The sequence below is a fragment of the Microcebus murinus genome, chromosome 2, assembly GCF_040939455.1.
Source record: "Microcebus murinus isolate Inina chromosome 2, M.murinus_Inina_mat1.0, whole genome shotgun sequence".
In the NCBI taxonomy this organism is placed as follows: domain Eukaryota; kingdom Metazoa; phylum Chordata; class Mammalia; order Primates; family Cheirogaleidae; genus Microcebus; species Microcebus murinus.
Genome location: NC_134105.1, coordinates 22,041,578 through 22,163,473, shown reverse-complemented (window position 1 = coordinate 22,163,473; position 121,896 = coordinate 22,041,578). Strand labels below are relative to the sequence as shown.

The following is a 121,896-nucleotide window of genomic DNA, read 5'->3' as shown; positions in this document are numbered from 1 at the left end:
AAGGGGGGGCACTTCCAACCCCAGGCCTGGCTCTTAAAGGGCCCGCAGGTGCCCCCTTCTAGGGCAGCTTCAGGCACGCAGGGTCCTGCCTAGCTCCTGCTGGCTCACCTGGCGGGGAGGTGGAAGGGGCGGGCCTGGGAGCTGGGCCAGGCCAGGGGCGGGGCTGTGCGCCCCGCAGGCCGGCTGCCTCTGCCTCCCGAGCCCCCTCCCGGCCCTCCTCCTCCCCTGCCTGGCGGCTGGTCCAGCTGTGTTCCATTAGCGGCCCTGGCAGGCCCCCAGCCCCCTGGATCCGCCCCTCTTCCCCCACCCGGAGTGGCCGGCAGTCCCGGCAGGCGTGCGCCGGGCAGCACTCAGCCGGGAGAGATCCAGAGCCAGGAAGCTGGGGACCAGTGGCCGGCAGCGAGAGATGGAGGACCCCCAGAGGGCCTGAGGAACCCTAGCCCTGCTTCCCCTGGATGGCTGCTGGGGCTTCCCGGATCGCTCAGTGAGTTGAGGGGATCCCAGGCCACCGGTAAGTGGAGTAAGTGGAGACGCAGTGGGCTGCCTCAGGGCTCTGGACTGATGGGCCCTTTCTCCCCCAGACTTGCTGTGTGGCCTGGGGCAAGTAGCATCCCCTCTCTGGGCCTCAGTCACTTTCTTTATAGCAGGATGAGCTCTAAATTCCATCCTGGTTCTGACTCTCCCTGCTCCCAAATCTATGCCTCTGTCTTGAGGTGAGACATCTCCTTGGAAGCTTCTTTCTCTCTATCCCTGTAGCTCTCCACTCTGGCTGGGTTCTGGGGAGCGGAGGCCAGAGATTGGGAGCCGGAGGGGACTCGAGTACATCCATGTTCACGCCTCCACATGTACCCACATGCCTCTTGTAGTTGGCAGCCCTTCCATTGGCTGGCGGGAGGGGAAGGCCGGGATAGGGCTTGAGAGGTGGGATGTGTGCACCAGGAGGATGGGGGCTGAGTAGGGTGGGGCGTGGTTCTGTGCCAGGGAGAAAGGGGCTGGAGTCCAATATATTGCCAAATATACTGGGGTGAGGGGTCCTTTCTGTTCTCATTCCCCATCCACAACTGAGGGAAGAGCAATAGGATTCCTTTACAGTCGGAAGGAATGAGGTCAGACTTGCTTAAAGAACTTCCCAACAGGAAGGCCTGCTGGAGGGGTGGTCATGGGCTGGCTGTGTGCATGTGTGTATATACAAGCTGGTATATCTGGGTATGTCTGTGAGCATGCCTGTGTGCAGGTATGTTTGTATGCATGCTGGGCCACATATGTGTCTATATGTATATGTACCTGTGCATCCGAGTCTGTTATACTGACACATGCATGGCTCTGCGTTAGTGCGTGTGAGCTGCCTGTCTTGGGGAAGCCCAGATGATGTATGGCCCTGCTGGCTGCTTGCTAAGCCTGCATCGATTTATCTGCGGCCATCCATCAGGGTTTAATAAAACTAAAAGACGAGCATCCATCAGCAGAGGGCTTGGCAATGAGGTCCTGAGCCCTGGTGACCTGCTCTCCCACCCACGGTACCCATGGGGGAAGCTTCCTTGGCCCACTCACAGCCCTAGGAGACCTTACAGGAGACTCAGCCCAGTTGCCCCTGCCCTTGTGGGTGCCTGGCAGGGCTGTTTGGGCTGAGCTGGGTGCAGCTAGCCAGGCACTAGGCTGGCATACACCAGTACAGGGCACGAGCTGTTAAAATATTCCAAGTGTCTTAATGAATAGCCTCTTCCTGAAGCCCCCTCACTATCCCAATTTCCCTGGCCTTCTAGGACCTTCTAGACCTCTTCTCAATCCAGCAACTATGCACTGGCACAGCCAGATGCTGCCTGGACCCTGTTTCAGTGCTCTGGCCAGAATTCTGCTCTGCCTAGTCCATGTCTGTGCCATACCGGTGGTTAAATATTTTGAATATCACCTCTGCCCGAATCCTAGCCCAAGGCCTGTGGTTGGCCAGACTTCCTGCCACCCCCAGACTAGTGCCTGGGCCCCATGGGCTGGCCACTTCTGGCCCAGGTGTGGAGGTGTGCCATGTGAATTCAGGAATCCCCCTTCCCGGTCTCTGTGGTTTGCAGGTGCTGTGGCTGTAGCTGACCTCTTTGGACCAGGATGTGGGTATCTTGGGCTCCTGGCCTGTGGCTACTCGGTCTCTGGGCTACCTTCAGCCATGGGTCAAATGCAGGTGAGATGACACAGGAGGGTTAGAGTGCCACAGGCCTGCGGCTGGCTCCCTGGTGTGCCGGGGTCTTTGCATATACATGACCATGAATGTGCAGTCATGTGGGCATTTAGGGGAGAGTCTAGGGGCTGGGATCAGGGTGGCCTAAGCTGTTTGCACACCCGAGTCTGTGCAAGGTGAGCTGGAGAGTGTGTGTGTGTTTCTGCAAATGTTTATGTCTCTGATCAGCTTCGTGCTTGCATTTCAGACCTGTGCTGTACATTTGTACGGATTCCTGCGTCTCTGTGTGGGACAGAACAGCCCCTTTCCCCAACATACAGACCCATTCTGTGCTCACATTGCCGGTAGGGCCAGCGGGGTGGGGGGAGCAAACAGTGAGCTCTCCTTGCAGAAAGAAGCTGCGTCCCCAAAGAGGCCCGGCCCCTCTGATCCTCTTCATGCTGGAGAGTCCATCCTCCGGCTCACGTGCTCGTCCTCCTCCAGGGCTGGCCCTGGATCTCCAATAAAGGGCCCGCCCCGAGGCCCAGACTCTGGATGAGACACAGGGTGCAGCTTTCCAGGGCCCAGAGCCAGGGGAAGTTAACCGGGCAACTTGCCCAGCCATGCTGGGTGCCCTCTGGGCTCGGTAGCTCAGCCACCTCGCCAAGCAGGAACAGAACTCCCAGACCCCAAATCCAGCTAAAAGAGGCAGAAAAACCAAGGTGCTAAAGCAAGAGGGCTTGTGCACTGGTGTGTGGCCACCTGCCAGTTGTGTGTGCTGCATGTGTGTGTGCACGTACGTGTTTTTTCATGTGTGTGCGTGAGCTTTGCTCTCCTCTCCCTCACCAGGTCCCCTGGGGGGATGGGGCAGAGAATTTCAACATGTGTAAGGAATGTGGGCCCATTGCCAAGGGGTGAGTCACCCATTGCTGCTGTGACGCCGAAGACAGTGATGGTCTTTTTGGCCAGACCTGGGGGAGGGAGACTCTAGTAGGGTCACTGGGCCCAGGAACCCAGGAGTCCTTCTTCCGGCAAGACTAGCCAGGGAGTCCAATGCCAGCTTCTAGGAGCTGTCTTCACTGTCTTGTCCTCCCTCTGCGTTGATGGGAAGGACTCTTTGATCATGGCTTCTGTATTTCTGATTGTAGTCCTCCCCCAACACTTTTGCTCAGTCAGCCCCAGGGAGAGGGAGGTTCATGGCTGCCCACCTGTCCTTTCAGGGCTTTGGAGACCTGAATTAAGCTATTCCCTTCTCCAGGAGCCCTTACTCCTTTAAAATATCCTGCCTGGAGCTTGTGGTCTCCTCAGACCCTAAGTCTCTTCTCACTGTTTCATAAGACAGTTATTCAGGTAAAAAGTCTGTTGGCCCAAACTTGTATCTATCCTGCTTGTCTGCGTTGGATGCAGGAAATTGGACCCCAACCTTTGCTGAGAACATGTGTACCAGCTGCACATGTCACCCCCAGTGGCATAGGCATCCCCAACTCACACATATGCAATTGTACATAACACAATGTACACAAGCCTGACATTTCCTCACCCCTGAAGTGCTCCTCATCCCCTACCTGGGCGTACATCGTGGTGGGGGCACATGTACGTACACACTCCCCCGCTCCATCTGTGCACTGGAGCTGCACAGAGTTTCTTTTGTTCTCTCCTTCACTGGCCTGGCCCCTGACTTGGAGCGTTGGAAGATTTGGGTTCCTGGAGTCTGGTCCTGCTCTGCTGTTGACTCACTTAGTGGCCTTGGGCCAGGCTTCATCTCTGGGCCTCAGTCTTCCCAACTGCGTGTGGGGGGCCCTCCTGGCTCTCTGCGTAGCCAGGGCCAGAAGGCAAGTGGTGAAAGCAGGCTCCAGGCAGAGTGGGGGCTATACACTTGTTCTCTCCCAGGTTCCCAGGAGCCCTGCTGTGCAGCTACCTCGGCCCGAGCCCACCTAATGCCCACTGCCAATTCCCTTCCAGGTGAGCAGTGCCCACTTTCTCAGCAGGAAGGACTCAAGCTGGAACACAGTAGCGGTTTATCAGCCAATGTGACTGGTGAGTGCCCATCTGTCCACTGTCCCCCTCTACCATCTTCTGGGGAGTGGTCTGTACCCCACCTCCCCTGCCTAGCTGAGCTCCTCACCTGGTGTCTCCTCCCGAGGCTTCAACCTCATCCGCAGACTCAGCCTCTTGAAGACATCTGCCATCAAGAAGATCCGCAACCCCAAGGGGCCACTCATCCTGCGGCTGGGGGCCGCCCCGCTGACGCAGCCCACGAGGTAAAGGCAGTAGCATGACAGCTGGGAATCAACACTGACCTCGGCCACACTCCCCAGCGACGCTGGGTGTGGGGCCTCTCTGTGGGTCATTTCATCTCGCCCCTGCCCGGAGTGAACCTGTCCCACCTGTAGGGCTTGCAGTGGGGCAGAAAGGGGGTGCCTGGCAGACACACCCTCTGTCCCTCCCCTGTCTCTAGCTAGCGGTGGGTGGGAACAGGTCTGTATCCTATGGGCACTGTGAGAACACAGGATGTGGGCGGGAAGCTGGCAAGAGTGGGGTGTGTGTGTGCGTGCATGTGTGTGCGTGCATGTGTGTGTGTGTGCACCCATACGTGTGAAGTCCGAATGCCCACACGTCCCTGGGTGGTCTGGCCCTGCTTACCTCTCTGACCTCAACTCCCAAAGTGTTCCTTTCTTTCTTGCTGCTCCAGTCATTTTGAACCCTTTCCATCTTTTTTTGCTTTTTGGCCTCTTTCCTTCCACCCCAGGTATTCACCCCCAGGCATCCTGGATTCCTTGGAAGCACTTACCAAAGTTGCATGCAATAGTGAAATAGTCATTCTGGGGATTGTCGGACTTGACAATCAGACTTGAGGGCTGCGTGAGGGCAGGCGCCTCCCTGTACCTAACCACTGTTACCCCAGCGGCCAGACCCGCATGGGCACGTAGAAGGCACTCTATGAAGGCATAGAGGATGAACGAGCGTGTATCCGATGCTTGGAGCGTGTGCCTGTGTGCATCTGGGGCAGGGTCAACAGTCCCAGGGCCCAGGGTGGGCGTGTCGGGCCCTCCCCAGAGCTTCAGGGCGCCCTCCCTGCTCCCCCTGCAGACGAGTGTTCCCTCGGGGCCTCCCTGAGGAGTTTGCCTTGGTGCTCACCCTGCTGCTGAAGAAACACACCCACCAGAACACGTGGTATCTCTTTCAAGTGACCGATGGCGATGGGTATCCACAGGTGAACCCCCACCCTGCTATTCTTGGGGCATTGGGTAGTACCAGTCCCACCCATTTTGTATCCCAGCTTGTGATTTTTGGGGTCTTCCCGCTCCATCCAGAGCCCACCGCCAAGGCGACCCCCAGCCCACCAGGACTTGTCTCCTTCTTTCAGGATGCACTGCTCCCTGACCCCTGCCAGCTTTTTTCCCTTCCTGGGCCTCAGTTTCCCCTCTTGTGAAATGAGCTTGAAGGCCCCTGGCTTTGTCATGCTGCAGTTCAGGATCTCTGAATCCGTCCTGCCCCTTCTCCCAACTCCACACAGATTTCCCTGGAAGTCAACAGCCATGAGCGGAGCCTGGAGCTCCGGGCCCGGGGCGAGGATGGCGACTTCGTGTCCTGCATCTTCCCGGTGCCCCAGCTCTTCGACCTGCGTTGGCACAAGCTGATGCTGAGCGTGGCCGGACGTGTGGCCTCTGTGCACGTGGACTGCATCTCAGCCTCATCCCAGCCTCTGGGGCCCCGGCGACCTACAAAGCCCGTGGGCCACGTATTTCTGGGCTTGGATGCTGAGCAGGGCAAGCCTGTCTCGGTGAGTGCTGGGTCGGGCCCTGGCCTCCCATTCTGCCTTCTGGGAGCCTGAGTGAGCATCCCAGAGTCCACAACTGAACAGGGCTTTCCCTTGCTCAGAGTCCTCCCACGGCTCCCCATCACCCTCCAGATGCAGCCTGAACACGTTAACCTGGCATTCAAGGCCCTTTACGATCTGGACCTTATACGTGCCTGCAGCAGCATCTTCCTCTACATCTCTCTGTGCAGCGCGGCTCTGGTCACTTCTGTCCTAGTCATCCAGCTCACCTAGTTCTTTCACACCTCCATGCCTTTGCCTATGCTGTTACCTCTGCCTGGAATGCCTTTCCCTGCATTCTCATCTGCTGAACGTCCACTGGCACTTCAAAGCCCAGCATGAAGGGAACCTCCTCCTCCCTTGCTCCTCTCGCCTGCCTCTCCCACTCTCCCGCACGTGCAGTTTTGTTCTGTTTTTGGTGACAGCTTTATTTTTGATGTCTCCCAGGGCAGAGCAGAAACACCCTGAGATCAAATCCTGGGGCAGAGACATCTCTGTGCCTCACTGGGGGCCAGGACACAGAGGTGTTTGATACAATGAAGTGAAATTGACATACGTGTCCCCTGCAGTTTGACCTTCAGCAGGCGCACATCTACTGTGACCCGGAGCTCGTGCTGGAAGAGGGCTGCTGTGAGATTTTACCCGGAGGGGTGAGTGGCTCGGCCTTGGCGTAGCTGGTGAGGGTTGGGCACTGCCCGGGGACACAGTGTGCTGGAGATGGGGGTGTGAGGGGGTGCCTCTTAGCATGAGTCTGCCTCTGTACTGAACCCAGCTCTTCCCCACATCGAGCAGTGCCCCCCAGAGACCTCCAAGGCCCGCCGGGACACCCAGAACAATGAGCTCATCGAGATCAATCCACAAACTGAGGGCAAGGTCTACACCCGCTGCTTCTGCCTGGAAGAGCCTCAAAACAGCAAGGTGGGTGGGCAGGGCAGGCAGACATGGGCACAGGCAGACACAAGCAGGACTACCCCTCCCCTCACCTGACTGAGGTCTGCCACCAGGGTCAGTCGGCCATGTGCCCAGTGTAGGAAGGGCACTGGAAGCCCCAACTATTTGCATACTGCCCCTATAGGATTCGGGGAGGCAGAGACGGACGGCCCACTGGGTGACCCTGTGCCTGCCTACCTATTGGCATTGAGAGCTATGCCCATCCAGTTCTGGCACTGCCCAGACCCTCACTGATGCCACCCAGACCCTTCTGATGAGGGCAGGACCAGGCTCGACCCCAAAGGCAGTTTCTCCAGGACAGAGACACTTGGGGTTGAAGGCCACGTTGCACCGCTTCCACCAGGGCTGGCTCACCCTCCTGGGCCCAGCACCAGCCAGTGCTCAATGGGTTCTATGCCCAGCACCATGGCCAGCTGCCCTGCCCATCCCTAGGCTCTTTGGAGGTGGAAGGGAAGCCCAGTTCCTCCCTCAGCCCCACCCTGGCTGGCAGCCTCCCGCCCACCAGGCGCCCTGCCCAGCCTTCGGCTGCAGGAACACAGGACCCCATTGATTCCCGGCCTTGTTTTCTCCGACATCACATGGGTGGGGGAAGAAAGGGGAGCTGTGGGGTGGCCTCAGGGACCTGAGCAGGCCCTTGATAACCTGGGAGGTGCCAGATGCCAGGCTGAAGCCTCCCTGAGGTCCCTGCCCCCACCTGGGTGTTCCTTTCCAGTGTGGACCCCAGAATTTCCCCCTCCTCAAGGGTTCCTCTTTGCCTGTGTGCCCAGGTGGATGCCCAGCTGACGAGAAGAACCAGCCAGAAGGCAGAAAGGGGAGCGAAGGTAGATGCAGAGGGTGGGGGAGGGGCCCTCTGTAACCCCCTTAGATGAGGCACTCCACCCCCACTCTCTTCCTGCCTGCCCCCACTCCTGGACAGAGCTTAGGCCCTGTAGGTGCCAGCTCTGAGGACAGACAGACAGGGTGAGACAGACACAGGGCCTGGCCCACCCTTGCTGGTTCTCAGGTGGGGGTGTTGGCAGCCGTGCCTGATCCCCGAGCTCCCTGCCCATTCCCACGCCCCTCTCTTCCCAGGCCCCTCGGGAGGCGGCAGGCGATGAGGTGAGCCTCCCATCTGCTCTGGCACGACAACAGGGCTCGGTTGAGGAGGTGTCAGCCTAACCCTTTGGGCTCGGGGCCTGGGCATGGCATGCAGGATGACTGCACAGCTCCCAGTACTCCTTGGGGGTCCAGTGCTGGGGTTGGTGGGGTTGGTGGACAGCCCCTAGCCCTGGAGGACACTCCTGCTGAGCTGGCAGCGAACGGCACTACCATCATGGGGAGAGCCCGGTCCCCAGTCACAGTACCCCTGGATTCGGGGCCTCGCTCTGTCCTACATGCTGTGTGACCCAGGCCCACTGCTGTTCCTCTCTGGGCTTCAGTTTCCTCGTCTGAAAAACGGCTGTGGGTCTGGGTTGTTGGAAAGTGAGGGGCGAGGCTTGTTTTCTAGGATTGCTGTCTTCATGCTGCCCTCAATTCCACCCAAGGCCCCTGTGATGTCCCGTGGGCTTGGGGGTGGCGGGGATCGAGGGTGGCAGGAGGGCTCATCCCAGGGGCTCAGAATTGACCTCCTGGCTGGTTCCTCCCTTCCAGTGCCCACCCTGTGTTCCTGGTGCCCAGGAGAGCAATGTGAGTGAATGGCAGGAGCATGGGGGCGGTGGGCGAGGGCTGGGAAGGGGCGTTGCCCAGAGCTGGCGTGGCAGCTTCCTGGTTGAGGACAAGGGGGTCTTTGTGCACTTTGCACTCCCTCTCCGCCTGTCTCCCAGAGCTGCGCTTGACCCCCAGGCCTGGCCCCACCAAGCCAGGGCTGCGTGGGAGGGCACCCCTCCTCTGTGATCTGGCCATGTGCTGGGTCCAGGGTGGAGGGGCATGTGGTGGAAGGGGCCAGATCAGGACCATGGTTGCTGATTGCAGTCGTGCAGCCCCGCAGTCTGAGGCCTGCTCTGTCTGGAGGTTTCACACGTCATCTCGGAGGCCTGGAGAAGGGGAAGGGCTGGCTCAGGGTTACACGGTCCCCACTGTAACTTTGGGTTACACCCCAAAAGCCACATGTTGGCTCTGGGTCCCCTACACCTCCTTAGCTGGCCCTGGCCCAGCCTCCCTCTGGGGGTCTAGAAGGATGAGGGAAAGAGGCTTAGTGTGAGCCCAGCTGGTATCCACCTGTGCCTCTTCCGTGGGCAGCATGAGTCCCCAGTTCCCATGACCTGCCATTCGGAGTTGATGTGCCACATTGGTCCCCCCAGGGTACAGCCCCAGATCCCCTCAGCTCCAAGCCCCCTGACTTTGGGAGATACCAGGAAGTACCCCCTCTGCTCCCTGCCCCTCTTTCAATCCAGTCCCCCATGAAATCTGGTAAAGCTGATGGTCCACAGATGTGCAGGGTAACCATGGCAACTAAGCAGCCATGCTATGCTAGCAACTGAGGAGGGGGGGGCAACCAAAGCCTGGCAAGTTAGAGAAAGTATATTAGATCCTCTGCAAGTTTTGCATCCTTAGGAAATAGAGTCAGCAGGTTGACTGACCTGGGAGGCAGAGCAAGGCCTGGGATTCAGGCTGTTGGTCCTGCCACCATGCAGTGTGACCTTGGCTAAATTGCTTACGCTCCCTGAGCCCCTGGTTTTCTCTCCCTCCCTGAGGTGTAATGCTCTCTCTTCTATCCCCTCAGGTCACACTTGGTCCCTCTGGCCCCAAGGTGAGTCCTAATAGAGAATAGGACACTTTTGTCCTCTTTGGTGGCCCCCGGCCATTCCACAGCATGTGACCCCGTGGCTGTGTGTTTATAGCTGGACTACTGGAGCCTTATATGTGCAGGGTGTGTGTCGGAGAGAGTGGGGGTTGTGTGTGTACACAAATGTTAAGAGCTGCCCTTTCCTGAGGCCCTACTGTGCACCAGGCCCTGGACCACACCTGTGCACATCTGTTACCTTCCGAGGCCCCTCAATTCTCATCCTGTGGGGTGAGAGCTATCATTTCACTTCAGGGGAAACTGAGGCCAAACTGTGCCCACGTGTGTGTGATTGGGTGTGTCAGAGTGATTGTGCATGGGTGTGGCTGCAGGCATCTCTGGGACACATGTTTTCATGCATGTGGCCCACTAGGGGCTGGGTTGAACCCATATACCTGTGAGCCCAATGGGGCCACAGAGCTTGTGTGGGAAGGGAGTGTGTGCTCATGAACCCCATTTTATTGATGAGGAAGTGGTGTCACAGAGATGACATGACTTGCCCTGACTCACATGCTAGCAGGCACAAGATTCAACCTCAGGCAGCCTGACACTCAGTCGTCCTGGGTTTCTGCCACTCTGCACATGTGTGTCCATGCGCAGGTGTCCATGTGCCTCTAGATGTGCGGGTGTGGGTGACATGCCGGGGTATGGGTATAGGGGAAGGTGTACCCTCTGCCTGAGACCGTAGATTTGCCACATGCAGCCTCTTGGCGTGGGGCATGTGGATGGATGCGTGTGCATGTTGGGGGTTGGGGTGGGCTGGGCACTGCCCGTTCATGTGCATGTTTGCACACCCATGTGTGCTGGTTGGCTGGAGGAAACCAGGGGTGGGGGCCGCTTCCTTTAGGCTCCTGTGTGTCCCCAGCCTCCATTCTGGTTTCACCCACAGGGAGGGAAAGGTGAGCAGGGACCGCCTGGTCCGTCAGGCCCCAAGGGAGAGAAGGGAGCACGGGTAAGTGCCCCGGCTGTGCCCATGGCAGGACCCTTCCCAGTGCCCTGGGGCGGGTGGGCCATGAGCATCATCTCAGCCCAAAGCCCATAGCCTGACCCAAATCAGGGCTGAGGGCCAGGGACTTCCTAGGGGTTAGTGTGTGGAAGCTTCTATTTTCTAGGGACATTTGGGCCTATGGGATGTGGGATTCCTGGGCCTGTCCTCCTCACAACAGGTCTAGGGTGCCCCCCCAGGAGGCCCCCTGATCCCTTGTTCCCTACCCTCAGGGCAATGACTGTGTTCGAATCTCCCCGGATGCCCCGCTTCAGGTAAGACCTGGAGGTGAGGCCTGCTTCGGGGCCACTATGGGGCAGCCCCTGGGGACAGGGCTGCACCCTTGGCAGCCCATCAGGTGACCCTGGGCCCCTCTCAACACCTCGTCTCCCTGTTCAGTGTGCAGAGGGCCCGAAGGGAGAAAAGGGGGAGTCGGGAGCTTTGGTGAGTGTGGGGTCAGGGGTGGGGTGGGGGGCGGGGGTCCTGGCCCAGCCTCACCCTCCCTTCCTCACCCCTTCCTTTGTGTCCCCTCCTCATCTCAGGGACCCTCAGGACTCCTAGGCTCCACAGGCCAGAAGGTAACAGGCCCGGACCTGGAGGAGTGGGTGCTAGGAGGTCTGCAGGCCCCACACACACGGGGAAGGAAGTGCCCAAAGTCCTCCTAGCGGCGCTGTCAGTGCGCAGAGTTGGCAGGACCCGGCCCCTCCCGCCTGTCCAAATACCTGCCAGTCCCAGAGAGTGGCCTGGCTGGTCTGGAAGTTCTTCCTGTTGTCTACCCTCTTGTGGTGACTGAAGCCATTCACCTCCAGGGCGGCAGAGACCGGGGATCTAGAAAGCAGGTGTCCCTCCCCCAGTGGAGCTGTCCTGGTTGTTCCAGTGCCTTCTCTCAAGCCTGGTCACTTTGCCTCTTCCTTCCACCAGGGCCAGAAAGGCGAGAAGGGCGACGGAGGCTTGAAGGGCCTGCCGGGAAAGCCAGGCCGAGACGTACGGAGCTTGGGGCCCTTCCCCGCCATGACCCCAGCACCAGCACGGGGTCGCAGAGTGCTGGGATTGACCCACGGGCATCCGCCTCTCTCCTTGCTCGGACAGGAGAATGGGGGTGGAGTGTGGGGGGTGGGAGCTGGGTGCCTCCTGACTCCTAGCCTTTGAGCCCTGACCTCTAAGGCCCTGGGGTTGACACGCAATGACGTTGGGGCACTGGGTGGCTCTGGCTTGGGGAGAGGCAGGGAGGTGGGACAGGGGGTATTCAACTGTCCTAGAGGGGGAGGAGCCGGGTCTCACGCCCTCCCCTTCCCCACAGGGCCGGCCAGGAGAGATCTGTGTCATCGGGCCCAAAGGGCAGAAGGTGAGTGTGGCGTCCATGGCGCGGAGAGGAGGTGGCAGGGTTGAGGCGGCAACTCTCTCACGAGCACCTTATGTCTGTGCCAGGGAGATCCTGGCTTCGTTGGGCCTGAGGGGCTGGCAGGAGAGCCCGGGCCCCCTGGCCTCCCGGGGCCCCCTGGGATAGGACTGCCTGGGACCCCGGTGAGTACCCCCTTACCTCTCCTGCTGTCCTTTTCTCGGGGACCCCTCTCCCACCCTGGCCAGGGCGCAGGAGATAAGGTCTTTCTCAGGGTCCTGGTGGGAGGAAGGGGTGAGGGTAGAAGATCTCACTGCCTACAGAGGCCCTGGGAGACTTCCACCTGACCCTGTTTCTGCCCTCAGGGGGATCCAGGTGGCCCACCAGGCCCTAAGGGCGACAAGGTAAGCAGAGGCAGGAGTGCGGCCCATGGGGCGCTTGATGCATGGCAGGAGGACAGAGGAGAGTGGGTCGGGGCAGCAAGCATGTCCCCGGGAGAGGCTGGGCATGTGGCTGGAGAGGCTGGGCCCCTAGCTGGGGCAGTGTCCTCCTCTGTGCCCACTGAGGTGGGAGCCCGGCCTGTGTTCCAGACACGGGGCTGGGCGGCTCTGGTCTAGTAGTAACCAGAGTGGCCTTGACCAGAGTGGCCTTAACCATAGGGCCTAAGCTCATTTTAGGGCCTTGTGACTTGATGAACAGAAAGCCCTGGAAATGTCTGTCTGTCTGTCTGTCTGACTGACTGCTGTGGTTCCTCTGGGGTCACTCGGATCACCTCCTAACTTGCTGCACAGAGGCCCATATTCTTCCTTCTTTTGCAACCCAGAAGGGCTTGGGTTAGACGTGAAGAAGGACTGGCACCAGGAAGGAGGGTTTAGTGACCAAATGGACCAAACGGAGATGGGAGAGTTGGCAGAGATTGTCCTGCCACCCAGAGAGGGGACCAGATGGGGTAGGGGGATGGGCTGAGGTCACATTGGCCAGGAGGGTCCCCTTTAACCTTTCTTCTGACCACAGGGCAGCTCCGGGATTCCAGGAAAGGAAGGCCCTGGTGGGAAACCCGTGAGTGACCCTGGTCTGGAGGGGAGGGTGTGGTGGCCACATGCTCAAGTCGGCTCTTCCAAGGCCTCCGGAGCGAGGGGCTGGGTCCTTGGGCCCTGTGCGGGGACACCAGCCCTCTGCCCTGGGCTGACACCCACTGCTTCTTCTCCAACAGGGGAAGCCGGGGGCGAAGGGAGAGAAGGTGAGTCCCAGGCCTGGTTGCCCCAGGTCGGGGTGGGCATGGGAGCCCCCCTCTGCAGGCGACTCTGAGCATCAGGGGCCCAGGGTTGCTGGACGTTCCTCAGAGACACCCGCCCTTCTTTATTCCTGTGGAGTGCAGGTGTGATTGGTACATAAAGAGCCTGGCCAGGGCGTTAGCTGAGTTCAAATCCTGCCTCTGCCACACACACACACACTATGAGTGCCGCAAGTCAATTAGCTTCTCTCTTAGCCCAGGTTTTCACCTGTCTGTGGGGCACAGTTATTTCATACGGCTTGTTGGGAGGATGTAGCTTTGTGATGTCTGAGAATCCTGGGTTGAACGAATGAGTCAGTTGAACAGGAAGTCTCTGCAGGGCTCCTGCTGTCCACTTTGATGTTGGGGGTGGGGTGCCGGCCTCCACTATGTCTAGAGTTGGTGTGGACAGCAGGCTCCTTGCCTTCCCAGCCCCACCCTCTCCACTCATGGTCTCTCCCTTCTGCTAGGGTGACCCCTGTGAAGTGTGTCCAACACTGCCTGAAGGCTTCCAGAACATTGTGGGGCTCCCCGGAAGGCCAGGACCCAAAGGGGAACCAGGTGATCCTGCACCAGCCAGGGTGAGTGCCACTGAGGGACCCCCACCAGACACACAAAGAAACCTGGGGGCATGACCATAGAGGGGAATTGGGCAGAGGGCCTGGGTACTTCTCACAGCCACAGAGAGGTTGTGGGCAGAGGGTCTAGTTGTGACTGTGGTGGTGGGGGTCTGAACCATAGAGATTAGATCTGGGCTAGAGTACTACCCCAGCTCTCCACAGCAACCTCCCAGGGCTCTCCAGGAGACTCTAGGATGCCTTTTAGGCAAGCGGGGGTGGAGCCCACCCTTATTGTGAGTGAGGCTGTGCCCTAGGATTGGGCATTGGCTGGAGGTGGAGAAGAGGAGTGGGCAGGACTGGGTTAGGATCCTGGCCTGGACTCCCCACCCCATGCCCTCACAGACCCTTTCTTTCAGGAGCACCTGGGAACTGTCGGACAAAAAGGTGACCGGGTATGTGCAGGAACTTCCCGTTGGAGTAATTTAGCCTGGCCTCATTTCTCTCTCTTGTTACATGGGTTGATAAACCCTGCCTCTGGGGTGCTGGCCTTGAACCCCATGGGACCAGTGTACCTGCATTAACACCCAGTGGGGTGTTTGACGGGTTTGTGTGTGTGTGACATTGATGTCCTTATATATTGCCAGGGAGTTTGGGGCGTCCCAACGTGCCCAGTGTCAGCTTGCAAACCTTTTTTCCCTGCAGGGAATCCAAGGCATCCAAGGCATCAAAGGAGAGAAGGTGAGGGAGCCCCGGTCCCCTGCTGCCCTCCTCTGCCTACCTGGGAGCCTTTCTGAGCCATTCTCCTTCCCCAGGGGGAGCCCTGCTCATCTTGCGACACTGTTGCAGGGGCCCTGCATCTCAGGCCCTCTGCAGGGGCCAGCGGAGAGGTGGGCTCTCCAGGCTTTGGTTTGCCTGGCCTCCCGGTGAGTGACTGCTTTCCCCCAGTCGGTCCTGCCCATCCTTGCCATGCTGGTGACCTTCCTGGCTTTCCCGATCCCAAGTCTCAGGGTAGAGACCAAGAGGGAAACCGTGAGGCAGGTGTCCCAGGCCTGCATCCTGGTCCCTCCCTCCATCCCTGTGCTGCCCAAGCTACTTGCCCTGAGACTTCCTCTTAGCACTTCCGAGTGCCCAACTGTCTAACTGAGGAAACTGTCCAGCCAGGGTTGTGGGATCCCTAATTCCGATCTTGCCTTCCTCTTTCTGGTTGGATGCTGGGACCCAGGGGATCTTGGAGGGTGGGAGTAGGGAGATACTGTGACTCTGTCTTTGGTTGTTTTTCAGGGGAAACCTGGGGCTCCGGGGCCAACAGGGCTGAAAGGAGAGAAGGTGAGACCTGGATTAGATGTCAGGGACACCAGGGCTTCTTGGCAGGGTGGCAGGGGAGGGGTGGCCCTGGGTAGGGAATGGGGACAGTATAGATAGGAGATCAGACTGTTCATTCACAGTGAAATAAATTTATCAGTATTTTGCACACTGGAGTCAAAGAACTTATTTCAGAGAGCCCCTATGTTCTCCAAGAGCATTCATTAGTGTTTTATTTTTAATATAATGATAATATAAAACTATTAAGCACATTCAAGACTACCTTATAATAAAATAATATTTAGCACTTCTTTACCGCTTATTATGTGCTGGGCCATGTTCCAAGTCTTGTACGTGTATTAACCTGTTTTGTCCTCCCCAAACCTTATGGGGCAGAGTCTCCATTATTCCTGTCTTATGGATGAGGAAACAGAGGCAAAGTAAGGTCAAGTAGATTGCCCAAGATCACGCAGGTGTTTAGATGCGGACCTGGGATTGAGCCCAGGAAGGCTGGCTCCAGAGCCTGTGGTTTTAGCTACTCAGCTGGGTCACTCAATCTCAGCGCCTGTGTTAACGGTTCTATTTATGATTGCGTTGGAGACAAATGGCAGCCTTGAACTTCTAACACAGTGTTACTCAAATGAGGGGTTCTGTGGGTGTACGCGTGCTTAAGCGTGAGAAACTGCAGTGTGTGCAGACTCGACTCCAACAGGCAGCCCCGCTCGTCATTTCTCACGTGCAGCTTTGCACCGCGCCCCACCCCCGCTGCATGCTGCCTCTTCCCTGCTTCTCCACCTCGCCTCGCCCTGCATCACCCCTCCCTCCAGCCACCAGCACATCCTGACAGTCCCTCCAGGGACACCTCCCTCAACCCCTCTGCCTCTCTCCACTTCCACCGCCATGGGCTGGGTCCCCTTACCTCTCACCTGGACAGCGGCACTGCCTTTGTCCAGCCTGCCTGTGGCCCCGGCAGTCCTTCAATTGTTCCTTTTTTATCTGGTAGCTACCGTGGCTTTGTAGCAGAACTCAAATGACACATTATGTTCTTCCCCTGCTTAGTGTCCCTCTGGGACTGGACCAGGTGCCGCAGCCTCTCTGTGCCTCACCGGAGCCCGGGTGGCCCAGCCCTGCCTTTGTTTCCAGACTCATCTGCGTCTTCTCTCCCTCCTCTGGCTTACTGGCCCTCCTTTTGCTCTGGAACTTCAAGACTGTTCCCACCTCTCAGATTTTGTGCTTGTTGTTCCCACTAGAAACTTCTGGAACATTTGTCCTCTCCCGCCCCCTGTTTGTTCATTGGCTGACCTTCTCCTCATCTCTTTGACACTAATCGGGGACACTGGTCTAACCACCCTGTCTAGAGTGCCTCCCCCCCACCTTGTTTACGTCCTCCACAGCACTCAAGGCTGTTTAAAATCACTATTCAGAAAGTTCTAGGTGTGTAAGCTGTGTGTACCCAGCACCTAGCCCAGTGTGGAAAGGCATCGGGGAATAGCCGCTGGAAAGATGAATAAATGATCTCTGCACCGGGTCAGGGCTGGGGGCGGGGCTGGGATGCTGTGGCGTGAGGCTGGGGGCGGCAATATGGCTTCTATCCTGGCTGGCCACACACTCCCTGGGGGATCCTCGGGAGATCCCTTTCCCTCTCTGGGCCTCAGTTTCCCTAGCAAGGAAAGGAGAGGGTAGTCTAGACATCCCAAGGGGCCACTTTTGACTGTACATTCTCTACTTTGCTCTCAGGGTAATTTGGGGCCGGCAGGGACAGCCGGTGGTCCGGTAAGTATGTTTCGGATGGCAACAGCTCGGGGGAGGGCAGGTGGGAGTTACAGCCCCTGCCAGGGAGCTGATAGGCTTGGGCTGTGCCTCAGCAGGGCCCAGGGAGATGCTGGGCATCACCTGTGCCTTCTTACCATGCAGGGACCACCAGGGCCAGCGGGACCAGCAGGCGTCAAAGGGGCGAAGGTGAGTCTGGGACGTTCTCCACGTGCAGCCAGGTAAGCTTCCCAGGCTCACACTTGTCTTGCTCTACCTTGAGCCTTCCGTGGCTCCTCACCGCCTGGTGGGCAAAGCCTGACTCTTCAGCACAGCGTCAAGACCCCAGAAAACTTGGCCCTGTCCTTGTCACTCCCCTGCTCTCCCTCAGTCTCCCCTGAGGTACCTCTCGCCTAGCAAAGGCGCTGGGTCAGGACCGGCTGCATTCCCTGGGCCCAGAAGCCAAGCCTGGCCCTAGTGCACCCGGCCTGGCGCCACCCTGACCCAGTGTCCTCACTCGGCAGGGGGAGCCCTGTGAGCCATGCGCAGCCCTGTCCAGCCCTCAGGATGGGGACGTCCGCGTGGTGGCCTTGCCTGGCCCGGCAGGAGAGAAGGGGGAGCCTGGGGCTCCGGGCTTCGGCCTGCCAGGAAAACAGGTGAGGTGGGACAGAGGCGGGGCTCGAGATGGAGGAGTCCTGCCTGAGTCTTGACCTCCTGGGCAGTGGGCAGGTGGGAGTATGCGGAGGGGTCAGGGCCTCTGCCCTTTACCCTGGTTCATAGCACAGGCCAGACAGAACATCAGCCTAGGACCAGCCACACTGGTTCCAATCCCAGCTCTGCGCCTTACCACCTCTTTGACTTTAGCAAGTTGCTTTTCTTTCTGGACCGCTCTTCCGCCACACGCGTGGTCATGAAGCGTAGGAATGATGTGTGTGGGGCGCTGAGCAGCACGTAATAGGGACTCAGGAAACGGCAGTTGCCTCTGTGGTCAACGGTATTGTCACTGCTCTAACAGTGACAGCAGGCACTGGCACGGTGGCCGCCACGTGCCGCGCGCTGCTTCACACATATCAGCTGGTCTAGCCCCACGGGAAGATGGGAGCATACTATATATTGTTATCATCCCCCAGACAGAGGAGGAAACTGAAGCACAAAGACGGGTGAGGTAACCTGCCCAGGCCACCCGGGCGGGGTCTGGCACGAGTCACTTCTCTTAACCCTCGGGAGATTGCTTCACAGCAGGAGAGCAGAGATTTCGCGTTTTGTTTGCTGCTGTGTGCCTGGCCGGACACAGCGGGCGCTGCGGGAGGCCCAGTGTGAGTGAGTGGTGCCGCCTGCTTTCTCCGCAGGGCAAGGCTGGAGAGCGCGGGCTGAAGGGGCAGAAGGTGAGAGAACCGCGGTGGGCACGTGGGTGGGCACCGCCTCCTCTCGGATGCCCTCCCACCTCCTTTCCCTGGGTGGCCTGTGCCCACTCTCCACACCCCTCCCAGCCCCGGCCCCCCAGTCCTGGCGGGTCCTGAAGGGCAACCTGCCCCCAGTGGGCCCCCCGCCCTCCTTCAACCCCACTCCTTGCAGGGTGATGCTGGGAATCCTGGAGACCCTGGAACCCCAGGCACTATGGGGCAGCCGGGACTGTCGGGAGAGCCTGGAGTTCGGGGCCCTGTGGGACCAAAAGGAGAAAAGGTCAGTCAGGTGTTGGGGGACAGTTCATTGCATGTGCAAAAAGAAAGCAGGTGGTGCACCGATGAGGGATGGGTTGCAGGGTCCACTAGAGCAGGAGCCGTCGGCAGTGCCGGGACCACTGGGTGGAGGCTAGGAGCAGCAGGGCCTGTTTGACTTCCCAGGCTGAGATGGGGGCAGTGAAGGGGCAAAGCTCTCAGGAGACATGAGGACCCCATTGCAAAACCTCCTGGCTGACAGCCCTGGCTCACCGGCTCCTGCCTGTGCCTGTCTCTGACCAGGGCGATGGCTGCACTGCCTGCCCCAGCCTGCAGGGGGCGCAGACCAACATGGCAGGACTGCCTGGGAAGCCCGGCCCCAAAGGAGATCAGGGCCCAGAAGGCGTGGGCCGACCTGGTAAACCCGTGAGTTGCCTTGTCCCCTGATCCCTCCCTCCCTGGGCTTTGCCTTCTCTTCCTCCTGTCCCCCTTCCCCCATGAGGACTCCATGGGCCACCTTGTACCTTTTAGGGCCAGCCTGGTCTCCCGGGAGTTCAAGGGCCCCCAGGACTGAAGGGCATACAGGTGTGTATGAGTCTGGGGGCTTGGCTGTGGCTGTGTGTGGGGAAGGGGGCGAGGGGAGACGCATGGGTGTGGGCTGCAATGAGGTGAGGAATGGGGGCAGGATAAGAGCAGGGGGAAGAAAGTGGGGAGAAGGTGGGGTAGAAGGGCTGGGAGAAGGGTGAAGGGGGAATGGGTAACCTAGAGCCAGGGATTGTCCTTCTGCCTCTGCAGGGAGAGCCAGGGCCTCCAGGAAGGGGAGCTCAGGGGCCCCAGGTGAGTCTCCAGCCTTACCTATACCTGCCCCTGACACCCTCATTTGCCAGCTGCTTACTCCAACCCATCCCCAAAATGCTCAAGGGCTCAGCTCTGGGACCAGGGCTCAGGCAGCAGCCCTGGCCTGCTGTTGCTTCTGTCCGGGACTTGGCTTCGATCCCCACCTCTCTGGATCTCAGGGTCTCCTTGGGAGCTCCCCTGAGTTTGGGCTGGCAGATGCCTCACCTGAGACAGGTCTTCCAGTGGGCCAGGGCCAGTGGGACAGGTTGGTAAGGGCTGCTGTGCCCCATTGCCCTTTCTGACTTGCAGGGGGAGCCTGGAGCCCAGGGTTTGCCTGGCATTCAGGTACGTCTGCCTTGGGCCTGGAGGAGGCTGGCAGGGGAAGGGACCACTGCAGGTAAGGGGTAACTAATTGTGCTTCCATCTGCAGGGACTTCCGGGACCTCGGGGACCACCTGGCCCCACTGGAGAGAAGGGTGCCCAGGTGAGCCTCTGCCTGCGTGGGGATCGGGCCTGCAGTGCTTCAGAGCGCCCTGGCAGTGGGCTCAGGGGACGTGTGGGTCGAGTGAGGCCCATCAGAGCGCTGCCCGAGACCTGGTCTGATGCGTCTTGCCTGCTGGATCACAGCTAGCTTCCAATTCCGCCCCTGCAACCTTTGTCCCCTCTCTCGCACAGGGATCTCCAGGGGTGAAAGGAGCCATGGGACCTGTGGGGCCTCCTGGTGCTGGTGTCTCTGGGCCTCCGGTGAGTCTTCTCTGCCTTCCATGCTGAGGGTGCTGCGGGGACCGAGGACGTCGCTGCTGGGAAGAGGGCACGGGGCTGACCCTGCCCATCCCAGCAGCCTTGGGGATGGGAGGAGAGAGGCCTCAGTCTTCCCAGCCTCAGAGAGGGAAGACCGCACTGTTTGGGCAGTGACTGAATAATCACACTAGTGGTCACCACTGTTTTGTGAGCAGTGCTGATGCTGAGTCTCTGTGCTAAGTTCTAAACACACAGAAGTTCACTTAATCCTCACAGCAGCCCAGCCAGGTGACTGCCATCATTGTCCCATTTCATAGATAAGGAAGCTGAAGGCCAGAGAGCGAGGAGGCAGAGTCAAGGACTTGACCCGGGTCTGTCTGACCCAATGCCCATCCCCAGCTGCAAACCCTGGAGTTGTTCGGGGCGCTGCCCGGCAGAACCGTCTGTGATGGTGGAATGTTCTGTCGGCACTGCCTGAGACAGGAGCCATGTGTGGCACCTGAGCACCTGAAATGTGGCTGGTGTGACTGAGCAGCTCAATTTTAAGTTTCTTTTTATCGTAATTAATTTAAATTTAAATAGCCACGTGTGGCTATTGGCTACCACAGGGAGAGCACAGACCTGGACCAGCTATGTCCAGTGTCATTACCCTCAAAGACCTCCCCTCTGCTACTGTTCCCCAGAGACTCCCATGTTTTAAAAGATGTGCCTATTGAGCAAATTACATAGATTAAGTAATCCTAAGTGCATTTTCTCATTTTTAGTCATCAAAGACCTGTATAATAGGCAGCTTCTACTCCACATGAACCCACTAGAATTTTACAAGATGATATAATTTTGGTCTGAATCAAAGAAATGCTGCCTTTCAGCCCGCCTCTGCCATGCCAGGTGGTGGGCAAATGTATAATTTTTCTTGGGCTTTTGATAATGTTGAAAATGGCCCAGTGCACTGTATTCTTTCCTATCTTTGCGGATCCCTAGAGAAATTCTAGGTCCAGTTTGGGAATCGCTGATGGATCGAGAGGGCCCCAGTGTCCAGAGGGGACGGGGACTCGCCTGAGCATCCTATGCAGCCAGTCTGTGTTGTCCAGCACAGCCACACAGTCAGGGTCCCTGCCTGTCCCGGGGAGCCCCAGGGTCAGGGGAGAGACATGGTCCTGGTGCTCAGGGAGCTTCGAGTCCCACTTGTGAAGGTGGCGGGTCCCCTAGGACAGCAGCCATGGGGACACCGTCTGAGTGCACGGGATGGCCTCTCCTGACCTGAGCAGATACCATGCCTTTGCCCAAGCTGCCTTCCTTTCCAGAACTCTCCAGACCTCCCCTCAAGCTGAATCCCATCCAGGAGGTTTCCTAATCCCAGCCCCACACTCGCTAGTTGTGTGACCTTAGGCAAGTGACAGCTTCCCAGAGTCTCCAGTCCCTAGGGGATAAAGTCGGGGCTGAAATGCCTTTCTCCCTGTGACATGAACAGAGGTGACTTTGTGATAGATAGAATGTGTCTCAAGCATGGAAGGGAGACAGGAAAGAGCAGGGACTTCGGGCCGGACAGACCTGGGCGCAATTGCGTGGTTGAGTCTGTTATGAAATTTCTTCAAGCCTCAATTTCCTCACCTGAAAAACAGAACAATACCATCCTGCTGGGCTGGGAGTAGGGTTCTGGTCAATGTTCTCGGACAGGTCCTTGGCCTGGGGTCTGGGACCCAGAGGTGCTCAGGAAATGCTGGTCTCCTTCCCCTCCACCTCACCTCCTGTGGCTCTATCTCCTCCTCTAGAACATGGGCACTGGGACCTGGGCCCCAGGGGAGCCGGCGCTGCTTCTGTTTGTCCTGCTGCCCTTCTCTGCAGGTGGCCAGGCGGCTGACTCTGGGCTCTCTCCCTTCAGGGCCGTGATGGGCAGCAAGGACAGAGCGGACTTCCAGGAGCCAGAGGGATGCCAGTGAGTACCGGGTCTCGGGGCAGCAGGACACCATGGCTGGCCCTGCCTCCGCAACCCTGTCTACTCATCTTCCTGTGTTGCTTCTCTGCAGGGTGAAAAGGGATCGCAAGGGGAAAAGGTAAGTCCTGAGGACCTGTGACCAATACTCGGGGGGAGGTAGCAGCCCCTCCCGCACCCCACCCAGGAGAACCTGTGCACACGGTAGCTGCCTTGGACTGGGACAGGGACAGAGGAGGCCTCCTGGTCTCCTTGCTACTCACCAGCTCCCTGATTCCAGGCGCCCCAGATACTCCTAACTTCACCTGGTTGCTGGCCCAGGACTCACGCACCATCACAGGAGACCGGAGACCCCCAATCCCCCTTAGTGGGCAGCTGCATTTTCAAATGGGGGCTGAGTGAGAGGCTGGGGCAGGAAGTGAGCTGGGAGGGACTAGTGGGGAGCGGGCAGAGAGCTGGGGGCCCCAGGAGAAGGGCATGGAAGCCAGGCTGGGCCCAGAGGAGCGGGGCTGTAGTGGGTTGAGCTGTGACCATCCTGGAGGTGAGAATCCCTGAGCAGCAGCAATGATGTGACTAAGTGACAACTTTAACAGCAGTGGCCGCTGAATACTGGCCGTGCAACAGGACCCCTATATACGCTAATTCATTCCATCCTCCAGACAGCCTATGCGTTTGGAATTATCCCTGTTTTACAGACGAGGAGGCTGAGGTGCAGACAGGTGAAACAGGTTGCCAAAAGGCACAGTCTTAAGAGGCAGGCCCTGGATTTAAACCCTGGCCCCTCCATCTCCAGAGCCCATGTCATCTGCAGGATATCGGTTTCCAGAGGGCCCTCTGTCCTGCCTCCCTCTCACAAAGGCTCTTGTCTTTTCAGGGCGAGCCCGGGGAGTGCTCCTGCCCCTCTCGAGGAGATCCTGTGTTCTCTGGCATGCCGGTAAGTGGTGCTGACAGCCTCCCCAGCCCCGGGCAGAGGCCCCGCTTCCAGCCTCACCTGTGCCCAGTGTGCAAGGGCCCCGCAGGGCTTCGCGCCCCAGCCAGCCGCCGCCTCACGCAGCCCTGCGCTTGGTGTGGACGTTGCCTATAACCTCGGCCCTTCTTTTGCGACCCCCACTCCCACCCAGGGTGCTCCGGGACTGTGGATGGGCAACTCCTGGCAGCCGGGCCCGCAGGTGTGTGTTGCTTGTCCCCTCCGTCTCTCCTCTTGTCTGCCAGCGCCCCACAGCTTGCCCACCCTGACCTGCTGCCCCAGCCGCGGGGCAGAGCGCCCTTCTGGCTCTGATTCCTTCTTCTCTCCCTCAGGGTCCCCCAGGTGTTCCTGGACCACCAGGCCCCCCCGGAGTACCTGGGCTGCAGGTAAGGTGGGGGAGAGAATGAGGAGTTTGGGTGGCAGGGCTCATGCTCCATGCTGAACCCTGAGGACGCTGCCCCCAAGCCCCAATCACATACACATGTCATTTCTCACTTCTTCATGCATCTGTTTCCCAGCGTGGCATGCAGGGCCCGAGGGTCCTTTAGGCCAGGTTGCATGCACTCCCAGCCATATTTCGAGGAATGCCCTGTTGTATCAGCTGCCAGGAACCCAGAATCTGGGTCAGATAAAAATCCCTTACAGTGGTACAGAGCTCCGCCGTTTGGAAGCAGCATTCAATGTTCATTCATGCAACGCGTATTTTTGCACATCTGCTATTTTCCAGGCACTGTTTTAGGTGCTGGAGATATGGCAGAGCACAAAAATAAAAGAGCTTGCTTTCTAGTTGGAGAGACAGACAATATACAAGATAAAATACAGTATGTTAGAAAGTGATACTCGCTTAGGAGAAAGAGCAGGGAGTAGAGATAGAAAATTGGAGGAGGGCAAGAAAGATATTTGCAAAATGTGCTATAAAGAAGATGACATTTGAATCAAAACTTAAAGGAAATGAGGAGTGAGGGAGACTTTCTGGCAGAGAAAGCAGCAGGTGCAAAGGTCCAGAGGTAGGAATGTGCCTGGTGTGCTTGGGGAACAGCAAGAAGGCCATAGGTAGTGAGAAGAGAGCATTAGGATTTGAGACCTGTGTGGCATTTGTGATTAGAGAGTTCGTTCCAGAGCCAGTAGCCTGAATCCCAGCTCTGCCATGTGCTTGCTGTGTGGTGCTGGGCAAGTTCCATAACCTCTCTGTGTCTCGCTGCCTTCATCTGTTAAGTACACCTACCCACTAGGGCTTTTGTGAGTAGTAAACAAATTAATGCATGTGAAATGTATAGAACTGGGCCTGGCACATAAGAAAGGCTTGGAAGGCATTAGCTGTCATCATTAGCATGACAATGACTACTATTATTATTTTATGTCCATTCTTTTATTCATTTGAGACATACATCATGCCCAAAAGGAAGGAGTTGTTATTCCTAAGTCACAGCTGGGAAAGCTGAGGCTCTGAGAACTGGAGTACCGCGTCCAAGGTCAGCCAGCTAGGAATTGGCAACGCTGGACTGGTGATACCTTGCACAGAGCACCTTTGCTCCCTGCCTTTCAGGACAGCTCCCCGGTGGTTTGCACACCAGGCCACCTTTTCTGGAGACTCTAGAAGACACAGATAGCACCTTCCGTGTGTCTGGCTTCCAGCTCCTGAAAGAGTGATTCTTACCCAAAGAAGCAGGGCAGAATCACAGGGAAGCTTTTTATAAGCTGCTCCTCCCTGCCCTATTGATTTGATACATTTTGTCTCTGTAACCCCCGCCCCCCGCATGCCTTGCCCGCCACCCTGAGCTGGGAACCTGCTCTGTTGAGCCACCACTGCTGATGGGCGTCTCCGCCAGGATTCCAGTTCCCTCTGCCCCGGTCGGGAGTGCTGAGTCCCACGTCCCACACCACACGTTTGCAGCCACGCTGCCGGGAAACAGGAATCTGTCTGCAAAGGGCTTGCAGTTTTGCTTGGGGAAGTGTGAGAGTCATTTCAAAGTGACCCATTAACGAGCGAGAGTGATGTAGTATAAACCCTGCCAAGACATGTGAGGGGGAATGAGGCAGAAAGAGTGACTTATGAGTCTGGTCCCAGGCACCAGAGTCCTCGTCTAGTGCCCGTGCCCGAGACTGAGCCGAGGCTGCCGCCAGCAGGCACTTCCCCATCTCTGCAGGGACAGAAGCAGACTCAGAGATGTATGGCACTTACCCACCCAAGGCTGCATCGTCCCAATGCTCGGTTATCTCATTTCATCCTGATCCTTCTCTCAGATGAGGACACTGGGCATGGAGGCTAAGAAATGAGCCTGAGTCTATACAGCGAGTGGATCATTGAGCCCAGGTTTAAACTCAGGCTGCACTCTTCACTCCTATGGCAGAACAACAGGTGGAACGTTTAGTTCTGGGAGGGCAGGGAGACAATCACAGAGTGTCAGGCTTGAACTGACACACTGGCATGGAGACAGGGGCAGGGGGTGAATAATAATTTAGAAGCCTAATAATTAAGGCATTTTCCCTGTGCCAGGCACTGCTCTAAGCCCAGATGGGGGTGCTAGAGGGGCTGGCTGACTCAAGTGTGACCCAGGCCTGGTAGGGTCTGCCCTGGCTGCTCTGCGGCAGGTGGTGTGTCCCATTGCTGGAGCTGGGACTTGAAGGGAGGCCAGATTGCAGAGTGGGCCAAGGAAATCCTCCACAGGGAGGAGCAGGCCGAGCAGCGGTGCGTTCACCGGGCACGTACTTGCCTCCTCCATGTCGGGCACTGGGGATTTAACTCGGAGCATACTCCCTGCCACCATGGAGTGTTTAATATGCAGATGTGCCTGTGAGTCTGCAAGGGGAGGAGCCTGGGTAGCAGACATTTAACGTGAACATCCTGACAGCCATTGTCTCCTTGAAGCCTCACCATAAAGTATCCCTGTTTCACAGATAGGGAAACTGAGGCACTAATTTTTTTTTCTAAGTTACCCTGCCAAAATTATACAGGTATTCAGGATTTGCACCTAGATGGGTCTGATTGGCAAGAATCCACCCTTGCTGTGTACATGAACATTTTGGGGATGTCTTTTGAGAAATGGTGCTGAAATAGTAGTTAAGAGAGAGGTTGGATAGATTCCTCACTCTGAATGTCAGCTCTGTGCCTTGCTCAACTTGTGACCTTTTGAAAGTTACTTAACTCTCTGAGGTTTTTTGTGCTGTTTTTAAGATGGACATAATACCCAGCTCACCAAGATAAAACTGTGATGATGAAATGAGAAAATATAGAAAGACTACTTAGCACAGAAAGAAACAACAGTTACTTATGGAAGACCTTCTGCCCAATTTCTGAGCTTCCCCTGACATGGGGGAAGCATTCTCTGTTGGGCTGGTTTTGGGGGGTCCTTCCTCTGGGCCCACTCAGCTTCCCTACAAAGGGTCTACAGGCTTCCAGGCTAAGAATAGATGTCAGTCTTGTGCTAGCCAGGGCTCTGAGCACTGCATGATGAGGGGAAGAGGCGGGGGGGGGGGGGGTGACGAGAAGGAGGCAGGCTGGCCGGTGGGCTAGAGCAGGGTCCACTCACCCGTGTCTCCTCTTGGCTGCAGGGAGTGCCTGGAAACAACGGTCTGCCAGGACAGCCAGGGCTGACTGCAGAGCTGGTGGGTACTGGCCAGGGCTGGCCGTCCATCCCCTCCCTGCCTTCTCCCAGGGCTGAGCGGGCCGTGCAGCTGGCCCTCTAGCTGCAGTGGGGGCCCTCTTCGCTCCCTGCTGAGGCTGGGAGAAGCCCAGACAGCATGGCGTGATCCTGTAAGTCTCCATCCCTTCCCTCAGCCGCCTGAGCCACACATCTGTCTCTTGCAGGGCTCCTTACCGATTGAACAGCACCTCCTTAAGGTAAGAGGTACCAGGGAGGGGAGCAGGAGTAGGCGGGGGCGTCTCCTAAGGAGATTCCCTTAGTGAGAGCTCAGCTGTGTGGCACCTCACAGAGAGAGCAGCAGTTTGCTGGGAATGTGCGTTCCAAGCATCTGTCGAAGAGGGCCTGGCTGGTGCCTGGCTGGTGACAGACCCCCCCAGGCAACATTTGCTCAACGAGTGCTTAAAGGAGTCCCGTGAAGGCACCCACATGGCACATGCTGTCGGCAGAACCCAGCCCCGAAGCCTGCCCGCGGCAGCTGGCGATGAGGCCTGGTGGCACCCAGGTCACACCAGGGCAGGGCCCGGCAGCTTCCAAAGCAGAGCGGAGGGGTGAAGGGCACTGGGAGGGGCCATGCAGGTCACGTTCTCTGATGGGACTGGGTGGGGCCTGGAAGAAGGCTTCAGCCATGTTTTCTGGTCAATGCAGAAAGAATCCCAGGAGGAGACGGGGTTTGAGAAGCCACTCTAGTGGTGAGAGGCAGGCACCTGGGGCCTGGTCAGAGCATTGGCCTGTGCCAGGGCCTGCAAACGGCCTTAAGATGCCACCAGCGGGCTGTGGCCTGGTCTGGCTTACCCAAGCTGGGCGGAGGTTCCCTGAGGGAACCAAGGGTCACACAGCCCTTCCTTGCCCAGTCACCTTAGAGATGAAAGCGCAGTAATTCCTCAGGCTGCCTTTAGGTTTCTGAAGGTAGCCCTCTTGTTGCTGGACTTTATTCTCCTCCAGCTCAGTGTCCCCAGGGGTCCCTCCCGTGCCTTGGCTTCCAGAGCCCCCCACCCCTCCCAGTCCTAGCCCCCCTTTCTGGCATGGGCTAGTCGGTGCCCTGGACATGGAACTGCCCGACGGGCCCTGTCTGCCCTGCCCTCGCTCTGAACCGCAGATGTCTCCAGAAGCAGCCAGAGGAGGGCAGGGGAACCTCCTGGCAGCAGTGCCACGTTGGGTCACAGTGGGTTGTGGCAACAAAGCCCCCAGCTCTTCTCCCCCAAGCTTCTGTCAGCCTGGGCACCCCACGTCCTGCAGGGATTGTGGGGCTCGCCGTTTCCCCTGGAACATTCCCTCCGTTGGCTTCCTAAGCAAGTGCTCCGCCAAGGGCCCAAGTAGGAGCTGAGTGTGGCCTGGAGACAGGGCCGGATGGCACCTCAGGGGGTGCTGACCAGGAGCCCCGGCCACCACACGCACCCGCAGCACAGAGGAGGCAGGGCCTGCGAGGGAGCGCTGGTTCTGGGCTAGGGCTGGCACTTAGCATAGACGCGCCGCTGCCTGTCGGCGTCCTCCTCCCCACCATGCTTGTGAGACGACTGCCCCACTGCACCGTCAGGACCGGATGTGAGAACATGCATAGGCTTATCACGATACGTGGCATCTGGGTGCTGAGTAAATGACGGCCATTGTCACTGGGCTTGGCAGTGAGCAGGGAAGGTGGGTGCGGCGCCCACGGACGCTGCAGTGGGCCGTGGATGGGCTCGGGGCTCCCCAGGGCCTCCGAAATTGCAGGCTGGCTTTTGCTAGCGAGTTTGGTTTCTCTGAAAAGAGTACCCATAGCTTCCGTCAAACTCTCAGAGAGATCTGTGGTCCAAAGAATGCCACTGGGCTAGAGGAAGACCTTCCTGTTGGGAAGAGCGGTCAGGCGCAGTGACGTGGGAAACCCGTGGGCAGTCTGGCCTGCTCTGGGGAAGGAGGGCAGGCCCGTCCCAGGGGTGTCTGTGAAGGGCCTGGCTCCTCCCGCGGCTGTCCCTTGGCTCCCCGGGGCAGAGAGGCTGGCGTTTGGAGCCAGCCTCTTCAGCCTCACTCCTCGAGGCTTGTCCTCGCAGTGGGTGCAGGTTGCAGGAACAGCCGGGACAGATGGTCCCTCCGTGGGCCCCTCCACCTCCTCCCACACGCCTGTCTGGAAAGTGGCTTTGGCTTAGCCCTACCCGAGCTTCTTCCTGGAGGAAACTCAGAGCCAATTGTTGGGAGTGGGTCGCCCCAGGATGGAGCAAAGCTGCGGCGGGGATGTGGCTGGGGAGGGAGAGAATGTGGGCGGAGGGCTGCGGGCAGGGGGCCCGGGCTGTGGGCTCTGAGTTTGGCTGCCCCGTTCGCCGTCTCCACCCCATACACCCCTGCTCTCCCTGTTCCTCCTCAGAGCATCTGTGGGGACTGTGCCCAGGGGCAGTTGACCCACCCAGCGTCCCTCCTGCAGAAAGGCGAAAAGGGGGACCAGGGCATCCCCGGTGTGCCAGGCCTCGACAGCTGCGCCGGGGTAGGGACTGGGCTCGGGGCAGCCGGTGCGGGGGGTGGGGGGCTCCCCAGCCGCCTCGCCTGACGGCCTGACGGAGCTCCTCTCCTCGCCCTTCCCTTCGCAGTGCTTCTCAGAGCGGGAGCGCCCGAGAGCCGAGGAGGCCCGGGTGAGTGGGGCCTGCCCTCCCCAGCCCAGCCCACGCCCCACGGGGAGGGCCTGGCCGCTCACTCTTACTGTCCCCATCGGTCCCCAGGGAGACAACATCAACGGAGATGCCGACTGTCCTGGGAGCCCCGGCCTGCCTGGTCCTCCGGGACTGCCAGGCCAGAGAGGAGAAGAGGTAAGAGCTCCCCATCTGCCTCTGAGACCTGTCAGGACCCTCCGAGGCCCCACGTGACCGGTGACCTTTGCTGCTCTGGCCTCATCTGTACTCTCGGAGCGCTGGCTCCTCTGGGGTACACGGGTCATGTTCCCCTGCCCCAAGCCCAGCTGTCCTCCCCCTGCAACGCCCTTCTCCAGGGCTCATTCCTGCACTCCTGCAGCTCTGCTCAAATGTCACCTTCTCAGTGAGACCTCCCCTCACCACCCTCTTTACAACTGAGCCCCACACCAGCCTCAGAGCCTCCACCCCCTTGCCTGCATCCCACTCATCACCATCCAACATACTAGGTACTTACTTCATTCAGGAACATTCCACATAATTGGTCAAGCACCAAGTACGTGCCAGCCCTGCTCATTGCTTACTGTGTCCATCCCTCTAGAACATAAGTGCTGCGAGGCAGGCATTTTTATCTGTTTTGTTTATTCTGTGTTCCCAGCCCTTGGACCAGTGCCTGGTACATAATAATTGCTCAATAAATGTGTGTTGCATGACCAAATGAACCAAATGAAAGGTGGTTTTAACCTCAGCTAAATGGCGACCCTGGCTGTGGCCAGCTGGGTCACTAAGGCCACTAAGGTCCTGGGGTCTGTGGGGCCCGAACTCTTCATCCTCGTCCCTTGGCTTCCTTTGCAGGGTCCGCCCGGCATGAGGGGCTCTCCGGGTCCTCCCGGCCCTATTGTAAGTATCTGTGCTTCCCTGGGCAGCTTGAAAAGCTCTCAAAGGGGTCATGACACTCACACACCTTTCGGCTGCCTTGTCCCCAAGAAGCTGGGCAAGACAGAAAGAGGGAAGTTCCAGTGTCCTCCCCAGCTTGTCATTAGGGCATCTGCAGGGACTGTGGTCTCCCACCACCAAATCCCGGAACTGTCCTGCTCTGCCCCACGGCCTGAGGTCCTGCTTAGGGGCAGCCCTTGGGACATAGCTTTGCTCCCTGTCCCCCTCCCTGCTGTGTTTTACTCGGGGACCCTGGCCACCTGGGGCAGGGCCAAGCTACTGGCTCACAGTATCGGCAGGCAGGGGGGCGAGGGGCATCCTGGCCACATCTCTCCATGCCCCTGCGACACAGTTCCTACAAGGGCCAGGGGCCACGGTGGAGCTGCCCTCCCTTGCTCTGCTGGGCCATCTCTGGGCGAGTCTACAAAGTCCAGACCAGGGAGGCTTCTGTGGTGTTGCTACGGCAGGAAATTAGACGGGCCTAGGAAAGACTGGAAGAACTGAAAGGGCTCTTTCGGAGGAAAACTGGCTGGCAGAAGCCACCTTAGAGAGAGGGAGCTGCCACTCGGGGGGCATACAGAGGCCAGGGGCAGGCGTGATGGGCCAGCAGGAAGAAGGGGGCTTCCACTCCAGCACAGGCACTCGGTTAGACGCCGGAAGACTCGGGGAGGACCAGGACGCTGGGGGCTATTTCGCATCTCTGCGGCAGAGGAGCCCTTCTTCCCGGAGCGAGGGCAGGAGCAGTTGTCTTCTGGGTCAATGAGTCTCTCTTCTAGCTGCCTTGACAATACCCCCATGACCTCCTTTTCCACGGCCCCCCAGTCCTAGACTGTGCACCCCAGGCTGCCCCAGGGTTACCATTCTTGTGAGATGTGACCTGCCTGTTTCTCCCACCAGGGCCCCCCAGGTTTTCCTGGTGCTGTTGGCTCCCCCGGATTGCCTGTAAGAACCTAGTGCTGCTCGGCCTCCCCTCCCCCGCCAGCCAGGTCTCTGTGGCTTTCGCTTGTGTCCCTTCCATCGTGCCCTCACCTCCGTCCTCCGTGTTTGTTGTGCTCAGGCTTCAGGCTCGGTAGCTAACGACACAGGTTCCCTGAGGTCCGGGCAGCTAGGACATCCTCCCAGCCTCTGACTTTTTCCATTCTCCCCTCCCTCCTCTCCTGCTCTCTTTCTCTGTCTTCTCCCTCCTGCCCTGTCTTCCTGTTCCTTTTCTCCCACCATCCACACCACCCCAGGTCCTCAGGAGCCATTGAGCTCTCGTACCTTCTTATGTCAGGCTGTGCCTCTAGGGCCCCTTTTTCCTCCCTTCTCACTCTGCCTCCTGCTTCTCACCACCTTTGGTGTTGACTAAAGATTCGCTGAAAGTAGTTCTTGGGGCGCTGCCAGGCACCTGGCTCGGAGCCCGGCAGAGATGCCAACGCTTTAGGGCTTCACATTGCAGGTTTGCTGCCCTGCTGCTTGGCAGGGCTGTCCAGGGGCACCCAGGGATTTAAAGGCAGCCCTGCCCACACCGTGTCCACCGTCCTGGAGGAAACTGCCCACTTCCTCCTCTCCCCTTCCTCTTCCTTGGCTCCAGTCCCAGCCTGCTCCGGGGCTGGCATGTGATACCAGCCAGTTGGGTTTCTGGGTGTCGGGGGGCTCTGCCCCTCTGTGCCTGGCACCTTGGCCTGCTCCTTCTGCCAGGTGTCGTTAATTGCTCTGCCTTTGTCATTGTCACAGGTGTGTTTAAATCCTCCCCATCCTCACTGTTGCTCCCTCGTGGGTCACAAAACTAACCTCCTGTTTGTCAGACCTCATGTTCCTGGGGCCTGGCTCCTCTCCTCCCGGGTCCGGCGATGGAGGCTCAGGGAGCAGGCCCCTCCTTGTCGCAGCTCCATCTGTCCCCACATCCTCATGGGCCGGGCCTTGTCGTCTCTGCTTGCTTGGGTGAAGGGGCCATCTGTCCGTCTAGCCATCTGTCTTATGTGGTGGAAAGGTTTGGGCGCCATCTCTGGAGGGCGTGAGGGAGAAGGGGGCAGAAGAGGTGTCCTTGTGGTGTGGGGCATCTTTGAAGGCCAGGGTGAGGAGTGAGGGGTGGGGGCTCTGGCTTTGATTGCAAGTGATGTCCCTTCCACCCTACGAAGTGACAGGGACTGCTCTGGAGGGAGCCTTCCCGTGTCTCTCTCTGCATCCCGAAAAGAAGGTGATTTTTGGCTTGGGGTGGGAGGGACTTGGACAGGTAAGTGTTGGATGTTGGGTGATACACTCTGGTGGGGGACATCATGCTGGGGCACCTCTTCTGACAGTTGCCCCTCAGAAGGGGCATGTGTCTCATCTGTCACCCTCCTAAAGCAGCGCCCAGACAGTTACCAGGGTAGGGCATACTAACGACAGGCACCTGAGAGGTCCCCTCTCTGAGTCACCCACGGGGGGGGGGCATATACCTGTAGTCACCTGTCTTGGAGGGTAGCTCCTGCAAAGCACCTGTAGGTGGGGGTTTTCACCTCTCACAGTCACCCTTTGGAGCCTTTGGTCACTTGCTAGGGACACCAGGGGAGTCACTAGTGACCTCCCCCTTTGCCCAGAATGGGGACAGAGGGCCGGAAGTGGGAGCAGGGAGTCCGGGCCGGGTGGAGATTGCCCTCCCTGGTGGTTTCTCATGATTTTTCTTCCCAAGGGCCTGCAAGGAGAGCGAGGCCCCACGGGCCTGACGGGAGACAAGGGGGAACCGGTAAGAGGAGGTAGCGGGTTGGAGACAGAGCCCGGGGAGGCAGAGGCTGGGCCCCAAGGGGCGGGGCGGTGATGGAGGCGGGGCGGTGGACCCTTTGGGAACGCTCTGCCCCTCTGCCCTGACTCCCTCAGCGTGGGTCTTCACACGCCCATCAGGAGCACACCCCATCCTCACCGGCGTCCCTGGGGTCTCCTCTTCCCTCTGCCCCCTTCCCTCTGACCACAGCACCGGGCATGCTGCTTCCACCCCTCCTCCCTGGTCCCGCTGCCCTGCTCTGGGCCTCCTCTGGCTCGGCCCCCGGGGTCCTGGCCACGAGGGGGCTCATCCTCCAGCCCCAGGTCTGTGGCGGTGGTCACAGCTGAGGGAGCCTGGGGCCGGGGAAGTGGCCCAGGGTGGCCATGCTGGGGGGTCCAGTGCCTGCCAGATGGCAGGTCCAGATGTCCTGGCTGTGGCCACCCTTTCACCCAGGGAGGGGGAACAGAAATGTTTGGGGATGGTCTACCATCTACCATGTCTGCCTTTCTTTGCAGGGTCCTCCAGGGCAACCTGGTTACCCAGGTGCCATGGGCCCCCCAGGACTGCCTGTGAGTAAGGGGCACCAGACAGGGCTCTGGGGGCACAAGACAGGGCTGGGCTGGGCGTCCCTCAGCAAGCTCCCCTTCCCAGGCATTTCAGCCTTTGCCTCTGCCGGGCAGTCCGTGCAGCCCCCACTGTAGGCCCCCTGGGTAGCACGGCTTGGCCCCACCACTCTGCCTTCGGGGCAGCCAGACTCTCAGAGCTCCCTGCAAGTCCCAGACACGCAGGAGATCTGTCTCCTAGGGGGTTGGGAGAGCTGGCGAGACAGCTGGGAGGCACCGCCCCCCACAGGAGCCTGCTGGGTGGGCATGTCCCCACTTTCCACGGAGGGCCACAGTGGCATGGGAGGTGGGAGGCTTCCCCTCCCAGCCGTCCTCCTCAATGCCATCTGCCTCAGAGCCAGCGTGGGTGCCAGCTGCAGTCTCCACCCCTCGCATTAGCGCCGTGACTGGCTGGCCACGGGCTAATTCTGCTCTCCCTTTGCGGCTTGTCAGGGCATCAAGGGGGAGCGCGGCTACTCGGGGCCAGCGGGAGAGAAGGGGGAATCGGTGAGTCGAGTGGCAGCTCTGCGGGGGCGGGAGGAAGGGCTTCAAACAGAGCTGCCTCTGCCTGCCACCACCACTGTGGGCTGGAGATTTCCTAGCAGTCTGCGAAGGAGGAGACGTGACCCCTGCTACCCCTGCCTCCGAGCCAGCCTAGTCGCTCCAGCTGTGTCTGTGGCAGGCAGCAGGGCTGGTGGGGCTGGTGGGGCTGGCGGGGCTGGCGGGGCTGGCGGGGCTGTTGGGGCTGGTGGGGCTGGTGGGGCTGGTCACTGCGGAGGTAGAGGCCGAAGGAGAATCCCAGTGATTTGGTTCATGGGGGAAGGGGCCAGGAGTCAGCCGGCAGAACTCCTCCTCCTCCTCCTGCAAAGGAGGGCCTGGGACTCTAGCCCCCCCCCCCCCACCGGTGGCCTCCGTCCCCAGTCCCCAGCAGAGCCACTCTCCGCAGAGCCAGGGTGTGCCGGACCCCAGGCTGAGCACAGAAGCTGGGCTATGACCAGAGGATTCTGAACCCCCCAAAATGAGGAAGTGATGTGACTCACCCAGGGTCCCGCAGCTAGTTAGTGAGTTGGTGGTAGACCCTGGACTTGAACCCAGGTCCGTCCTGGTGACAAACCTCACAAACCCCAGATCTGGGATCTGCCAAACTAGGACTGGAGTCTTACAAATTCACCAAGTGCAGTGAGGCCTCAGCGGGACTCAGCAGACACTGTCACGCGTTTATTCAATAAGTGCTCTTTCTGCTGGGCCCGCGGGTGCCGGCTCCTGAGGACACTGCGGCGAACAGAGCAGGCAGGTGCGCCCCTTGCCCTGCAGTGCGGGAGGCGGACAGCAGACAAATGAACCAGTACCTGTGAATGAAGGGACCCATGGAGGAGACAGGGCAGGGTCAGAGGCTGGAGGGGGGTGCAGGGTGCTCTTTAGACAGAAAATCAGGGAAGGCCACTGGGAGGAGGTGACCTTTGAGCTGAGATCTGAACAGCGGGAGGCAGGGGGCCCTGTGGTGGTCTGCACTGGGGAATCCCGGGGGAGAGGCCAGGGGCGGGAGGGTGTGTGCACTGCAGCAACAGCCAGGAGCCAGAACACTGAAGGGGTCGGGAAGGGAGGGCATCCCAGATAAAGAGGACAGCCGCGCAAAGGCCCGGGGTTGCAAATGCACAGTGCATGTTCGGGGGATGGAGGTCTCACTGAACAAGGCGGAAGAGAAGAAGGGGAGAGGGAATGAAGTGGTAAAGGGTGGCTGGTGCCAGATCACAGGCCGCCTCAAAGACCAGCGTGTGCTTCATTCAGTTGTCAGAGGGAGCCATGGAAGGTGTTTGAGCAAGAGAGTGACACATCAGAGCTGTGCTTAAAGAAGAGAAGATGGCAGCCCTTCGCTGGCTGGCTTGGCGTGAGCCAGGAAGTGGCAGGACTAGTTAGGAGGCTGGTCCAGCAGCTCAGGCACTAGAGGGGAAGAACAAACAGGCAGAGGAGTCCCGCCAGCTTAGGCAGCCCCTGCTGCATGCCCTGCCTCTGCTCTGAGCCTTGTCCCCTGCCCCCTTCTGCCCTAGGCAGCGTGACTGATTCTGCTCCTCTGTGTCCCCAGGGCCCCCCAGGATCCGAAGGCCTCCCAGGTCCCACCGGCCCAGCGGTGAGTGAGTGAGGGGCAGGGAGATGTGAACGTGGACCCCTGGTCCTGCCCTGGGCTCTGAGGACAGGAAGATTGGGTTCCAGCTGCATTGTTCTCTTTGGATGACAGGGTCCCCGAGGAGAGCGAGGACCCCAAGGGAACTCGGGTGAGAAGGGTGACCAGGTAAGTGATGATTGGGACCTGGCTGGGGGGAGGCAGGGAAGCGGCAGCTCTAGTGTCCCCTCTGGTGCCCTGAGCCTCACCTGCCGGCCATCTCAGGCAGACCAAAGGGTGAGGCCCGTGGGCCTGAGGCTGCCTCACCCGTCACTCTTTCCACCTGGGCAGCCAGGCAGGAGAGAGGGGGTGGCACAGCACTCTGTCCCTTGCTTCTTCCCATAGGGATTTCAAGGCCAGCCAGGCTTTCCAGGCCCGCCGGTGAGTAGAGGCACAACGCTGGCTCTGTGTGATGTGGTCCCATCAGGAGTGGTGGCCTGACCAGGCCAGGCGGGGGGAGGACTGTCCTGGAGAGGAGGGGGAAGAAGCAGGAGAGGAACAGCCTGGGTGGCCAGGCCTGGTTCCAGGAGCCAGACCTGGAGAGCAGGGCCTCCTGGGTGGGCCCCGGCCCAGCGGGTCAGGCAGACGTAACGCTCCTGGGTGGTGTTTCTAGGAAGTCAGAATGAATCACTTTAACAACAGTGCAACACGCACAGGAGGAAGAAGGAAGGGGAGCTCCTCCTCCAGCCCCACTTTTATTTCCACTTGCTCCTTTGTTGGTATAGGGTCCCCCCGGATTCCCAGGCAAAGCTGGAGCACCTGGCCCACCTGGCCCCCAAGCAGAGAAGGTGAGCAAGACCCCAAGTTGGCTCAAGTCATGGATCTGAGCTATGCAGCTTCCATGCCCTGCACCCCTCCAGCATCACACCTTCAGGAAATTCCAAGACTGACCCAGTTGCATCAGGGCTGGGGAACGAGGCCTCTAGGATGTGCTCAGCGACTGCTGGATGGCAGCAAGGGCTGCTGCAGACCAGTGGGCTCCTCGGGACAGCCGCTGGGCCCAGGATACCTAGCAGCCCGGGGCAGCAGGGAGCTCAGGGAAGGGGGAAGCACTGCTGAGACTGGGAATCCCCAAGAGAGGACACCAGCCTGGAGGGAGAGTGGCCTCCTTCCCGTGCGGCCATGCTGAGGCAGTTCCCAAGGGCCCAGAGAGGGCAGGGGAGCCCCCACACTTGCTGCCTTGAATTGGTTTGATCAACTCTAGAGATGTGGCTCTGCCCTGGTTGAGGGGGCTCAAGTCCCTGTCCCGGCCCAACTTCTGGCCTCTCTATATGTGCTGGGCACTGACGTACAAGGTCCCGGGATTAACTTCTGAGCTTCGTGTGCAGAGATCGGGGCCCAGAGGGAGGGGCCCTTTCCTCTGGGAGTACACACATTAACTTCTAACTGTGCAGGAGGGGAAACTGAGGTCCAAAAGGCTGGGGGCAGGCCAGGCACAGTGGCTAATGCCTGTCATCCTAGCACCCTGGGAGGCTGAAGTGCTTGAGCTCAGGAGTTCATGACCAGCCTGAGCAAGACCAAGACCCTGTCTCTACTACAAATAGAAAAATTAGCTGGGCATTGTGGCGCTCACCTGTATTCCCAGCTACTGGGGAGGCTGAGGCAGGAGGATCACTTGAGCCCAGGAGTTTGAGGTTGCAGTGAGCTATGATCATACTGCTATACTCTAGTCTGGGACAATAGAGTGAGAGTCTGTCTCCAAGGCTGGGAGCAGCCCAGGGGCACACGGTGTGTTAGCAGCAGAGCTAACTGCCCTCCCAGCTCCAGGAGGGCCTGGGTGCCTCTGTCTCCAGAGCCAGTGCCCATCAGCTGTGGTTGGGGCAGTGGTGGTTGCCATCTCCCTTCCCTCCTTCCCTTCCCTGTGAAGGACCTAGGTAGCAGCCCCTGCTCTCCTTAGGCTGGTCATTGCAGAGAATCCCAAACCTCTGGCCAGTGGTTCTCCATCCAGACTCCCAGTGAGGGCTGACTTTGGCTGGGGCTGTGCTGACCCCTCCTGGTGGCTGGTGGCATTGCATTGCCCCCTTGGCTCTTTTTCCCTTTTGCCAGGTCTCTAGCAGGATCTCTTCCTCTAGACGGTCCCTTACCCTAGACCACCCCACAGCCACTGATCCAGGCAGCCACCTTGTCCCCACTAAGAATGCAGCAGCCAGCCCCCCAGCCCCAAGCAGATGAAGCATCTTGCCTCCTCTCCTTTTCTGGTAAACGTTCCAATTCATGCATCTGTTCTCATCACTCCCCTGCTTTGAACCTTTGATGGCTCCCTAGTACCTGTAGCAGTTGTTTTCAGACTTTATTTTATAGTCATTGAGCCTTTTTGTCACACAAAAGCTCATACAAAGCCTCAATCTATAAAATAGATACCAGTGGAGTTGCTCTGGCTAAAACAAGGGTAAGGGGCCTGGAGTCCACCCTTTGGGTTCCCACTTCATGGCCCCAGCTTTGAGGCTCCCCAGGAGTCCCCAGGGCTCTGAAAAATACAGTTTGAAAGCCACTGGTCTGTGTGATAACGTTAAGCACGGCATTCAGGGCCCTCACCAACCAGGCTCGGACTTCTCCCGCCTGGACACCCTGGCCAGGCCAGGCATGTGACCACTTCCAAATCCCTATCCTTCTCTTAGGTTCCCTCTGGCACATGCTTTTCTCCTCCACCGGCCCAATCCCAAATGTCCTTCAGAGGCTGGTGGCTGGTGACTCTCTGTGGCACTGTCCCTGACCCCCACCAGAATGAGCTGCTACCTCTTCTGAACTCCCCCAGCCCTTCCACACACAGCACATGGACTGTTGCTTTGCCTTGGGTTTGGCAGGCCTGTGGCCCTCACTGGACTGTGTTCTCCTTGGGAACAGGGGCCACCCACTTTTTTCATCTTGGGGAATGAGAGCCCACACGGTGCTCAGTGTGCTGTTGGGGCCCATTGAACGTGTGCTTTCAGCTCAGCACATGCCACTGAGCAGCCACCACGCCAGCCCCTGGGTCAGCCCTGAAGATGCTCTGTCCCTTGCTCATGGAGCAGTGAGGAAAGGGGGGTGCTTTGCACATGTAGACAGAACCTCTTGGGGAGGTGGTGTAGAATATATGCAGTTAGGCCAGGACTAAACTGGGTCAGAAGCCAGCTGTCCGGTAGTCACCAGAAGCCCTGGCCCAGGCCTAGTCTCCAAGGGCCGGGCAAGGCCCTGCTGACTGTGTTGTGGGTCTGGTTTCCAGGGCAGCGAAGGGATGCGAGGCCCGGCAGGCATGCCTGGTTCCCCTGGGCCACCAGGACCTCCTGGGATTCAGGTGAGTGCGTGCCCGTTAGCCTGGCAGGCCCGCGGGGGCGGGTGTGTGTGAGGGTGTGTATGTACATGCATGTGTGTACATACATGTGTGTATGTGTGTGCACGTGCATGTGTGCGTGTGCTAGGGGTGGGAGTTGGTGTGGGAGTGGAGAGAGTTGCGCAGCGTGGTCGGTCAGGTCCCCTGTTTCCCAGGACCCCGCACAGGCGTGCAGAAATGCCTCTTTCCTGTTGGCAGGGCCCGGCCGGGCTGGACGGTCTGGATGGGAAGGACGGCAAGCCCGGCCTGCGGGTGAGACGATGCGCCGGGAGGGCAGGCGCCCCTCCTCTCCCTCCTTCCCCAGGAGCCAGTCAAGGGGACCCTGAAGAAAGGCACCGAGCGTCCCCTCTTTGTCTCTGCCTTCCCTCAGCCTGTCTCCCACTGCAACCGCCTCCCTGATGGCACCAGAGCCCCTCGGTTTCCCAGCTCTCCCAGTGGCCTTAATGAGCCTAGATGAGCTGGGCTTCATCAAAGGCAGCAGTGACAGGAATAAATTTATATCCAGAAGCTCAGGCAACCCAGGGAGCTCAGCTGGGTTTCAGGAAGAATCAGACTGCAGACATGGAAGGACTTGAGCAAGTCCTGGCTCTTGGGTCTCGTTTTTCGGGGCAAATCCAAAAGGGATGGGGCCACAGCAAAGGGCAGAATATCAAGGTCAACCCCTTTCTGTACCCCAAAGATGGAAGAGTAAGGCCTGGAGAGGGGCTGGGGTTCGCTGAGGGCCCACAGGCAGTCAGAGGCCAGGCCAGGCTTGAGTTCTTTCCTCTGCCCCATGCGACAATCCCTCTGCCCTGGGACAGCTGGGGAGGGGCTGGTGGGGGCAGAATGTGGCACATGACTTGGGAACAAGCTGTACAAAGCTCCTGTCTCATGCCCTGGTCTCTTTCCCTAGGGGGACCCTGGCCCTGCTGGCCCCCCTGGACTCATGGGACCCCCGGTAAGTGGAGCTGCAGGAAGGAGTTGGGAGCTGAGCAGTCGCAGCCTCTGCCTGGCAGGGTGTGGCATCCACAATCCAGGTCCTCTGTGGGCCACATTTTCACGCTGGATTGGTTTGATTTGTTTAACCTGAGGGTGACGGAGTGGGAAGAGGCCCCTGGCAAGGGCCATGAGAGCTCCCTGCTTTTTCTTCCAGGGCTTTAAGGGGAAAACAGGACATCCTGGCCTCCCAGGACCTAAGGTAAGGGTCTGGTGATCTCTGCCACACAGGTTTTCTCTGCTCTCCTGAAGGACTGACCCCAGACAGACATGGCAGCCTAGGGGTCGGCGTGCAGGTGCCACCTGCCCCTTGGCTGAGAAGCCATCCCTGCATCTGAACCTCCTGAGGCCACCGGCGCCTTGGAAGACTGGGTCAGGGCCTCACTGCCTACCTGGCAGAGCCCCTGTGCTGTGGGGTTGACTTGGGTGGGGGTGCCATGTGAAGGTCTGGTGAGCCCCAGCTGCCCCTCTCTTCTAGGGTGACTGTGGCAAACCAGGTCCCCCTGGCAGCAATGGCCGGCCCGGAGCGGAGGTAAGGTCCAGGGACCTCACACTGCCTTGAGTTGGCCTTTGGACTCTGCTGAGTCTCCTGCTCACTGGCAATGTGGCTGCCTTCCCTCCTCAGCCCCCTAGGGGAGGTTTCACCCACCCCTGCACATCTTGAACTTTCTCCTTTCTTGTAAGTGTTGTAACTGGTTCTGCTCCCAGGAGGCTGCTGGGTCACCAACCCAAAAAGGCAGGGCCTGGCCTGCTCAGGCTGGGGCTGTGCTGTCTCTACCCAGCAGTTCTCATGGGACAGGGCTGGTCCCTCCAGCCCTGGAGGACTCAGGTCAGGAGGCTGGGACTCGGTCCGGCTCCTCCAGCCATTGCCATTCCCACCTGCCCTGCTCAGCCCTCTCCCATCCCACAGCCGTGTGCACAAGTCAGTCCATTTCCGTGTCACCTCTTCCTTTTTCTGGCTCCTGCAGGGTGAGCCTGGTGCCATGGGACCCCAGGGAAGACCCGGCCCTCCCGGCCATGTTGTGAGTTAAACTGCTTTTGTCTCTGCCCCTGCGGGAGTCGGGATTCTGTTGGGGGTTGGGGACAGCCTGGGATGACCTGAAAGAACTGACCGGAGGAGCTGCCACAACCATGAGAGCCAGGAGGGGTCCTGAGCTCACCCAGTTCTGTGATTCCCAGGTTTTTCACCATTTTCTTATTTTCTGAGCACATTCAAGTTCATGTATCAGATGAAGGTCACTCAGTTAGTCAACAAATAATTAGTGAGCACCTGCCCCATACCAGGCACTGTTCCAAGCATTGGGCAACAGCAATGAGCAAGACAGACAAGGTCCCCTGATGTCATAGGGCTTTCGAGCAGACACAGCAAGCAAACTAATATGATGTTATAAGGAGGGACAGTGAGGGGACTTCAGAGGAACCCTTACTGGAGAAGTGACAATTGAGCTGAGGCCTGAATAAAAGGAGGAGCCAGCCAGTGAGCCGTGGGGTGGGGAGTCCCAGGCAAGGGGCAGCTGGGACAAGGGGCCTAAGGCAGAGAGGAGCTTGGTGTATTTGAGGAACCCCAAGAAGGTCCGGGTGGCTGGAGCGTGGTTTGGGGACATGTGAGAAGGAAAGGAGAGCTGGCCTGGTGCTGGAAGGGGAGGCCCCCAGCGGCGTGGCCGGGAGTGTGGGAGGGCGCGCCCGTGGACGTGGTGGCTGCGTGGCTATAGTGGACGGGGCAGCGTGGACAGAGCTGGGACGTGTTTGGAGGTGGAGGACTTGCGGATGACCTGTCGGGGCAGGCGCAGTGGTAGAAAGAGGGGAATCGGGATGACGCCTGCATTTGGCTTGGACAACTGGGTGAGTAGGTGGTGTGTTTACTGAGATGGGGCCACTTGGAGAGGATGTTTATTAAGCAGTAATGAATTTCCCATCTCCTTTACTCATCAGTAACACAGACGACTGCCAGGCGCGCCTTTGATCAGTGTGACAGACTGAGCCGATAGGCTCTGAGGAAAGCGAGATGGTAGCATGTTGTCGCAGCCCTGTGAGGCTGGCTGTGTGACTTCCAGGAGGCTTTTGGAAATGTTAAAAATAGTTCATGACCAAAAAAAGGAGCTCTCAGGTCCCCATACTATTTTTATGCATCTCAAGGGGTCTGGGGGCCCTGGATTGGGAACGCCAGGTCTAGCCTGGTCCCCCTCACATTACGGATGAAAGACAGTGTCGCACACTCTGAACTGTGGCCCCACTGCAGACTCAGCAGGGACTGGGGACGAGGTGGGTGCAGGCCTCCCTGTCTCACCTCTGTCCATCCAGCCCGGTCCCCCTGCTGTGTGACGGTCCCAGTGCTGGGCATTTCTGTCCCAGGAGACCCGAGATGAGTACAACAGGCCACGGCCTCTGGAGCTTTCTGTGTGCGAGTGTGGAGGGAAGTGCTCTGAGACAGACCCCAGTACCGAGGGATGCAGAGAAGGTGTCCCCTCTTAGCCAGGGAGGTGACATTTGAGCTGTGCTTCAGAGGCAAAGATATGGACCCAGAGGTGGAGGAGGGCGTTTCGGATGCAGCCATAGTGCAGGCAGGAGGGAGCAGCCATGTGTTGGAGTCTCATTGCTCTCCGGTGTCAGCGGCAGCAGGGAGTTGGTGGGCCCGAGTGCCACCCTGGAGCTTGTCCCTGCAGATGTTGGAGTGGGTGCCTAGCCACCGCCCTCACCCCCACTAGGCCTGGTCTTGCCTCTTCCCTAGAACAACAAGAAGTGGCTGCCTTTGGGGAAGAAGGGGTCTCACTCCAGGCCAGGCAGCTAATGCCCCAGGCCTTTGCCCTCTGCACTTGGCCTCTGGCGGTGGCTCCCAGATCAGCCCCCCTCAGCACAGCCCAGATGCACCACTCAGCGTGGGAAGGCAGGCAGGTCCCCAACCTCAGCTCTGGGCACAAATCTTCTGGCAGAAGCCCAAGTGCAAGGCTGGAAGGGCCAGAAGGGTTTCAGGAGAACAGAGCTGCCGAACTTTAGGGCTTGTTCCTGCTGCCAGGCCCTCCGCCGCCCAGGGGCTTGTTATTAGAGCCAGTTTCTGTCCCACTGACTCTGCTCTCTTTAGGGGCCACCAGGGCCTCCAGGCCAGCCAGGACCAGCTGGGATCTCTGCCATGGTGAGTGACATGTGCCCTTCCTTGTCCCCTCCCAGCAGCTCCGCCCTGCTGTGCCGTGGCTCCTTCAGAGGAAGCTGGGGGGACGGAGGACAGTGTACCCCACCCCTCCTTCCCTGTCTCCAGATAGCTCCCCTTCCAGGAGGTGGTGAAGGGCTTCTGAGAGGGCTGGAGGCCATCCCGGGGTCCTGCTGCAAGTTCAGGCAGCGTCACCTCCCGCTCTGGGGCCTGGGAGTAGGGGACGCAGTCCCCATCACACGATGCGGTGTCTGCCTCTGGCTGTGTGGGTCCACTTTACCCCTTCCGCCCCTTCACCATCGCCCTTCCTGTTCTCCAGGGCCTGAAAGGAGACCGAGGAGCCACTGGAGAAAGGGGCCTTGCAGGCCTCCCAGGCCAGCCTGGCCCTCCTGGACACCCTGGCCCCCCGGTAAGACCCCACATCTATGGCGAGGCCGAAGGGGAAGGGGTCAGAGGGCTGAAGGGCAGCGGAGTGCAGCCCTGCACATCTAGGGTCTCCAAGGAGGGAAAGGCAGTTAGTGTGGCATGTGGCAGGAGGCACGACACATACACCTCAGGATCACGTCATCCTTGGAAAGACAGGCCCTGTATGCCAGGCTGTGCCAGCTGCACACAAGGTCACGCCTTGGACCATGCACCAGCATCAACCTCGTGCAGATCCCTCGTCTATTGTCAGACAGGGGAGACTCGTCCCTGTCTGCCCCTGCCCCTTCCCCAGGGAGCTTGTCCGCAACTGCAGAAAATCTTTGTAAATGTCAGGAACCAGAAACGTGATGCTGTGGCTGTAACTCTCTGAGCTCTTCGGAAACCACGACTTGGTCTCAGCTAATGTTTAACACTAAAAGTGATGATGTATCGATCACCGACCGTGTGCTGAATGGCGAACTGTCTGATGCGCACTTAGTCTCAATCTGCGCCGCAACCCCATTTAGTAGATATGATTGTCCCGTTGTACAGGTGAGGACGCCGAGGGTTAGCAAGGTTACCTAGGTTGCTCAGCGTCCCACAGCTAGTGAGAGGAAGAGCTGGGTTTGGTCCCTAGGCTGCCTGATTCCAGAACTTGTGTCCTTAGCCACTCTGCAAAACTACCCCTTTCAGAAGTTCCAGATCTCAGGTGGAACTGGTTTGCCAGACTCTGGGATGAAAAGTCCCCTGGGAAACCTCAGGGACCCAGGTCTCCTACCCCGTCATGGTGCTCTCCACCAAGGCAGACTTTCTCCTGGGGAGCAGGAACGATGACCCAGACCTGTGGCCTGGAGTGGGACAGGGGCGGGGGTGACTCCAGTCGGCCCATCTGCCAGGAGGGCCTGGTCTCACCATGCGGGCTAACTCTGCCTCCTGCCAAGGACCCTGCCTCCCTCTCTGCCTGCAGTCTCAGGAGCCTCCAGGGACCCTGGAAAAATCTACCCCTTGCCTTGCAGTCGCAGATTCCTCTTCCCCAGCATCCCTGGGTGGGGGGGCTGGCCTGAGGAAGCAGCTTCTCCTGTCGTGGGGAGGGAGCAGCTCAGGCGGCCCTAGTCAGTCTCTGGGACCCCACTGGCGAGCATGTGTCCATTCAGCAAACAGTAACCTACTCAGAGCAAGGGAGTGTAGGTGCCAGATCCTAAGGCAGAGCCAGGCAGGTTCAGCCTGTCCCTCCCTTGGAGAGCTCAGTAGGGGTGCAGCGGGAGCTGTCAGGGTGGGGTTCTGGGACTAGGCTGCAGCGTGGGCTGGGGTCTGAGTTTCCACGGCCTGTGCCCAGAGTGTCAGAGGGTGAGGGCTGGAGGATCGTGGCTCCTTGGTGGAACCCAGTAGCCAAAGTCAGGCATGTGACACCAAACTGGGCTGGAACTCATCATGTCTCCACTGTTGTCTACTCCCCAGGGGGAGCCTGGTGCAGATGGCGCGGTCGGCAAAGAGGTACGATCGTGCTGCTCTTCTCCTGTTCTCTAGGGAGACTCCTAGCCCCTCGCCTTGCCCCAACCCCTCTTCCTTCGCTCGGCAGCATTCCCTACATGTCCAGACTATCTCTGGGCAAATACACAGGACACTGTGAACACTCACTCTGGGAGAGAAACTGGGGACTAGGCGACAGGAATGGGAGTGAGACTTGTTTTATTTATTTATTTTTTTTACCCTGTACCTGGTCAAAAAGCAACAATAATATTAATAAACTCCAAACAAACATTTCCTGGGCACCAGCTCTTGCCATGCTTACAATATGCCACAGACTGGCCCTCCCAATCCGACTTCTTCTCACCCCTCATCTGTGATCGGCGACAGCCACATGATCAAGCAAGGCCATGCCCCAGGGGACATCATACTCCCTGCAGCTGCCAGCCCCTCTGTCCTCTGAGCCCCTCCGTGCTCACACAGAGCCCAGCTGGACGCAGCCGGGGCTAAGGTGGTCTTTCACGCCACCTTCCCCCAGGATGTTGCAGAGACGCTGCCCAGACTTGACCCCCGGCTTTTGCTTTCCTCCAGGGACCCCCTGGGAAACAGGGACTCTACGGGCCTCCTGGCCTCAAGGTGAGTGGGCACTAGCTGGGCTCGAGAGGAGAAGCTCGTGAGCTGTTTGAGCCCAGCTCCAAGTTACGACGTTAGCCACAGAGAGGAGACTGGGGAAGGTCGGTGGGCAAGGGAACGGTGGGCCGACCTTGGTGCAAGCTTGTGTCTGAAGACTTCTCTCGTGGGTGGTTGAGGGAGCTGTGGTTGAGGGAACGGAAATCTCTAGTTCATTCGCTTGTTGATGGATGGATTCATTCATTTTTTCATTCCACAAACATCCACTCGCTCTTGCTCATGTTCCAGGCCCTCTGTCCTGGCCGTGGATAAACAGAGGTCTCGGAACGATAGGTGTTCGCAATAGTCTAGTCACATTCACGCTAGCATGTAGCGAGTTTCACAGAAGAAGATTAGACACAGCACTGGGGGGGCAGAGGAAGGGAGCACCCCCCTCAGCCCGAAGAACTGGAACATTTCTTGGAGGAGGAGGAGGCGTGCACTGGGCAGGAAAGAGGGAAGGGCACTGCAGTCAGGGAGGCCCAAGACAGCATGGCCGAAGCAGAGGATTATAACCAGTGAGGGCTGCCAGGAGGTGGGGACAGGGAGAGGAGGCTAAGGAAGGGATGATCAGGACCACATTGTGAAGGGCCCTGAGTGCCTGGCTTAAGAATTAGGCCTTTATCCTGAGGCAGTCGGGAGCCCTCAGAACCTCTAGGTAGGGAGTAAAACCATGAGGACTGTCTTCTAGAAGGACCACCCTGGGGGCGGTGAGGCAAAATGACCTGTCAAGATGCTGTGACCACAGTCCTGAGGGTGATGCCAAGGCCTGGGGGGGGGGGCAGATTGCTGAGCCATCATGATACAGATATGACAGCACTGGGGTCTGTCCTTGTAGGGGGATCCGGGATCTCCGGGACAGAAGGGCCAGGCAGGAGAGAAGGGGAGATCCGGCATGCCTGGCGGGCCTGGCAAGAGTGGCTCCATGGGGCCTGTTGGGCCACCGGGTCCTGCAGGAGAGAGAGGCCACCCTGGATCTCCGGGCCCCGCGGGGAGCCCTGGATTGCCTGGTGTTCCTGGCTCCATGGTAAGCAGGGAGGCAGTGGCCTTGGGCACTGTCCCATAGAGCAGGCATGTGGGGTGGCACATGGGTTGTTTTAGAAACTTCTGCTGACATTCCATGGGAGAGAGCATGACTCCCACATAGGTGGTTCTTAACTGTGTGTGGGGCGGGGTTAAGGGATCCTCTCCCCAGAAAGATGCACTGAGGCACAAAATGTCTTGTACCATTTGAGGGGCTTAGGACTTCGGATTAGGACTCCGTGGGAGGCTCCTGGGACCTTGGCCCTCCTCCCCACCCTTTATCTCCGTAAAGTCTCTCCCAGGGGGAAAGCACCGAGCTTGGAAGTGTAATTGAGGCATGTTTTCTTCTCTTTCCTCAGGGAGACATGGTGAATTATGATGAAATCAAGAGGTTCATCAGACAAGAGATCATTAAAATGTTTGATGGTAATTGGCAGTGGTGCTGCTCGCCCTTCCTCCTGCTTCTCCGCCCTGCCTTGGCCTCCTTTTCCTTAAAGCTCAGTGTCCTCCCCCCTCACCCCCACACACTTCTGGGCCTGGGGTTGACAGGCACATGTTCAATTATCCGTCAGACCTTCCTTGTCACCTGCTCTGTTCAGAGATGAAATGATTCCCTCCTGCCCTCCCCGAGCCCCTACTTGAGCAAAGGAGACAGACAAGAAAATTGATATCAAACGAGTCTGCATGAAGTGAGCTCTAAATAGAGGGGCGAGCGGCCACTGGAAGAGGGTGGTGTGGGTTTATTTGAAGCTTTTTTTCTTTTCATTTGTTCATCCAACACTGATGTGCCAGGGACTGGGGAAAACACGGACCCAGTTTCCGGAAGGGGCTGGACTTCTTGCTTGGGAAGCAGACCTTGAACACTAGCAAGGAGTCTAGACTTTATTCTGAAGCCGGCGGCGAACCCACTAAGGGTGTTGCGCAGAGAGGCCATGGTCAGAGCTGTGCTTCAGAAGGGTCTCTGTGGAGGCCAGGGCATGGGACCCCACTTGGGAGACCAACCCCCATATTCCTTGCTCAAATGCCTCTCTCAAGAAAGGCTGCTTTGGACTCCAAGCTGGCGACCTGGCTACAGCATCTGCAGTCACTCTGAGTCCCTGGGGCTCCCTGAGACTTGTCCTTTTCCTGTCTTGCAGAGAGGATGGCCTACTACACCTCCAGGATGCAGTTCCCCATGGAAATGGCGGCAGCTCCAGGACGACCAGGGCCTCCAGGGAAGGATGGTGCTCCGGGCCGGCCGGGCGCTCCGGGGTCCCCTGGGCTACCTGGTCAGATTGGCAGAGAAGGACGGCAGGGCTTGCCAGGAATGAGAGGTAGCTCTGGGGCAGGGACAGATGTAGCTCCCTGGGGCAGGCCAGAGCATTCCATGTCGTGAATATGAGATTTGTGTGTTTTAAATAATCCAACTGGCTGTGTCATTTTTCTGCTCAGGGAAAAGACTTCTTATTTTATTTGTTTTGTCCCAGGATTGCCTGGCACTAAAGGTGAAAAGGGAGACATTGGCGTTGGCATTGCAGGAGAAAATGGTCTTCCCGGCCCTCCAGGTAAGAAAAAGCAGCACTTGAGACCACGAATCCAGAGCTGCAGACACCCCCTTTCTTTCTGTTCCTTCTGTGACAGTTGTGTCGAACTCCAAGTAACTACAGGCCAATCAACCACCATGTATTATAATGTCACTGTGGGGATCAGGGAGACTCAGTGCCTGTTCCTACGTCCTAGGCTGGGCTAGCATGACACAGTGGGAGGGAGCTGCACGTGGTCAGGGCCTGGGAACTCAAGTTCAAGCCCTGCTCGGCATCTTACTGGCTGTGTAACCTTGAAGAGGTCATTTATGCCCTTGGCGTCACTCTCTAAGATGCATGCCTGGCTGTAGAGCCTGAAAGAGAGTGGCCAAAGCCTGATGTTCCAACTCTGAGCCCCAGCTGCTCTACTTACCAGATGTGCTCTACTTACCAGATGTGAACCTCTCTGAGCCTGTGTCCTCATCTACAAAATTAGATAATAGCTCCTTTCTCAGGGAATTATTGTGCAGATTCAATGAATACTGCATCAAAGCCACTCAGCCCCATGCCTGGCACACAGAATCTCTCAATAAAATTAGCCAGTGGTATCGTCATTGTTAAATCAACATGAAGATCAGATTAGGTCCTCATGAGAACATGAGGTGACGTGGAAACTACTCATCCTATGTCAGGCAGTGTTTACCATGCCTGTTATTGCTTTTTTTCTTATGATCTGGGTCTCCTGATTTCCCTTCGGTGGCTCTTCCCTCTCTAGGTCCTCAAGGCCCTCCAGGGTATGGCAAGATGGGAGCAACAGGACCCATGGGCCAGCAGGGCATCCCTGGCATCCCTGGTCCCCCGGGCCCCATGGGCCAGCCGGGCAAGGCTGGCCACTGTACCCCCTCGGACTGCTTCGGGGCCATGCCCATGGAGCAGCAGTACCCGCCCATGAAAAACATGAAGGGGCCTTTCGGCTGAAATCCCCACCTGCCACCGGATGAAGGACTCCATTGGGAATAAATGGCCAAAGCTTACAGGACTCTGTGACGGGTTGTGAATGTTTTTGTTGTTTTTAATTGCTGTTAATATTTTTTAAATAATAAAATAAAGAAACAAAACTTGCTGCCATTCCCCTTCCAGCAGGGCTCCTCTGGTGCTGCGGCTCCAGCTCCCTGTCATCCTCCTTTTCCCATTTGGTCCCAGAGTCAAGAAAGGGCATTTCCCTGGTGGCCTGTGGTGAGTGCAGCTGTGGGGTGCTGCCATGCAGGGAGCTCTCCTCTCCAGGTGCTCCCGATTCATCCTGCCGCCCTCTGCACCTCGTGCCCCGTCCTTCACGCACACTGCTCTCTAGCTAGAGAACCGGCATTCTCAGCCTCTCCTGGCGAGTGAACCAAAAACAGGTGTGAAGTCCCTACTTCCCAGTTATAAAGGCTCTTCCCTATTTGCTTCCCTAAAAAACCAGTGTTTGATACCTCACCCACCCTTTGCCCACCTGCTTCACTTCCTGAGTGTGACCCAGAGCCAATCCAGGTTGCACCTTGGGAAATGCCACTCGGTGCTGAGGTGTGTTCATCTCCTGGAAGCCCCTCCAAGCATGCAGGCTTACGCTGATGCTCCAGTAATTCTGTGATTAGAAAACCTGTGCAGACAGGAGAAAAGATAGGCTCCGGCTCCTGGCCTAGGCAACCAGGGGATGCTGCTCTGGGAAATGAGACGAAACCTGCCTGCTGCCTGCACCAATGCGTGGCCCTGTCACCAGTCTCCATAAGTGCTTTGGGTAATGACTTTCTGGATTACAGATGGCATCCTCTGTGATTCTAATGTGCATGTACTTTTCCTGTACATCCTAGCCTAGGCCTTTGGAAAGAGCAAAGGGGTCGCAGGCAAGCCATGATCAGATCTAAGTTCATGGTCCTTAAAGTCCACTGGGAGTTTGTTGATCTATCTGCTGTCTCCTTCTGTCTATGTAAAAAGGCTAGACATAAAAAAAAAAAAAAAAGACAGCCAATTGAACATTATAAAACCATTCTGTCTCAAGCTTCTTCTTTCTCCACTTTTCAGATCGCCTGTCCTTGTGGGCTGGCTGCCCTGTGAGAGAGCAATAGGGCACTTCCAGGGGGATTTCCAAAGAAAGCCTTTTTACTGGCCCCAGCTTTCTGGAAGGTTTATTCAAGTTGGACAAACTTCAAAGGATCACAGAGCAGGCTCAGAAATGTACCCAAAGTCTAGATGCTTATCCAAACTGCCTGAAGCCTTCAAACCGGCTGTCAAATCTCTCCTGAGCTGGCATTCCAGCACATTTCTGAAAATTCCCTTTTCTGGTTGGGCCCCAAATACCGGGAGATCAGCCTATTGATGGTTTTTCAGAACCTTTGCCCTATTTTTTTCCTGCCAGGAGCAGAGGTGTGCTGGCGGCCAGAGGAATGAAATCAGGCAGGCTCCCGAGCACGCCAGAGTGTCTCCCACGATGTTTTTAGATAAAGGAGGGGTTTATTCCTTTTTCATCCCGCACCAGCTATTCTCAGTTAACCCTGGTTCTAACACAAAACATTAAAAAGCAAATGCATCATCTTTGCATTGAAGTAGCAGCCAGGTTTTGGACAGGGGCTGAGGACAGATGTTAAAGAGCTCCCATCAGAGGGCCACCTCCTGCTTTTGGGCCAGCCTGTGAGCACTAACCGATGATGGGCTTCATGACTAGAGGCTTGTTGGCGCCAGTAGAGAGAAAGAGAAGCAAGGACCAGCTGTGGAATTGAGCAGGGTTGGCTTTGAAGGCCAGAGGGGAAAATTGCTATGAGGAAACATCAAACTCATCCCCTGTAAGGGTCCCCAGGGAATCCATCCTTACAGAGTAAATGACGCCTTCTCCACTTTTCTTCCTGAGTCAAATTCATGCCATTCTTAGGGGATTCTACAACAGGCTAGGTTTAAGCTTTCATCATTTGAATGCCTGTCTCCCTGGAGTTTGAAATTGCTGTATTTTCCTGGACCATGAAGAACCAGATGGAAAGCTGAATTTTATGGTTGCTTCTGTTACATGGTCAGCAAAAAATCCATGGCTTTCCCTCATCCGTTCAGGAGCTGGGTAGGCTGAAAAGAAAGAAGGGAGGGGCGCATGCCTTCCATTCCTCCCAGGCAGCCTTTTCATATTCCCGCCCTGTGACTCTTCTGTCTCCAGTTTTAGTCTATTCCAGGCTTTTAAGGCAACACACAGATCAGATTACCAAAGTCTAACTTGAGTCCATTTCCTCTTTCTACTTTGTGCCAGGAACTATACCAGACTATGCGGGTCCTGAGGCGAACTAGACAGATATGGTCCCTGGCCCCACAGTGTTGGTGGGGAGAGCAGACAGTTAAACAATTACAATGAAGGGGGAGGACAGGGCAGGCCCAGGTGCTGGCGATTGCACAGCTGGAAGACCTAAGAGAGATGGAGCAGAGGGAACAGCACATGCCACGGTCCAGGGATGACTGGGTGTAGCAGGCCGAGTGACGGGAGACAGGTCAGTGTGGCAGGGCTGCAGAGCAGGCGCAGGGGAGACACGGAGGGAAGTCACTGATAGGTTTCACGCAAAGGTATGTTGCATCTGCTTTGCCTAATGGGGAGTTTGCCGATGGCAATGTGAAGAATGGACTGGAGGGTCCTTAATTTGAGAAACCCTCTGCTCCATAAGATGGAGAAAAGGCTGCTGCATATTTATTCTGCAGGGGAAAATCCCCAATTTGATGCTTCTGGAATTTAAATCTTCCTTTTTTTCATAATACTTTCCTTTGTCATCAGAATTCGACAGAATCTAATTAGACTTCACATAGGGTCTGTTAACTCCTTACAAGACTAGATCTTTTTTGTGGCTATCCTGAGTAGTTTAGGAGAATAGATTTTGTCAATGTTCTCCCCGCTACACTACCATAATGGAAGAGAGTGTGGCCAAATCGCCCTGTCTGCAGTTCTCATTTTTCAGTTGGTTCTGTGGAAAGTTGCAAATCACCCTCTGATCCACAATACCCAACTGGAATTTAAATTTCAGAATTGGATCTGGTTGGAATCAAAGAGAATTAATTCCATAATAATTAGGTGGGTGTTAGTATTCCTTCTCAGTAAGCCCTACCGGGGCTTGGCGCAGAGCCAGGAGGCCTGGGGATGCTGTGTCTCTAGGGGAGGCAATATTTTCCAGTGGATGGGCTTACATTCCCAAGCTGTGCCTCACCTCTAATGGGTCAGCCACAGGGCTTCCAAGAACTCAGGAAAGTGCTCTGGGCTCTAGAAAGGGCTGGAATCCAAGATTTCCCCTTTGGCTAAAACCGAAACAATAACAGGAACTACCCCACCCACCTCTGTCTGCCTCACGTAGTTGAGGTTTTAGAAATGAGTTGATTGTTTTTCAGTCTTTGGAAGATCCTGATCTCTCTCTTATCCAGCCCCCTCCAAAACAAACACACCTGGATGTGCTGCAGGTTCTCAGAGGCACAGCTTTGGTTGGTCTTTGACTGCCTGAGGGAACATTTAGATGCCTCTGCCCCCTAATAGCACTGACTTCCAACAGCAAGCTCCCCTAAGAGCCCTTTGCTGGGCAGAAGGGGATGGAGGCAAAGAATTCTCATAGGAGCTGAATCCTCAGCACCTGGAACAGAGCCTGGCAAGTAGGGGGAATTCAAGAGGCTCACGTGTTTGTGGAATAAATAAGTACGTGCCACAGGACCCAATCTGCGGGCCAGGTGTCACTATCCTCTCTCCTGGCCTTGACCTTCAGCCTGGACTTCAAGACGTCTTTCTGAGATTTCTCAGTTCAATTCCACCACTAATTTTTGGACTGGTTATAAAGGTAAAGGTAAAGGTTATAAAGGTAAAGACATGGCCTACTAACTATTAAATACTGAGTAGCTAAAATGAGTGTAGACCTGAGTTCAAATTCGAACTTCTCCATTTATCTTTTTGATATTAGGGAAGTCACTTGGCCTCTCTGAGCCTCAGCTCCTCATCATAAATGGGTAATAGTATCCTCTCTCAAAAGACTGTGATGAAAATTAAACAACACATAGTGCTTAGCACAAATTTCAGCACCTAGTAAGCATTCAGTATATAATATTAATAATAATAACCACTATCATTTATTGAATTCATGCTAGGCACTCCTCTAGGTGTTGGAGATAGAAGAATAAATAGGAAAAGGACGATTTATCTACAATGTAGATAAACCTTACAACATACATGTAAACCTTAAAGAGGACAATTCAAGCAATGACACACGTTATGAAAATACGATATAACGATATGCTAGATGACTGGATGTTGGAGGGGGCAGTGTACTTTAGACATGGTGTCAAGGAATGCCCCCCCCCAAGAGGTGCTATTTGAACTGAGACTTGGATAACAAGGAGGAGCCAACCAGTGAAAAGTCAGTGTTCTAGATAGAGAGGGAAGACCTAATCCAAAGATCTGGAGGCGGGAATGAGCTCAGCATGTTCCAGGGGTGGCACAACCAGGCCAGCGTGGCTGCAGTGAATCAAGGAGGACAGCAATGGCAGGCAATGAGGTTGGAGGGATAGGCAGGGTCTATGTCATGTAGGACCATGAAGGTCATAAGGATGAGTTTAGCTTTTATTGTAAGCGTGGTGGGAAGCCCCTGGAATTTAAGCCAGGGAATGACATTTTTAGTCAATCACTCTGGCTGCCCTATAGTGAGGGAAAGAGCGAAAGGGACATTGGTCAGGAAGCTATTGTAGTGATCCAAGCACAGATGATGGTGTCTTGGACTAGAGTGATAGTGTGAACAGGGAGAAGAGAGCAGATGTGGGTATATTTTTGAACTAGAGCAAATGGAGTTGGGGAAGTGCACAGAGAAAAAGAGGACATACAAGAATGATCCTAGGATTTGGGCCTGACTGAGTGGATTTTCTGAGATGAAGGAGAGGAATGGGTTTTGTTTTGGGAGAAAACATTAAAAGAGAACTCTTTGTACAAAGCAGGCTGGAATATGGCAGTGATAGCACCAAGTGCAGAGAGAGACTGGCAAGAGGGTGGCTAACTCTGAAGTTTGGGGGGATTGTGGGAGGTTTAGGTGGAGGATGAGATTGGAACTGATCCTTGTAGGACTGGAGATGGGACGGCTGCTCCCTCTCTTCCAGAAGAAAGGAGTAGCTTGAGCATAACTCTAGGTATGAGCAGGTGCAATAGCTCATTTTCAAATTACATATTTGTTTCTGACAGCCAAGAAAACTGGCACTGAGGTCTCTAAATAACCTGCCCAAGGTTACACAGCTAGAAAGTGACTCTCACTCCAAAGCAGAGGTGCTGAATGGTGAAATTGAGCAGTATAGAGTGGAGGACAGACCAGGGCTGTAAGACATGAGACTGGAAAGGTGACAGTGGGCCAGACTGTGAAGGGACTGGAGGGCCAGGATGAAGAGAGTGGGCCTTACTTTGTAGTTGTGGATGAAGAGCACCATTGTAGGCTGTGCAATGGGCAAGTAGCATGACCAGCACTGTGATTCTGGAAAGTGCTTGGCTAGATGGTTAGATGGGCTGGAGTGGATAACACCTCATACCACTAATTTATTCATTCATTTATTTAAAAACTACAGTGTCAGGCACTGTACTAGGTACTGGGGTTATAATGACAAGCAAAGTAGATACAGTCCTTGCCCACATGGAAGAACTTAAATTACTCACATAAGCATGCAAACACGTGCAGAAACTAAACCGAGTGCTACGTATGTGGTGCTGAAGTCACTTAGAAACCAGGATTTGACCTATTATGGGGCTCAATCTAGACTTCCCCGCTGAGAACTGGGCATCCATTGACCCTGGTTCTAGGCCACACTCTGCCACTAACCCACTGTGAACTAGGGTAAGTCACTGCCTCTCAATTTCCCCATATATGAAGAGTTACTAGATAATCTAATTTTCCTCACGCTAACGGTTCGGGATTTTCTTTCTTCTTCAAAAACCATAGATCTGTATGTCACCTCAAGACTACTAAGTTGCACCCAGCGTCCTGACGTCAGAAAGGAGAATTCTGCCATCGTCTCCATGCTTTCCAGGAGGCGTTGGTAGGTTCCTCGTTGTCATGGCAACCGCCTGGGCCCTCACCAGACGGAAACTCGGAGTGACGACAACAATTACGCTACTATTATGCGTCTCATTTGCCAGGTTATAATATGGCCGCCGCAGCAACACCCGACCTAGGCTTCTCACTAAATATCCCGGCCTGATCAACCCTGGGGCCTACTCCAGGTCAGGAAAGGCAGAAACAGGCGCGCCAGTAAAGCCACCAAGATTTCCGGAAGGCTCCATCAAGTCTTTAGCACCTCTGGTCTGTCTGGTAGGCCCCCGCCCACTGCCCTGTATCGTCACTTCCGTCTTCCTACTGCGCCCAAGATTGAGAGCATGGCTGTCCAATCAGATGCGGGACCGCCTCCCAGGCCCTGGCGAGGGCCGGGTCTGAGAGCGGGAGGCCCCGCCCTTCTCAGGCATGTGACGTCAGAGTCGCCATGGCCAGCTATCCGTACGGGCAGGTGAGTGCGTGAGGGGCCCGCGAGTCCAGCTAGGGCCCGTGCCAAGCCCAGGCCCGGTGCCCCTCGACTCTTCTTTACCCCGCCTTTCTCCGTGCCCTTCCAAAGCTGGGTTCGCTTCAGCGAGACCTCTCACGGGAGAGAACGCAAAAGGGACCATCGGTCGCGCCCGGCTTACGTCACGCAGGACTGCGCGTTAGGAGGTCGTGTCGCGCCCCCTCTGACGTCGCGCAGGCTAGGCTTTGGGGACCTTGGACCCCAAAGGTCCATGCTGGTCCCGGCCAGGCCTCCACATCCTCCCAAGGCTCCCGTGGTTTTCCTGGCTGGTATCACCCGCTGACAGGATGTGTAGAGCTCTGGTTCCATCAGTATCATTTTAGGCGATACAGCCTTCCGGACCCAACCCCCGCATACTGCGTCAGAGTAATCAGGAGAATCTGTGGTTGTAGCAGGCGCCACAAAGTGAGCTGGTTTGACCATACCCTAAGAAGACACAGAATTTATCTGAAGTCACCAGGCAGTTAGGCGGCAGTAAAGCCGAGGTCAGAACCCGGGTTTTCTGCAGATGACTTTTCCCCACTGCCCAGCCTGTCTTGATTGAGCTGGGAACACCACAGCAAGGTGATGGTGTGGCCAGAATACTTTATCAGGTGACAGAGTAGTAGGATGGTCAAGTGCAGTTTGGAGTCAGAGGTAGGTTCACATCTGGGCTCCATCACCTAAATAGTTTTGTTCCTTTGAGCAAGATGTTTTGCCTTTTTGATCAAAGTTTCCTCTAAAATGGGGCCTAAGGGAGTTTACCTCATAGAGCTATTATGAAGAGTAATGACGTGATACTTGTTAAGCATTTGGTGCATAATAAGGTGTGACACATGTTGCCGTTTACTAGACTCCTAGGTCTGTGCTGGGTGGACCCTCAAAATAGCCCCTTCATATTGCAGAGGAGAAACTAGAGAGGGATCATGAGTTACCCAAGATCACACAGTGATTTAGGAGTTAAAACCCATGCAGGAAAAATTGGAAAACAAGATCAAATGGGATATTACAAAGTGCTTGACTGAGTATAGTCACATACCAAAGATGTGGTAGGAGTCCTTATAGGGAGTGTAGTAGCCCTGTACAGTGTACACACAGTATTTGGACCTTTTTGTCGCTATCATGAAGGCCCTATAGGCATACAGGGATTATTACACCAAATTTACAAAGGAGGAACAAACCCAAAGAGGTTAAGTGACTTGTCAAAGGTCACACATAGCAAGTGAGGTTGAGGCCATGAGTAGGATTTTTTTCGTTGCATACTTTGCAGAGGTAGGAAGAAGAGAGGCCAGCATGGGTTGGGGTTAGAAGGACGCATAATGTAGTGGTGTTCCCCAAATTCCATTCATTTACTGAGTCTTATAAGATATTAATAGGTATTATTAATAGAGAACGATTCTGTGGTTAAATAAGTTTGGGAAATACTCTTTTTTTTTTTTTTTTTTTTGAGACAGAGTCTCGCTTTGTTGCCCAGGCTAGAGTGACTGTTGTGGTGTCAGCCTAGCTCACAGCAACCTTAAACTCCTGGGCTCAAGCAGTCCTGCTGCCTCAGCCTCCCGAGTAGCTGGGACTACAGGCATGCACCACCATGCCCGGCTAATTTTTTCTATATATATTAGTTATCCAGCTAATTTCTTTCTATTTTTAGTAGAGATGGGGTCTTGCTCCTGCTCAAGCTGGTTTCGAACTCCTGACCTTGAGCAATCTGCCCTCCTTGGCCTCCCGGAGTGCTAGGATTACACGCGTGAGCCACGGCACCTGGCCTGGGGAATACTCTTAAGTACAGCTAAATAAGTTTGTTCACAGGGCATTTCAAAATTCTTTTTTTTTTTTTTTTTTTGAGACAGAGTCTCACTTTGTTGCCCAGGCTAGGCTAAAGTGCCGTGGCATCAGCCTAGCTCACAGCAACCTCAAACTCCTGGGCTCAAGCAATCCTTCCACCTCAACCTCCCAAGTAGCTGGGACTACAGGGATATGCCACCATGCCTGGCTAATTTTTTTCTATATATTTTTAGCTGTCCAATTAATTTCTTACTATTTTTGGTAGAGACAGTCTCACTCCTACTCAGGCTGATCTTGAACTCCTGAGCTCAAACGATCCGCCTGCCTTGGCCTCCCAGAGTGCTAGGATTATAGGCATCAGCCACTACGCCCAGCCATTTCAAAATTCTTAATTAGCTATTGGACATTGTAAGTCTTCCAGGAAGGAGTAGAACATGCAATATTTCTTAAATTTACTTAACCCCATCTATTTTTTTTTTTAATGCCTGTTCATTTTTTGTGACATTGGTGTTTCTGAGGAACACAGTAACACTGTTTGAGAAAACATTGCCATAGTTTATTGTTTCTCAGTGGTTGGTCTTCTGCTTTAGAATCACCTGAGAGCATGTTAAAAAGCCACACTTTTGGGGCTGGGTGCGGTAGCTCACACCTGTAGTCCTAGGACTGTGGGAGGCTGAGGCAGGCAGATCGCTCAAGATCAGGAGTTTGAAACCAGCCTGAGAAAGAGTGAGACCCCGTCTCTACTAAAAATAGAAAGAAATTAATTGGCCAACTAAAAATATATAGAAAAATTAGCCGGGCATGGTGGCGCATGTCTGTAGTCCAGCTACTCGGGATGCTGAGGCAGAAGGATTGCTTGAGCCTAGGAGTTTGAGGCTGCTGTGAACTAGGCTGATGCCACGGCACTCTAGCCTGGACAACAAAGTGAGACTCTGTCTTAAAAAACAAAAAAATCACACTTTTGGGTCCCACTCAGACCTGTTCTGTGCTCAGGAATCTACATTTTAATAAGGTTTGGGGATAATTTGCATCCTAGAAGCAGTGACAGGTTAGAACTGGGCTAGAGTCTTAACTACCATGTTTCCCCAAAAATAAGACAGGGTCCTTATTTGTTTTTCCTCAAGAAGACACCCTAGGGCTTATTTTGAGGGGATGTGTTATTTTTTTTAAGTATGGTACAACAGTCTACATTTATTCAGATATAGTTAAGTTATCTTCTTCTGGAACATCATCATAGTAAAATGGCAGCCACAGCTTTCCTTCTTCCCCTTGGGGACACACAATACCTGAAGTGGAGTGTCCCACTCCTCACTTCACTGAGGAGACTTTCCCCTCAAAGCCTCAGCTTGCAGCACGCACAGGATGGCTGGGACCTGACATGGGGAGCTGACCTTGTTGGTGGGGCTGCCTGCACCTTTCCGGTCACCTCTGGGATAGTAGCTGTCACGATGGGGCAGATGAGAAGGGCTGCTCGTCTTCTTTACTGTTCAGTGACAAAATGCATGGGTTGTTTAGATACGCTGCGTAGCCACGCCCATCACTAGGTCTTATTTTCAGGGTAGGGCTTATATTGTGCAAATGCTTAGAAATCCTGCTAGGGCTTATTTTATGGGTAGGTCTTATTTTCAAGGAAACTCGGTATTACTTAACACATTAACTGCCATTGTGAGTTGTATTTAACTTGGGCTAATTTTGAGCCCAGGGTCTCATGAAGCAAAACCCTGCAGTTGGTTTGTGAAAATCTTACTTGTTGATATTCTTATTGTTACAGTTAATATTGACGATTTAATTCTAAAAATTTTGATTGCGTTACATATAACTCATGCACAGAAAACAATAAAAAAATAACAAACTAGAAAGGATCGTTTTGTTTTAATAAAATACCATGGCCCTAAGGAAAAAAAATTTATCTAGTGTGGCAATCAGTGTGGTAACAGTTGTATGCCCTTGGACAAACCATCTAAGGGCTCTGAGCCTCAGTTTCTTACCTGTAAAAAGGAAGAAGTAATACCTGTAAGGGTGGATGAAATGCAGGAAGCCCTACAGGGAGGTGGGCACATTGTTAGTATGTCAGTGCTTGGTGCCTGCCAGTGCCAGTGCTTGGTGGCACCTCTGGCTGCTGTGATTGCCATTGCTATGCCATCCTGTCTGAGCTATGCTAGGAGTGAAAAGCAAAATGTAGTACAGAGAAAAATGTCTGAAATAGAATAAGAAATGGTACTTTTTTCCCCCACCATACATGTGTCCACCTCCTGAACCCAGGTGTTCTAAAAAGGAGATGCGTTGTTTTAAAGCATCTCAGTCAGCGCTGCATCGCCTCCCCTCACTACATAGCCCTGGAGGATTCCAGCCTATTGTTAAGAGTCAAAATTCCTATAATTTTCCACTGCCTCCAGCCCAGGGTACTCAAGCATGGACTGGGTGTTGGGATAGTAAAACCCAAGCACCCTTTGGTCCTATGAGGGAAACATCTTGGTGGGTTTCAGTGTTTAAGAGCGTGGTCTTTGAAGCCAGAGAGATTTGACTCTGCCACTTCCTTGAAGGAGTTTGTTGCAAATATGAGTCTCAGTTTTTCCTTCTTTAGAATGAGGTCATAACAGTACCTAGCTCAGAGTTACTGCAAAGATTAAATGAGATAATCCACATAAAGTGCTTGGCATGTAGTAAATAATCCAAGCGGAAGAGTAATGTAGGTATGTAGATTGAAGAATCAGTGTGGTAAGTATTAAATGGGAGTAAGTGTAAGGTACTAGCACAGCACAGGAGAGATACCTAACTCAGCCTAAGGGTGCATAAAGACTTCTTAAAGGAGGTGATATTTAAGCCAAAAACTGAGTCACCGGTAGGAGTTAGCTGGGTAAAGAAAGAAATGGTGTTCCAGGAGAGGAAATAGCTGCACAAAGACCAGGAAGCAAGTAGGACAGCTTAGTATTTTGGAGGAACTTTTAAGATCAGCCATAGTGATGAGGGGAAAAGGGGTGAGAAATGAGACCAGGAGGTTAAGCAAGGGCCAGATCCCAAAGGGCCTTGTATGCCTTTGGGGGAGTGTGACTTCATCCTAAGAGTAGCGAGGAAACCAGTGAAGAGTTTTGTCCCATTTGTGCTTTGGAGCGATTACCGTGGGCACTGTGAGAATGGATTGAGGCAGGGAGATTAGTTCCAAAGCTATTGAATTAATCTAGGCTAAAGAGAACAGTGACCTGGTGAAGGTGGATTTGAGAAGCATTTGGGAGATAGAGTTGAGAAAACTTGGTGCCTAACTGAGATGATGGAGGGGAGGAAAGAGGAGGTGCCCAGAAGGGTACTGAGGCTTTAGGTTTGGGTGACAGGGCAGAAGGGAATGCAGTGGGAAGAATAGGTTTGGAGGGCGTGTCCAGAGGCTTTTGGCTATGTGGGTCTTGTAGCTCAGGAGAGGTGAAATAGGAGAGAAAGGTTTTGGAGTGTCAGCACAGAGGTAGGAATTGAAGTCTTGGGACAGTTCTGGGCTCATTGTTTATTGGTTGCATGTTTCTGCCCTTTAAATGTTTTAGGAGGCTCTGCTGGTGAATGCGTGAACCATTCCTTCTGTCATCTTGTGATTGTTTAATCCCTTAGCCTGGGCTGCCACCTCCTCAACAGGCATTTGAGGGGCAGCTCTGGGGCTTGTCTTTGCTATGCAACCTCCTCCCTTCCTCATCCAGGCTCAGCTTGGAACAGTCTTTGATACCTCTGAGCTTCACAAGGGTTTGGGCGGTAGAAAAATGAGCCCTCAGAACCAAAAGAAAATACAGAACTTTTTGAGTGGGTCATCTGAGAGGAAGTAAGCACCCCACCCCTTGTGGGAATGCAAATAGAGATTCCTTTATTGACTCAGAGGTTGGATCGAAGGGTCTTTGCAGTTTCTTCCCATATGTGGCTCTCAAACTGAGTCTAGTTGCTGGGGTGGAAAAAAGAATAAGATTCTTCTGAGACTCTTATTTCTGGCCTTGAAAGCTCTGAAAGCTCACCTCCTTCCCCCTCCACCCCCATCTACTGTAGAAATTCATCATATGTGACAGAAACATTTAGCACAATCTCTGGACCAGACACATGCTAGGCACTCACTTACTGAGTGAACAAACGGGAGGTAATGCAGAGTCATACAGACCCTGTTTGGATCCCAGCTTACCCATTCTAGCTGTGTGATCTCAGGCACATCATTAAACTTTCTGCACCTTCATTTTTCTTATCTGTAAAATGGAGATAATAGCGCTAACCTCACAGGACTAAGGATCAGTGAGAGCCAATTGAACTGGAAGCACCTTGCATAGCCTCAGTAAATGTTAATTACCCCTCTCCCAAGGTATCAAATGTAGCTTGTTTGCAGTCAGCCCGAGACCTAGACATAATTTTCTGTCATGATTTGGAAGCCTTGGTTACTGAACACTTCCTGGTTTTTTTTTCCCCTCTCTTCACAATCTTGTTTTTATCAGTATTAAATACTCCTGGGAAAACTCTCAAAAGGGTTGGCAGCATAGAGTTAGTATAAAATAACAGGGAACTGGGGATTCTGATTTTCATTTCTGGCCAGACCTTTACTAACAGCTCAGTGACCCTGGGAACCATCTCGTCATCTTCCCCAAACTTCCTCTGCAGCCTGGATTCCGCCTCAATTGGTAGCTCCACCTCTATCGTTTGTGCAAACTAGAAACCTGAGTCATTCTAAACACTCCCTCTCCTCACTCCCTCTCTGTCTCTTTCCTAATCTAATTAGTCACCAAGTCATGTCTAGTCTATCTGAAATAGCTTCAGAATCCATTCCGTTTTCTCCATCCTCAAGTCTACTGTCTGGTTCATGCCCTGCCTGCCCAGCACCTGGGCTGCTGCCTCCCCCGCAAGCTCATCCTCCATGCTGCTGCCACCGCCGGTTACTTCTCTAAACAAGGCTCTGATCACGTTTCTCCCCTGTTGGAAACCCTTCTATTGCGTTGTTTTCTCCAGCGTAAAAGCCCAAACTCTTTAGAGTGGCATTCATTTGTTCAAATATTTATAGAGGCTTACAGGTGCCTGGCACTGTGCTAGGCCCTAGGGTACCATGATGAATGAGGCCCAGCAGATGCGCCTGGGGAGCGTACTGTTGACAGGGAGAGAGACTAGACAGATGGAAACTAGTCTTACACACCAGTAACTCAACAGTAACTGAAATGCAGCAGGAGAGGTGCTTGGTCAAGGATTGTGTAAAAGACCTGCCTTTGGGTAGCTCATCCCCTGACCACACCACGCTTGTTCATGTAAGCCTTTGTCTGTCTGTTCCCTCTGTCTGGAGTGTCCTTCCCTGCCTGCCTTTTGGGGAATGCCTGTGCATCCTTCAAAGACTAACTCTAGTATCACTGCTGCTTCTCCAGGAAGTCTTCCTCGACCCACTTCATGCATTGCTCATTTGATTATTCCCTTATTCATTCAGTGAACAGAACACATTCCTCTGTCCATGCTTCTTCATACTGTGTGAATAGTTTTTCTGATGGCACTGATCATACTGAATCATAATTATCTATGGGCTCCTCAAGGGCAGGGCCTCATCTAGTTCTGTGTCCCCGGGCCCACCACAGAGCCTAGCACAATATTGTCATTCTGCAAGTGCTTGCTGAATGAAATCCCTTAACAGCACTGTACCTCAGTTTCTCCATCTGAAAAATAGACCTACTAAACACCTTCCTTTTTTCCTGTTATGCAAGATTCTGCCAGTAGGTTTGTGTATGTGAAAGTGCATTGGTTTGGCCTTTAACACAGAAGGGCTTTAATGCAGGGCAGAAAGGAGAGGGTTTAGTTGTTGCCAGACTACTTCAGGTCCCTGGAGTGTGATAGTGAGAAGAGCAGAACACCTGCCCTGCAGTACCTGTTTTGTTGGCCTGGGGACATTTCCCAGGTGGAAGCACTTTGCCTCAGGTACCCCTGGCTAGGTACAGTTTATGGCTTTGCTCACAGGGCATATAGTTGAACAGCTATTTCCTGGCCTGGTGTCCAGCCTGTTCTTTGGGTGTGCCCAGAATCTGCATGGTCCCCACCTCCTTTCCACCCTACACTGGAATCCTGTGCCCTGCTGCTTAAGAAAAGAGCACTGTAGCAGGAGGCAGTGGGAGTCATTGGGTGCAGGGGGGGGGGCGTGGGGGGGGAATGGTCCAGACCCACCTCTGCCTCCAGCTGGCAGTATGACTTGGGCAAGTCCCTTCCCCTCTCTTGGCCCTAGTTTCCCCATCTGTAAAATGAGGGAGTTATGTTAAGTGACTGGCCTTCTGGGTACCTCTCCTGTCGCACTAATACAGCCCCATTGGGAATCTTGTTCGTTCATTAAGTCCCAGCTCAATTGTCACTTTCTCGTGGAAACCCTCCCTGATTTTACCCTCTTTCCTTTACAGCCACCATGGCACAGGGCTTATGTGTCCATTTTAAATACCTATTTCCTTATGCTGTTTGGTTAGATGTTACAGAGAGTGTCTCCATGCTTCTCCTGTTAGCTGTGAGCACCTTTGGATTGTTCCACTCTCCTTCATAGCCACCCCCCCCCAACCCAGAGTTCAGCTGGCCCTGGATTTTGCCGACAGTAATAATATAATAATAATAATAGCAGCTGTGTTTCATGTATGATTTATTGATCGTTTGCTTTATGCCAGGCACTGTTGTAAAAACAAATTGTCTCATGTTAATGGTTTTCAGACTGTCTTTTGAGTCACTGTGAGGGTTCTTCAGAGCCCCCCCCCCAGAATCTGTAAAGGGAAGGGGGCCCCTTATGGTTGGGTCTGTGGAGCCCCCACCTTGCTTCAACCAGAGCAACTTTCTTTTATGAATTTTATTTATATTTTTAAAGCAAAAGATTTTATAGCTAAAATTGAATTTTACAAGATTATTTCTCGTAATCTATAGAACAGTCCAGTGAGGATGAGATGATTACATTTTAGTCATAAGGAAGCAGGCTCAGAGAGATTGAGCCACTGGCCCCATCATGAACTCAGCTGGTGAGAGCAGAGTTGTGAATCAAAATCTGTCTGTGAGTTTAGCTCCTATAATAGCTGTGGTAGCTTCTGGGGAGGAAGAGCTCCCACGATGCTGAGTGGGGGAGGTAGCAGGGCCTGCTCCTGCCCTCTCCCAAAAAGCCTCTCTTCCTTAGACATGCAGGCCCCTTTTAGGTGACTACCAGTTTGGTCTTAACATTGAGGGTGATGGTCCCAGAAGCTGTCAAACACAATAAAAAGAGAAAGCCCAGACTCTCAGTGGCTAGGCCACTGCTGTGCCTCCAGGTTGAGCTAGGACATGTCTAGATGGTACCTTCCTCTAGCTGGGCCCAGCTGCTCTCTGTGCCCTTGAGCTCTGCTTGTTGCAGATGTGTTAGGGCTGTGCATTGCCAGGCCCTGTGCTGGCCATTTAGAGAGATGGAGCAGAACGCTCTTAGCCTCAGGGGTCACTGGCTGGTGGCGTGGGGAGGTAGACAAGAGAGGGATGCTCCCCTGTGTGTTCTATTGCGCAAATGCCCTGGACTCACAGGAGACATGGGTTCTGGTCCCAGCCCTTCCACACAGTCTGTGTGTGACTTTTGTGGACTTCAGTTTTGTCCTCTGTAGGAGGCTGCTATGAATAGTTAATGTGTATTGAGTGCTTACTCTGTGCCAGGCCCTGTGTCAAGATGCTTCACATACCAACCTGAGAGGTAGGCGCTATTACTATTTTCATTTTACAGCAGAAGATACTGAGGCTTAGAGAGGGTAAGTCATTAATCCAGTTAAGTTGGAAGAACCTGAACTTGAACTGGTCTTTTTAACCATTGTACCATATTGCCTTAAGAATAGGGTCTCCCCTGCCTGCCTCACAGAGTCATAAGTGAAGACAGGAAAATGTTTTTGCTTTATGAGCTGCAGGAGGGTATGGAAGAATCCACACTGTCGATACATTATTTGTGACTGGTGAGGGTTGGGGATGTTGAGTGGAGACCGTATTTTTGCTCTGAATTCTGCAGATATAGATGGGGGTACCTCAGGTTGGATATTTGGAATTCTATTTGATTCACTTGCCTACTCATCCAATAAATATTTACTGAGCATTCATCCTGCACTGGGAACTGGGAATAAAGTGGCAAACTAGACATGATCCTAGCCCTTGTGGAGTCCCTTGGTATGCAGAAAGGGGAGTCAGGAGGGCAAGATTCCATTCCTGATTTTGCAGGTCTTGATTTGGGGTAACTCATAGTCGTCTAGAAGCTTCAGATTGCCCATCTGTGCAATAGGATCGTAATTCTAATCCTACCATAGGATGAGTTGAAAGAATGGCAGTGGAAGTGCTTTATAGCTATAAAGTGCCATGCTGTGGCTAGTTTCTGGCCTCATCATTCTGACTGTTATCTTGCTCTTCCTGCAGGGCTGCCCAGGAGCTGCAGGACAAGCCCCAGGAGGCCCTCCGGGTAGCTACTACCCTGGACCCCCTCATGGGGGAGGGCAGTATGGCAGTGGGCTACCCCCTGGTGGTGGTTATGGGGGTCCTGCCCCTGGAGGGCCCTATGGACCACCAGCTGGTGGAGGGCCCTATGGACACCCCAGTCCTGGAGGACCATATGGCGGTGCGGCCCCAGGGGGCCCCTATGGTCAACCACCTCCAAACTCCTACGGTGCCCAGCAGCCCGGGCCTTATGGACAGGGTAAGTAGGGATTCTCAGATTCTGTGTGCCTCTGATTTGGTTCTGAGTTCTCCACAGCCCATCCTTGTCCTTCCTATGAGTGTGCAGGCAGCAGGCACCCTGGTCTCTAGCTCCTTACCGTCTTGCTTCCAGCTTCAGCTTGCATCTGCAGAGTGAGAAGTCTGTCAGGTAGCTTGGCTGTGGTAACAATAACTCCAAAATCTCCTTGGCTTACAGAAGCAAGCGTTTATTTCCATTGCTCACTCAAGCTTATTTACTCTTGCTTACATGTCAGTAGCTGTAGGCTGGCTGCTGAGTTTCTGTTCCACATGTCTTTTTATTCTGGGATCCAGGCAGAGGAGCAGCCCATATTTGGGGTATGTTATCTTTGTGGCAGAGAAAAAGCAGGAGAGCTGGCAGGAATGCACAATGCCTCTTAAAGTTTCAGCTCTGAAGTTCTTTTTTTTTTTTTCTTTTTGGAGACAGAGTCTTGCTTTGTTGCCCAGGCTAGAGTGAGTGCCATGGCATCAGCCTAGCTCACAGCAACCTTAAACTCCTGGGCTCAAGCAATCCTGCTGCTTTAGCCTCCCGAGTAGCTGGGACTACAGGCATGCGCCACCATGCCTGGCTAATTTTTTCTATATATTAGTTGGCCAATTAGTTTCTTTCTATTTATAGTAGAGATAGGGTCTCACTCTTGCTCAGGCTGGTTTTGAACTCCTGACCTCGAGCAATCCGCCCACCTCGGCCTCTCAGAGTGCTAGGATTACAGGCGTGAGCCACCGCGCCCGGCCTGCTCTGAAGTTCTGTATGTCTTGTGCACTCACATTCTTAGGGCCAGTGCACGTCCCCTGGACAAGCCTGACATCAGTAGGATGAGAATGGATGCTCCTCCCATGGAGCTCTGTGAGCCACCAGGCAGTGGGAGAGGATGCGCAGTGCTCTCACAGGGAAGGGAGATTAGCAAATAATTGAAGGTAATAACGTAGTCTGCCATGGGGAGAAACCCAGTTTAAATATCCCTTACTCTGTAAAATGTCTCAGACTACACACGTTCCCAAGCTCTCTGCTAAGAACTTTATTTTGCTGTTACTTTGATTAATCATCACAACAACCCTGGGAAATGGGTTCAGTTTAGAAATTGGGACATCAGTACTCAGGAAATTATACATTTTGCCTAAAGTCACACAAGCCGGTAAGTATCAGAGGGCAAGGATTTGAATCCAGGTCTGCTTCAATCAAAGCCTGAGTTCTTCTGTACAAAGAAGAGCACACACGTTATAGAAACTGTCCTGCACACACGTTATAGAAACTGTCCTGCTGGGGCAGGACACTGCTGTTGTAGGAAGGTAGGTGGAACCTGTCTGGATTTCCCATGCAAACTAGTCCCTCAGTCAGGCAATCCTTTTTCCCTCTGGCCTCACTGGGCTTTGGGACTGGGCAGTGTGATTTCTATCCTCCACAACTGCTTGTGGCTGTCTCTGATACTTTCTTGTGTGAAGGAGCCCCCTTTGTGGCCAGTTAACTCAGCATCCTAAGATAGACTTTTCTGCTTCTCTGTTTTCATCAGCCACCCATTTCCCCATTCCCAGTTCACCTCTTCCAGAGAATTCTTTTTTTTTTTTTTTTTTTTTTGAGACAGAGTCTGGCTCTGTTGCCCGGGCTAGAGTGCCGTGGTGTCAGCCTAGCTCACAGCAACCTCAAACTCCTGGGCTCAAGCAATCCTTCTGTCTCAGCCTCCCAAGTAGCTAGGACTACAGGCATGCACCACCATGCCCAGCTAATTTTTTCTACATGTATTTTTAGTTGTCCAGATAATTTTTTTCTATTTTTAGCAGAGATGGGATCTTGCTCTTGATCAGGCTAGTCTCAAACTCCTGACCTTGAGCAATCCACCTGCCACGGCCTCCCAGAGTGCTAGGATTACAGGCATGAGCCACTGCACCCATCCCAGAGAATTCTTGATATACTGGAGGAGTACAGGCACCTCCCTGTTCTTTAGAAACATAAAATGAAATAGAGAAGTGACTAGAGCACTATATGAAAAGCCCAAAGAGCTTATGGAGTAGAAATCAGCTGCAGATACTCGTGAGTCTATACTAGTGCCCTCTTCCACTAGAGTGAGGATGTCAGTTTTATGGAAGGCAGGTAAATTTGTGAGGCACTGTGTGTAGGGAAAACCTATAGCCAGGAAGTCACCGAGGCCAGCCCTTCCCAGCATTTTTGCCAATTGGCCTTGAGGCCTGGGCTTGACTACTTGGTTCACACCCTTCCTCCAGGTGGCGTCCCACCCAACGTGGATCCTGAGGCATACTCCTGGTTCCAGTCTGTGGACTCCGACCACAGTGGCTACATCTCCATCAAGGAGCTGAAGCAGGCTCTGCTCAACTCCAACTGGTCATCGTTCAATGATGAGACGTGCCTCATGATGATAAGTGAGTCTTTCTTCCTTATGGGCCTGAGCTGGGGCAGAGGTACCTGTTGGTTGACAGGAGGTGTGTGAGCAGCCATTCTGAGGAGAAATCCTTTGGCTAGGGAGGATTTTAGGGAGGAAGCTGGATTCAAGGTGAGATCCCTTAGACTGAGAGCTCTTTCCCTTCGATGTTTCTCAAGTTCTAGACCCTGCTGAGTTACAGGCTAACTCAGTTTCCCATTCTGCAGAATGGGACTCCCTCCCAGGGTAGGAAACAGCGGGGGGGGGGGGGGATCAGCTGCGAAGCCTGCAGTTCTGGCTGAGAATGGCCAGGGCAGGAGGCTGGTGCAACATTGATGCAGGTGTCTGGGCCTCAGGCCTCTGGTTCTGTAGGATTTCCTACTGCAGCCTGGGGAGAAGGGCTGCCTCAGTGGTGCCCAAGACCTTTGGCCCTCAGTTTGAAGCCTTCCTCCTCTCCTTTCCCTCCTCCCCCTCAGACATGTTTGATAAGACCAAGTCAGGCCGCATCGATGTCTACGGTTTCTCGGCCCTGTGGAAATTCATCCAACAGTGGAAGAACCTCTTCCAACAGTATGACAGGGACCACTCGGGCTCCATTAGCTACACGGAGCTGCAGCAAGGTAAGGGCCATGGCAGGGGCTCAGTAAGCAGGATAGTGCCAGACTCTCCTCTTTACTTCCTAAGACAGAGAAAGGGGTTTTCCTCTCACCACCTGAGGTCCACCTGCACTACCAAATGCTGTCCTTCGTGTAGGCCTACTCCTCCCACCCCTTCTGTGACCTGGCTGGGGCATTAAGTCATGATGCTGGATCCAGAATCAGGGCTGGACTTGCTGGTGACAGAACTCCTGGCAGTGCTGGTTGAGACAGCCCCAGCAGGCAAGGACCCTTATGGGTAGAAACTGAGCCCCTTAGGGCACTTTGAGACCAGTGTGTGTGGCTTGGATGGCTCTTTCCTTTCTGGTTTCTAGCATGTAGAATGGAAAGAGCCCCACACGGGGGCTCAGAAAGATGGATTCTCTTGCCACCTCTGCTGGAAGGCAATTTCATTCCCAGCTCTGGGACCCCAAGGACTCTAAAAGTTGCAGCTATGGAAGATGACCTGAGGCCACAGCCCGAGGTCTGGTTCCAGTCTGACTCTGTGGGGCTGGAGCCTGCAGCCAAGGCTCAGGTCAGCTGGTGAAAGGACAGGTGGCTAATGAGGTTGTAAGAACCCAACAGGTAACTTTGCTATCCAGGAGAGGGAAAGGGCTCCCCAGAGAGTCCAGTCCTCTGCCTTGTCTGTGGATTTTCAGACTAAGGAAGGTTTGTGAGTGTGGTGAGTGCACCACACCTGCCCCTGGCAGAAGGGAGAGTTGACCTGTACTGACCACCTTCTCTTTTGCCAGCTTCTGTCATGGATATTGGTCAGGGTGATACTAACAACAACAAAACTGATTTTTATTGAACGCTTGCTATGTTTGAGGGACTGTAATAGTGTTTTTAATAGGTTGATATAGTTCATTCCTCCCATGTACTAGCTACTATTTATTAATACACACCCTTTGATGAAGGATCCCTTATTATGTCCCTTATTTTACAGATGAGAAAACTGAGGTTTAGTGTATTTACTTGCCCAAGGGCCCACATAGCCAAGGGAGAGCTGAGATTTTAGCCTGGGCTGGTAATTTATGCAGAGAAGGAAGGAAGCATCCCAGTGGGGGATGGGAGCAGCATGTAGGCTGTGATGTTGGAACCCCGAACTGCCCAGCAACTTTAGGGAAGTGATGGTGACTTTATTAAAATAACCCTTACTGAGTGCTTTATGTGCCAGGCACTGCACTAAGTGCTTTACATGATCACCTCCTTTAATCCTTACTAGAACCTGCAAGTTAAGTATCGTCCCCATTTTAGAGATGCTAAGACAGAGGGCTGGTGAGGCTCAGCAACTTGCCCAGGGGCTGTCTGACTCCAGAGCAGGTCCTCATAACCTCCCTGCTGTGCTGCCACTGATGTCTGCTCTAGGCAAGGTGGTCCTAGGGGGCTCAGGCTTCCTTTTAGAATGCAGACAAGTCAGAGATGATCATGGATAGACCGTTGTCATCTCTGGGATCCCATGAGCCCCAGTTGAACAGACAATAATGGAGATTTGAAGAAAGAAGGATGGAGGCCTTCCAGCTATGAGGAACATCCAGATAGAGCCCCTGTTGTGCTTCTGACATCTTGGAGAGACCCTTGGGACTTCTCTGACCTCTTTATGCTCCTGGGCACATCCCCTCGAAGTCCCCTGGACTGCTGTGCTCTGGTATTGCTGGCTGATAGAGTTGCTCATGGCAGATTTCTGTGTGTCTGCTCTGTATGCCCCTCTTCTCCAGCTCTGTCCCAAATGGGCTACAACCTGAGCCCCCAGTTCACTCAGCTCCTGGTTTCCCGCTACTGCCCGCGCTCTGCCAGTCCTGCCATGCAGCTTGACCGCTTCATCCAGGTGTGCACCCAGCTGCAGGTGCTGACAGAGGCCTTCCGGGAGAAGGACACAGCTGTGCAGGGCAACATTCGGCTCAGCTTTGAGGACTTCGTCACCATGACAGCTTCCCGAATGCTATGACCCAGCCCATCTGCAGAGAGTGGAGCGCACAAGGGACCTTTCCTGGCTCCTTATGGTGGGACAAGCGTGTGGACCTCTCTTCTTTTCCTCCCCCTTCTAAAAAAAGATTCTCCCTTGCTTGATGCAGCACTGTTCCCAAAGAGGGTTGGTAATCCTGTATCAAAGCCACCAGATAGTGAGGGGCCTGATCTAGGGGAGGACTGGAAGTTGAATGGCACAGCCTTGCACCAGGAGCAGGAGATATCGGTCCTTGTAATGGAGTTAGTGTCTGATCAGCTGGGCTCCCACCTCCAGCTTTCCCCTTTCTGCCCTGACGCCAGTGGTAACTGTAAGTGTTCATTAGCTTGTTACCATTGGCACCTGTGTTCCCTCACCTAGGCTGTACTGTCAAATGAGCCCATTTCTCCAAAGTGGAGTCTGATCAAGCATGAGAGATTTGCCCATGGGACCAGCGGCTTGGATTCTGCCACATCCGCAAGTCCTTGTGTGTTAACTTCTAGCTGCCTGGGGTCTCTCCCTGCTCAGGGAGCTCAGACAGTCTGCTCCCTGGGCATCTGTGGCCAGGCTACTGCCATTTGCAGCTTGGATCCCTCACTTGCCTGCCATGCTCTGCTTGGCTTCAGTCCCCAGGGGACAGTTGTCACCTCCCTCTGCCAATGCTTTTTTTTTAATTGTAGTTTTTTCATTTGGGGCCAAAAGTCCATTGAAACTGTAAGCTTCAATAAAAGGATGAAACTCTGGAGGTCCATGTTTTCCACCATGACTTCCCAGCTACAGCTTTATCCATTCATTCACTCGTTTATTCTTTCATTCAGTGAATGTTAAATACATATTATATACCAGCCTATGCAGAAAGCAGCAGCTTGGGGGGGATGTGGCCTATATGAGGCTTCTCTAATTTGCCAAGGTGAAGCTGAAGTGTAGGGCAGCTGGTGTGAGTCCTGCTGGCTCAGTTCAGTGTGACCTGGAGTCAGCTCAGTAAGCTGACTGTGTTCCATAACAGTCTTAGGGCTGGCATTCTGGGCTGGAAGCAGCCACCCCAAACTTTTCACAGCATGGCCTTTTTATTGTCTCAGGACCTAGTTTTATCTTCCAGACAAACTCCATTTATTAAGTCATAACTTTTCCCCCATTTTTATTAAGTACAGACATCTGTACTTGCCAGTCAGATCTTTAGATCAGCATGATATCCAGTCTACACTGAGTGTCTGTAATGAGCTGACAAAATTTCAATCAAAAGCCAAAGACACCAGACATTCTAGTTTTCCAGGGGGCTTTATCATGGGTAATGTGTGATTATCCTTTGGCTTTTTGAGATGAAGATAAGAGCTCTGCAGCCCTAAGTAGGGCTCTCCTCCCTGCAGTGGGTGGCTGAGGAAGTAGCTATGACTGTTTTGCAGGTCAGTGAGGCTCAGCAGGCATGTCGGGCTCAGCCAGTTCAGCCCCATTCTCCTCTGGGCTGCTGTAGTGCTAGAATCTCAGAATCTGATGGAGTCCAGTTCCCAGGGGCCAGCCCCCATCCAGAGCTAGCATCCCCTCCATATCCCCCTGTGAGTCTGGCCTCTGCTTGCCAGCCTCCAGTGACAGTCCTCCTCCTTGACTGGTAGAAACTTCTGATGTGAATTCTAAATCCTGCCATCTTGGAAACTCTACCCATGGGCTCTGGTTTTCTCTCTTGGGCCACCCAGGCCTTACGTCACCCTTACTGCTTGCCAGCCCTCATTCCCCCAAGTCCTCCCCTCCCTAGGCAGATAGCCCCAGCCTCTTCAGCAACCCCTCACTGAGTATTGTTTCCCTTGGCATCCTGGTCACCTCCCCTGAATTGTCTCCATTTCATCAGAGTGCCCCAAAGTGTAGGTTGAAGGCCTACTGTGGTGCTGGGTTCAGCCAGCAGGAAGTAGAGTAGAACTGCAGCCATTAGAAGAAGCTCCTATCATTTCTTTGTTCCTACTGAGCCAAGTGTCTGCTGAAACCCAATGGTGCCAGCCGGAGCCACTCACCTTTGTGCTCAGCTGGGGCTGAGGAGCCCAAGACCTGAGTTGATCTTGTGGGCACAGTTGGTTCTGAGCTTGGGGGCCAGCCCTCAACACCTCATTCTGCACACTGCACCTCCAAGCCTGTCTACGACTGTGCCAACAGCTTTGGATCTAAGGCCAGGGGGAGGGTGGAATGGGCAGGACAGCCCATCCCTCCTGGCACCAGCTACACCATCCACAGAAAGCTGGGCTGGTGAGTCAGCCGGAGGGCGGGTGACATACTGAGACCACACCTTCCACCTGCTCTGGGTAAAGCAGGATGCCGAGAGGAGGGGTGCTGAAGCACTCCTGGGCTGGGGCCCTGGCAGCACCATGGCTGTGCCCCGCTTCTTGACGAGTGAGGTCAGAGGGGGCCTGCAGCTCCATTAATCAAGTTAAGCAGGCCTGGTGGTGCGCACAGCTGAGGTGGCCTCTGCCAGCTGTCTCCATTCCTCCCAGCAGAGTAGCACTTCAGCCTGTGCTCCACGTCCTGCTCCGGCAACGAGGATCGGGGCCTTTGGCAGCCCCGTAATCATCTCAGTGGCAGACGGAGCACGTCTGGCCAAGTCTGTGGCTTTCTCTTTTTATCATCTGAATTCATAGAAAATAGATGCAGGCCCTGATTTCCAAGAAGGCAAAGATAACAGTAAATCAGTCTGTCAACCTGCTATCTGCCCACCTTAACCCCCACCTCCCACCTTCCACAGGCCACTGGGCCTGTGAGCAGACAGATGTGTCAAGGATCGAGTTTCTGGGCATCGCATGATTGGCACTGCCTGAGGAGGCAGCATTGTGTGTGCTCTGAGGCCTGGCTATGTGTCCATCTGGAGTCCGGTGGAGTGGGGGTGGGAGGTCAGCAAATAATAGCATTCCAGTGCCTTCTTGCCTTCTCCTCTCCCCCCAGCTTCCCCATCTTCCTCTGCTCCTAACCTAAGCAGCACAGATTTTGTGCAATGACAAGGAAAGGGAACATTCAGTGCCAGGCTTTTAATTACAATTGCTTCGGGCTGCTGGCCTCCGTGCCAAATGGCCATGGAGAGTGTTTTATCACACCACAAAGCCAACAAGGTCCAGTCTATAGTGTGTGCACTCGGCACCTGGCGAGGGTGGGGCTGTGCTGTGGCTCTCTGGAGAAGGGCTGGGCCCGGGTTAGTTCACACAAGCATCTGAGCAGCTGGCCAAGTGCAGCCCTGGGCTTTAGGGAGCCACTGGACCAGATGGAAATGCCTGTTGGGATTTTTAGAGCAGACCCCAAGGAAGGCCTGTAATCGGGTAGGAAAGGGGTCTCTGGGAGGAAGGCCCGGCCCCAGAAGGATAATGGGGTTGGATGATACCTTGGGGTATGGCCAAGTGAGAGAAGTACAGTAATCATGTTCACAATACTTCACAGTTTACAGAGAACTTTCCACTTTCTTGAGCATGCTTAATCCTCACATCAACCCTGCTTAGGGGCCTTGAGCTCAGACGGGAAGTGACTTGCCCAGAGTCACACAGGCAGAAAGCCAGCACTGGAGCCCAGGCCTCTCACCACATCCAGCAGTCTTTCCTTGAGGGGTATGAGTGGATCCCCCAGGAGCCAGAGAGCAGCCTGGGCAGGGAACAGGTTGCACCCCCAGAGCTGGAGCCTCCAAGGCAGCCCTCACTCAGGGCAGCACTGTGGTGACGCTGGTGAGTACCACGTGCTCAGAGACTTTGGAGACGGAGCACCGGCTCTGCAAGGACAAGGACTTGTGGCAGGCAGAGGAGCGGGGACTGGGGACCTTCAGAGAGCCGCAGGGACCCAGGCCAGGCAGGCAGCAGGAGAAGCCAGCCTTAAACTGCTCCCGGAATTTGCCTTGGTTGGGAGACAAAAGACACAGCCATAAGGAGACAAATGCAGCAGGAAAGGGCCTTGAGCCCAGGGCCACCCACGCAGCTCCAGCCAAACTGCCTGAGAGAGGGCAGAGAGGGAGGGGTAAAGCTGGGATGGAGAGCCCCAGGCAACCTCTGCCAGGGAGAGTGAGGACAGAGGTTCCCGAGGAGAAATGCAATTGTCATCTGATTCCTTGACTGCACTCTGGCTCAGAGCCTGGCTCAAACGTGGTGTCTGGCTCAGGGGCCTCGGGTCACCTCTGCCCTCTTTGGTGTGTACGTGGAGAGGGATCAGGGCCTGCTAGCTGTTGCTAGGTTTTTCCCATCTCTGCCCTATGATGATGAAAATGATAGCAGATGCCACCTTGCGTATGGCAGTCATGCTGTGCCAGGCACTGTGCTGGGTGCCTCAGCCTCTGTCCCCTAGAGCATCCCACCACCCCGACAGGTTTGAGTCTTTTATCTTCACTTTACAGACGAGACCGCATAGAGATTCAGTAACTTGCCCAAGGCCACCCAGTCAGGAGCCAAACCTGGTTCTAACTAATTCCAAAGCCCTTTTAAAGGAGAGGACCGAGTGGGGAAGGAGGGACCACTACACCACCTGTTCAGCCCGTGTATCCCAGGGAAACAGATTTTGTCTGGAACTGAAACTTCCGTGATCGTGTGTCATCAGCCTGCCAGCCTCTCCTTGGCCAGCGCTGGCAAGCACACAGTAGGTCCTCAGCAAATGTAGGCCAGACAAGTCACGTGCATCCGGGCGTCTGCTGCCCTCCCCTCCCCTGCTCTCTTCTGAGCTGGAAACCAGCGGGCAGGCTTTGCTGAGTAATTCGTGAGTCTCAATGAGGGTTATACTGCTGACCCCAATCCCTTCTTTAACTTTTTAATAATTTCTCAAAGATTATTTGTGTCCAGGCTTGAACAGTCATCTGGACCAGTTCTTTAGAAGCCTAGTCCCAAAGTCAGAGGCCTGGTGAGTCACACTTCTGCTAAGCTGAGCCGAGCTGGGGGGATGGGTGTAGCGGGGACGGTGCTGGGCCATTACCACCATGTGACTGGGAGGTGGCAGGAAGGGATGGGAACTGTGGCACAGCAGAGAGAGGAGGCCTGGAGTGGGAGTCGGGAACTAGGGGTCCAGGACTTACAGAGGGGAGAGTGGGAGGGCTGGTGTGGGAGGCAGGTGATTCCAGGGACAGCCCCCAAGATTCTGACCACTCTGCCCATGTGTGTCTAGCTGGGCAGGGGAAGCCCTGTCCCAGGCCTGGGCTGTCTCTGCTGGTGACCCTCCCTTACCCGGGTTGTGCAATCATCCCCTCAGGCCAGGGCTCCCGGGCCCTCTTCCCACAGGCCGGGCTCCCTCTGGGGAAGACAGACTCCGCTGCCCGTGGCATCCAGAGGGGCCGATCGGAGGTCCTGCTCTGCCTGCACCCGAGTGCGAGTAGAGGCAGCTGGCCTAGCCCCTGCCCTTCCACTCACTGGTCTGCAGAATCTGCCAGACGGGATCCTGGGTGCTGGCCACTGCTGGGAGTGTGGCTTGTCTCCCACTCGGACCAGAGCTCCTCTGAGTGAGGCTTCCAGAGCAGAGTCACAGTGCCAGCAGACAGCAGGTACACCTCAACCCCCCATCTTTTATTTGGGCCCTGGGTTGGGGATGGGGAGACCTGTCCCTGGGACTATTGGCCACCCTCAGTCACTGCCTCGCCAGCCCACTCACCACTGAGGAAGTTGTAGATGATGGGGTTGGCGGCGCTGTTGGCGTACACCAGCCAGTGGGAGAAGGTGAAGCAGGCGTACACAGCTTCTCTGTCGCTGGCTTGGCGGAACATCCCGAACACCCTAGGACCAGGTGGACAGCAGTCAGAAATGGGGTAGCTGTGTATGTGTGTATTGGGAGGGTGCTGCTTGTTAGAACTCAAGCTATAAAGTGCAGGAGTTCCCACTACACCCTTCCGTCCACTGGGCAGCCCTTTCCTGGGCCTCTGGATCTGAGATCTCCACCAGTTTTGGGGCCTCGAGCACAGAGCGTGTGACCACAGTGGGCCTGGGGACAGGCACCAGGGTATATCTGCTCAGTCACTGGCTATCTGATCCCCTGGGAGGATCCCCAGCCACTTCTCATCCACCCTTGCAGCAACATGAGTCACAAACATCCTCCATTTCTCGGGGAAACTGAGGCTCAGAGAAGTAAAGTGACATGCCCCAAATCACACAGCCAGGAACTAGCCGAGCACAAGCTCCAAGTGAGATTGTCTCCTGTCCAGTAGGCCATGTTCCTTCCCTGGCACCCTATGTCACCCATTTGCTGTGTCCCAGTGTCTCTCCGCCTAGAGTCCCTGCAGACACCTGCATGGCTCTTTCTTCCCACTTCCTTCAAGTCTCTGCTCACATGTCATTTCCTTGGAGTGGGCTTTTGCTAAAAAAATCATTATATCTAAAACAAAACTCCAGACCCCACCAGCCCCTGTCATTGTCACTGTCCACCCTCTTTCCCTGTTTTGTTTTTCTTCATAGCAATTATTACTGCCTGACATCCTCATACACATGGATTTTTCTACTGACTTCCCTTCCCTTCTCTCCCACCAGACTGTAGCCTCCATGCAGGCAGGGACTTACTTGTCCATCTTATGCACTTGTTCACTGTACCAGCCCCATAAAATCTGATGGTTGAGTGAATGAATGTGTGAATTTCCATTCATTTTACAAATGAAGAGAAGAGAAACGACCTGCCTCCCAGGGTCACACAGTGGAGATGTGGTACAGCCAGGTCTTTCCCCAAAGCAAGGAGAGCCCCTTCCTCTGACCCCAAAACTTCTCCCCACCCCTGACGACCCCCCCCCCCCCCGTGCTCTCACCTCTTGAGGACATTGAGGACACTGATGGGCAGGTAGCAGAGGGCAAAGACCAGCAGCACTACCATCAGCATCTTGGCCGTCTTCCTCCGCGCTCGCATCTGCTTCACCTCGGCCAGGAAGGCACGGGCCCGGGGCTGAGGCTCTGTGCTCAGGCGCTGCCCCTGGTCCTCCAGCTCTGAGGGCCGCTTCCAGTTCCGCACCAGGGCCGAGGTTGTGCCGGGGATCTGTCCAGCACACACGACAGCAGCAGTGGGCATCACCCTTAGGAGCGCTGCTGTCTTTGGCTGGCCCACTCTGGGCTGGACACTGGGGCAGGGTGGAGCTGGGCAAAGGGGAACAGTCCCTTGCAATAGCAAGGGACCTAATATTTATGATAAAGACTAACTCTCAGACTTGAGAGTGAACAGTGCACTTTCATTTTCCATGAGCTCATGTTGCAACCTCCTACAACATGCCTTTGGAAAGGAATGTTGGCTCTTAGTCATAGATGAGGCAACTGAGACTCAGAAAGGTGGGGGACTCTTGATAAGGCCCCAGGCCACAACTTGGGGTCTGAACATCCTCACAGCTGCCCATCCATCACCTTTAAATCTCCAGCTCCATCTTTGGGGGGTAGGGGTGGGAGTGAGTTGGGCCTCCCTGGCTCAAACCACACTGGGGGAGGCCTGGGCAAGGAGGGGTGGGCAGGTGGGCAACATGGAACGGCCTGGACCTCAGAGCGCGGGTTCCCACCTGGGTCAATGCCTATAAGCCTGGGTGGTTCTGGGCTCCTGGAGCAGCTGCAGACATCCTCAAAGCCTCTCCCACCACTAGACCCCCACATCACCCCACCACAGAGGGGCATGGGGCTAGAGTTCAGGAAACTTGGGGTCCAGGGCCAGCTCAGACATTCACCAGCCAACTCCCTTTCCTTTCTAAGCCTCGGTTTCCCGTCTGGATAGTGCCTGTGCCCCGCTCTTTGGGGGTCTGTGAGGAGCAGATGCAAGTGTTGGTGGACTGCAAGGCTGGCCAGCCAGGAAGGGCCCCGCACTACTGGGCGCTCCTCCAAGGCAGGGGCTGGGTGTGAGCCAGTGCTCTCCCCACCCACTGCCCTGCATGGCCCGGTGCGAGGCAGAACCGTCTGCGGGGTGTAGGTGATGTGGAATGTGTGTGAACGTTCCTTCCCCAGCCTGCCCGTGTTCTGGCCTGCATCCTCCCCCTGCCCAGGCACCGACCCAAGACTCATTTGAGCTAGCACCAAGGGCCCCTGAGCACCCCGCCCCCACAAAACCCCCTGAAACGCACTGTGGGGCAGTCTATATGGAGACATGCCCAGAAGCAGAAGGGCTCTGCCACTCACTGGCTTTGGCAAGTTTGTTGCCCTTATCAGGCAGTTGTGAAGTCGGTAAAATTGCTTCTTTTGTTAGATAGTTGTTAAGACATCAATGCAAAGTGCCTAATTTGGCAAGTAACATGGAGTTGCTATTATTATTGTGTAAACTGAGCATTGGAATCCCACAGATCTGGGTTTTAGTCCCTGATCTGATACCCACTAACTGAGTGATTTGAGGGAAGTTTCTGGGTCTTGGTTTTGTCATATGTAGGTGGGGGATGACATTAATATAGGGTGGTAAGAGGATGCAAGACCAGCTGGGTGTGAGTGGCGCAGTAAATGGCAGCTGCTAATCGGAGCAGGGCGTGAGTTACTCTGCTATTCCAGGTAGCCACTAGCACTTTCGAACTTGAGTTCAATGTGTCTCTGGGCTTTGTCTCTCTCTGGTTGCAGCCAGGATGGCAGGTTCTGAAGGCAGAACACTCCCTTAGACCAGCAGCCCCGCCCCCGCCTAGCCCAGACAGTGACACCAGAGTGGGCCTCACCTGGCGGCCCCAGAGCTTACGGAAGATCTGGAAATAGGCCACCGCCATGAGACCAAGTGGGGCAAGGTATGTGACAATGAAGAAGCAGCTGTGGTAGATCTTGGGGTAGAGGTCATCTGCAGGGCCAAGAGAAGCAAGTATCAGACCCCTCTGCAAGCCCCAGCCTGCCCTGGTTAGCATTGCCACCCTGTCCCACATAGGGCCAAAGCAAGGCCTAGGGGCAGCTGGACCCCATACAGGCATCAAGGTAGACAGAGACCCTGGAGTTGCCCAACCTGGGGGTGTCCATCCTGGAAGGACCCCTACCAGATATCTACACTAGAGGAGACACCCATGCTGGGCGTATCCCTGGTAGATGCCCAGTGTCCTCTAGGGGCATACCCACCCTGGAAGTGCCCCTAATAGACACCTGCCCAAGGGGTAAGCATCCCAGAGTTGCCCACCTTAGGGATGCCTGCCCAAGGCTCCAACATTACCTGCCCAGCGCTCGTCGCAGACAGAGAAGAGCCGTGTGCGGTTGGCTAGCTCAGGCAGCACACTGCTGCATTCCATGACAGCAGCCTGGGGCACCATGACAGCCAGCGACACGGCCCAGATGCCCAGGATGGAGCCACGGGCGCGCCGGGCCGTGCTCTTGAACAACAGCGGGTGGCAGATGGCATACCAGCGGTCCAGGGCGATGAAGCTGAGAGTCAGCACTGCCACAGACACGGACACGGCCTGCCCCGTGGGGACGCAACGTGAGTCCTTTTGGGGGCCACTCAGACATGGGGGTGGGTGAGTGACAAGGCTCACAGCACAGGGATACCAGGGAGCCAGGTGCGGTGCAAATCCTGACTCCACCACTTACTGGCAAATCACTCACCCTCTCAGAGCCTCATCCGCAGAACAGGAATATACCGTCTACCTGGCAGGATTCTTAGGAGAGTAAGTGAAATAACGTACGGAAAACACCCCGCTCCAGGCCTGGCACATAGTAGGTGCCCCGTACTATGAATAATAGCATACATTTATGGAACTTACTATGTGCCAGGCACTGTTCTCATTATCTTTACAACAGCCCTACCAGGTGGGGGCTATTACCCCCATGTAGGTGAGACACGGACCTCACTTGTCTGTAATCCCCATGCTCAGGGTCACTAGAATTAATCAGGTGAGTAGAAAACCTCCAAATAGTGGGAAGTCCAGGAGGCATTTCTCTCTGCCCTGGGGTGCCATCCCTTCCCCAGGCTGTTAGGAAAAGGAGTCCTCACTCCAGGAGGCAGAGGTGACTCTGAGCCAGAAGTGTGTGTGGGCACTGTCTCCAGTGGTGCCCTGCTCTCTGGGGTGCAGGGAGAGGGTGGAAGGGTACAACGGAGAGTAAACACTGGCCTCTGGCCAGCCCTTCTTCCAGCCCACTAACCCCATCTGGACATCCTGGTTCCTACTCCTGGGGGAGGGAAGGGAGCAGGCTGTTTCCACCAGGCCCCCCCAGATCTTCCCCCCTTGGGATCAGGGAGCGGGCCCGGCATGTTGTATATGTGTCACTGTGGGCTTGTGCCCCTCTCCTCTGTTGTGTGCCCATGCACCTGGAGGTGACTGTATGCATCTGCATGTGTCCATGTATATGCCTGTGCGTGTGACCAGGAGGGGACCGCTGTATGAGTATGTGGGGCTGTGTCTGTGTCCTGAGTGTCTGACCCGGTGGCCCACCCTCGCTGGCAGCAGAGAATGACACTAAAGAGGTCTTGAGCCACTGTGACCTGTCTGGAAGGCAAGTCTGAGGGTCACTGAGACCTGTGTAAGGCCGTAAGGTTTGTGCAGGTGTGACAGGGAGTGGGGAAGGGTGGGGCAGAGCTCACCTGTAGGTAGGGGATGACCTTGCAGAGGGCATGGCCAAAGAGCCAGGACTCGGTGATGTCCACTAGCAGGCTGGCTGGCAGGCAGATGGCTGTCACCAGCACGTCAGCCAGAGACAGGTTGACAATGAAGTAGTTGGTGACTGTCCTCATGTGGTGGTTCCGCCACACAGCCAGGCAGACTGCAGGGTGGGGTCGGGGTGAGGTCAAGCGGGTGGCAGAGCCACGCCCACCCTAGCCCCGCCCCACCAGCCAGCCCCCGCCCCTCCCACTACCCCTGGAGTTGGAGGTAAGGGCAGGCGGGGGTGGGCGCAGGCGAGGCCCAGGACCCCCTCCAGGCTGCAGCACCACAGGGCAAGACCTAGACCTACCCAGCGTGTTGCCCACCAGGGCCACGAGGAACACAGCCACGTAGGCTGCGATGAGGACCCACTCGTACGGCTTTGGGTACAGATAATCACGCCACAGATAGCGAAGAAACTCGTCTTCATAGTCTAGAGGCACCGGGGACGGTTCCCCGCTGGCAGTGGGGACCCCCATCTGGGCCCCTGCGGTGGCGGAGGGCTCCATGAGCTCAGGAACCGTGGCAGCTGGGGCGCATCCCGGGCCAGCCCTCAGCCTGCCACCCTTGAGGTCTTGCACCCAGGTTTGTGGGGTCCTAGACCCACTTCCTGAAGGAAGGAAGGGAGGGAGGGATGGGTGGGGAAAGGAAGGAAAGAAGGAAGGACACATTAGGGAGTGTGCCAGGTATTTGCATATAAGCTCCCTCTTAAGTCTCAGGGTCGTGACATCATTGAAGCAAGACCTGGGTTGCATCCCGGCTCCACACAGGTTGCCCTTGGGTACATCCTTGCCTCTTTCAGCCTTGGTTCTCCCATCTGTCCCGGGAGCAGTAACCGTACCTACCTCGCAGGACTGTGGCGATGAGTTCCAGCTCGAATGCTCGTCACCAGGACCCTGGCAAGGGAAGGCGACTTCAGGGACTGCTGGTTACCATGATTAGGGAGTCCTGCTTTGCAGATGAGACGGAAGCTCAGAGAGGTTGCGCCCCCTAGCTCAGGGTCACAAAGCTGCTAAGCCAGGTCTGTCTGAACCCATCAAACACCACAGACATGGGAGGGGAAGCCACTCCGATTGCAAATATTCTCTCGTGAGCTAGTTCATAGTCCTTAATTTTTGGTTGGAAAAAAGGGGTACAGGGAGGTATTAGAGATCCAGGCCCCTCCCACTAGACCCGCCAGACCCTCCCCGGTGGGCGCGCGCACACACACGCGCGCACACACACACACAGCCGGGGTTGGGGGGCAGCGCGTGTGGGACAGAACTGACAACCTCCTTGAGAACGAGGACACAGCCCAGGCCCAGCAGCCCGGCCCTCAGGCCCCCTGCCAGGCCCCCTGCCAGGCCCCCTGGAGTCCCCGGGGCCGAGATGCTCCCGGCGGCCGCCAGGAGTCGCTGGGCCGGCGCGCAGGCCGCGCTCCATTCATAAATCCGGCCTCTCTCCCCGCCCTCCCTCCTCCTGCCCGCAGACCCCTCCCTCCCTCGCTCTGCTGCGACGACCCCAGACGCGGGCGGGAGGGTTGCCGGTCCCTGGAGACCCCTGGGGGAGGGACAGGGGACTCCTTTGCTTCCCACCGAGCGCCGGCGGACCCGCTCCCTCAGCGGGACCTCCCTGCCCCTCGGGGGCTGCGGGGGCCTCCAGGGGCGGGAGGAAGAGGGGCTAGAGGTTCCTCAGGAGCCTGCCTGGAGGAGGGCAGAGCCGGCTGGAGACTCAGTCTCACAGCACCCAGGTTACCCCTTGGCTCCCCCCATCCCTCGCCGCACGTCCTTGGGAACCCCCATCCTGCGCCTGGGGGTCCCCCACGCCCCGCACCTGTTGGCTCCGGGACCCAGGCGTTCTCGGCTGCTGGTCCCCTGACCTTGCACCCGGGACTCCGCCTTCCTGCAGGGGGACCGGGGCTGGGGGAGGGGGCCGGGGCAGCCCCCTCCCACGGCTGCGCTGCCTCAGCTCGCGGGGCTGCGCGCTGGCCCGGCTCCAGGGCGGGCTGTGCTGTGCGCGGGCTCCGCCGGGCTGCGCGCCGCGGGGAGGGGGCAGGCGGGAGGGGCCGCACTGGGAGGAAGCCCCCGGAGGTCTCCGCGCAGTGTGTCCCAGCCCTGAGACCCGGAGCGCGGAGGGAGACGCAGGTGCCTCCTCGCCGCCCACTTCACGCGTCCATCCATTCATACGCCCTGCGCTCATTCACACCGTGCGCATCCATTCAACATTCGTGCCCCTGGCCACTCCGCGCTCAGGGCACACCTAGCGTGTGCCCGCGGGCCCGGGCAGCTTCGGGGGCCACAGTGCAGAGATGAAACCCAGCCCCACCCCCTTCGCTGCCTCACCTAGCTGACGAGGACGATGGCACAGGTGGGTCACAGCGGTGAGAGGGAGGACTGCTTGCACCGCCTCCAGCCAAGCTCCGGATGCTGCTGGAACAGCCAGCTCCCAGCGATGCCAGAAAGCCCTGCTCGCCCATCTCCCAGCCCTCAATTCTATCTGCCTCGGATCCTTCTTTTTGTTCACACTACTTTCCCCCTCCAAAGACAAGGACGCGAGGTGCAAGGGAGGTGTGTCATTAATTCAACAAATACTATTTATTAAGCCGTGTGTCAGGCAATGAGCTATAATAATACAGCTCCCACTTGTACAGTGCACGCCATGCATGGTCTCATTTAATCTCCACAATGGTGAGGTAGTTATTGTCTGCACTTTACAGATGAGGACACTGGACTCACGTGGGGCAGTGACTTGCCCAAGGTCACACAGCAGAGTTAGAGCTGCCATCCAAGCCCAGGCTCCTCTCAGATCCACCAGCCTCCCTTGCCCTCCCTGTCTTCCTGAGTCTCTCTTCCTGAGTCTCAGCTGCAGGGAGGCAGGTGCACAGCCAGACAGTTGACCTGTGGTGTCAGGGGAGCTCCAGAGGGGCCTGGGGGCTGTGGGGCACAAAAGGGCAGATGGACTCGGCCAGAGCATCAGGACAGGCTTCCTGGAACAGGAGCATCTCCATGGAGACCTGATGAGCAGGAAGGTGGCCCTGCCGTGGGATTGTGGTTCTCAAGGTAGAGGAAACAGCAGGGGTGAAGGTTTGGAGGGAGGCCCTCTGGGAATCACAGTAGGCGAAGGGTGGCCTCCTGAGGCATCAGGCAGTCACTTTGGCCGTCCCCTGCCTAAGGACAGGACTTCCTAACACGCGAAACCCCACCCTCCTCTCCCACTCTCTGAGACTCACTCTCCTTCCCTCCTGGGAGGTGATTCCTGAGATGAAACCATCACCTTCCCTGCCACAGACAAAGCCCTTTCAAAGGCTCTGGAGAAGCCCTGCCAGGCACAGAACCTGTGGGAGGGGAGCTGGGGCTGCACAAGGGATAAGGCCAGTGGCCTTCACCTCTGCGGGACAGGAGGGAGGACTGAAGCCCAACCTAAGGCAGAGCTTTGTCCTTGGGGGCAGCTATGGCATCCTCCTGGTGGGTGATGGGTCATAGCATCCCTGTGGTTCCAGAACTCTGTCCTGCCTGCCCTAGGCGCTGGCCAAGGTAGGGCGATGGTTGGGGAACTCAGAAGAGGGGCTGGCATGTGCGTGCGGGTGTATGTACACATCTGCACGCATGTGCATATGTGCCTGTTTGTGTTTGAGTCTTGAAATCCAGTGAGGGCTGTGAGCGTGTGTTTAGGGACTCTATTAATAGTGTGTGAATGTGTGTGTGTGTGTGTTTGTGTCTGTGCATATGGGTAGGGGACAGGCTCTGGGTTGATGACTGGGAGTCACCTGGGTGGGATGCGTCTGTTTGGGTCTTGATTTGTCCGTGTGTTTTGGTGTTTGTGTCTATGAGGAATGTGTGTGTGTCGGGGTGGGGGTGGATCTGCATGTGCGACTGTGGTGACTAGCACTGGTCTCCCAGCGTGTTTCCCTGTGAGTGTGGGCACGCCTTTGTGTCCGTGGCTCTGCAAATGTGCGTACACGGAACTTGGTACATCTGTTCCCATGGCAATGACTCATCAGATCCCCCCAGATTGACGCCCCCCCCCAATCTGGAACTGTGCCTGTTTGCTATGGAGGGGTTGGGGAGGGGGCTGCTGCCTGTGGGGGGATGGGAGGTAGATCGTGCAGGGACAGGCAAATGACAGCTGCGGCAAACAAGGTACAGCCAATGATGCGGAAGGTTCAGATCCGTGTGTGTCTGCGTGGGCAGTGGGCACCCGCTGAGCCCGGCGCAGCCCAGGCTCAGACCCAGCCCAGAGCTCAGAACTCCGTCATTCAGGCCTCCCAGACCCCTGGGTTGGAGTGAACAAGGGGCTCCCCGGCCTCCTGTGATCATTATACATGGCGGGGGCCGTCTCTGTGCAGGGAAGGACCCACAGCTGAGAATCCTCCCACTGGTAACATCCGATTTTGCAGAGCCAGGCTCACCTTCCCTTAAGAGAGGTCTCAATTGCCAGCCCCCGGCCCTTGGTACCCCAAAGATGGCTGACCCCCAGGACAAGGGATCATGAGTAAGTGCTGAGGGTGGGAGAGGCTGGCTATCTGGCCTGCATGGGCATGCGGGAGAGTGGGTGTATGTTTGCAGAAAATCCTGGGCCCCAGGGGAGCCAGAGCTGCTCTGCAAGACCCACAGGGAGCCGTGGGATTTTGATCCTTGGGTACAAAAGCACTGGCTTCTGGGAACTCCTGCCAAAATGCCCATGCCCAGGGGAGGGACCCAGGGACCTCAGGCCCTCCCTCTCCAGGCTGGACCCTCAGCCCTGGCGCCTCCTCTGCCCAGGGAGGCCTGGCCTGGAGCCCTTGCCTTGCCTGAGCTGTCTGTCAGCCAGGGCCTACAAGACCTCTTTCCCGGAACCAGCCAGCCTCAGCCTTGTTGATCTAATCCTGAGCCTCTGAGCCACAGGTCCCTGTCACATCCATCTTCAAGTGTCAGCTGGGCCCTGGCCCCAGGTGCTACCTCCTCCTCCCTCCCCCTTCCGATGTGACTTACAGTAACCTCTGTCTGGCTAGGACTAGAGTAATTGAAAGGCAATTGGATTTCCAACTTGCTAATGCTGCTTCAGACCTGGGACTGTGGGTGGAAAACTCTGGGCAGGGCAGAGGCGCATTGCAGAGGCACAGAGACCACACGCCCAGCAGCGTGCGGGTGGGGCAGGGAGGGCCGGCAGGCTGTGGGGCCGACAGGGGGCTTCTGCGGGCTGAGTCTAGGGAAGCCCTGGGGAAGCTGCGGCTTTGTGGTCCTTGGGCCCAACAGCACTGGCCTCTGGGAGCTCATGCCCAGGGGAGGGACCCAGAGACCTTGTGTCCCCATGTCAGGCTGGGCCCTCAGTCTACGCACCCCTTCTCCAAAGGAAGACCCCCTCCTTCAGCATGTGGGTGGCTTGAAGGGGACCAGCACCCCTACAGAGAGCAGGAGCCTGGGACTTCGAGTCAGGCATCCTCAGTGACTCCAAAAGCTAGACAGCACCTCCAAGCCAGCGGCGGGAGGGGAGCAAGTGAGAAGGAGCTGGCAGCAGCCTTCCGTCTGTCCGCTTACTCACACACACACTCAGCAAACACTGCCGGCCAGGTCAGCTGCAGAGATAGGGCCTCCTGCTTAGGCTGGGGAGGCCCTCGGGTAGCAGACTGGCGGGAGGTGTCACATGCAGGAGGATGAAGCTTGCAGTGGCTGGAGGGGGGACAGGAGGCACAAGAACCTACAGAACAAACCAACCAACCCAACCGCACACTGCGATGAGTCTGGTGTGGAGGGGAGGTTAGGAGCACGGGACTTGGGGCCAGAAAAGCTGGGTTAGATTGCCAGCTGTGCGTCTACGTGTACTGGGTGATCTTGGCCTCGTCACTTCTGCCAGCTCTATGATAGGCTGAATAATGTCCCCGTCCTGATGCCCAGAACCTGTGGATATGTTAAATGGCAAAAGGGACTTTGCAGAAATGATTAAGAATTTTGAGATGAGAAGATTAGCCTGGATTACCCTGGTATGATTGCATGGTCCTCACAGGAGGGAGGCAGGAAATCAGAGTCATAATAGGACATGTGATGATGGAAGGAAGAGAGTGTAGTGACATGAGGAAAGACTCACAACCAATGGGTGGCTATGCAGGTGGCCACGAGAAGCTGAAAAAGGCAAAGAAATGGCTTTTCCCCTGAGTCTCCAAAGGAAGCAGCCCCGGCCAACACATGGATTGTAGAACTGTAAGAGAATGAATTTGTGTTGTTTAAGTCACCAAGTTCAGTGGTCAATTTGTTACAGCAGCAATAGGAAACAAATATACAACCTCATTAGGCTAAATGAGTTAATATATGCAAACCACTTAGAAAAGTGCCTGACATATAGTTAGCATCTATAATATATGTTAGCTACTATTATTTCTGGAAAAACTCTTGGCCTGGGTCAGAGACGGCTGGTCACAGCCATAATCCAACTAGTGGAAAGGCACATTACTGCCACTGACATCAAGTTTACCTGAATTTGCTCACCTGGTCACATGTAGCTGCAAAGGAAGCTGGAAAATAGAACTCAGCTGGTGCCCAGCTGGGATGTAAGGATTCTATAACTAAAGGAAGAAAGGGAAGTGGTTATTGAAGAACTAGCAGTGTCTGGCACAAATCCTACTATGAAAGATGAGAAGTTTATAGGAAAGGGACCTTCCCTCCAGGGTTTGGTTAGATGCACATATTTCCAGCTCTGCTTTCTTTTGCCATGAATTTTATGCAGCACCACTTGACTCCCCACTGTGTAAAATGAGACATCCTTCATCACTCTTGCTCTCATCTCCTAACTCCTCTTGCTAAACCACTCCATTTGCATCTAGTTCTGTATTCATAATTAAAATGTTCTAGTTTTGTGTGTTATCCATCTCTGAATTTCAAATATTGAAAATCAATAAAAATGTTTTTAAAAATATTATGATTCTATAAACATTATTCTCTGCAGAGCCAAGTAGTATCCTGGGACACATAGACAGGAACTGTAATCTTATGGTTTAAATGCTCCTTGAAGGAGAATGCTCCAGGCTTCAAGTTCAAGTGCATTCTCCTGCATGCCCTCAGCTACTCAAAGTCATGTGACATTTTAATTCACTTGATATTTGGACCATGACCTTCTTATACAACTTTTTGTTCTCCTGGAGTTTCTGATTTCTTTTCTCTTTCCTTCTAGGGAGAAGAAACATATGCCTTCTAAATCAGGTCATTAAAATATTCCAGCTTCTTAATTACATTATTTGTTGAATGAAGCCCATTTTCTCCAAACCCTCTGACTTCCTGTTCTAATTTTGACTGATGGCTTTAGTATTTTTTTTTTTTTTTGAGACAGAGTCTCACTTTGTTGCCCAGGGTAAAGTGAGTGCCGTGGCATCAGCCTAGCTCACAGCAACCTCAATCTCCTGGGCTCAAGTGATCCTCCTGCCTCAGCCTCCCGAGTAGCTGGGAGTACAGGCATGCGCCACCATGCCCAGCTAATTTTTTCTATATGTATTAGTTAGCCAATTAATTTCTTTCTATTTATAGTAGAGACGGGGTCTCGCTCTTGCTCAGGCTGGTTTTGAACTCCTGACCTCGAGCAATCCGCCCACCTCGGCCTCCCAGAGTGCTACAGGTGTGAGCCACTGCGCCTGGCCAGTCCTCCAGTATTTCTACTCACTGTACTCCTGGGCTAATTCTACTGTTTTGTGACTCTGTTGTCTTTCTCTTTCTTGTATCATGTCTCTGTTTTGCTGGAATATATCTTCAAATAAATTTTTTAAAGGAGTGCATGGAAGGAAAGCTTTCTGAATCTTTGCGTGTCTGAAAATGTCTTTAGTTTGTTCTTTCGCTTACTGAGTCGGAAGGATCAACGAGCTGGTTTCAGTTTAGAGTACCTGGAAGGGGGAAGATAGGCCAGGGGACGCCCCAGGCTCCACCCTGGGCCCAGTTAAAGAGGGATTTACTCTATATACTGATACTCCCTGTAAGGCCTCTGGTCCTTATGAGAAAGATCACTCAATTTCTTTAGAAAGTAATTCTCTACCTCTTTTAAATCTTTCCCCCTCCCTGCATGTTCCAGATGTGTGCGTTTGTGTGTCTGTGTGTGTGTTCATAGGGGGAAGGCTTATGGCTGATATCGGCTTGTTATTCACTAAATAGGCTTTTCCTTGAGTATTTTCCAAACTTTTGTTATTCTCATACCACAGCTCAGTTTTTGCCATATCTTTTTGCTACTTTATTATTATTTGCTCATGGTATTACTTTTCTTTAAATTGACCATGCCAGTCCTACAAGTATAATCTGTAAATTTTGCAAAGCCTCTGTCATCAGAAGGGAGTGGGTTTGGGGGAACTGTACATAGATATGCAATCAAGTTCCTTGGGCTCAGGGAACAGACAGCCCATCTCGTATACAACTTGACTCAAATAACAGAAAAAGAGGGAAAACTACCCACTGCATTTTATGTGGCTAGTGTAATCTTGATACCCAAACTAGATGAGGCCAATTTGAGACAGGGTCTTTTTTTTTTTTTTTTTTTTTGGAGAAAGAGTCTTGCTCTGTTGCCCAGACTAGAGTGCCGTGGTGTCAGCCTAGCTCACAGCAACCTAAAACTCCTGGGCTCAAGCGATCCTCCTGCCTCAGCCTCCTGAGTAGCTGGGACTATAGGCATGCACCATCACGCATGGCTAATTTTTTTCTATATATTTTTAGTTGTCCAGCTAATTTCTATTTTTAGTAAAGACGGGTCTCACTCTTGCTCAGGCTGGTCTCGAACTGCTGAGCTCAAACGATCCTCCCACCTTGGCCTCCCAGAGTGCTAGGATTACAGGCGTGAGCCACCGAGCCTGGCCAGGTCAATTTTTATTATGGACATAGATGCAAATCTCCTAAATACATTATTATCAAACTAAATACATATAGTAAATATACAATATAATAAGTATAGCAATGTATTAAAAAATACATAATGACCAAGTTGGTTTATTCCAGGAATGCAAGAGTATTTCAACATTAGAAAACTGTCATTTTAAGTCACAACATCAATAGATTAAAAGACAAAAAGCAGATGGAGAAAAAGCATTTGATAAAATTAAACAGTTTATAAAAATTCTTAAACAGGAAAAGGAGGAATTTTTTTAACTTGATAAAAGGGTATCTTTCTAAAGCCTACAGTAATGGTCAAATCTTTCTTTTAGAGACAGGTCTTACTGTGTTGCCCAGGCTGGAGTGCAGTGGTACAATCACAGCTCACTGCAGCCTCGAATGATCCTCCCCTGCCTCAGCCTCCCGAGTAACTGAGACTACAGGTGCACACCACCATGCCCCGCTAATTTTTCCATTTTTCGTAGAGGTGGGTTCTTACTATGTTGCCCAGGCTGGATGGTCAAATCTTAAAAGCATCCCATTAAAGTAAGGGATCCCAAAAGGGTGTTCACTATCACTGTTTCTGTTCAAAGCTGTACTGGATCTCCTAGCCTGTGCAATAAGAGAAAGAAAGCAAACAAATGGCATAAGCCATTGGAAAGGATTGTCATTAAATTGTCATTAAATATTTATAGATCATTGATTGTCTACATAGAAAATCCAAGAGATTCTACAAACTATTAAAACTATTGAGAGGGTTTATATTGAGAGACGATTTTCCATAGGTCTGTTGCATTTCTGGATGTCTTGCACACAGAGGCACCAACTGCCCTTTTGGTCTGGACTATCTTTTTTGGACTATCTTTTCAAGGATGTTTGTGTATCAACCATCTTTGGAACATAGAGTTAGCATCTCCCTCTGGAGCTGAAGGCAGGTTCGCTTGCTGTCCAGTATAATAAAGATAATGTCTCCCTCTGTAGTGTCAACCTAAATAACAGAGACAGAGAGTCCCTAAAAGGAAATGATATTTATTTGGGAATAGGCATTGCAATGGGAACATGCATGTCATAGTGAATTATGTGTGTATTTAGGGACATAAAGGGAGACAAAGGTTCTTAAAGGAAAAATGAGGAAGATTATATAACTGTTTTGAGATAATTTTCCTTGGCCACAAGGATCAATAACAAGTGTGGTGCCAGTATGAAGTTGGACAGGCAGTTGCTGGGCAGATGTCCTTGCAGGAGTATTTTTTTGTTTAAGGTTGTGATTGGTTTTGCGGAGTCTTTTGTGATCGTTCTTATGTTTTTATTTTTTTTTTTTTTGAGACAGAGTCTCACTTTGTTGCCCAGGCTAGAGTGAGTGCCGTGGTGTCAGCCTAGCTCACAGCAACCTCAAACTCCTGGGCTCAAGCAATCCTTCTGCCTCAGCCTCCCGAGTAGCTGGTACTACAGGCCTGCGCCACTATGCTCAGCTAATTTTTTCTATATATGTTAGTTGGCCAATTAATTTCTTTCTATTTATAGTAGAGATGGGGTCTCGCTCTTGTTTAGGTTGGTTTCGAACTCCTGACCTCGAGCAATCCACCCGCCTCGGCCTCCCAGAGTGCTAGTATTACAGGCGTGAGCCACCGCGCCCAGCCTATTTGTCAAGGTTTTTAACACAAATGACTCTGTTTTGATTCTGACAACTTTCACAGTAGCAAAGGTCTGACATTTGGGTTCCCTAAACTCAAGGTTCCCCAGCTAATATGCAAAATCATTGCACGTGCATCCTCCGTCTGTCCCCCCTGCGGCCCACAATGTCACTTTGGGATTTGGGTGGGGGTTGGCAAGTGGAACTGCTGACTCGGTCATGAAGCTCATGCTCCTTGCTGGGCCGTGAGTAAAAAAGTCCTTTGTCTCTGACCCAGGACTCTCAAGTCTTCTGCCAGCATCCACGATAGCCAAGGGTCTGAGTCTGGTAAAGTCTCAGACCCTTCACAGTCTTGACAGTTCAGCCATTGCAGTTCTAAATACACTCATGAGCTGCATAACAACATTTCGGCCAACAATAGACCACATAGACAACAGTGGTCCCGTAAGATTATAACGAAGCTGGAAAATTCCTATTGCCTAGTGCTGTAGTAGCCATCATAGTGTCATACAGCAACATTTACTCACATGTTTTGGTGATGCTGGTGTAAACAAACCTACTGCCCTACTGGTCATATAAAAGTCTAGCACATACAATTATGTACAGCACATAATACTTGATAATGATAATGAATGACTATGTTAATAGCTTATATATTTACTATACTTCTTACTGTTGTCTTAGAGTATACTCTTTCTATTTATAAGAAAAGTTAACTGTAAGATAGCCTTGGGCAGGTCCATTTAGGAGGTCATCCAGAAGAAGGCACTGTTATCATAGGATGACAGTTCCATGCATGTTATTGCCCCTGAAGACCTTCCAGTGGGACAAGATGTGGAGGTGGAAGACAGTGGTATTGATCCTGACACCATGCAGGCCTGGGCTGATGTGTTTGTATCTTACCTTTTAACAAAAAAGTTTAAAAAGTAAAAATAATTTTTTAAATAGAAATAGCTTATAGAATATAGATATAAAGAAAGAACATTTTTGTATAGCTATACAATGTGTTTGTGTTTTAAGTTAAATATTATTTAACTTAAGAGTCAAAAATTTTAAAAAATTAAAGAGTTTATATAGTCAAAAAGTTACAGTAAGCTGTCGTGGCCCATTTACAGGATGGAGGATGAACACAGAACATAAAACACAAACGCAGAACACAAAGGAAAACGCAGACACACGTACAAACTGGTTGACTCGAGTAATAATACACCGGGTCAGTTTTATTTTTATGCTCTAAAAAATTAAAGTTAGTTCCTTGTACATAACCACCCAGGCATGGCAGTGATAGCCATAAATTCCGGAACAAGTAGCCGTAGGGAAGCAGATATCCCCTGACTCAGAATCTCCAGGTGGTTGCTCTGGGCACTAGGCATAGATCATGGACCGAGATTAGCTAGGATGGGCAGGGTGAGCCACAGGGGGCATTTCTCATCCCCAGCTTCTCTTAGGGTGACCCCTAAGATCTTCGGCTGAACCCCAGCGGCTATACATGGCTTAGGTCGCCCCTCCCTTGAGGGGTCTTACCCGTCATTGACTAACCAGCCATCTTATGGGGTGTTTATCGTGTGGCCTCCAGACCCCCAATGCTCAGTCCCTACAGTAAGCTAAGGTTAATTTATTATTTATTTATTTATTGTTGAAATGAACTCAGAGTTAATTTATTATTGAAGAAAAATTTTTTTAACTAAATTTAGTGTAGGCTACTGTACAGTGTTTATAAAGTCTACATTCGTGTAATGTCCTAGGCCTTCACATCCGCTCACCCAGAGCAACTCCCAGTCCTGCAAGCATCATTCGTAGTAAGTGCCCTATATAGGCGTACAATTTTTTTTCTTTTAGACTGTATTTTTACTGTACCTTTTCTACATTTAGATACATAAATACTTACAATTGCCTACAGTATTCAGTACAGTAAAATGCTGTACAGGTTTGTAGCCTAGGAGCCATAGGCTGTACCATATAGCCTAGGTGTGTAGCAGGCTGTACCATCTAGGTTTGTATAAGTACATGCTATGTTGTTCACACAAAGACACAATCTCCTAATGATGCATTTCTCTGAATGTGTCCCCATCGTTAAGTGGTGTACGACTATACTAAAAACAAGCAGAAAATGCTATTTATAAAAAATACCATTTTTTTTTTTTTTTTTTGAGACAGAGTCTCACTTTGCTGCCCAGGCTAGAGTGAGTGCCGTGGCGTCAGCCACACTCACAGCAACCTCAAACTCCTGGGCTCAAGCAATCCTCCTGCCTCAGCCTCCCAAGTAGCTGGGACTATAGGCATGCGCCACCATGCCTGGCTAATGTTTTATATATATATATTTTAGTTGGTCAATTAATTTCTTTCTATTTTTTAGTAGAGACGGGGTCTCACTCAGAGTGGTTTTGAACTCCTGACCTCGAGCAATCCACCCGCCTTGGCCTCCCGGATTGCTAGGATTACAGGCGTGAGCCACCACGCCCGGCCTAAAAGATACCATTTATAAAAGCATAAAAAACTATCATGTGCCTAGGAATAAATCTAAGAGTTATGCAAGCTTTTTATGGAAAAAATTATAAGACTTTATTGATAGTTATTCAAGGAACCCAGATATATGTAGTGTATAACTTGATGGTAGAAGAAAAGACTCAATTGTAATGATGCCAGTTCTCCTCCAATTAATCTACACATTTATTTCAATTTCAATAAAGGGTTAAGCAAAGAGTTTTTAAATTAAATTAATGTTTTGGGAAACATGACAAGCTTATCCTAAAGTCATATGAAAGAACAAATAGTGAAGAGTAGCCAAGGCAATTTTTAAGAAAATGAACAAATTGAGGAGAATCACCTTCCATATATCAAGACTTATACAACCAAATAATGAAGACAGTGAGGTCCTAGCAGAAGAATATACAAATAAATATTAAAGATGGGGCAGAGTTCAGAGCCATGCAGTATATGGAAGTTCAGAGCCATGCAGTATATGGAAGTTCAACATATGTCAGAGGTGATATTTAAACAAGTTCCTTCCAATAATTTGTAGTGAGAAAACTGGTTTTCCATATCAAAAAAAGAGAATTACGGCAGGGCCTGGTGGCTCACTCCTGTAATCACCCACGGGAGATGAGTGCTCACGCCTGTAATCCTAGCACTCTGGGAGGCCGAGGCGGGAAGATCGCTTGAGGTCAGGAGCTCGAGACCAGCCTGAGCAAGAGCGACACCCCGTCTCTACTAAAAATAGAAAGAAATTAGTTGGACAACTAAAAATATATAGAAAATATTAGCCAGGCATGGTGGCGCATGCCTGTAGTCCTAGCTACTCGGGAGGCTGAGGCAGCAGGATCGCTTGAGCCCAGGAGATTGAGGTTGCTGTGAGCTAGGCTGATACCACGGCACTCACTCTAGCCTGGGCAACAAAGAGAGACTCTGTCTCAAAAAAAAAAGAAATTTAAAAACACACTTTTGGAAACAAGCCGAATGGATAAATAAATTGTAGTATATTCAGACAATAGGTTGCTACACACCAACATGCATCACACACAAGCACACACACACACAACCATGGCAACAGGCAACACAACATGGATGAACTTCACAGGCATAATGTTGAGTGAAAGAAACCAGAAAGATTCAATGCTCTATAATTCCATTTGTACAAAATTCAGAAGTCGCAAAATGAATCTGTGGTGGTAGAAGTAGGGATAGTGGTTACCTCTGGGCAGATGGGGGTGGTTACTGACTGGGATTCTGAAAATATATCTAGGCCAGGCGCGGTGGCTCACGCCTGGATTCCTAGCACTCTGGGAGCGGAGGCGGGAGGATTACTTGAGGTCAGGAGTTCAAGACCAGCCTGAGCAAGAGCAAGACCCCGTCTCTACTAAAAAAATAGAAAATATTAGCCCAGCAACTAAATATAGAAAAAATTAACTGGACGTGGTGCCATGCACCTGTAGTCCCACCTACTTGGGGGAGCCTGAGGCAGGAAGATCTCTTGAGCCCAGGAGTTTGAGGTTGCTGTGAGCTAGGCTGATGCCACAGCACTCTAGTCCAGGTGATAGAACGAGACTCTTGTCTCAAAAAAACAAACAAACAAACAAAAAAACTCAGCAGGGAAAGAACAGTCTTCTCAACATATATTGCTTGGGCGACTGGATTACCCATATATAAAAGAATTAAGTTGGACCCCTACCTAACATCGTATATAGACCTCATCTCTAAAAATTAAAAATAAATAAGTAAATAAATTAAAAAATCTTTCTTTAACTTAGGAAATATAAAAGAACAATAGAATAAGCCCAGTGAAAGTAGACCAAAGGAAATAATGAGATAAGAGCAAAACTTAATAAAACAGGAAACAAAGAGGATTAATGAGCCCAAAGCTGGTTCCTTGAGAAGATTAATAAAATAGTTAAACCTCTGGGGCTGATTTTAAAAAAAGGAAAGGCAGAAATTCATAAATATTAAGAATGAAAATAATACAATAACTACAGGTCCAGGAGAGATTTAAAAGATTAAAAACGGAACAATCTGAACAACTATTTCTTTAATGTTATTACGTATTTCTCATTTCCATTTCCTAAGTCAGTTTTCATGGTCTATTTTATAGACACATCCATTATATCTGCATTTTCAAATTTATCTGCATAAAATTGTTTCTTATGATTTTAAAAAAATCTGTCTACAGTGAAATCCCCTTTTCATTACTAATATTATTTGGGCCTTATCTTTTTTTTTCCTTAGTTAGAAAAAATGTTTTTTAGAAATATATTTATTAGAAATATATTGATTTTATTAGTCATTTGTTTTATTGATCATCTCTCTTGTTGCTTTGTTTTGTTTTGTTGATTTTTCTCTTATCTTTATGATTTCCTGCTATTTAGGGGTGTTATTATGTTGTCTTTTTCTGATTTCTGAAATTGGATGCTAATCATTACTGGGCAATCTTTGTTTTTATGCAATATATGTATCTAAGGGTATACACACATACCCTCAAGGGTTGCTTTAGCTGCACTCAAATTTCACAGTGTAGCTTTCATTGTCAGCCAATTCCTAATATTTTCTATTTTTATTTGTCCTATTAAATATTTGTGGATGTAACTTTTGTTTTCAAACATAAAGTTATCTTTTTATTATGGCTTTTTCATTTTATTGTATTGTGGTCAAAGAAAGAGGCCCGTATAGTATCAATTCTTCACTCTGTGGGCAGACTTGCTTCATGACCTAGTATATGATCCATTTTTGTAAATGTTCCCTTATTGCATGAAAAGAATGTCAATTTTCTTTTTTCTTTCTTTCTTTCTTTCTTTTTTTTTTTTTTTTTTTGAGACAGAATCTCACTTTGTTGCCTGGGCTAGAATTTTCTGATTGTTTGATCAAGCTTTTTTTAAATTTTTTTTTGTATATAAACTTGTATCTTTATTTTTATCTTTCTTCTTTTTTTTTTTGGCACTAGCATCATCTGGGATCTTTATTTTTTAGTGATAGAAAACTGGAGAGCCATTAATAAGCTAAAGAGAAGCAGATATATTAGTGACATTTGTAATACTGATCAAGATTTTTAACTGTGTTTTTCAATTATTCTACATGTTTACTAATCTTATGGCTATTTGATTTAGTAACTGGGGAGAGAGGAAAGATAAAACTCTTAAAAAGGTTATGGATCTATCTTCTTTGGAATTATCTCAAGTTTTGCTTACAGTCTGTGGGCCACATTTGGCCCACTCCTTTTTTTTTTTTTCCAAATAGTTTGTTTCAACTTTTATTAAAAACAAACCAAATCTAGTAACTTTTCCAATGCCTTACTAGAGGGTTGCCTCACAACTGAGTCATCATTTCTGGAGGGTAATTTTTGTAAATAAAGTTTTACTGAAACACATCTATGTTCTTCTGTTTATGTATTGTCTACAGCTGCTTTCTCACTACAATGGTAAGGTTGAAGTTGAGACAGAGACAGGCCTGCAAAGTCTCAACTATTTACTATCTATCATTTTATAAGAAATGTTTGCTGTTTTCTATAATCCAAGGGCTATGCTGTGAGCGTCAAGGAAGTTCAATATTGCATGTCCCTTATGACATGTTCCCTGTTCGTCATTATGTAATGATGTTCTTATTCACAGTGATGACTTTTGACCTAAAGGCCGTTTTGTCTGATATATACAAAGGGAGACATGCTTTCTTTTGTCTAGTATTTGCATGCTGTGTCTATCAGGAATGTATTTAGCTGCAAGTAACAACGGCCAACTACAGTGACTGAAACAAACTGGGGTGTGTTTTCTTTGAATAACGAAAATGCTAGAGCTAGGCCACTGTTCACATTATTTTAGCTGTTCTGTGATGCCACCAGGTCCCCAGGCTTGCTCTGTAGTTCCTCTTCATCAGCATTGGCTTGCGGCCTCTGTGCTCATGCTTGTCATGTCAGGGCTGCAAGAAGGCTGCTGCATGTCACATTCAGGCATTTGATCATGTACCAAGCAGGAGAAAGGAAAAAGGGGGAGACACTCCCAGAAGATTTCCTTTTATATTTCAGTTTCCAAAACTGGGTCCCATGAGCACATTTTCCCCAATCACTGACCAAGAGAAATGAGATTCCATGACTGGCGTAGACCAAGTCATGTTCACCCTGTGGGGCTGGTACTTTCCCATTATGAGAAATAAACAGGGGCTGGGGGAGAGACACCCCAGATTTCCGCCTGCTGCCTGAGAAAAATCAGGATCCTATATCAGGGTGCAAGGGACAGTGCGAGTCATATGTGGAGTATCTTTTTTTCAATATGTTAATATTTTTGTTTTAGATATGTCTCTCATGAACAGCATATAGCTGGATCGTGTGTTTTCATTCACCTTGATAATCTGTTAACTGGTGAAATCGGTCTATTTACATTTTTTGTGATCATCAGCATTTTAAAATTTATTTCTGGCCGGGCGTGGTGGCTCACACCGGTAATCTTAGCACTTTGGGAGGATTACTTGAGGCCAGAAGTGAGGTTGAGACCAGCCTGGGCTACATAGCAAGACCACGTTTCTATAAAAAAAAAATGTTCTTGGCCAGGCACGGTGGCTCACGCCTATAATCCTAGCACTCTGGGAGGCCAAGGCAGGAGGATCACTCAAGGTCAGGAGTTTGAAATCAGCCTGAGCAAGAGCAAGACCCTGTCTCTACTAAAAATAGAAAGAAATTATCTGGATAACTAAAAATATATAGAAAAAAAATTAGCCAGGCATGGTGGCCCATGCTTGTAGTCCCAGCTACTTGGGATGCTGAGGCAGGAGGATTGCTTGAGCGCAGGAGTTTGAGGTTGCTGTGAGCTAGGCTGACGCCACGGGGCACACTAGCCCGGGCAAGAGTGAGACTCTATATATAAAAAAAAAAAATGTTCTTAAGTACTGGGTATGGTGGCACGCGCCTGTAGTCCCAGCTACTCAGGAGGCTGAGGCAGGAGGATCACTTGAGTCCAAGAGTATGAGGTTGCTGTGAGCTATGATGATGCCACTGCACTGCACTCTAGCCTGGGCAACAGAGTAAGACCCTATGGCTCTAAAAAAGTTATTTCTACCATCTGATCTTGTGTTTTTCATTTACCATGTGTATTACCAGTCATTATCTATTGCTGGGTAACAAATTACCCCCAAACTGAACCACCAAAAACAACAAACATTTATTATCTCACACAGTTTCTTAGGGTGGGAATCTGGGAACCAAGTCTCTAGACGATTCTGGCTCAGACTCTCTGAAGTTGCAAAGTTGCACTCAAGCTGTTGGCCAGGGCCGCAGCCAGTGCGTTTACTCACATGGCTGGGGGCAGGAGGAGTCAGTTCCTGGTCACATGGGGCTGTCCTTGGGGCTGCTGACCACATGGCTTTCCCAGCATAAGTGATCCAAGACAGAGAGTGAGCACCATGCCACAACCAATAAGGAAGCCACAAGCCTTTTCTGATAGGGTCACCAGATTTAGCAAGTAACAATATAGGATGCCCAGTTAAATTTAAATTTTAGAGATTATTTCCATATTTGTATGGGACACACTTATACTAAAAAATTATTCACTCGTACTAAAAAAATATAAATTTGGCTGGGCTTCCTATATATTATCTGGTAACCCTATTTATAACCTAATCTTGGGTGCCAGACCGGCTACATAATCTGTGGGGCCCATTGTTAAAATAGTATTAAGAATTTCAAGTCAGCAAGAGCAGGACATGAAACCAAGCATGGAACCCTTCTGAGAATGGTGCCCATACAGCTGGCCCTGCTCCAAAGTGACATACCACCAGTGCTGCCATATTCTATTGGACAGAAACAAGTCACTAAGCCCAGGCGGCACATTATGGGAGAGGACCACACAAGGGCACGGGTCCCATTGGGATCATCCGTGCCACTGGAAACTCGCAACTGCACCAAGTTTTCCCTGGTTTCTTTTATTGGTCATTTCCTGCCTGGTGGTGGATTGATTGGATTTTCCTCATTCCCTTTGTTTTCTTTCTATTGGCTTAGAATACATTGTTTCTGTTCTTTCATTAGTCATCCTTAAATTTTTAACATGTACACTTCAAGTTAACAAAGTCTGAAGTTAATCAATAACCCATCTCTAGAACAATCTTAGCATGCTTTTGAACTCTCATCATAGTTTCCTGCCTGACATTTTATTGTTTTCCGGTTTTTAAAGTCATGCTTTGTTTTTCTTTGTATCCATCATCAGCCTTTACAAACTTTTTCTTTTAAAGTCTGTGCTTGCTTGAATGTTCTGCATTTAATAATTTTTTTGCTCTTTTCCTCTTACAAGCAACGTCTTCCTTTGGATTTTATTCCCTAGGTTTTCCACGTTGTCTTAGTCTGATGTCTTGCCAGGACCGTGGGTCCCCATGTTTTCTAATGATTTTTTAGATCCTTGATTGCATCTTTCATCATATCCTTTTTGTTCCCAATAGTGTGTATTTTGTCTAATGATTTATTTGATGAAGGCTTTAAGAGAATTAACTCAACTTTGTGTTTTTCATATCATTACATTCTGCTCTATTTTCATTATTTCCTTTCTTTTACTCTCTTTGGGTCTTCTGATTGTCTCATCCTGGTGTCTTGAGTGGGTGCTTAATTCATTTGTTACCAATTCTTCCTGTTTTTAATAAATGCACTCAAGGCTATAATTTTTCCTCCAAGTTCCAGTTTAGCTTATTGTTATTCAGTTTTAAATATCTTGTAATTTCCATTATGATTTTCTTCTTACCTCAATAATTACTTAGAAATGAGTTTTTAAGTTTTATTGGATTTCCTTGGCCAACTTTTATTGTTGATTTTTAATTTTATTACATTAGGATGAGAGAATGTGACTGCATGATATTGATTCTTTGAACAAATTTTAGACTTTCTTTATTGCCATGTATGCAGTATTTTTTAAAAAATGTTCCACATGGGCTAGAAAACAATGGGTATTCTGAGGGTGGGGGCGTGTAAAGTTTATATTTATTTAGTCGATCAAGGTCCTTAATTATAGTGTTCAAATTTCTGTATTCTTTTTATTTTTTATTTTTTTCGAGACAGAATCTCACTTTGTTGCCCAGGCTAGAGTGAGTGCCATGGCGTTAGCCTAGCTCACAGCAACCTCAAACTCCTGGGCTTAAGCAATCCTCCTGCCTCAGCCTCCTGAGTAGCTGGGACTACAGGCATTCGCCACCATGCCTGGCTAATTTTTTTCTATATATATTAGTTGGCCAATTAATTTTTTTCTATTTATAGTAGAGACAGGGTCTCGCTTTTACTCAGGCTGGTTTCGAACTCCTGACCTCGAGCAATCCTCCTGCCTCGGCCTCCCAGAGTGCCAGGATTACGGGCGTGAGCCACCGCGCCCTGCTTCTGCATTCTTACTAATGTTTTGCTGCTTGATCCGTTGGTTTTAAGAAAGTGCATTTAAAATTTCCCACTTTGTTTATAGATTCGCGACTTTCTCTTACATTTCTGCCAGACTTGCTTTATATGTTTCACCAAATAAATATATACTGCCAGATAATATAAGTTCATGATTATTACATGCCAGATACATATAAGTCCACCTTTCTGGCAGATGTTTCCTGTTGTGTGTGTATTGGCTAGGTTATGGGTTTGGCTGCTGTTACAAAAGACCCTAAAAAATAGTGGTTTAAATAGTGGAAGTTTATTCCTTGCTCCTGTAGAAGTCCATAGCCGTGCTTCCCTGCCTGCTAGCTTCCTGTGGGTTTTGGTAGATGGGGAGGTTCCTGGGAGACGAGAGGGAGGAAGGGGACCAAGAGTGAGGTATTTGTTTTCTAACTCCTTCCCTGGCAGGTCACCTCCACTGTGAATGACTCTTTCTGGTGACCTCTCCCTCCCTCCCCTTAGTCCTGCAGGCCTAAGGGAAGTGACCTCCACGCTGCTGCTGCTAACCCCAGAGTCCTGCACTTTCCCTTGTGACCCCCTACACTCTGCTTTGTCATTAGTGCTTTTGAAAATAAACTCTGCCCAAATTCTCCTAATTAGAGTTCACCATCTGTTTCCTCTTGAGACCCTCCGATGCAAGCTCGCTCGTGTTTTCAGAAGTCATTGATTCTGAGTGCCTTCTAATTCTCCCACACTCCTGGCTTACTCCTGCATCTGCCTAGTCCCAAAGGCTTTGAGGCTGAGACCCTGGGTTTAAGGCCCCAGGCTAAGAAATCCCACCACACCCAGCTCAGCAGATCCCCATGCTGCCATGGAGAAAGAAACTACTCAAAGTCCTTCAGGAACACCCCCTCCGTGTCCATCTCAACACAGGCTCAGGTTGGCCACTGGTCTAATGGCCAAAGTTGCCTCTGGACAATACTTAGCATCTCGGGATCACGGGGACTCACCTTTGTGGATACTTCACCACTTTAGTTGGGTCAATACTTTCACTGTGGTGCCTGTCAACTTCTGCAAGACTGTTAAAGTAAAAATTATTCAATGATGCTTGTTAAAGCACGGTAAGGAAGATGTCATTCAGGACCACTGAGACAGGTACGGGGTCCACCGCAACTGGGTCCTGCAGGGGAGGAGAGATGGGGCCCAACTCTGAACACAGCAAGTGCAGACTTATAGCCAAGGAGCAGGGTGGGGGAGTGGGTGGAAAATTACTACAAGGAAACATCTAGGGTAAGTAGAGTTCTGGCTAAAACGACCTAGCAGGATTCTTGCTGAACACAGGACAGGATGATCAGACTTCACTGGAGGGATGTCGGAGGATGGGAAACCTGGTCAGATGTCGACGATGGCTGGATGTTGAGGATGAGGTGTTCTGGCCAAACTGACTAAGCAGGTTCTTTTGCTAAAACTGGAGTTTACAAGGAAGTGCATGGGTGGGCCTAGGAGAAGATTCCAGAGCCTGACTGAAGTTTGGCCAAGAAAAGAATCTTTGTCAGGACTCAGAGTGAGCCTGGCGCTTTAAGTGACTTTGCACCTCTCTGCTCTCATTCATTAGAGACCAGTCTCTTCAGTCTAACTCTCAGTGGGCAAACCTGTTTCTCCCATTTCCTCATTCTTAGGGAATTCCTCAGTCTAGCACAGCTCCCACACAGAAATAGCAGAAACCACTATTCCCATTTTACAGACTGGGAAACTGAATTTCAGCATGGAAAGTGAGCTTTGGGGTGCCCAGGGGAGCCTGAACTTGAACCTGGGTCTGCCCAGTGAGAGGCTTTCTGAGGGAGGTGTGTGTGTGTGTTGGGAGGAGACAGGGAGCCTGAACGGAGGCCCAAGTGGAGGACAGTGCCGTGAAGTGAGGGGAAGCCCAAAGCCAGACCTGGACCCTCTCCTGGCCAGGCTGTGGCGGGACATCTGGGTGAGAGGTAAGCAGTGGGGGCCACCGTTGGCCTTTGGAGTCAGACAGACTGAGATCCGTGCCCAGCTCTGCCCCCTCCTGCTGTGTCCCCCGTGCCAGGCCCCACAGAGCAGGGAAGGTATGGAAAACAGAAGTCACGGAAGTCACCACAGGGCTCAGGTGGAGACGCTGCGCAGGTGGCTTCTGTTGGCTACCTCTCCCTGCGGCGGGGTGCGGTGTGGATCCAGCCACCAGGGGGCACCACCTCCGAGGCGGACGCTGCCTCTGGGCCCTGCACGGGGACATCCGGTTCACTCACTTGCCCGTCCTCCCAGCAGACAGCCCCTGGGCAATACTGAGAGCAGAGGGGGTGAGTCCCAGCCCTGGGATGGAGGAAGTGGGCTGAGAGCAGGGCCTAGAGGGTGGACGAGGACTGTCTGGGCAAGCCAAAAGGGCTTCCCAGAGGAGGAGGCTTTTGAACTTGATTTGACAGGATGAGCAGTGATTCGGCTCCCACTCTGCAGACCCTGACACTCCCCTGCAGCCCCAGCCCAAGCCCACCTGAGTTTTATATGACCCCCTCCCCCTCCTGCCAGGTGCACCTTGATCACCAGTTTCCATGAGCCTCAAACTTCAGGCCTGGCCATCTGTGCACAGGGTTGGAGACCAAAGAGCCTGCTTGGGTACCAGCTGGAGAGCGACCATGTGGGTGCCTGGACACAGCTTGGCGAAAGCTCAGGTTTTGGATGACAAATGAGATTCCCCACCACTTCCTAGCAGTGGGCAAGTCACTTCGCCTTCCCCAGCCCCAGCCTCAGTTTCCTCTCCATAAAAAGCGGGTAATGAGAGCCCTTACTCATAGTGCATTATCTTCATGATGGCGCACCTGGCACCCACCTCTCTGATCTATAAACCAGCATATTCTGTTAGCCATCCCATCCCATCCCATGGCAAGAGCCCTGCTGCAGTCCTGGGGGCAGGAAACAGGGTGCCTCCCCCAACCCCCCACCCCCCACCAAGGCCTGCTCAGACCCAGCCTTGCTTTCCTTCGGGAAGAGGCTGCCTCGGTGCTGGTGTCAGAGCCACAGGATTTTCATGAAGTGGGGGCTGCATCTAGCACCAGCACTTATCAGCTGTGTGACCTGACAAGTCACGCCCCCTCCCTGAGCCTCCGGTCTTGAAGGTGAGAGTAGCCCCTAGCTGTTGTGGACCCATTTCTGTCATCTGTTCAGCATTCCTTCTTTCCCCGGGAACAGCAACTCTCTCCGTCTTTGGAGCTCTCCTTCTCCCCCAAATGCCGGTTCAGCAAGGGTTGCCGTGGCTTCTATGACCCTACCCCTTGGCCACAGGTGATTGCCCCCAGGAAGACAGCTGACAGGAGCCAGACCAATCAGAAAACTTCCCTGTTTTGAATCAGAACTGAGAAAATGGCTATGGGAATTGAGAAAATGGCTATGGGCGGGAGGCTCAGGCATCATTGGCCACATGTCCTTCCTGACACAGAGTTAGTCTAGAAAGGCAGGAAAACGAGAGAGAGTGAGACAGAGACAGAGAAACAAGAGTGTGTGTCCTGGCAGTTTGGGTTCCAGCTGTGCCTGGGCCCACTAGCCCTCCTCACAATTGGGAGGTCCACCCCTGCCTTGGGTTCTCAGCGTTGCCTAGATGGTTGACACTGGGTTTCTAGAGACACGCTTCCTCCCAGGGGTGTGGGTGGGAACAAATGAGCTAACGTGTGTGGAGCCCGAGGCCTGGCCCACTGCAGGCTCAGTAGGCATGAATTCCTTTCCCTTAATGGGCACCAGGCAGGGTTGGGGGGCTGGCAAGAGACCAGGAAGATGTGAGGCATCAGCAGTTGTGAAGCGATGAAACTTAGCAGCCCCCGCGAGATTAGAGTCAGGTGCCTTGGGACCCTGCAGAGCCCCACAGGAGACCAGAACGAATGCCCAAGTGGAACATTTGGTGCCTGGGAAAGGATGGAGCTAAGAAAAAGAAAAACGACTGCCCCAACCCTTTGTGAGAGGAGAAGTCAACAGGCACTTCCTCTGTGTCAGGGATGTATGTGGCAGTCGCCAGAGATCCAGAAGATGGGTGTCGGGAAAGGCTTTCCAGAGAAGGAAGACTTAAGCTGAGTTTTTTTGTTTGTTTGTTTGTTTTTTGAGACAGAGTCTCACTGTGTTGCCCAGGCTAGAGTGAGTGCCGTGGCGTCAGCCTAGCTCACAGCAACCTCAAACTCCTGAGCTCAAGCGATCCTTCTGCCTCAGCCTCCTGAGTAGCTGGGACTACAGGAATGCGCCACCATGTCCGGCTAATTTTTTCTATATATATTAGTTGGTCAATTAATTTCTTTCTATTTATAGTAGAGACAGGGTCTTGCTCTTGCTCAGGTTGGTTTCCAACTTGTGACCTTGAGCGATCCTCCCGCCTTGGCCTCCCAGGGTGCTAGGATTACAGGCGTGAGCCACCATGCCTGGCCATCGAGCTGGGTTTTGAGGAACGAGTAAGAGTTTGCCAGACAGGACAGGGCGAGGGCTTGGGGAGGGTCCTTGAACTATCACCATCCATCCTAACCACTCCTGTCAATTAGCTCAGAGCTGACGAGTGTGACAGGGATTTAGACACCTGGGCTTGAATCCTATCTCAGTAACTGACCTTCAGCAACTTCCTTGCTACTCTGTGCTTCTGGAAGTAGTTTTTGTTGTTTGTCTGTTTGTTTGAAGCTTAAAATGAGGTGATGTATCCTTCAGAACAACGTGCTGGCTGAAACTTGTGGCTAAGCCCTCAGTAAATGCTTTGCTCATTATGAACAGCCTTTGCAGTATCAAGTCCAAGTCCTTAAAATAACCATAGCTGTTGCCATTTATTAAACCCTTAATAAGTTCCAAGCACTGAGGTAAAAGCTCAGCACGTTTTGTCTCATTTAATTCTCCCACCAGCCCCAGGAGGCAGGTGAGTACCATTATCCCGCACTACAGATGGAGAATCGTCCAGTATCGCTCAGAGCCAAACAGAGCAGGGCTCGAAACCCAGGTCTGACGAACGACCCCTGGCCTCGGCCCAGGGAAAGGAAAGGACTAGCCCCAGGACACGCAGCCCGGGGCTGGGTGCCAGGATTTCTTTCAGCTGAGTGGACTCAAGGGCATGGGAGGTTGGGCCTCACTCGTGACAGGAGCACATCCATCACCGACGTCGGAGAAGCAGGGGTGGCTGACAAGGCGCTGAGACACCCTCCGGGGCCTCCCCAGCCGCCATCGGCACCCTCTCCCCTGCCAGGCTAGGCCTGGGGCTCTCGGGCCTGGAGCGAGGCTGAGGAAGGGCCAGGGCCACCTCTCGGTCCGCAGGGCCCGGCCTTCCGCAGGGCGCGCCCTGTTCCCCTCCCTGCCCCGCCTCCCCCAGAGTTTCCTCCAAAGGTCCTTGTAGAAAATTCCAACCTCGCCAGAGCGGCTCCAGAACGAGGTTTTTGCAGCGGGGCGCGTCTGGGGCGGAAGCCGCCCCCCTCGGGGCTCCCCGCGTGGCCTTGTCCCAGGGCCGCAAACAGGAAGCGAGACAAAGGCGGCAGCTATCCGGCGCCCCGCATTCCTTTCAGGTGATGCCCGCGACAGGGACATGGGGTACGAGGCTGCCCCAAGGGGCTGCCCGAGCCCCGGGAGGAGGCCATCCCCGCCGCCCCTTCCGCAACTCCGGCCACCCCCGCCTTCCCTGTGTGCTGAGGTGGCGGGGAGGATTCCTGCTCCCAACGCCCTACCCCGGCAAACGACCCGCCCCGGGGCTCCTGGAAAAGAAGGAGCACCAGGATGGGGTGGGGCAGAGCCTTGTGAGGGAAGTGGAGGTGAAAGGTTGGGTCATAGTCATTCCATAAACTCTAATGCCACCTGTACCAGGGTAGCAGTACGGGTGCCAGGAACCAGTACCGAACCAGGCCCAGTCCCTGCCCTGGAGGAACTTCCAGCATAATGGGGGAGGTAGGTAGACACCAGCCACAGGAAATAGTAGGTGGCAGGGCAGATGCAGGTGAGGGAGGGCATCTAACCCATGCTGGGTGGGGCCAGGGTGCTTTGGGGGATCGAGAGTCCCTTGCACAGCACCTGGCACGTCAGCCTCCTCCACAGGTACTGTCTGGATGAAGGAGCCCTGGAGCTGTCTTTGAATTAGGAGTGGGACGGGGTGGGGGTGGCATGGAAGGGCATCTGGAGTGGGGACCAGCATGTGCAAATGCCTGGTGGCCTGCGTGTGTGCTGGGCGCCTGAAGGGCAGTGCACACTGCAGAGTTGCCTGAGCACAGGCTGAAGAGGCTGGGGAGGGACTGGCAGGGCAGGTCCTGGTGGTCTTGAAATCCAGGCCGAGGCTTGGGCTTATTTTGCTGATACTGGGAGCCAGGGGAGGTGGGGCGGGAAGTGGGCTCAGGAGGCATGCTCAGCTTGGCCCAGGGGAAGGAGAGGGCCCCCCTGCCTGGGTGGCTTGGAGAGGCTGATCTGCAGAGACAGAGGCTGCAGCTTCTGTGGGCTGGGCCCCCCTTGCCCGCTAGGCCCTGGCGCCAGGGCAGCTGGTTGGTGGGCAGGGCTCCCCCTGCAGGCAGCGCTGACTCAGCGTCTGAAAGGTGATTCCCACGGTCCCACGTTTCTGGGGCCAAAGGCCATGCCATCCATGCTCCTCCTCCAAGTGGGTCAGTGCCCAGGGCGCTGACAATTAGGGGTGACTAGAGGCTAGGATTTCTAGTCTGCCCACCCCTGCCAGCCATCAGCGGCTCAGGCAGTCCTTTCTGCTGTCTGACCACCTGCCACCTTGCTTTGGCCCAGCTTTCTATTCCCAGAGGTTCCAAGGCACAGCAGTTATCAATACTTTGGTTTTATTTTAAAACAGTGAAAATAAAAATAAATATCTTTGAAGAATAAGAATACAGGAGTGTGGGGATGGAGACCTGGGGGTTTCCTGGCTTCAGTGATCTCAGGTGCGGGTGCCAGGGTCCTGGGATCTGCAGGCTCTGCTCCTCCCAGGCCAGGCCCTGGCCCGTCCCCGCCGGGAGGTCTGGGGGCTCCACCAGCCTCGCCTGCCCGCGGCTCCCAGGCTGGGCGCTGTGTCAGCGGAACCCACGCTGGGATTAGAGCCCTGGCGCCCGCCTGTGCCCTGGGCTCCGCCAGGCGGGGCTGGGGGCACAGCCACACAGGGGGCTCTTCCGCCAGCCGCCCTCGGCCTCAGTGATGGCCCATGTCCTCCATGCCCACACGGCCCCAGACGCCCAGCACAAAGCTCTCGATGTCGCACTCGTTGGCGCCGCGCACGATGCGGAAGTGGCCCCTCTCACCCCAGGCTGGGCCCCACGAGTTGGCGGCCGTCTGCGCACAAGGGGGGGGGTGAGCAGGGGAATGCGAGTGGGGCAAGAGGAAGAGGGGGTGGGGGAAGGGGACAGCAGCCTCACCCAGTATTTGAGCGTCCTTCCATCGGGCAGCGTCTCCTCGCCCCACCTGTGGGCAGAGCGGGCGAGAGGGAGGCGCTGAGTCCACCTGCTCTCAGGGGCTCCACCTGGGGCCTTCCCCATCCCAGGCCCTTGGGAAAGCTGGGTGCATCTTTAGGACTTGAGCAGGTCTCTGTCCCTCTCTGTACCTCCCTCGCTCTCCACACCTGCGAGTCAGTGTTCCCAAGCCAGCATGGGGGGCAGGCACCAAGAGGACACGGGGAGGGGGTGGCAGGAGAGGAGGGAACTTGGGCCTGGGTCCTCCAGGGACCCACAGCCTAGGCACCAGCTCTGTGGGACCCCACATCCGCCGGCCCCACCTCACTCGGGAAGCCAGGGAGGAGTGTGTGCCAAGGACCAGAAGGAAGAGACTCAGAGAATGTGGGTACCTCAGAGGCCCCGAACTCCTCCTGCATAGCACATTTCATTGATTTCATTGGAATCAGTGACTGACATCTCCTGTTATGTCAGATGGGGAAATGGAGGCCTGGGGGGGTGACTGCATCCCCGTGTGTCAGGAAGGAACCGTTCCTTGAAAACCTTCAAAGGCTCCCAACCCTCGGTGTGACCCCAGATGGTTCCCCCTCTTTCTGAGTCTCAGCTCCCTCCTTTTGGAAATGGGGAGAGCAATCCTGGCTTTCCAGAGAGACTGTCAGGATTCAAGGCAGGCCCTGCTGTCCCTGTGCCCACAAGCCCCTCACCCTGTGATCTTGACCGAGTGCGTCCCATGCCGGCGGTATTGCTCCGGCCTCCCTCGGCTCACTGGAGTGTGGCTGTAGATGCCGCCCTGGTACAGGAAGAAGTCCTCGTGCACCTCCATGAGGGCTGTGGGCAGATATCAAAGGAGGGCCCGCTCGGCCCGTTAGCGCTCATGCCTGAGTCTGTAGAGGTGCACCCAGACTCTAAGTGCCCCCAGGCGCTGCCTGCAGGGGGGACATGGTTCCCCTACTCCCACCCCACTGGACTTGCTGCTCAATGCTGCCCAGACTACTCGTGGCACTGTGCCCAGTCTCGAACAGGCACCAGCTTGCCTAGAATCAGGCTGCAAGCAGAGGGGCACTGACCTTGGACGGGGCCATTCTCCATCAGCTCCTTCATGATCTCCTTCTCCTGCAGGGCGGAGGGTGGAGGGAGAGCATTTCTTGGGGTGAGGCTCCAGCCTCTTGCTAACCTCCCAACCCTCCTGCCTCTGCCCCCTCGCCAAAGGGCCGACTTACGCTGGAGCCGAGTCGGTAGGCGGGAGTGACCTGGTAGATGTCATTGGAATGGACATGGCCATTGGGGCAGCGGGCAGTGGCCTGGCGCTTGCCCCGACCCATGGCCCGGCTGTGCATCATACATGGGGGCGCAGGGCCAGCCTGGTCTCGCTCACGGCCCGAGAACGGGTAGCAGTGATCAGACACCACCCTGGAGAGGCAGCACGAGGGGGCAGAGTGACTCCGTGCAGCACGGCCGGAGCCTGCTCACGGGCTATCCTGCCCTCCTCCCTGCCCACACCCCTGCCGCATACCCTCGACGACGCAGGAACCACCAGGCACCATCGAGACGCCCACCGCGGCAGCCCTGCTGGTGGTGAGTGTCACAAGACAGCAGGTTCTGGGGCGACAGGACAGGTGTCATGTGTCCCAGCGAATGGATTGATACCCGATCGGATGCCACAGCTGATGGGGGAGGCAGAGGGGCCATCAGGGGCCTCAGGCCTTGGCCCTCCTTCCACCATGCCAGCCCCCGGCCTTGGACATACCTGCCGTGGAGAAGGCCCAGGAGCCTGCACAGTTGCCCTGGTCAAGAGGCTCGTGGATCAGGTTGGGCCACTTCCGAGAGGCCTCGAAGGCCGTGGGAAGCACCTCCCCGGGGCCCAGCACTGTCTGCAAGACAAAGGTGGTCCTGTCTGCCTTCTGCCTGCCCTGGTCTGCCCCTCAGGGACCCACTGGCATTGGAGGGCCACCGAGAGTCCAGGGCCTTGTGCAGTTTGGTCTTGAGCCCTCCTGCTGCTGTGGGATTCTAGTCACCTCCAACTTCCACTGGAGTGGAAGACCCAGGCACCATGTAGGGCCTCCCGAGTATCAGGCGGGGTGACGGGTCCTGCTTTACAGATGAGGCAGCCAGGCCAGGACCAGGGAAGTGGCCAGGCCAGGGTCACTCCTCTTTCCATTCTCAACCCCAGCCCCTTCCCTCTGCACCTTCTGGTCGGCCACACCCTTCTTTCCATGGGGCCTTGAGCTTCAGGCCCCAAAGGGAGGGGCGGGAATAAGCAGCGGGTCTCGTGACCAGGCCAGCTGCCAAGGCAAGCAGCAGGAGGCAGAAAATAGCCAGAGGCCCAGGGGAGTAAGGACAGGGCAGGGTCTGGTCACCCCAGCCCCAGGCTGAAGTCTCCCTGCAGGGAGGGCCCGTCCTACCAGCCCCTGCCTCCCCCTGCCTGCCACTGAGGGACACGGCCAGCAGTGCGAGCCCCAGCCCAGCTTGCTGAAGCTCCCCCTCCCCACACTTTGTTTGGGTCTGGTTCCCATTTGTCCCCCAGAGGGTCCCACTGGGGAAGGGAGAAGCCCTCTCCTCCCTCGGGCTTTCATTCCCGAGAATTGCTGCCCTCTGGCCAGAGTTGGAGGAGTGTCTGTCCTTCCCTTCCCAAAATACCAAGGTGACCTCCTGGCCCCTTGGGCCCTAACCCAGCTGTACTAGGACCAACAGCATTTTTCCCAGGCTGGGGAGGCTAGGAGGGGCTGATGGTACGACCTCAAAACTCAGAATCTGAGCATCAGTTCTTCTGAGCATCAGTGCAGCATGTCTTGTTATAGGTGGAAAACAAAAGGCCCAGAGAAGGGAAGAAACTTGCCCAGGGACACACAGCCTATTGGTAGAGGATAGGTCCAGGCCCTGGGAGGAGCTGGGCATAGGGTCCCTGAGGTCTTAAGTCATGGGGAGATGGCAGGACGGTAGGCAAGGATGGACTTACATAGATCTCATTCATGTTCATGACAGAGGAAGACGGGCGGATGGTGCCCAGGCGGTAGCGAATGCCCTCATCCAGGGTCATCCCCCAGAAGGCGCTGTGGTTCCCGGCCCGCCACCTGAAGGAGAGGGGATGAAAGGAAGTCACAAACCTGCCCAGTCTGCGGTCCCGGGGGCGTGTTTTGGGGGTGGGAGAAACGCATGGTGGCTGGGTGCACACAGAGATAACACCTGAGCACAGACCTGCCTGGCTGGACATGCAGCTTGGGCAGGGTGAATGTGTGCGTGTGTGTGTGCGCTCGCATGCGTGTGCGCGTGTGCTGGAAGCATTTCTAGGGCTTCTCACCCGTAGTTGCCCTGGTTGATGGCGTTGATCATGTCCTGGTCCACCAGGCATGGCTCCTGGTCACACTCCCACTGCCCTTTCTCGTGGCAGGTGCTGGTGAGAGAGGAGGGAAAGGAAGGGTGGGTGGGGGCCCGGGGCCCTCTGAAGGGATGTGGCCCCAGAGGTCCACGTGGGCCTGGGATTCTGACCAGCGACTATGGGAGAACCCCATGGTGATCCCGTCCAGCCTGGTGGCTTTAAGCCTTTGCACTCAGATGTCGAGTGTGGACAATGTCGAGTGGATAATGAGAAAAAAGCAAGCGAGTGCAAAAAGTTAAATGTCAACTTCAAGTTCACAATTCCCAAGTTTATATCTACCGACCACATCTCTGCCTGAACCCCGGAGTCCAGCATCTCGCTGCTACCACCGGGGTGTCTGAATGCAGGTCAACCTTAACACACCTCAAACCAAATTCCTGATCTCCCATGACTGCCCCACCAGAGTTCTCAGAAAATGGCAACTCCATCCTTCATGGAGCTCAGGCCAAAAACCTGGGATTCACCCTTGACTTTCTCTCACATGCTGATCCAATTCATTGGCAAATCCGGTGGGATTTGCCTTAAAAACACATCCAGGGGCCAAACCTCTCATTCTCTCCTACAGCCCCCACAGTACGGTCTGATCGCCTCCCCTCTCGCCTGGGTCTCTGCTGTGGCCTCCTCACTGTTCTCCTAGAATCTGCCCCGAGCCAGTCCCTCCCTCCCCCCAGTATATTTTTAACGCAGCTGCCACGGTGACCCTGCTAAACCTAAGTCATATCATGCCATTCCTCTGCCCAAAACTCTCCACTGGCTTCACATCACAGAGTAAGAGCCAAAGTTCTTACAGTGACAAGGCCCTGCCTGGCTGTCCTCCCGTCCTCTCTCTGACCCCTTCCTCCTCCTAATCCCGTTTTCTAAGGTCCAGCTGGGCCAGCCCCTGATGCTCCGCCAGCATCCTCCTGCCCCAGGGCCTTTGAGCTGCTCTTCCTCCCATATCCCCTCGGCTCACCCCCATCTCTTACAAGTCTGTATTCAAATGTCACCTTCTCAGGGAGGCCTCCTCTGGCCACCCCATCTTAAAATGCAAAATCCTTTATACATCCTATCCCACTTCCCTGTTTTATTGTTCCCCTTAGCATGTGATCACTATCTGACATGCTATATATTTAGTTGTTTATGTTGCTTATACCTGTTTCCTCATAGACTCTAAGTTCCTTGAGGGCAGGTATTGTCTGCTATCCTCAGTGCCTGGGAAAGCCAAACCTAGCCCAGAGTAGGCACCCGATAAACAGTTGTGGGATGAAAGCATGACTGGGGCAGTACAGTGACATGACTAAGCATGGGTTCTGGAATGCAAATTCTGGGTTCCAGTCCTCGTCCACTAGTCATGTGATCCTGGAGAAATTATTTAAGCTCTCTCCCTCAATCTCCTTGTCTATAAAATGGGATAATAACAGGGCTGGGCATGGTGGCTCACACCTGTAATCCCAGCACTCTGGGAGGCCAAGGCAGGAGGATCACTTGAGGTCCAGAGTTCTAGACCAGCCTGAGCAAGAGCGAGACCCTGTCTCTACAAAAAATGGAAAAGTTAGCCAGGTGTGGTGGCGCACACCAGCTACTTGAGAGGCTGAGGCAGGAGGATCTCTTGAGCTCAGGAGTTGGAGGTTGCAGTGAGGTATGATGACGACACTGCACTCAAGCCCTGGGCAACAGATTGAGACTCAGTCTCAAAAAAAAAAAAAAAATCTGGTGAGTTTGATCACTTTAAAAAAAAAAAAAAAAAAAAAAAAAAAAAAAGAGGATAATAATAATCCACTTTCCAGGGATTCAACAACAGCTTTGTAAAGCATTTAGCACAGGGCCTGGCCCATCTCATGAGCGCTCAGAATTGATATCTACTGTTATCGTTCTCATTACAGGAAGCCCAGAGCCCCTTCCCTTGAGCTTCAGACTGATATCCAAGTGCCCCCCGACATTGCTGGGTGTGTAAGAGGCACCTCAAACTCACAATAGCCTAATCCCCTGCCTGCTCCTCCCCTGACATCCTCAACTCAGAAAATGGCACGCAGTTCAAATCAGAGTACCACATGGTCTGCAGTGCCCCCCCATGACCCCCATCAGTAGGGCCCGGGATGGCACATCAGGAATCCACATGCCCTCACCCACCCCTCCACTGCTGCCTTGGGGCCACCCCTTGTCACCTCGCACCCAGACCACGGCAGTGGCTTCCTAATCGAGTCTCCCACAATGACCAAAAATCCACTGCCTACCGACTCCACAGCCAGAGAGATCTTTGGACAATGCAAATCAGATGGCGTGCTCCCTCCGTGGCTCCCATGGCACTTAGAACAAAATAGGAAATCCTCAGCACGGCTTATGAGTCCCCGCTCCCCAGCTGCGGCTGCAGTGAGCTGGGCCCGCCTCCCTCTGCCTAGGCCTGGGCCTCTGGGCCTCTCTTCCGGACATCACCCCGTACCAGCATAAATGTCCCTTCCTCAGAGTGGCCTCCCCCACCCCACTCTGTTGTCCTCTCTTTCCCCTGTAACACCTAAAACAGCACGTAATGATCTGTTTCTTTATTGTTTTCCTATGTCCTTTGACATTAGCCTAGACGCTCCAGGGGCACCAGGACGGGTTGCCGCATTCTGGCTGCTCCTCCCGGCCCAGCAAGTGGGTCTTTCATAAATAGGCGTCCGCCTAAGGGTTGAATTCTGGGAATTCTATGATGCTTTTACAAGCTCATAACTGCTATTACAAGATGCTAAACTGCCTCCTTCCAAGCCCAAGGCTCCCGCCTCCAATGTTGCCTTTTAAGGAGCCCCAAGGGGAACCAGGACCCAGTATGGCTGGGCTCTGCCGCCCCAGGAGTGGAGCAGGTGGGGGAGGGGAGGCCCTGCAGTCCTTCCTTTCCCCTCCGCACACTGGGCTCTCTCCACGTGTCCCCGAGGGCTCCCACACCCTGGGAGGCACACAGACATGCCCCCACCCCCACTCAGGCAACAAGAGGGGACAGAGCCACCCAGAGCTGTCCTGAGATGGGACAGTGGGCTGGTCAGCCCTCTCCTGCCTCCTCCTTTGCCCCAGGGCTGCCCACACAGGTCTAGACAGGGCTGGTGGCAGCAGGTCCCAGCATTCCAGAGGGGGCCTGGAGTGGGAAAGAGTGTTAACCCCTCGGCAGCCAGAGGCGCTAGTGGCATCTGGCAGGCACGCTCCATCCTTCTGAACACACACAGCCTGCATGTGCCCACGCTGCACGCACATCCCCTCACCCCTCTCACCCAGACGCACGCTGACAGCTGACACGCAGTGTCCTCCCCTCACTGTGACCCAGGCACCCCTCACCCCAGTGAGGCAATGGAAACAGCTTATGTGCAATGCATTCCTAAAAGTTTCCTTCTCCCTGGGGCCTCTCAGTCCCAGGCAAAGAGGGAACAGGGGTGGGGGGGTGTAGGGCCGCCTCCTCCAAGTGTCTCCTTCGCAGGGTCCCCATTATTCCCATTCAGCCATTGCAGCCTTCCTCCCCTTCCCATCCCAGATTCAGTGGGGGCACCCATGACCCCTTCCTCCTCCTGGCGGGAATAGTGAGTGGGGAGGGGAGGGAACGGGAGCCAGGGCCACATTCCAGGGAAGGCCCTGCGAGGGGCTGGCTGGCCGCCAGCTCAGCCATCCCTGACCCTCGCTGGCCCAGGGCAGTGGATGCTGCAGTCAGAGGTTTCCTTCCTGGCGCCCCCTTCTCTCCCTGACTCTCCCGTGACAGCAGGAACACTTGGGAGGGGCAGCCCAGCCCAAGCCAAGAGGGGCGGGGACGACTCCCAGTTCCAGGGTGGCACCTGGGCCAGGCGTCCATGGCTGACCACTCCTGGGAATGTTGTTATGTAAATTCACACGGTCAGTGTTAAAATTCCCACGTTATTCCCATGAGGAAACTGAGGCTCAGAGAAGGGAAAGGATTTCTCTCCAGCAAATGAGTAGAAGGGACAGGGTTGGAACCAAGTCTGTTAGCCACAAGGCCCACAAGGCAAGCCCCCTCCAGGCCCCAAACACTCACCAACGGTTACAGTTGTTCCAGTAGGTTCCCAGGACTGGATAGAGTCGACCTCCGTGCATACATCCTGGTGGGAGGGAAGAGAAGAGAAGTGGAACCAGGGCCACAGATGGCCAGGACAGAGGTTGGGATGGCTGGGTCCTCAGAGTCAGGTGCCCTGAACCCTCCCCAGGTCATCTCAGTCTCTCTCTCTCTTTCTCTCTCTCACACACACACACATACACACACACACAGCCCCTCCCAACTGTTCCTGCCCTCACTGAAACTAGAGCCAAATTATAACTTAAGACATCTCTTATAGGGTCACACACCAATTGCTACTTGGGAAGTTCTTCAATGACTCTAATTTGGATTCCTCTTGCTTCACTTGGATACCAGCCACAACATTCCTGGGATCCTTTGCCATTTAAATGAGTTAGGGCTTGGAGGGGGGGGGGAGTGGGAGGAATATGGGAAAACCAAGGCACAGATAAAGTAAGCAACTCCCCTAAGATAACACAGCATTCTGGGATGACAACTCAGGTGTGCGGTCTCCTGGCCCAAGGCCCCAGAGAACTGTAGGAAGGAATTCAAATGACTCTCCTATTGGACAGGGGTAAGTGCGTGGAAAAGGATGGTGGTGAGGGCTGAAAGCAGGAACGGACTTATCCACGGTCTGAGCAGCGTCTCAGGGGCACAGAATCCTGAGCAAAGGCAGGGAACGGCTGAGATGCCCCTGACCAAGCCCCGTGTGCCTTATCAGCCGCGGGTGAGTCAGCAGGTGGGGCCACCGGACTGGGAGAAAGGGCGGAGGCTGCCTTCCCTGCGCCAACTTAGAGTCCCAACCAAAGGACTTCTCTCCTTGGGTCTCAGTCTCGTTGGAGAGATTCAAGTTAGACCACAGCAGGGACTTCGCAGAGGAGCAGGGAGTGAGGCAGGTTCTCTTTCCCAGACTCTGCCAAGCCACCCTGAAATGTCAATGCGTCAGCCTTGCTTCCTAGCCTTGCTGAGCCTGGGGTTGACAAAGCGGCCCGCCCTCCTGGCCATCTTGGTGCCCACCTTGGATGGGGGGAAAGGGGGGTGGCACGCCAAGGCAGAAGTCCCAGAAGTCAGGGCAGCAGTCGGAGACGGTGCGGTTGCAGAAGAGGTCACAGTAACAGGTGGCGCCCAGGTAGGGCAGGGCGCAGTCGTCAGCGCGGCCACGGCAGCACAGGTCCTGCTCCTGGCAGTACCGGCCACCCGCGTCCCGGATGCCCCGCAGGTGCAGCCCCGGCGCTAGCTCCCGGCGCCCGCGACCCTGCCGGGTACCCGGGGCCACCTGGCCAGCCAGCAGCAGCAACAGCAGCAGCCCCGGTGGACATCTCCACATGGTGCCTGCTGGGCCCAGGAGGGCAGAGGTTGGGGGTCAGCGGGCGTGGCCAGCAGGGACTCCCGCGGCCCGGGAGACAGGTCTCCCAGCTTCCTGGAGCTGTGAGTCTAAGAGGGTACAGCAGGGTGGGAGACCTCGATTCCTGAGTCCGTCCCAGGCAGGACGCGGCAGAGGAGCCGCAGTCTGTGTGCCCTGGCTCATAGGGGGAAGGCGACCGAGCAGAAATGGAGCTCCTCCCTGACCTGCCTAGGGACCTTCACGGACAACGAAGTGGGGGCTGTGGCATTCTTGGTGTCCCCCCACCCCCGCCACCCAGCCAGCACCCATCCTTCAGACCCAAGGTCTTCTGTCCTGTCCTGGGTCCCTCTGCCCTCCCCAGCCTCCATTCCCGACCTGGGTCCCTGACGGCGCGCTGGTGTCTCCCAGTTGCTCCTGTCCTCTCTTCTGTTCCTCCGTGGCCCCCTGACCCCTCCGCTGCCCCTCTCTGCCATCTGTCTAGATCCCTCTGCCTGCCTGTCCTCCTCTCTGCTCCTTCTCCGTCTACACCTCTGGCCTCTGAGCAGGGGAGCGTCCCTACCTGGTGAGGGTGTGGCCGGGCCCGGGCTGCCCCACGCGCCTCCCGCCTGCCCCTGCCGGCTGCGCGGCCGGCCGGACACTCAAAGTCAAGCGAGGAGCGCGGGGCGGGACGCTTTTTGTACGGCCCCGCCCGCCGCGCCGCCCTCGCGGCTGGGCCCCGGGCGGGAGGGCGGGGCCAGCTGGTCGCACCTGGAGAGGCCGCCCTTAACTCAGGACACGACTGCGGGGTGCGGGCGGGAGCACGTGATGTCCTGGCCGGGTCACCCGTGGTGGAAGCCGGTCCCTTAGAGGGAACCCAAACAGAAAGGATTGTGGTCTGACACCGGGAAGGACTTCCCAGTTGGCTTCACCACGGGCTGAGAGGCTCTGGTAGGGAAGGGGAGATAAGGGGTCACCAAGCTCGGAGTTCTGGGCAGGAGTTTAGGAAATGATGGGGTGGGGGGTGCAAAATTCTCTAAGCTCCCCTCTGACCCCCAGGAATAAAAACAGCCATGCACACCCCTCTTCACAGTGCCCCCCAGGCTTGGGCCCCCCACCCGCAGCGGCCTCAGCTCCCAGGAATGATTGGAATCTGGAGGAGGGTGGTTCAGGACCCTGCACGTGTCCCAGGCAGCTCATCCCAGGATGCGGCTGGGTGCAGTGTGGGGGCGGCCTCTGCACCCCGCCACCCCTGGTGGAGTCTGCCCTCCCCAGTCTGCCTGGGTGCCTCGCCGAGCACTGCCCCCTCCGTCGAACCCAAGGGCATCCTGCTTGGCACCTGTTCCCCTCCATGGGTCCGTAGGCAAGAGCCTGCCAGCTGGCGCCCCTGCAGAGCCCCTCCTTCCTGCCCTGGGCATAAACCTTCCTTTGCCCAGGCTGGCCTGGGCCCCAGACAATGGGGTTTCTGTCTCGCCAGGCCTGCCATCACCTTTTACCTCCCCATTGCGCAATCCCCTCGCTTCCAAAGGCTGGGCCCAGGCCAGAGGACTCTACCAGCAGGGAGGATGAAAGAGCCTACACCTGGACAGTCCCCTTGTCCTCGGCCCTAAGCCTAAGGTACTGCCCAGTGTGGAGGCTTCAGGGACTCCCTTTCCCCTCTCACTGACCTCCCCGCACTCCTCCCACAACCTGGGGCCATCCAGCCCAGGCCCTGGGGGAGGGAGAGAGACCAGGACAACAGACACCTGTGGCTGGGTTACCCCTGCCGTGGGGCACTGGGCAGTGAGTCACCAAGGGGGTCCTGCCCTGGTGGTAGGGCTGGGGGGTAACATCCTAGGGCCCCAGCATTGGCACTAACACACTTGGAGCTGCCCATCTGCTTCCTGCAGGGACCTGGGAGGACAAACCCTAGATGAGAAACTGAGGCTCACGAGAACACACTTGCCTGAGGTCACACAGCCAGAACAAGCTTCCTGCCTACCACCAACCCACCCTTTCCCCCAGTCACCCTTAGTCACCTGCTACAGGTCTCAACACTCCCCGGGTTGGGAAGTCCCTTTTCATATCTAACTTCCATTCCTCTTACTGCTGGGTGTGTCCCTCAGTTTTGGTAAATGTCATAACCTCAGGGCCAGAGATCCCGGCTGCCTTCAGGAGAGCTCGTGCCAGGCAGCCTACCTTCACGGACCAGTTTCATGGTCCGGGAGCTGGGAGCTGGGGCTGGGGCTGGGGCTGGGGCTGGGAGCCGGGGCTGGGAGCTGGCCTGGGGCATCTGGCCTGTCTTGCCCAAATCACCCAAGGAGGCTACCTGTGTGTGTTGTGTGTGTTGTGTGTGTGCATGTGTATATCTGAGTAGCTGTGTGCGGGGGGTGTTCCTGCTTGCATGTCTGTCGGTCAGTGTCTGCTTGTCTGTCTGTTTACCTGTCTAGCTGCTACGTGCCTGTGTCTGTGCGTCTGCATGTTGGCTGTCTGCCTGTCCTTCTCCGTCTGTGTCTGTTTGTCCATTTACCCGCCTGCCTGCTGTGTGCTGTGTATCTGTGTACGCATCTGACTGGATGTTGTCTCCGGCGGTCAGGGGTCGCTCTGCCAGTGCATTGTGTGCCGGTGTTAGGCGTGCCTGCCTGTGTGTGGCTGTGCGGCTGTCCCCGTCCCCGTCTGCCTGCCTGTCTGGCGAGGCGCCTGTGCCTCTGCACGGGTGTCTGCTTGTGTCTGTTTGGGGGTTGGGCCCCCTGTCTGTCCTTGTCTGTCTGTCGGTCTGTGCACAGGAGGCAGGGACACAGCATCCTCCGGCGTCACTGAGCTTGGCGCCCAGCCCGCCCCAGTGGAATCTCGTGACTCACTGGGCTCCTTGGCGCAGGAGGAGAGGAAAAGGGCAGGGCCGGTGGGTGCAGGAACGCTCACTTTCCTTTTCTGTGACCCTTTCCCTCCTGGTGACTCACTCTGTCTCATTCTCTGCCAGAGCGAGGCCTTGTCCAAGGGCCGGGGGCAGAGCAGCAGGTAAGGGAACCCCAGCAGGACTTCCTGAGAGGCAGGTGGTGGCCTGGGCCTCTGTGGTGATTGTCCTCCCTCGCTGGGACCCTCAGCAGCGCTGCCCTCTCCAGGCCTTGGTTGCCCATCTGTCCAGATGCTCCTAGAGGCCGTCTCTTGCTCTCTTCTTTCTACAGGGTGAGGGGAAGCCAGAAAGGGGCAGTGACGAGCCTCAGGACACGGCAGAGCAGGGACCAGGCCTTCCCTCCACTCCCTAAAGGCCCAGAGCTCTCACCACCCCACACCCTCCCAGCTGCTCGGAAAGGGCCATTCTCTGGGGGCTGAGCAGGGCCTTCTGGGAAGACCAAGACACACTGCTCGACCCAGGTCCCTGGCTGAGAACCCGCTACCTGCGGCCTGGGGACTCAGATGCTTGGGTCCTGAACAGCACTCCAGCCAGTGCAGGGGGCTTCCCGTGGCTCCCTGCAGTTAGCCAGTGCAGGGGGCTTCCCCTGGCTCCCTGCAGTCAGCTAGACATGTCCCGAGCTTGGGGCAGTGATACTTGGGACCAAGTGTGAGGTGCAGACCAGACATAAAGTAGCCTGTTGGCCAAGCTGTGATATGCTGGGCCTGCGGGAGCCTGTGGATTGTGTCGTAGAAGGTGCCCCGTAGAGGAACCTTCTGTGTGATAGAGTGTGGCACTGCTGGAGCATGCTGGAGCTCGTGGCAGGTAAGATTGTGGGCCACGTGGAGGTGTGTTGTGCCATGCCCAGGCGTGCTTTACTGTTTGATTTTCTCATTCATTCAACAAACATTTGTTGAGCATTTGCCTGGCTCTGTGCTTGGTGCTGAGTGTTCAGTGTGGAACAAAGAGATATGGGTCCTGCAGTTGTGAAGTTTGCAATCTAATGGGAAGACAGACAAATAAATAAGCAAAACACAGATCACGAAGCCATTCCCAAGGGTGAAGTG

At 54.2% G+C, this 121,896-nt stretch overlaps 4 protein-coding genes across 6 annotated transcripts; 2 read left to right on the top strand and 2 right to left on the bottom strand.

The window, feature by feature from the left end:
• Window positions 1–311: 311 nt before the first annotated feature.
• Window positions 312–49,308, top strand: COL16A1 (collagen type XVI alpha 1 chain). The gene is made up of 72 exons (XM_012765454.3): window positions 312–511; window positions 2,067–2,173; window positions 4,112–4,186; window positions 4,293–4,410; window positions 5,240–5,363; window positions 5,667–5,933; window positions 6,539–6,619; window positions 6,762–6,887; window positions 7,688–7,741; window positions 7,992–8,018; window positions 8,550–8,585; window positions 9,622–9,648; window positions 10,571–10,633; window positions 10,900–10,941; window positions 11,066–11,110; window positions 11,209–11,244; window positions 11,588–11,650; window positions 11,967–12,011; window positions 12,095–12,190; window positions 12,371–12,409; window positions 13,020–13,064; window positions 13,219–13,245; window positions 13,749–13,859; window positions 14,255–14,290; window positions 14,541–14,576; window positions 14,651–14,761; window positions 15,120–15,164; window positions 16,878–16,913; window positions 17,055–17,099; window positions 17,414–17,545; window positions 18,239–18,274; window positions 18,465–18,572; window positions 18,851–18,973; window positions 19,079–19,132; window positions 19,343–19,384; window positions 19,694–19,729; window positions 19,815–19,868; window positions 20,060–20,128; window positions 22,008–22,061; window positions 22,153–22,179; window positions 22,933–22,992; window positions 23,180–23,227; window positions 23,358–23,411; window positions 26,578–26,631; window positions 26,834–26,866; window positions 29,008–29,124; window positions 29,228–29,269; window positions 29,357–29,443; window positions 30,119–30,163; window positions 31,097–31,141; window positions 32,853–32,906; window positions 33,437–33,490; window positions 33,977–34,030; window positions 35,607–35,651; window positions 35,760–35,813; window positions 36,030–36,065; window positions 36,410–36,472; window positions 38,887–38,958; window positions 39,193–39,246; window positions 39,887–39,931; window positions 40,127–40,171; window positions 40,448–40,501; window positions 40,938–40,991; window positions 43,049–43,099; window positions 43,434–43,523; window positions 44,978–45,013; window positions 45,578–45,622; window positions 46,494–46,682; window positions 47,038–47,104; window positions 47,815–47,991; window positions 48,145–48,222; window positions 48,956–49,308. Exons 2-72 carry the CDS (start codon window positions 2,101–2,103, stop codon window positions 49,156–49,158), a joined length of 4,869 nt encoding a protein of 1,622 aa, XP_012620908.2. The 5' UTR covers window positions 312–511; window positions 2,067–2,100; the 3' UTR covers window positions 49,159–49,308.
• A 6,260-nt stretch (window positions 49,309–55,568) lies between these two features.
• Window positions 55,569–71,889, top strand: PEF1 (penta-EF-hand domain containing 1). The gene is made up of 5 exons (XM_012765465.2): window positions 55,569–55,695; window positions 65,875–66,151; window positions 68,410–68,565; window positions 69,041–69,184; window positions 70,918–71,889. Exons 1-5 carry the CDS (start codon window positions 55,672–55,674, stop codon window positions 71,145–71,147), a joined length of 831 nt encoding a protein of 276 aa, XP_012620919.1. The 5' UTR covers window positions 55,569–55,671; the 3' UTR covers window positions 71,148–71,889.
• Window positions 71,890–74,805: 2,916 nt separating this feature from the next.
• On the bottom strand, window positions 74,806–82,158 carry HCRTR1 (hypocretin receptor 1). The gene is made up of 7 exons (XM_020290078.2): window positions 81,932–82,158; window positions 81,564–81,742; window positions 80,199–80,442; window positions 79,723–79,838; window positions 77,866–78,089; window positions 76,728–76,849; window positions 74,806–74,996 (listed from the first exon to the last, which is right to left on the bottom strand). The coding sequence occupies exons 1-7, from the start codon at window positions 82,128–82,130 to the stop codon at window positions 74,806–74,808; spliced, it is 1,275 nt and encodes a 424-aa protein (XP_020145667.1). The 5' UTR covers window positions 82,131–82,158.
• Window positions 82,159–108,631: 26,473 nt separating this feature from the next.
• TINAGL1 (tubulointerstitial nephritis antigen like 1) lies at window positions 108,632–118,631 on the bottom strand. Of its 3 annotated transcripts, none has more exons than XM_012765466.2 (12): window positions 118,541–118,631; window positions 117,654–117,971; window positions 116,619–116,682; window positions 112,550–112,642; window positions 112,208–112,322; window positions 110,999–111,122; window positions 110,765–110,915; window positions 110,472–110,661; window positions 110,319–110,364; window positions 109,956–110,079; window positions 109,219–109,264; window positions 108,632–109,135 (listed from the first exon to the last, which is right to left on the bottom strand). In XM_012765466.2, exons 2-12 carry the CDS (start codon window positions 117,961–117,963, stop codon window positions 108,995–108,997), a joined length of 1,404 nt encoding a protein of 467 aa, XP_012620920.1. In that variant the 5' UTR covers window positions 117,964–117,971; window positions 118,541–118,631; the 3' UTR covers window positions 108,632–108,994. The 3 variants fall into 3 exon arrangements, with proteins under 3 accessions (XP_012620920.1, XP_012620921.1, XP_012620923.1); XM_012765467.2 differs by having other exon boundaries at window positions 117,654–117,968; window positions 118,541–118,627; XM_012765469.2 differs by lacking the exon at window positions 117,654–117,971 and having other exon boundaries at window positions 118,541–118,564.
• Between the last annotated feature and the right edge of the window lie 3,265 nt (window positions 118,632–121,896).

What these genes read in the sequence shown, in the direction of transcription:
- COL16A1 (XM_012765454.3), top strand. Translation starts at nt 2,101, where the DNA reads ATGTGGGTATCTTGGGCTCCTGGCCTGTGGCTACTCGGTCTCTGGGCT. An exon ending in GCGGGCTGAAGGGGCAGAAG is followed by an intron (nt 18,275 to 18,464) that starts GTGAGAGAACCG and finishes CACTCCTTGCAG; the next exon opens with GGTGATGCTGGGAATCCTGG. An exon ending in TGGGCCGACCTGGTAAACCC is followed by an intron (nt 18,974 to 19,078) that starts GTGAGTTGCCTT and finishes TGTACCTTTTAG; the next exon opens with GGCCAGCCTGGTCTCCCGGG.
- PEF1 (XM_012765465.2), top strand. Translation starts at nt 55,672, where the DNA reads ATGGCCAGCTATCCGTACGGGCAG. An exon ending in CCAGCTATCCGTACGGGCAG is followed by an intron (nt 55,696 to 65,874) that starts GTGAGTGCGTGA and finishes CTCTTCCTGCAG; the next exon opens with GGCTGCCCAGGAGCTGCAGG. An exon ending in CTACACGGAGCTGCAGCAAG is followed by an intron (nt 69,185 to 70,917) that starts GTAAGGGCCATG and finishes CCTCTTCTCCAG; the next exon opens with CTCTGTCCCAAATGGGCTAC.
- HCRTR1 (XM_020290078.2), bottom strand. Translation starts at nt 82,130, where the DNA reads ATGGAGCCCTCCGCCACCGCAGGGGCCCAGATGGGGGTCCCCACTGCC. An exon ending in CCTGGTGGGCAACACGCTGG is followed by an intron (nt 81,743 to 81,931) that starts GTAGGTCTAGGT and finishes CCCACCCTGCAG; the next exon opens with TCTGCCTGGCTGTGTGGCGG. An exon ending in CTGCGACGAGCGCTGGGCAG is followed by an intron (nt 79,839 to 80,198) that starts GTAATGTTGGAG and finishes TTGGCCCTGCAG; the next exon opens with ATGACCTCTACCCCAAGATC.
- TINAGL1 (XM_012765466.2), bottom strand. Translation starts at nt 117,963, where the DNA reads ATGTGGAGATGTCCACCGGGGCTGCTGCTGTTGCTGCTGCTGGCTGGC. An exon ending in TGGTTCCTGCGTCGTCGAGG is followed by an intron (nt 110,662 to 110,764) that starts GTATGCGGCAGG and finishes CTGCCTCTCCAG; the next exon opens with GGTGGTGTCTGATCACTGCT. An exon ending in GGAGAATGGCCCCGTCCAAG is followed by an intron (nt 110,080 to 110,318) that starts GTCAGTGCCCCT and finishes ATCTGCCCACAG; the next exon opens with CCCTCATGGAGGTGCACGAG.